The 131,225-nt window shown below is 43.4% G+C and overlaps 2 protein-coding genes across 3 annotated transcripts; one reads left to right on the top strand and one right to left on the bottom strand.

Moving 5' to 3' along the window:
• Positions 1-21,489: 21,489 nt before the first annotated feature.
• Positions 21,490-30,561, bottom strand: CISH (cytokine inducible SH2 containing protein). Its single transcript, XM_042018757.1, has 3 exons — positions 29,799-30,561; positions 25,002-25,225; positions 21,490-24,515 (listed from the first exon to the last, which is right to left on the bottom strand). Exons 1-3 carry the CDS (start codon positions 29,843-29,845, stop codon positions 24,013-24,015), a joined length of 774 nt encoding a protein of 257 aa, XP_041874691.1. The 5' UTR covers positions 29,846-30,561; the 3' UTR covers positions 21,490-24,012.
• Positions 30,562-37,913: 7,352 nt separating this feature from the next.
• On the top strand, positions 37,914-85,314 carry MAPKAPK3 (MAPK activated protein kinase 3). Of its 2 annotated transcripts, none has more exons than XM_042018735.1 (11): positions 37,914-38,005; positions 38,774-39,123; positions 70,988-71,127; positions 71,956-72,020; positions 74,122-74,201; positions 75,623-75,746; positions 77,194-77,269; positions 77,449-77,573; positions 79,415-79,500; positions 82,127-82,207; positions 83,611-85,314. In XM_042018735.1, the coding sequence occupies exons 2-11, from the start codon at positions 38,899-38,901 to the stop codon at positions 83,767-83,769; spliced, it is 1,161 nt and encodes a 386-aa protein (XP_041874669.1). In that variant the 5' UTR covers positions 37,914-38,005; positions 38,774-38,898; the 3' UTR covers positions 83,770-85,314. The 2 variants fall into 2 exon arrangements, with proteins under 2 accessions (XP_041874669.1, XP_041874678.1); XM_042018744.1 differs by lacking the exon at positions 37,914-38,005 and adding an exon at positions 38,017-38,365.
• Positions 85,315-131,225: the final 45,911 nt, after the last annotated feature.

Here is a 131,225-nt window from a genome sequence, read left to right as displayed (position 1 = left end):
GTGTGTGTGTGTGTGCAGGATTCACTGTGGGACAGCAGTGTGTGTGTGTGTGCAGGATTCACTGTGGGACAGCAGTGGGTGTTTCTGCTTTGTGCAAGTGGCTCTGTCCTAGGGGTAAAAGCTTTGTTCTGGGAAGTTCCAAAATGTTGCAACACAGCGCAGTGACAACCCGAAGTTCAGTGGATTTGTTACAGGAGTTTGATTGGCTCTGGAATTACTAAAAAACACTCTATTTTTACATTAGTTTCAGGTTGCCAGCCTTTCCTGGGCAGACTGTACAAACTGTTGAGTCATAGATCAAACCTACAGTAAACTGTTCCATATTTTCTGTTTTATTCATCTTTCCCTGCAGCTCAGGTCAGTGTGTGTTTGCCCCCTGTGCCCTTGGGGACACTGTGCGGCCTTTGAAAGTTTAGGAGCTGAATCCCAGCCTCTGGACAGGATGGCAAAGGCACTCTCAGGTGTAGCCGTATTTGGCTGCATATGATCCAGGGGGAGGTGAAGGGGAATTTTATGACCAGCTTTGGAAAGTTTCACTCAATAAATCGAATCAAGTTTGCCAGAGTCCTGTGAGCTGTATTCCCTGATCACTTGTTCTTTAGGTTGGCTGCAGGGAGCAACCTGTAAATAAGCATTCCCTCTGCTGCACAAGGCAGAACTGCTACCCAGACTATAGAATTAGAGACTTTTTCTCCAGCTCTTGTTTAACCCTTCCAAGATTTAAGCTCACAGAAGTGCATTGCCCCTCTTTTTATGTACACATACCATATGGATGAGAACTACTGAGAATAAGCCTACGAGATATTAATGGCATAAGAGTCTGTCTGGTTTTGACATATTTTTAATTAAAGTCACCCCTTTAGAATACGTTAGTTAATTTTTTCCATTCAGGATCAGTTACTCAGGACTGTCCCTGGTGAGACGTGACTTGCTTTGCTATGTTGGTGGCCATTTGCTTCCTCCTCCCACCTCAAATTCAGGCATGGAGATCGTCTGTGTCAAAAAACCCCCAACAGTTTAAACCAAGTTTTCAGCAGCTCCTCAAGTAGGAACATTTAACAGAGGTTGTTTTTTCCTTCTAGTTCCTAGCACAAGCCTGTTGAGGATCTGCAAGTTGTCAAGCTTGGGTCAGAGCTGTCTCCGCTTCTCTCTGTACTTCCCTAATCTGAATTCCTCACTGTGTATGTTGTAAGAGTTTCTTTGTGTGTCATTCTACACAGAAGCCAGATCCCAAGAAACAGTGAAAAGTTTCTTTTTTAAACAGTGAGTTTCCTGTTACAATCTCTTGCCCCACAGTCTGATTGGGTAGTTGGCATGAGGGATTCGACTCTTCCCTGATTTCCTGGAAGAGCCTGGCTGCTGGCTGAAGTGACTGCAGCAAGGAGGATGGGAGGGACTGCCTTGCAGAAAAGGTGGTGATGGATGAGTGTTAATGGAGAAGAAAGAGTTCTTGGACCTGGTTTAATTTCCTCAGCCTTCCTATGAAAGGGAAGAGAATGAATACATCTCTCCAATGCTGCACTGTTCCAGCTGCCTCCTACCCTTCCAGATAGGCACTAGCTCCATGTTTCTATGTTGAGCAACAGATGATGCTCCAGTCTGGACCTAAAGCATCTTAATGCTTATACCATGGTTTCTCATTCTGTTTTCCACTGCATTTCAATTACAGCCTGTTCCTTAGAGCCCTCATTGTCTCTATAAAGTGCACTGTGAGAAGAGAAGGTGCTGCCCAGATGTTTCAGCAGGGGAGGAAGGAAAGGTGGGGTACTTGGAGACACAGGAGAGGGCTGGTAAGATGAGCACACTGGCTGGGTGCTTTTGATAAACTGATTGGCAGTGAAGTAATTAGCGCTGGCACACTGCCTTCACTGAGCATTGATGCAATTTGCTTGGATCAGGCTTTCAAGGTTTTTTTCCCAAGTCTTGATTCCAGAAACCCCAGCAGGGAACTGCAGTTCATCACAGGAGAGGGGTGATAAACTGGTGTGATAAATCTCATGGCTGCCCAGCTATGATAGGTGTAGCTGGGGGATGAAAGGTGGAGGATTTCTGAGTATCGATAAAGTCAGATCCTGGCAATCCAAACCCTGTTTGGAAACCAGCTCTGTGGGCAATTAATCTACATTTTATGCTATGTGGGCAGAAAGACCTGCTGGGGATGTGTATAGAATTAAAGTCCTGTGAGGTGAGCCTGGGACACGAGTGGTTTGCTGGAAAAATTCAGTAGTTACCTGAGTGCTGGCTGAAGGAGTTCTCTTAGAAATGGGCTTTCACTGTTTGGACAGACTTAGAGTTGGTGTTGTGCTTAAACTCTGAGAACCCAAAAGGACGAGAGAGGGCTGCTGTGGAGAACAGCTCTTCTCTCCTAGATGCTTCCTTTCTTATACTCCCACCCCATGGGGTACAAGGCAGGTGTCTGATGCTGTAGAATTGATGAGCAACTTAAATCACCACCTTGAAGAGTAAATATTATTTATAGTTGTGTCTTGATGGCTTCAGAAAGAGTACATCCAAAATGAAGAAGTAAAGAAGGAACATCTCGTTCAGCTGATTTGAGTTGTTCTCTGAGAAAAGGTGGAAGCTCTAAGGTCCTGTCAAAGGCAAGACAAAGCAGCAGCACAAAGTTGTGGAGAAAGAACTAAGGACAATGATTTATCAGGCTTGAGTATGCTGTGTGTACAAATTGGCAGCAGTGATGTTACACACTGTATTAAGAAGTTAATATGTAAAGGCAGGGTTATGTACTCAATTTGTGCAGTTTTACATTGCTTGAAGGGTGGAATTGGATATGGGATTGTTTTTCTGGAATTCAAAATTTCACTGTCTTAGCTAGCAGAATTGGAGTCAAGAGTATGGCAAAACAATGGCTGGTTTTGTAAATAGAAAGAAAAAAGGATGGTGCTTTTATTTTTTGGAGTGCTTCCTGCACCTTTTTTTCTCCCACATCAGTAAAATCACCTCACGTGCTCTGCCTGAGTGAGAGTTAAAGTTGCTGTGTTGTCTGTAACTTCATAGCAGTTTGAGTTACAGCGGCTGTAACTTCAATAGATCTAAGACATTTTCTATGTAACTGTCTATTACATGTACATATACACCATACATTAATACCTAACAGGTGGGTTTCTCCTAGGTTCCTCATAGAGCAGATGAGGCCCAACTCCCACCTCCGAAGAATTTTCCTTAAAGCTGTTTCCCAGCTCATCTGATGCTGCCATTCTGCCACTCGCAAAGGGGGTTCTGCTTTACATGATGTTGGTGCAGAGGGGCTTACAAACATGGTTAACCTTTTCACATATCTGGGATGAATCTGTAACCTATTTCACATTTCTGGAACTCCTGTATTGTAGTCTCAGTTTTAGAGATGACTACCCAAGGAAGCTGCCTAGAATTTAAGAGGAGGAGCTAAATTAGGAAGGAGTGAATATAACTCAGTGTATGAGTGGAGGAAGGGGAGCATCACCTGTCAGCTCTCACCCAAAACATTCAAAGACTCGGGGAAACTGTTTGCCACTCATCACCAGGGGACTGGTTGTCAGCACGTTCAACATAAGTAACTCAAGACTTGCCACCAGAAAGTTCTCCTGACAGTAGGCATCCTCTAGTTAGTCATCTTTTGTGGATGGCAACAATAATCCGTGGAAACCCCCTTGTCCTAAGGGCTGCAGCTTGAAAACCACTGGTTAAGACAGCTTAATGGTGCCTCTGGTGATGTTGGTGTGTATTTTATCACGTGTTTTTTTCTTCCCTTTCTGTGTCAGAAGGGCTTGGATCTGAGGGAAGTCAGGCTCTGCATTCCCATGGGGGTCACTGTACACATCGTGCTGCTGGGTCAAAGCCAGCACAGGTTTGTCCAGAGTCAGTGTGGGTGGGTTTTCAGCAAGAGCTCCTGGCCTTCTGCATTTGGCACGTTCTGACCTCTTGAAGTGTCTCAGGAATGTGGATTTTTGCTGTTTGTTCTCTACTTGTGCAGCAAGGGATGGTTTCCTTTGCAGTTGCTCCTTCTGGAAAAGTGAGACCAAGTTGTGGACCAGTGTCAGGCTCATGATCCTCTTGATTTCTGGCTGTTTCCTTGGCTACTGCAAGGAGGAAAAGGACTGTCACCAGATAGACTGTGGAGACCACGGGGCTGTGAAGAGTTGGCCAGGGTGCCTTTTGAGCACTGTGTGCGCTTAATGGTCTGATTTTACAGACCACATCTCAAGGTACACAAGTACATGAAGTTCCAGCCTGTTGAGGTTTCCAAGGAAAGTAAGCTGATAAGCCAAGCTAGTGTGTCTTTGGATGCTATGGAGAAGGCAGTACTGCACATCACTTGCTTACTGCAGCTCCTGCCTGCCCATTTAAACTGGTATGTGAGCACAGAGGACCCAGGTACCTGCTCCCTAACAACAGTGCTTATTGCTGGAATTCTTCCACACAGACCAGTGCCTCACTTGACTGTGATTCATGGCTTGAAAAGATCAGCAGTGTTTTCTGGGATCATTGTACAGTCTAAATCTTGACATTTTTTTCTTTTTCCTCTTGTGTGTAATAAATAATATTTAAGGAAGCTGTTGAGAAGGATGTGGGATTGAAAGCCCTCTTTCTTCCAAAAGCCCCCCCACCCAATATGTGTAGACAGCTGTAAATATTTTTCATTGCAGTTGTCACACTTGGTTTAAGATCACAAAGGTAAAAGTCCAGAGTAAACTTTCTGTTTTACCCAAATATGCTTCCTTGACTTTATGAAAAACCAAATAAACACACAGTATTGTAGCCTTAGGGACAGGCCAGGAAAAGCTCTGTAAATGGAGCAATATCATCACCTTTCATGGCAGTGCAGATGATTGAAGGAAAAGTATGTGCTGTCAGCAGCAGGGAAATCCATTTAGTTTATTTACTTTCCTTCAGCTCCTGATTTTCATCCACCACATTCTGGGTTTTTCTGGCTGTTACTTGTCAGCCAGGTGCTCAGAGAGCTTCCTTCTGTAAACCCTAAAGCTGTCTGCAGCTAAATGCTGTGCTGGGGGAACCCAGACTGTGGCCAGGCTCTTTCTCCATCGGCTTGGCGCAGTTTTCTTGAGCCAGAGAAATTGCATGGGATTAGCTAAGAACTTGGTCCCAGCTATGTCTGGCTCATGCTGTAGACATCTATTTATCTAGAAATAAATTTTATAGCTAGGTGTGTGCTGGGCTGTGCACACAGCTGCTTGGAGCAGAGTTAGGAGCTGAGGTAGCTCCTGAAAAAGCCTGAGGTAGAAAAGGTGCTCTATAAAATGAGGGCACAGGACCACCCTGGTGTGTGGTCCTTGTGCACAACTGCCATAATGGTCCTGGAGATCGTGCCCAGCCTGGATTGCCTGTGTTAGGCTCAGCCTAGTTTAAATCTTGCTGTTGTATGGCAGATTTCCATCTTGGTGATCTTTATTATTGCTGATGTTTCCTGGTATAGTGTGTGCAGACGCTGGAAAGGATTTTCAGTGTGATATCCAGGTGTGGCTGCTGCCTTCGACAGAATCGTTTTCAGTTGCAGGGGCTGGGATTACTGAAACCAAAGCTGGGATATGGCAGGAGCAGGGAAGGCAGCGCCGGGCAGGGGAGCTGGGAGAGAGGTGGGAGCTGCTGCTGCCAGTGCAGACAGGCTGCAGCTGGGCTCATCCCACACCGCCAGCACTGAGAAGGTCAAAACAATCCTTCTGGGACTGACATGAAGAAGGAGAGGGGAATGTCTGGAGAGCTGAAGGGTCCGTGCAGTGTGGCCTCTTTGCTGCCATCCTTCCCCCGCTGCCGTGCCCTGGCCCCCCCGGTCCCCCATTCCCGGGGGGAGCGCAGCCCCAGCGGTTCTAGGAATAGCTCGGCCCGAGTCAGCAGCCGCCAGTTCCGGGAACCGCGGCCCCGGGCCCTGCGGGACGCTTCAGGGAATTCTCGCTGCCATTCCAAGCATGGCAAAAGAGCTCGTCCAGTGACCTGGGGCTCCCCCGTGGCCGGGGGCAAAAGTTTGGAGTCAGGCCACGGGACTGGGAAGATTACCAGAGACTGGAGGGGCTGGAGATTTATGCCCCACTCAGCTCTTTACTATAGAATGTTGTTTGGCTTCTCGAGGGATCGAGAGAAGGAATTTGCTACATAAGAGACAGCAGTAGTGACCACAGGAATTTAGAAAAGGGATATGGAGTTAAAAGGTCGAAATTTCCCACCATCAGTCATCATTTCCATGGTAGGAGTCAAAGAGCGTGCCAGGAGCTCAGACAGAGATTTTGGGACCCTGAAACCTCCCACAACCACATGACCTTGTATAAATGAAGCAAGACAGATTGGGTAGCACTGCCTAGTGCTGCTGTCCCACACTTTGTGCTTCCCAGTGCCACAACTCCTCAGTCCTTTGCCTGTCCTGGGTTTAGGCCTCTGCTGCATGTTCCTTCATTCCAAAGCAGAAGATGATGGGAACTTTTCTCCCAAGCCCTGCAGAGCTTCTAAGGAAAATACTCAGCATGACACTGACAAATTAATGTTATTCTTACTGCCCAGTTAGAATTATTTCGCATGTTGCTGGCAGCCTGGGAGGAGTGAATTTCTCACAGCACTTGGCTTTAAACACAACTTTTATATGCAGTTATTGAGTTGCTCTGGGTTGACTTCAAAATAGCAGGGAATTGAGGAAGTGTGCAAGTTGGATATTGGCTTTCAAGGTACTTTTCTCAGTCACTGTAGCAGTGCTGCAGACAGTGCCTGCTTTCTCAGTTTTTGGGTAGGGCACATGTGGAGAGGGTTGCTCTCCTGGGAGAGGTGGACTAACCTACCATGAGTTGCTCCAAGACAGAAGGGGAAGAAGTCACATTTTCTGGCCTTCTGGCCAGACCAGACGAGTTCCCTAGGCCTTGACATAATCAGTGCTGTGAATTTCATTTGGATGTTACCATTTTGCACACTATTTCCAGTCTAGTCGTAAGCTTTGAGAAGATCTGTGAACTCTGTTCCAACTCTGACCCTGAATTTTGCTGCTCTTTTTTCACTTGAGCTGACAACCACAGCTCCGTCACATTGTGCTCCAGCTAGCAAGTGTGCCGTCCTCTGGGGCTGTTTGTTTAATGTCATCAGCTTTTCCCTAGACTTTAGGGCAGATTGTTTCTTTACTTTCACATTTAATGCCTTTCTCTGGTACCAGTCAGCCCCCAAACCTCTTTCTCCCCATGTATTTATTGGGATTCTGCTTCTAATGTTTGATCAGACTTTCTGATACTGCTTTTGAGTCTTTCCTGCTCTTCATTCTTTCTTATTTCCTCTGTATTTTTCCACTGTGGAGAAACTTTAATAAAATGAGAGCCAACAAAATCTTTTCAGCTCACATATGCCCTGGGCTTGGTAAGAAGCATATGTGTTTGTGGGGGAGGCAGCTGTTCCTGCTCTTCATGTAAAAGACCTTAATGCATTCACAGGATTATGCTGTTTCATCAAAGCCATAGCAACTTCCTTGTTGCCTTTCATTTTCTTAGTCTATTATATGTGTTTGGTTTCTATGAACAACTAATTAAAATGCAGAAGAGTAGCTCTTTATTAAGGTTTTATTAACATTTAATTTGCTTTTCAGTTTTTGGTAGGAGATCAAAAGGCTTAGCTCTTTCCTAGAAAGATAACAAAAGAGTTGCAGTGCTGTGCTAGGATAATGTCCCTCTAACAACTTCATGTGCTCAGCAGGGACGTGGGCAGAGACCCCTTGCCATCAGGGGTACGTGGAAGGAGGGCACAGTGGGGTGTTCACCAGAACTTGGGAGTCTCCAGGTTTATATTTGTTTTGTTTGTAGATGCTCTGGTCTAAGGGCATTATTCCCAGGTCTTTCAGAGCATCTCCACTGAGCCTGAATGTAGCTAAAACAGTAGAAGTAGCTTTTCTTTGATGTTTACATTTTTCCTTTGTTCACCAAAAATTCTCCTTTTGGATGCAGGCACGTGTTTAAAGTGCACAGGACTCCTTTGGGCTTGTGACTTGTTGCTTTGCTGCAGCAAAGAGACAGGATGAAGCTGAGGAGAAACCAGAAAATTCTGTATGAAGATGGTGGGGGGGGGGGAAGAGATTGCTTTCTTCTCTCCTTTTCCCTTTCTGCAACTGTTGCAGGTACCCCATGTCATTATTCTCTCAGTTCTCAGCTGCTGCTTATGTGGATAGACCCTGCATTTCAGCTGTTGCTGACTGCCAAGAAAGAAGGGTGATTTGATGACAGAAACTTCTTGCTGCTGTTGTAGATCAGCGGCAGAGAAGTAGAGCAATTATCTTGTTTGTTTGTGTAGTCTTGAGGGACTTTTGATCCATCCATTGTTGCATTTTCTATTGACTTTCCTTCTAGCAAAGGTTTGCTTTGAAGTTTGCATGTAACTCGTTTGTTATGTGCATCTGCAAAGGGTGAAACAAGTCTCAACTTTTCTGGCTGCTTGCTTTCAAACAAGCTGTGCAATGATTCCTCAAAGGAGCTGTCAAGGAGTTAACTCTTTATGAATTTGTTACCTAATCTGAAGGATAAGGAAGATGCTCAGCTTGCTTTTCGTATGGGAAACTGGAATCCTAAAGCAAACAGATCCTTCCCCTCCCTAAACACACACATTTATTGCTATAATACTTCCTTTGTCCTGTAAGAGAACCCCCTTTCTTTCAGATATTAAATGCAGAGGTAGTTCCTGCCTGAGCAAATTTCCTTGTGAGTTATGAGCAATGCCTGGGATTGGGAAATTGGGCATGGCTGTGTCCCCTGCAGCTTGGACTGGCTGTCCATGGCCCGTTGGCTAACTGGGTTGTGCCGTGGGCTGTTTTGTCTCCTAGAGTAAGGCAGCTTTTGCCCTTCCTCCTCTGGGGTGTTCTCTGTGCCACGTTGTCATGGCAAGAGTTGCAGTGGAAAATCCCACTTGCTGGACTCCATGGAACTGCCGGCTGACGGCAGGGCTGGCACAGCAAAGAGTGTGGAGCAGCTGGAGAGAAGTGGGAAGAGTTACAGTGTCATTTTTAAAGACTGTCCTGGTCTCTCTGTGGTGTCCTAAAGAAGGTGCAGAAGGCATGAGAATCCCTGCCTCGTTAGCCAGGGGAGACATCTATTCAACCTGAAACTGAACGTCCTTGGAAGAGGGTTTTCCCTGTGAACTGGCTCCTGGGTGGGGATTGGGGAAGGCCTGTGCAGATTTCTTGCTCAGCAGTGGATAGGAAGCTTCCAGAGGTATTCACAGCACCATATGGCTGCAACGTGATGTAGTGCCAGACTACTAATGCCCTCCTGAGACTGTGTCTCTCTCCGTCTTATTTTGCCTTCTCATTTGTTAGTTTATTGTCCTGTTGCACGAGACTGTCTTGGAGAAGGTTGAAGGGAGCAGAGGCAGGTGAAATGTTGAGAAACAACACAATTTCCTGGAATAAGGCATTAGCAGTTGCCTTTATCGATGCTTCTCAGTCCCAAGGGGATGTTTAAGCAGCTCAAAGGCTGTACAAACCATCTGTAGTAACAGTAAAAGGCAATGCAGGGGCTGATGCCCTGCTGGCACAGCCCTCCCTGACCCGACAGCTGGAAACACTGAGTCCCTAAAGCTGCCAGGATGCAAATGGGGGGTGTTTGCATGATTTGCTCCCCCCAGTTTGGCAGGCAGACCCACTGGTGCTGCAGTGCCACAGCTCAGGGCCATCTGCTCCTGCAGCCCAGAGCAGGAGAGCACACACCACTGGAGCTCCACAAATAAAGGCTGTGTGCTCGGTGTCCTTGGCCTTACTTCCCCCACTTCATTGTGTCATCACTGGGGATGGCTTTGCACAGTGAGCAGCAATTCCTGTCACAGGGTGAATTCTGAGTAGATTTTTGCCCCACAGCCCTCACTAAAGGTGTGCGTGAGGCTTCCATCTTACCTCTTTTCTAGGCATTGCTTCCCAAAATGAGACCCCCTTGTCAGTGTAAGGTGCAGGCCAGATGTGGGTCTTATGTTCCTTCCACACTCCAGAGAGAGTTCATTTTCAGCTTTGTGTGCTTCCCTTGGCAACATTTCCAGCAGATCCATCTTCCTTTCTGTGTTTTCTGTGTTTCATAGAATTTGCTCATAGAGCAAAGCAGTGGATTTTGGCTTTTGTTTTTTTTTCTTTGCGATTAAGCTGTTCAATTACCCTCCATAGAAATCCCTTCCTCGGTGCGCTGATTGGGCGTGTGGCAGAGGAGGGACTGCTGTCAGCATGGCTCAGTTCCTGGAAGAGCTGAAGCGCAATGGAAATGACCCCAGGGAGCAATGGGCTTTCCACAGAAACCTGATGGGGGAAGGGCTGCCTGGGGCTGGATGGCTTTAAGAGCTCATTTAGTTTCCTTTCTGCAGCCTGACAGGGAAAGGGAGGGAGTGACAGTGTTGCACACAGCTTCAATCACATCATAGGGTGTTACTGCAGCATCCTGCGCAGTAAAGACATCGGGCCATCCTTTTGTGGTTCTGTGCCCCAGGGCACCCTGTGGATGCCATCAGCATCCTTCTCATCTCCAGAGACCTAAAGGCTTAGTAGATAAATTTGTCCGATTCTTCCTTACACTATAGATTTGTAATTCTACATCATATTCCCATTTGGATGATGTTTTCCTTCACCTTCCACTATTTTACTTGCACTGTTTCTGCTTTTAAAGGAACAAACAAAAATTGCAAATTTCATAGCTGTGATTTAACCTTTTTCCTCTCTTGTACTTCTGGGCTGGGTTGGTGATAGGGCCTGGACTGATCTTTTTGGATCAGTCATCCTGCAGATGTTTTGATATTTACAGAATCACTTGTATCTTCTTTTATCACTTTTATCTTCTTCAGATATCTGGACCAAATATCTGTTGCCTAGCACTTGGGGGCAACCAGGGAAGAAGGGAAGAATACCACCTCAGTCCTTATGGCAGAGGCCTAAGGGAGTTAACATTAAATGAAAAATCTGCCTGTGCCACAGTCTGGAAATAAGACAGCAGTGGAAGGATCTGGAAGTTTCTCCCTACCCCAGTTTGCTTTCTGTGCAGTGTCCTGTGGTGCAGCCTGAGGTGTGAGCAGGCATGGGAAGGTGCTGCTGCCTTGGTGCTGTCAGACTCAACTTGCCATGTTGGAAAATGCTGCTTTGCATGAGAGCATTCCTGAGGACTGCAAACCTTTGGAGCCTATGGCTTCAGCTGCCCTGAGCTCAGGAGCTTGTCTGTGTCAGGAAGTCAGAGTGAACTAAGGCAGTGCCTGGATTTAAAGTGCTTGTGCTTTGTGGGCTCAGTGTCTTCCGAGAGGTCGATTTTCTGTAGCTCACTGAAATGATTTAATTACCTCGTGTCTGAAACAGACCAGAACATGGGGGATCTGGGGTGCTCTGAGGTGCAGGGTTATGTGACCCTCCTGCAGGTTCTGCTGGGCTCTCAGCAGGACAGACTCTTGCTCTGAGAAGTTATCCACTCGGGATTGATTCTTACTCCTGTAGTGTGGGGTGAGCCTCATCTCAGACTTCAGGTGCCACTGGCACTAAGATTTAAAGTTTTCTTGCCTGCACAGGTGGCCCTTCAGAGTTTTAGTAGAAGAAAGAGATACTGCTGTTGATGTCACACTTGATGAATGGATGGATCCTGCTCAACCAGCAGCAAATACAACCCTGCTTCTTGGCTGGTGAAAGGTCAGAAAAGACTCTGCTTTTCTTTCCTACCCCCACTGGCTCCTCCATTCCCACATCAAAGCCTTTTGTTAGGCTGTCTGCAGCCACTGCTGCATAGAGTGGTTGTGACCTGCCCTTTCCTACACACTTGGGTGACTTAGCTGGGAGCTGCACCACATTTTCCAAAATATGGGAGGAATTCTTCATACATTACAAAGTATAAGTGCACCATAGGGAAGAAGCAAAAAGTACTTTTCCAAGCAGAGGGGTTGAGTACAATTAAAAATTTATTTTTCCAAGCTCCTTTGGTCTGCACTGGAGATTCAAAAAAACTAAGGATATGTATATCTGCGTGTATATATTTATATACATATTTTTATATATATTTATATATAAAAGGACTTGACATTTAACAGCATGGGGAAGTGAAACTAATCAGATACATTGTATGAAGACAGCATGAGGAAATGCTGGTTTGTAATTGGTTCCTTTCCAGGCAAATCCTCTTAACTATCTTCTGTCAAGTAAACACAGGGTGGAAGAGGTGTTTGTCACGAGAAGGGCGTAGCTAGATGTAATTAGTAACAGAATCCAACTTACCATGAAAAGCTTATTAGCTTATTAGTGAGGAGTCAGACCTGTTCAGGTACTCCAGTGCTGCACTGCTCCTGCTCCATCAGGGTGAGCTCCCACGGAGCAGCAGCGATTCCTTGGTCAGCAGAGCTGCCTCCACCATGGTGGGGAGGCAGCTGGGCAGTACTGAGCACAGCACTGGGCTTTGTGCGAGAGCAACAGAGCCCAGGGTGCGAGCTCTGGTATCAGAGGTCAAGCCAGAGAGTTCGCAGTTTGAGAGGGAAAGGACCAAGGGAAGACTTTGTATGGTGAGAACACAGGACAACTTTGCCTCCCAAGCATATAAAGCCAGGATCAAGAAATGTGGCATTGACTGCCCTAGGGACAAGGGAAGCCACTGGTGCTTTCCTTTATGGTCCTACCCCTCTGCTGCACTTGTCTCCCCTGGCAGTGCAGGGAAGAAGGGAGGCTGGGTCACTTACAAATTGCTCTTGCTCAGATTTGAGGCAGCATTGCAAGGGCAAGAGTCACCTTTGCACAGAGTAACTTTGGGCCTGACTTGCTTTGTGTCAAGGTTGCTGATGTGAGGCTGAGCTCAGCGGAGGCGGCGGCGCAGAGAACCAACCCCTTAGCGTGCTGCCATAAGCATTTCTCTGGGATTGCTGTCGGGCTCGTTTGGAAGCTGCCCTGGGTGAGACTCTTCAGGCCTGGGTCGAGCCCTGCTTGTTCTGGCACCGGGCACTTTGCCCACTGTCTGTAAAGGCCGTTCCCGCTGCGGCGTCGCCAGCCGGGCGCCAATGAGGTTCTGGTTCAGAGGAGGCAGCCTGGGGGACTTGAGCTCAGTTTGGTCCCTACCATCTGTAAATCCACTGACCAAACATGAGGTGTTCATGTAGCCCTGTGTCATCCCTGGGGATAAAGGAATGATTCCAGCTCTGTTCTTGGGTGGTTCAAAGGATTTTTGACAAGGTGCACTGGATTGCTTTTAGTGTAAGACAGCAGTAGGAGGTGGCTGGTATAGGCAGAATAACTGGTTTGAGTGAACGCAGCTACGGTCGGTCTGCTTTGACTTTGATGTAGAAGAAATGACCCACTTTTGGCAGGGACAGCTGTCCTTTGAAAACAGAAGTTAAATTGTTACTTGGTAACTGTGTAGGATTGGAAGTGCCTTTAACATCCCAGTTTGTCCTCAGCTGCTGAACCCGTGGTTGCCTTTGTGTGTCTCAAAGTCAGGCTGGTCACCACTGATAATTTTGTATCACTCAGGTATTTTCTGATGATGTGGAAGATCACCAGCACAGGGAGCAGACATGAGCAATACCATGAAAACTCCACCCATTCAGGCACTTCTGTCAAGTACCATGCAGGAGATGTACGCTGAGTCCTTGTGTCCTCAGCCTTTTTGTTCCTGCTTCCCCGCTGGAGGTCATGGGGAGGACACACAAAGGTCCAGCATCTCTCTGCAAAGCAGAAAGAGGAACCAAAGATGAAATTTCCTCCATTTGACAGTTTTCCTTATGTTCCCTGAACATGCACATAGTTCAAGTGGGAAAGGAGGAGAAAAAGAAGAAAGTAAGTGTTGCTGAGGTTCATAGATCTAAACAACCAAAAAATAAAAAAAATCCAGAGACTTTTCAGTGCAGATTGTCAGTGTCTGACATTTTGCTGTAGTGATACTCATTGCTTTAACTGTTCACAGGTTTGCTTGTATCCTTGTACCACCCTCCTTTTCCTTGTTGCTGTTGGAAGGTATCCCAGCCATGGTTCCTTCAGGATAAGGGTCAAGTTAAGAGGTTTGTGCCCATGGGGCAGGACTTCAGAACACATTTCGTGTTGATCTTTAATGTAGTCATCTCGGCATATATACTGGTCCCAAGGTTTAAAACTGGGGCTGGAGGTGAAGCTGAAGAGAGTCTGTGTGAACCATCTTTGCTCACTGGCATTCTTCACACAGCTGGAGTTTTGGGGTGTCTTCCACAGTAATGAGCTGGGCTCTTGCTTTGGCAGTAATTCCAGCTGGAATGAATACCTAATGGCAGAGAGGCTGAAGGGCCTGGGCTTTCCCCTCTCCCTTTTGTTGGCAGCAGAACATATAAATCTCATTTGACTTATTTCCCTTTGCATCAAAAAGCAATCTCTGCAAGGCAAAAGAGACGTGAAAAGTCTGTGTTTCCCTGACAGAACTTGAAGTGCTTCCTTTTGTAGGCATTAATCATCAGCTGCCTCCAAACAAGCACTGCTGCACTGATTTTATCAGCCTTAGGAAGGCTTGAGGGAAAGGGTAAAAAAATAATTCCTTTATACTTTGATTCCTGTGACATCATCATTTGAAATGCCCGTCTTGGAAAGCAAACACCCTGGAACAGCCAAGTACTGGGAATATTTATATCTCTGGAGCTGGGAAAGGTAAACCCCATGAGGAGTGTGACCTCAGCTGGCTGCGTCACCCGGTGTTTGTTGGGCTGTTCTGTGAGATCCAGGGCTACCTGGAATCACCAGTGCCTGTAACATGTTCCCTTTGCATTAGGTCGTTTGTTTTGTCAATAACTGGGAATTTTGAGAGCTTTCTGTTTCTGCTCCAGTAAGAATTGATGGTGCTAGTTATAGCAATTACTATAGGATATACAGTATTTCCTGTAAGCCTTTGGGGTTTTAACTCAGCTAAGTAATAGGCTGAAGAGGAATGCTGCTGGTGGGGAATGGGAAGAGTGAAAAACCAGCTTCTTTGACGGTTTCCTATTTCACTTAAGCATAAGAAGAGAATGTTTCTTTTGACTCACAGGACAAAGATTGTCCTTGGTTTAAGAAGTTATTTGACAGGAGTGTTGTTCTTCCATCAGCTAATTCCTCTAAGAAGAGCTGAGACAAAGGAGGTGATTATTTGAGTAATAACAGGCCAAAAATATAAAAAATTACAAAAAATAAACTGCAAAATAAACATCCAGAATCCTGCTTGTTGCCTCCTACAAACTGGGTAGAGAAGCTTAAGCAGGATAATATATTATTTTTATTGTTTATTAGTCAAGTAGGTGTGGATTGATAATATGCAGTGGGGTTGTCTGGTTGTGTTATGGAGTGGACTTTTCTGAACCCACCTCTCTTCCCATCCAAGATGGGTGGAGTATTTCCACTTCCAGTAGCTGTGCTGAACCATCCCTTTGGAATGATGGTTTGTATAAGCACTAATACCAACGTGATGATCAATGCATATTTTCTGTTAATGCCAATGCACTTCTATGTTAGGAAACAGCAGAAGCCAGCATGTGACATCTTTACTTACTGCACCAGTCAGTGTCACACTGTCACTTGACACTGGCACAAGTTATTTTGTTTTTAGCTGTGTGCCTGACTTGTTCTGGCTTATGTAGTGAAGTTTCCTCTTTCAGGCTGTGCTATACAGCCAGGCAGGAGAGAGCTAAGGGATGTAAAACCTGCCTTCAGGTGCCTTCTTCACGTGGCACTTGGAACAGGAGGGACTCACACCAGGGCAGGTGTGGATCAGGCCTCCTCCCCGCTTGCCATGGGTTGGCAAGGCACAGGGAAATGCCTCCCTTAACCCAGAGCCAAGCTAGAAGGTTGTATCAGCCTGGGGTGCATGACTGTGTCAGATGGAAACTGCTGTGCATGAAGAGAGATGAGTGGAAGGAGTAGTGGGGACCATAGGAGTGGGAGACCAGTCTGGTTTGTGTCATTGGAGGGTTCTGCAGTGGGAGTGGAGAGTGGAGAGTGCTACTGTTCCCTGTCTAACACGATGCATTCCTTCTGCACCAAGCTCCATGGCAAACGTGCTCCCAGCTGGTTTTCAGTATCCTGGGGCATGGAGGGTGTTACAACACCTGCACACTCTGGCTTGGAATGGCTGTTTGTGGATAGCCCTGAGTCAGCTGCCTGGCAGGTCACACTAACCCTGCTCCAAAGGCTTTCATCAGCAACAAAAGGTTCTGCATGCACAGAGAAGGCTTCAATCTCCCATATTCTTGGAAAGAAAAGAGTCATATGGAGTCTCCATGTCAGCCCATACCAGGATTGTTCTGCCCCTGCTGATCTATCCCCAGCCTTGCAGTGCTGTTTTGTCCCTGTTCTTCCCAAAATGCTGCCCAGTGCCTCTCAGCCAAGATGATTTTCATAGCACAGGACTGGAGGGAACAGAACTAAAAAGGGGTGAATTACAAAGAGTCTTAAAAGAATGTAAGGAGTATTCCAAAACCAAGGAAGAGAGTGAGGTATTTTCAAAAAGTTACAGAGATTTCCCAAAAAGTTCCCTGGAAATAATGTTAATAAATAACACTAGGTCATGCTTTAGGCTATTTCAGATTTATGTTTTAATCATAACAACACCTTTTATTAGTGCTGAGCACTTTCAGACAAGTGCAAACATATAGCATGTGCACTAGGCAACATATTTCTTCATTACATTTCCAGGCTTGGAGGTAGAGTTTTGAACTCTGCAGCATTTGGCAATGACTGTGATGACACTTGCATGATGGGAAGAATCCTTGCCAAATTGGGTAACTTCTGACAAGTATAAACATGGCTCTGCCCTCTGTAAGCTAGATTTCAAACCATATTGCTGTTCTAGGGAGGAAACAGCCCTGACATTAAAGACTCTGCAGTCTCTGATCAGCTATTAAATCTCTGCTCCTTTGCGCTGAGTGAGCCCACAAGGAACAGGCAGCGAGGGACAGCTGGCAGGGAAGGGTGTCCCAGGAGATGAGCAGTGGGTCTTACTATCTCTTTGTACCAGATAGAGCCCAGATCTGTTGTTTTTAGGAGTTGTCATCACAGAAAGTTCTGTCCTAGCCAAGGTGAAATGAGTTTGCTTAGATCAATCCAAGCTTGGCTGCTCAGTTTTCCATGGGCTGATGTTTACATCGCGAAGTGGCATCGCACATGTTCCCACTGGAGTATTTGTAGGTGAATTCAAGAAAGCCAGAACTTAATTGTAAACTGCTCCATGGGCTTTCCTTCTGCTTTTAAAAGAAAAACCTCAGTGCTGGGTTTGTGCATGCTGGGGACAGTGTGTGAGGGAAGGGGGTTTTTGTGTTAAATCAGCAGGACTTCAGTGTTACAATTTCCCTTGAAGACAAATTCGTGTCAGAATTTCACCAGGGATAAAATTCTTGTCTGTAAAACTAGGAATATGAAGTGGACCAAATTCAGCCCTGAAGTAAATGAATTCCCATCCCACTCCATGGGAAAGGAACCTGGATTTGGCTCGGTGGGTTTTACAGGTTTCCATGGCAGAGCTCTTCCAGCAAGGGCAGCGTTTCTCCAAGAGTCACAGTTGGAAAAGTTGCAGCGTATCTTCCAGACCAAGGCAGTCACATGATGGAGTTACTGGCCAGGCCAGAGTCCAAGGAACTCCAGTCCTGGCTGAGCTCTGCCACTGAGTCTTGGTTGACCAGCTCTTCCTTTGCCCTTCCATCTGGCATATTTATATCAGGTTTTTGAGAAATACCAAGTCTCTGATGATCTGTTTGGGCAATCTAATGCTGCAGTAACCAGTATTATTTCAAGCTCTTATTATCACTGTAGTACCATGGGGGGACATTAAAACAAATGCCTTTCCCGGCTAGATAGAGTGTTAAAATATTTATTTTGACAAAAACTAACATTGTATTTGGTTTTTGCAACTCAAATCTGAGCTGCTGCAAAGTGCATTTACTCAGCATTTAGGAAGTAATGGCATTGAGGGGAAAGCCCTGCCAGTGAGGTCTGAGGAAGAGGAGCAAAAGGGGGAAGGTAGTTCTTGTTCCTGAAAGGAAACCCTTCTCTGCAGATCTAGGTTGGTATGTCAGGCTGGAGCAGCTCTGACTGAACCCTTTCCTCTGCTGGGCCAGGCTGCTTCCCCCAGGTCTGTTCTTTTCTATATTTAAATTAATCAAATTATGATTTTGCAATGGGGGGACCGATGGGCCAACAGCCTGTCTCCAGCTGTGACCACTGCCACAACTGCTCACATGGGAATTGAAGGGCTAAGCCAGCAGTGGTTTGCAGTAAAACTTCCTTTTTTGTTCTCATCTGTAGTGAATGTTAGCTGGAGTTCTGAAGATTTGTTGTTTTCCCTGCCCTTTCAAAATCCAAAAAACCACTCTGAATTGTTATGTTAAGATTGTTATTATGTGAAGCCCAAACTGTATTTTACTTTCCATAGTTTTCTTTTGAATTTTAATGCCCAGGCTTACAGTGAAACCCTTAAAATTACTTTTCTTCTCTCTGGTCAACATGTTGCCTACTAGTAGCCTTTTCTTCTGAACAATATATTATTTTTCAAATAGAAGAAATTACTAGTTCTTGCTAAAGTTTGGAAGAGTGTGTTTGTGTAGACTCCTTAGTCCACATAATTGAACACTGAAAGACTCTATAATTTTATTGCTAGGGCCACTTTGTCATTTTCCCCTGAGCTTGTTTTTTGCTGCGTAGCAGAGGTGATGACAGATGTCTGATGGGTGCTGCAGGGTTGTGCCTGCTCCCGAGGGCCACTTGCTGCACTTGTTTGTGCAGTGAGCAGCAAGAACCACAGGATGGTTGTGTTTCTCGGGAAGCAGCAGTGGGAGATCAACACGAGGTTCATTCAAGGCAGCGTTAGCCTCCAGATAAAGCCATGCCTCCACGTGTTCCTGTTCCCTGGGCTCTGGCACCCAGCACTATAAAAAGCCCACAGAGGCAGCCTGGGTGTGGGCAGAGAGCAGACATGTCTGAGTCTGAACGTGTTATCAACGCTCTGAGCAGCAGTGGGGCCTCCTCGCTGTTGGGCAATGCTGGCAGCACCGCCTTCCCTCAGACTCCTTCTTCCACATTCAAAGCTAGCTTGCTGTAACCAGAGGATGAATGTTTCTGCCCAAAGACAGGACAGATCTCTAAGTAATACCTTATTTTTATCTCTGACTGGCTTGTTTCGTAAGGAGCTGCCCAGACTGATGGGTTTTTCTCCCATTTCCCCTGTGAACGATGGGTGGGGGTCACTGACAATGTGATGTGAATGCTGTGACAATGCTGCTCAGAACTGAGGGAGCTGGAGGATGTTACTTGGCATCCAAAGTTGTTCTGGCACATCTTCACTGGGTATTGCTTTACCCTCTGCTCCAGACCTTTGGACTGATGATGATGTCTGGGCTGGGGAAGAGGATACTGCAATTCCATCGGGATTGCAAGGGTCTCAGCAGCCATTAGGGAGAGATAGGAGAGGGCTGTGATATTTGGCTTCTGACAGATTTGAACATGAGAACACGTTTGGCAGAAGAGCCACACATACAGTGTCCAGTTAATTTTGGGTTTAATTCCCTTAATATCATAGATAGCAGGTAAGACTGACAATGGAATTTTGACTAGAAATGACATGTAATAGGTCAATAACTGGAAATACCTGACCGTGTCTGTCCTAAGAGAATTAAATACACTCTGCTGATTCACTTGATTTGGTGCTGGTTTCCCTGGCTTGGACTGAGGGACATTGGGCACTTGAAAGGATGTGGGGAAAGGACTAAGATTTCAGTAAGTTAGAAAGGATAGGGATATGTGCATGTAAATGGGTTGTTTTATGCTTGCATGTGTTGCTTTTTCAAAAGGCTGATGATTTAAGACAGAAAATGATACCGTATGTGCCTGACAAACTGCAGGGGAGTTCTGCTGTGGCAGTGGGCCACGGGAGTGTGGTTTCACTCATGGACTGGGATTTCTACTCCCAATCCTATCAGTCTGCTTTTCAGACTCCGTGAGGGCTCCACACCCATGTTTCTGTAGACAGAAACTAAACCAAGAGAAAATCCAAGTGCATTGGCTCTACAAGCCATACAGGTGCCACTGGGAGAGGAGTTGCAGCTGTACTTGGGTGCTGATAAAGGCCAGTCTGCATTGCCACAAATGCTCCTGGTTCCAGAGATGTGGAACTCAACTCAGTTCAGTCTGCACAGAGGTTTGGCACAGGAGTTTTCAGAGCATGATCCTGTTTTCTTTGACAAAATGTGTGCTGAAGGTGCAGGAGTGGGAGTTGTTAAGGTAACAGGCAATGCAGTAAAACTGTGTGTGACTGCAGCTCTGGACCAGCCTGGTTCATGCCAATCATCTCCACCTTTAGCCTGTGGAAAGGGAACAGCAGGGTTTCCTATGTGTACTCAGAGGAAGAGTTTAGCCCAGCTAAGAAATTAAGAAATCACTCAATAATGTGTCAGAAATGCTGCATTTTTTTTTTTCCCAGATTTTGCAAATTTCTTTTTAAAGATGGATGCAGCTTTTCCTTCCTTTTTGGGTTTCCACTTACTTTGTGTTTTGCTTCTACCCTGTGTAGTTCTCTTTCCATTATTTTCTGTTAAACCAAGAGGGATGTGATTGTTTTTGTTTAACAACTTGATCTGGAACGGATTATGGTATTGCCAATATTTCCTGGTTGGTGTGCAATGGAAATCTACCCATGGACTCAGGTTGATGAGATTGTGGGAACAATATTTGCTAGGGAATGCCAGCTCCATGGCTGGCATAGGAAGCACAGCATTGCTTCAGGAGTACTTCAGAGCAGTATTTTGAACTTTGAAACCAATGGATTCACAGAGGGAGAAGGATGGGAGAGGAGCTAGTTCAGTTTGTTGGGAAGGTTTTTTTTCTGAGCATGTTTTCCATTGCCCAGTGGTTGGGAGCACGTTATGCTTGCTTTGGGCAGGATGGAGGGACATGTCTTGGGCATCTCTCCTTGAAGAGGAGCACGGAGGGGCCACAGTGCAGTCACCTCCCAGTAGTGGCATTGGCTCAGTGTGTTCCCTGTGTTTCTGGACAGATGGGGTGTCCTCTGTCTCCCTCTGACATCATAGGGCAGATCCACTCCCCATGGTTTCCCCACCTGCTGTCTGGTGTCTCAGGTGATGTGGGGGGAAAGGCTGCACGGCCAGACCACAGGTATGGGGACACTGTGGCCCAATGGCACCAGAAAAGGGGAAAATGGATCTGCCCTGGATTTCCCACCCTAAGCATCATCTGCCCATTTATGTTCTGTCTTCTTTCCCCTGCATTTTATTGGTTTTCTGTGGCATACAGAAACAATACAAGAATCATTCCTGTGTTCTTCCACATTACTGAAAAATGTTCCTTCAGTCCTTATTAACTTGGGACTTGGGATCTGCCACTGCTCATCTGTGTGCAGTAGAAACCAGGCCCACACTGAGGAGGATTTTGGTGTAAATTCTCCCAGTATCAAGGGCCATTTTTTTGTTAAAGGGCTTTTTGTCTTGTTTGAAAAGAATGGTCAAGAGTTTACCCTGTGTTCTTGGGGAGGATTTCTCTAAATAGAAAATGAATTCATCCATTTGGACTTTACCAAAGACTTTTACATTGAGTGGCTTTAAAGTATATTTAAAATGTTTATTTAAAAGCCAGCGTCAAATGATTTTTAACAAACTGTCTCAAGATAGAAGAAACTGACTTTTTGGAGTAACTGTATTGTTTATTTGTTGTATTGCAGTAGCACCTAGAGATCCCTACTGTGCTAAATGCAGAACAAACACAGAACAGAGCTGGTCCCTGCCCGTGGGAGCTCACAGCCTTCAGCTTGGGGTCAACCACAAGCTCCCGGGCTCTTGTGGGTCAGTGAGTCAAACCCACAGCTTGACCTCCCCATCACCCCCAACAAAGAACAGATCAAGTAGGAGGCAAGTTTCAGAGAGCTGAACAACCTGCCCTTTCCTGCTGTACACTTCTCCAACTGATTTTTCCCAAGGTGTAGTTACCAGGCCTGTGGCTGAGCTGTGTGGGCTTCCTGAGATCACTGCTGCTCCTTGGAGAGCCGTGGTTTCCTTGTTCCCAGTGTCCTCAGGCAGATAGAGGTGTTTGGATAAAAGGAAGCCTTTTCAGTGGTTTATCATTTATATTATTAAAAAAAAAGTTTCCTTTTTGCCTTCTAAATTTCCATTCTCATTCAGTACCTTCCCATGGTTGCTGCCATAGGGGGCAAGGGGGAAGGATATACCAAAAAGCAAACCTGACATCACACATGCACACTGTCAATCATCAAAGTATCAAAAACAAAGCTTGCAACAGCACAAACTTGTATAAATGTGGAGAGAGAAAAAAAAAAGGACACCGACTAAGCACATCCGGCCATCTTGTCCCTTTTGGCAGCTTTAAGATAGGGTGGAAGAAACCCATTTTTTGAGCTTGTCTTCTGGGTCACCATCTCATCCTTTTCCATCTTCTCTTCCAACACTCAGCTACAGCTGGGGGTTTGTCCACTCTGATTTACAGAGCCTTAGAGAGAGTCCCAGGGAGGGATGAACAAGGAATCCTTAATGTTCATTCATGCTAGAACAAGTCAGGGGGTCTTAGGGGCAAAATAACCCAAATGGTAATTTCTGTAGATCTGTTTGTTCCCTCCTCTACTCTCACTCGATGGCAAGGCTGGGAAGGTGATGGGATTCAGCAAATGCACAGGAAGGGGCAACTTGTCTGTGCTGGTTTGGGGCAGATCCCATCTGCTGTTTGTCCCTCGTGTCTGTAAAAGAGCAGGGGAAGAGCCATTGTGCCTCATCTGCAGGGGGTGAAGGGGATGGGGCACGAGAAGAAAACCCAGAGCCAAAAGCCTAATTATGGATAACAAACACACAAGGCAGAGCAGGGGAGAGGAGAGGTCTGGCCCTTGGCAAACAGAAACGTTGGATTGTGGTTTCCAGTGTGTGCTCCAGGCTGGAGCTGGCAGAAGCCATGTGGCCGGTGACTAATGCTGGCAGGAGCAGAGCACGCGGCAGTCTGGCACTGTGTGAGCAGGGAGGAAGGACAGCTCGTTCTGCTGAGGTGCCTCCAAGTGTTACCCCCAGAAATAAATAAATAAATATCCTGAAGCTGTGCGTGTCACTGGTGCAGCCCAGCAGAGCTGTCTCTGAGCCACTGCTCAAGGAGAGCCTGGTCTTGCCCTGTGTCTCAGGGAAGGGCAAGGTCAGGAAACAGCACTTTGAAAATACAAGCCAAACACGGGGTGCTCTGAAACCAAATCCTTCTGCCTGCATCTGAGAAAATTTGGTTTCGAATTACTTGTTTCTAAATGATGCATCACAAACTTCCTTTGGAGATGGAGAAGATGGGAAAAGAAGGGGATGAGTGCTCCCTGGCCCAACCTCACTATCCAGATCTCTGGTTAGAGCTCTCAAGGAAGAAGAGCTTCCTCAAAGAAGTCTCCTGTCCACAACGTGTGATGCAGCACACATCTCTGGGAGCTCCCACTGTGCTCTGAGGTTGTGATACCCTCTGTAGCTAAGGAAGAAAAATCAAATAGTCTTTACCTCTGTAGAGGTGGGTCTAGATACAGTCATCTGAGTCCCACATACCCCAGAAGCCTGGGAGAGCTTGGATGTTGATTCCTGTAACCTGTCACAGGGACAGGCTCAAACAGAAGCTGTTTGGATGTGAATCCAAATTCCCACAGAGCTTTGGCTGCCAGTTGGCTGGGAGCCTTTATGCGATCTCTAATTCCACAAAAGAAACAAAACAATAATAAAGTAAAAGGTGCTTTAAAAATACCATGAAGAGAGAAACTGCCATGGAAATAAATAGCAAAAATAACAACGTTAACATGTCCGGTGTCACAGCAACTCTGACGTTCAAGTAGTGTGGCCATGCCCACAGAGCTTCTCACAGCCACTGCCGGCACGGCCCAAGGGTCAGAGCTCAGCTGGTGCCCCGCTGCTCACTGAAGCAACCCACTCCTCCCTGGGGCTGGAATGGATGTGAAGAGAAGGGGAGAGGAAAGATGGATGCAGTCTCTGCTGATAATCAGGTTGTCACTGTGCCCACCTTTAGCGGGATGGAGACACAAAGTTCTCCTGGTTGTGTCTCTCTGTCGTCTGTGCCTGAGCGAGAACGGCCACGCCTCAGAGCTGGAAAGGATATTGCTTCAGGTAGTCCCCCATGCGCCGGGGCAGGGGCAGCTGCTCCACATCGGCCGTGCACTTGTTGATGCGCAGGCGGCACAGGTGCTGCAGGCTGGGAATGCTGTCCTTGCGGCCCAGCGGCCGGATCAGCTTCAAGTGTACTGCAGCTGCTGCCATCTCTTTCTGCAGGGGAGGTAGAGGAGACGGAGGCGGGTAAGGAGCCTCGGTCTTGCTTTCCGTCGTGCAGGACGTGACATAGTGCTGGATAAGACTGACCACATCGGGGAAGGCCAGGATGCGAGGTTTGGACAGGTAGTTGGAGTCCAGGCGGAACCTGCTGTCAGTGTATTCGATACGCACGTTGGTGGGCCCTCGGTTTGTCTTGACGGACAGTGTGAACAGGTAGCTGGGGTGGGTGCTGTCCCGCACCAGGAAGGTGCCCTCGGGCATCTTTTGCAGATGCTGCTTGGCCTCACTGGCGGTGATGGAACCCCAGTACCAACCTGGAAAAACATCCGAGAAAGAATTTGTTAAGCAAAGAACATATTACAGGACTGGCAGTATATTTAGGGAAGCCTTGAAGACAACCACATTCAGGGCCTGGGAAGCAACCAGAGCCAGAGTTGGCAAGAGCTTCAGAAATTAAGACCAAGTTCTAAGGGTTTCCTGCCTATGCTTGTCATTGCTGTGCTGGGGCTTGGGATGAGGCTGGCAGCTGCTGCAGCAGCTGCAGTTTACAGAGAAAAAGCAATTTGCTTTTTGCAATTCCTTCTCCCAATTCAGTTACAAAAGATAAAGCAATAAATTAGTTCATAGTATAAGTTTGTAGAGACTGCAGATACACTTGGTGTGTGCACAAGAGTCAGACATGGCTGTGACAGAAGCAGGTTCCTATCTGAAGTGGGATCAGGAGATTCTTCCTGGTGCTCAGGTTGTGGAGTTGCGTCCCTGCACCCTTCTGCCCCTGTGACTTTGCAATTGAGTCTTACCAGATTCTCGCAGGTAGGAGAAGGTTTTTGCAATGCAAAGAAGGTCTTCTTCAGGGTCCCGTGTCTGAGGTGGGTTGCTGTCTGGAACTGGAGCTGCAAGGGCAGGCGCAGACTCCTCCTGGAAGGCCATAACTGGGAGAGGTTGCATGATGGGCTCTGACAATTCCTCAATGCCCCTGAGTGACAGTCTCCTGATCTTTTCCTCCGCCAGCAAAGGATGAGGTCTGAAATGAAAGGCACACTCTGCTATTTCTCCTTGCCTTGAGATCAGTTGCAGAGTCTGTTCAGTGCATGCTACATTGTACTACAACGTGTTATGTTTTACAAACAGATCCTTAGCACAATTGTTTCTGAGAGAGGCAAGGGAGGAGGGAGGAACACAGCTAAAGATGAGTCCTTAGAAACAGGGAGCGAGTCGGCCCCTTTGGCCTTATAAAAGGTTGTCCGTCTTGCCATTTAGGAAAATTTTATCTGATATTTTTAGATGTTGCCTTCTAATACATAGTTTCAGGGACAGTAAGGTTTATAGCAGCATTACAGCTTCATTTACATGATTACAATGTTAGAGCATTTCTGTTTCTGCCAGTGGGATTGTCATTTACTGCAATATAATTAGAAGCAGAACTGGGAATAGCTTGGGTTTTGTCCTACCCACTTTCTGCTCAAGGATGACCTGATCCTAAATGAATCTGTCAGAACTCAGAGTGAGCCGATCGTGTAGGAGGACAATGGGAATTCTTGTTTTAGCCAAGCCTGTGCACTACACCCACCCCACCGTTCAACAGCTCGATGGAGAAGTCAGTGTGGCTGTAATCCCTGCAGGACTGCAGCAGGAGGAGGCTCTGCCATGGCCACACTGCTAGAACATGTATTCCCCTGTGGCCTAAAGTGGTGTAGCTACTCAGCATCTAAATGCATTTTCACAGAGCCTGGAGCTCTCATGGGTCATGGGTGCTCCTCCTCTGCAGCATGGAGATTCCTAAAAGAAAGCAGAGCTCCAGGGGAGGATGGATGCCAGAGGCCAGGGAAGCCTTCATTCCCGGGCGAGCTCCTGAGCAAAAATTAGTGTCTGTCCCGGTGTGTGTAGGCTCTTTGCCTCTGTGTCCCCTGTCCTGCTGCATGTCCTATGTTACATCCCCAACACACCTCAGATGTTCTTTCAGACACTTTAAAGAAAAGATGGCTGAGAGAAATACACTCAGTCCTCAGTGTGACACTGCCATAGCACTGCTGGAGCTGACGGTGATGGCACAGGGTGCAGCTACCTCCCCACATCACCGAAGAGAAGCAGGAGACTGAAGTCATAAGAGCTTCCCTTCGGATGTGCCTCCTTCCCTGTGCTCTATGTGAACAGGGACACATCGGGTACATAAATAAATGTGCTGTAAACTGATCTGCACCTGATCATAGCTGCACTCCACCACCTCAAACTACTGAGACTCAAGTCCAGAGAACAAGAAGAAGGGATGTGGGAGGAAAGTACATTAGAGAGAACCTGAGATCACCTTCACACCTTTTAAGTGAGAGCCATGATCAGTTCCACAGCTCTGCATTTCTAAACAAAATGTGGAGGTTTGGAGTAAAGTTTTGTAAAACCACTGGTAAATTGAAATCTACAGAGAGAGATTTCTTGCCCTTGCAATACATAGGAAACCCCCTGCTATTCTGTTGGTATTTAGGAAAGAACATTCTCTCTTTTTCGATGTGGCAAATCACATTTCAGAAGCAGGATAGCTGCTTGGCTTTCATGGCATCTAATCTATGTTTCTTAATTTCTATTAATGGTAGGAAGCCAGGCTGAATAAAAGTGATGGCTGGCCCTTGTCCTCACCAGGGACCCTTGGTCGCAGGACCTGCATTTTCAGGGGCTTTGACAGAACTGTGCATCTGGATATATTTTTATACCCAGAGATCATTGCTGGGAAAGCTCCAAGTTCTCTTTTAAATCCTCCTTGAGATACATTTATAGGTTTTGAGGGCTGCATTTTTCAAGATTTTTGGATGTCTCCCTCTTAATGTCATGGTCTTCACAAATGCCCAGCTACCTGTCTCCTTGGGGAAAGGAGATTCCCGATTCTCCATTACCCCCCTTTTTGCACAAGGAGGACCATAAACCAGCTCAGCTGCTTGGAGAATGGTGCAAATAACACCAAGGTCATGGATTTGATCCTCATATGGGTCATTCAGAGTTAGACTCAATCATCCTTGTGGGTCCCTTTCAACTCAGAATGTTTTGTGATTCTGATCTTTCCCTGTGCTGAACCTAATTAACAATTAGTGCTGTGCAAAGAGGGTGTTCCAAGCCTGCTGGCAGAGCAGTGTCTCCCTTATACCAACTGTTCCCTGAGCTGAAAATGACTGTGGCTGATAGTAAGGAAGATCAGTCCTGCACCATTCACTCCCTGGAACTCGAATACTGCAGTCCAAGTGCCAAATGTCTCTGAACTTATTTTCTGCTGGAAAAATTTTCTGGCCTACCCTTCCAGAAAGGTTTGGAACATCAAGAAAATTTTTCACAGCATGGAACTTCTTTTCTTTTTATATACCAACTTCAGAGAGGAAATCAGGAATTGGCTGAGAGACGGGGAAGGAAGGGAGAGTAGCAAAGATACACAGGGAAATGTCTGCCATAAATCAGGAGGAAAGTTTTACTTTCAAGGGCTGTACCAGCTCACAGTTCGGTCCTCCAAAACCCACATCAACTATGTAAATTTGTCAGTAGGTTTCTTTTACAGAGCCCATGTGCTTGAGATGAGGCTTCCCACTGTACTCATGCTCTGCTGCCTTACACTTTGTGCCACATGAGGCTGGAGGAGCCCAGACCCCGTGCAGGCAGTGTGAGGATCCTTCCACCAAAGCCAGAGAAGGGCCGGGCTCACACATTTCCTATTTTCCTTCTATACACCAGCCTTATGCCCCTACAAACCTTCCAGTGCATCTGTAGGCTCAAAGGAACATGGTGGAAGAGAGGAGAAGGATTCAAAATTTTGACAGACTGGGAGGTGCTGCTGTCTTAAACAACTGTACACAGGTTGAAGAAAGAAGAGCTGCTGCTGGGAGCAAACAGAGAAGCACAGGAAAGGGAGAGCAGAGGGATCAGCAAGTAATGGCACACTACAACTTTTAATGCAAAAACATTTGCAAGAGGGTTAAGAAGAGTTTTCTGGGATAAGGAGAGGCTGAAAAAGATTTGCTGACATGAAAAATTCAATGCTTTGGTGGCGCAAAGAAAGGATTTGCAAAAGAAAGAAAGAAAAGGAAAGTAGAGGAAAGATGTGGAGAATCAGGACTGAGTAGAGCAAAGTGTTTGTACAACAGCTGTGAGGAGGAAGCAAACAACCATATGAAACTTGGCATGTCTAGCTGGGAGTCTGGGTGCACTCTCGAGAAACAGCAAATGAACTTCCCTGTGCTTTGGCAGTTAGTGTTTCAAAAAGCCTTGGAATGGCAAGAAAGTTCAGGAGAATCAGATATGTCTTGACAGCATTTAGTGTTGGCTTTGTAGTTACTGTGCTGGATAAGTTAAACTTCATAACACAGCATAAACACTACAAGAAAAAGTGTGGAGCTGCTCTCCCTTCAGCCACATCCCAACACTCCAGTGGGAGCTTGGTCTGAATAGGACAGAGAGTATGGAGTCCAGGATACATGAAATCCTAGAGGATAATGAAAATGGAGCAATAAATAGTCTTCAAAATAGACATTAAAAGAAAAACATCTACATATCTGGCTCCATAACAAGTTCTTGGTGAGTAAGGGAAGCAGGAGCTCTGGTATGTTGACCCTGGAGAAAAGCTTCAGATACGGGTTTCCCAAAGGCCAAGCTGAAAACTGAATTCCCTTCACCGTGGCTATAGGAACTACAGCTGCAGACTGAAAATAAGAGTGAAAACAAGCCCCCTTGTGTAGTAGGAAATTAGTGGTAAGCACGAGCTCTCCGTGTCTGTGGAACAGATTCTGGGGGGGAAAATGGCAGAAAAATCCCCGTGCTTCGGTCATTGCAAGCAGACAAGGAAGATTTTCCTCTGAGGAAAATCCACCGTACACCAGAGCAATAGGAAATACTGACGTGATGGCTCAGACTGAAACAAATGCTCACAATTTCCAAGCATGCAGCATGTGTAAAAATAGCAGGAGATTCCTGCACACCAGGTATTCCTTAGTTGATGAACTGAGCTGGTCACAGGGACACTGAAGTGCCAACACATCAGTACTGATACCAGAGAAGGCACTTGGATGTCACCTGTTCTCCTGAATGCAGCTGTGGAACTATCCATGTGCCCCCTGTGGCTCTCTACAGAATGCTGCGTATGTGTACATACACTTAAGCTTACACAAAATTGAAATTATTTTAGCATGAATATCTTCTTAGAAATAGACCAAAGCACCTAAACTCCAGGGAAGTTTTTCCCTGTAAGCAGTTCGTTTCCAACAGGACTTTAGAGAGCACCTATGGTGTTGGGTTGGTGTCCACACTGGCACTGCATCCCCCACACTGAACAACACACTCCAAGTTGTTTTTACTCTCTCAAAAACTTTGAATACCATGTAGTGTTTCAGCAATAGAAAGCATGGAAATCAGGAATACTTTATAGTTACATGATTTTGGCCTTGGAATCTAAAACACAGACACATAGGACAGCCACACAGAACTCAGCACTCGGCCAGCCGAAGTCATTCCCATTCCATTACAGTCACACATGGCAACACACACGAGCTGAAAAACTGTCCCAGAGAACCTTCCTAATTACAATTATCAAAGCACAGCTTTTCACAGAAGGCTGCAAAGCATCTTACCCCTGAACACAGAGGATCATGTCACTCCCGGACCAAGGGAAAAGCATTAAGTCTTCAAGAAGGTGGGAAATGATTTCTCCTCTTCTTGCTTTCTTTGCTTCCCCGAAGCAGCGAGTTGAGCCTCTAGTTGGGGTTCACGGTGAGAGAAGGCTGGCGAGTCCCAGCAAACCCCTTCTGCAGGTTGTTTCAGACACAGGAAAAGCCAAGCAGAACACGAGCTGTCCGACAAAGACTTCAGCAACTTTGGCCGAGAAAAAGCGTGGGCTCTCAGTGCTTTAGAAAAAATAATGTATTCTTGTTCTGCTTTTCAGAAAACAGCAGCAAAAAAAAAAGTTTAAAAAAATAACCAGAGAAGAAGGAAATTACATGTATTTAAAGAGGAACTAATCTTCCTTCAGAGCACTCTGAAATAGTAATAAATAGGTACCAATAAATAAAATCTCCCCGAGTGCTGCAGGAAGAGCCGGAGCAGCGACCTGTCTCAGCGCTGGCTACGGAGAAGTGAAGCTCCGTGGAAGGAAAAAAAAAAAGCAAACCTCCTTAGTAATCTTTTGTGTGTCCCTTTTAATCTGTTCCAGGAAGTGAGGGATTCCTGGAATCGTATTGTGTTCGCATCACTCTTCCTATATCAGCCACGAGGGGGGGGGGGGGGGGAAAGAGAGAAGGTATAAATAGCTGTGTCCAGCACGGCCACGTCCATGCTGCCATGGCCGGGGGAGAGAGGGAGGGAAGGGGAGCGGAGCCCTCCCGGCGGGCGGGTGGGCGGGCAGGCGGGGGGGAGAGAGAGAGGGAGGGAGGGAGGGAGAGAGAGAGAGAGAGAGGGGGGGAGGGAGGGGAGGGGAGCGGAGCGGAGCGGAGCCGTGCGGGGCCGCCGCCGCCGCGCGTGTTCGCGGAAACGCCTTTGATCCATTTCCAAGAACTTTCCAGGAACGCGGGGCCGGCGCGCCCGGCGCTGCCAATGGGCGCCGCCGCCGCATGCGCGGGGCCCGCCCGGGGCGGGGCCGGCAGCGCCCACCGCCTCCTGCCCGGGCTTGTGCACGGCTCCCTTTGATTTACTCGCAGTTATGTGCCATTTTCCTCCTGTTTATTTTTAAGCATTTGTAGTTTTGCGGTGTCATTTTATGCTTCCCTTCCCCGGCAGTTTAGCATCCTCCCCGGGCTGGCGGCGCCTCTCCGGGTCGCTTGAGCACCGGTGCAGCGGGTGCTCGGGGAGGGGCCAGGCCGTGGGGCCGGAGGGGCAAACAGGGAATGGGGCAATTTCCAGTGAAACCTGGGGAGTAGGATGTGCTGTAGGGTCTGCTACTCTGGGCAGCGACTGTGTGGCTGGCACGTTGCATAGGTTGTGTTAAAGGGGTTGTCTTGGTCACCTGGGAGTCCTTTGAGAATCAGGTATCAGCTCAGCCGTCTCCTGGAAAAGCCTACGCCACCACCGTTTTGTCCTGCATTTATATATAGATCATTGTCAAGTTAAAATTTGGCAATCCAGGAAGAAATATTTCAGTTTCTTTTAGGGTTATTGAACCTTTTATTGTTGAACATTTTATAACAAAAGCTTTTGTTTTTTCCTGACATGAATTGCCACCTCTTCACTTGTCAGAGATAGGAAAGAATGAGAGTGGTCTGTCTGCCACCTCCATTGGAGTCGATTGAATACTTAAAAATATTAGTAATCATTGTGCCATTCAGAAGTGGAGGGGGCCGGGAGCAGAGGGGAAGGCAGGATGCTGATAAGGGTGAGGTTAGAAGGGTGTTCCCATGGGCATGAGTCTGAGAGCAGGCAGGCTGTGCTCGGCTCCTGACTCAGCCTTTTCACTCCCTGCAGTTTCATTTGGCAGCTGCTCAGCCTCCTGCACACTTCCATCCGTTTTCTGTCCTGAATCAGGGGCAGTGCAGTAATGAGTGCTGCTAATAATACCCAGCTATGCGAAGAGAGATGTGCTGAGGGCCATCTAAGTATCCCGAGTATCCCATCCATCTGAGTACTCTGAGGGCCATCTAAAGGGGATGGGAATGTCAGCCTGCAGGCACTCCTTGACCTCAGAAGCTCAGTTTGCTTCTGAGCCTAAGACAGACTTCAGCTCACGCTTTATCTGAATATGTGTAAATTCACAGGGAAGGCGAGTGGCTGGCAGAGGAATTTCAGTTTTCACCTTTCCCGTGGCACAGCAAGCACAACATTCAGACGACCATTCGGAGGCCCCGTTGTAGTCCTGGCTCAGGGTTGCAGGGGACACCTGCGTGCCTGTGCCCCTTCACATCTAAATCCGAGGTTGTTTAAACCTTCTGTCGGTGATAGAGCAGCACGATGGATTTGAACAGATCTAGGCTAGAGAGGTGGGAGCAGCTCTTGTCTCCTGCAAACCACAGTGAACCTGCACATTCAGAAGGTAGTTAACTCGTCGTCAGCCTCGGAGGGGACGCTGAGATCCCAGCTTGGTGTGCCGGCAGGAGCGCTGCAGCCTGGCTCCGGCAGTGAGGATATGTCTGCATCTTTTTTTTTCACTTAGAATTGGGCTCCATCTAGTGATCCTCGCCTGGAGGAGGCTTTTTGTGCAGACGCTGTGCTGGGGGCCGAGCAGCCATCTGTACCTCCGGCGCAGGGAAGCCACGCTCAGAACTGTGCAGAGGAAACATCCCCCGCAGAAGCGGGGTCTGCGCCGGCAGCTCTGCGCTGTGAGCGGCAGCGGCTGCTCCCAGTGCATGTCCCGCTCTCCTGCCGTGGTTTCCAGCCGCAGTGACCAGACCCGAGCCGCTCTGCTCATGGGTCCTACCGGACCCGGAGAGATGAGCATTGACTCGAAGTAGCTAATGCGTGTGAGCATCAATGAAAGGAGCTTGCATTTGCATTGGAAACTTCTTTAGGGGACCACCTCAAAAACATATCCGGGTTAATGCCTGGGCTGTTTTATCTACAAAGTCACTGATCGGTTTGAAGTCAGGAGCACTTAGCAGTGCTTCATCATTCTACATGAACGTTGTGCTGGTCATTGGCACTCCTCGGGCACACGACAATGCCCCAAGAGGGAACAGCACAGTGTGCCCGATGTGCTAGTGTCCCAGGCCTTGCACAGTCAATATAAATTGCTGCCATTCACACAAAGGAGTTGTTTAAACCCAGTTTATATTCATATAAACGGCTCTCCAGAGTTCTGTCTTGAAGAATTAGAACATTACAGAGGCAGTAGCAAGAAATAGTGTTGAGTGATATCATTGAGTGCTAGGCTTTAGTTATGAAAGGTATGAAAGAAAGCTCAAAGCTCGCAGTAAAGTCAGGGAAGAAAATCCAGAAATTATGAGGCGGTTAGTCCCTCCGGAAAGTTCACCGACACAACAGCACCATCTGCTGCTAAATGTGTGCTTGGGAAGACCGGTGGCCAGAGTCCCTTCCCGCTGCGGGTGCCACGCGGCTTCCGCTGTGCAGTTGGACATTCCTGTGATCTTGTAGAGTTGGTGTAAATGAAAAGTGACATCCAGAATCGTAACTTCCGAGAGGGGTCTGTGTGCCTGGGGACTGGATTTACCTTCACCAATAGGCTGAAAGACTGAAAGTCACCCCTTTGGTTACTTTGGCCCTTACCCTGAGCTGTGCTGTAAGGAATCGCACTGACCCAGCGTTACCAATAACAAGCAGCTGTTCCTTGTTTAGAGGGGCCAGCTCGTTATTCGAGCAGGACACACCAATTTCTGTAACCAACAACAGGTGGTGAACTTACTGTTGTGGTTTTGATTTCCCAGCCTCGTGAGGAACAATGGAGGAGTTTCTAGGGTGTGGGTGAGTTGTGCCATGGATACAGAGACATCTGAGCTGGCTTTATGAGAAGTAGGATGTGCAGAAAGAAATGGGTTTTATTTCAAGCTGTGAAAAATGCCCTGGGTTATTGTAAGGAACTCAGCATATTTGTTGTCCCAAGGCTTGTGGCATGTGGTGACCTAGAAGGTGATGGCAGTGTGGTGTCTCTTAGGGGTTTTGCTGCTTGATTTGGATGCTGTGTCTCTGCGAAAATTGTATTTCTGAGTGGCCTGGAAGGCCACCCCAGGACTACCAGGCAATGCTGTCATACCCATTAGTTGCAGGATGTTTCAGTGAAAGAGATTAATTTCTTCTGCTCCACTGCAGCATAAAATGAAGCACCATCTCCTGTAGACAGAATAGAAGGGGTTTTTTTGCTTTTGATTTATGATTCTTCTGTGAAAAAATTTATCTTTTTTTCCCTCTCTGCTGAAATGGAAATGCCCAACTGGTGTCTCTCTGACTCCCCCATCAATAAGCTGTGGAGGAACATGGATGGAGCCTCCCCAAACCTTCTCAATGACCAAGACAAGGTACCTGTAATAGGGTGTCTGAGGCCAGGCATAAAAAAGCAGCATTTCTATCCTCATCTGTATTTCTATAGGAAAATACCTACTATGTGCTAACATGGAGGAATTAATCTTGAGGAACAAACTCAGGTACTAGGACAGGCTCTCCAGATGGTGAGAGTGGTGTTCGTGAGACTTTGCTTTCCTTAACTAGAAGCTGCTTCATAGCCAGAATTTAAATTCCTCCTGGAAACCATGTTATAATCCCAGGTTAGGACAGAGGGTGTTGAGAATTGAAGAGATGTTGTTCTAGCAACAAAGCATCAGTAAAGATCATTGCCTGTGAAAGAGCTTTATAAACCTGGTTTTGTGTCAGCCGGGAGAGAAAAGAGCTAGGCTGTTTGCTGATGAGCTTTTTGAGTTTGGCTTTTTTCATGCTTTTTGATAAATCCGAGACAGACACCTCCAGAGCAGAGCCAAAAGACAGGCAGAAAAACATGCATATAGTTTGTGTTTCAGACCACTGTGTACATGACAGACTAAAGTAAAGATCCTACAAGAGGCTGCTTTTGTTCTCCTTCATATCAAAATATTACTCTGTAGAGCTGCCCTTTCTGTCTTCTAATATCATAGATGCAGTTTCTGAAGAACTTCCTGGGGGATTTAATAAGGTTGTTGCAACCTCCCAACCAGACAAAGCCATGTCCTCACTTCAACCTAACAGTACAGAGGATTTTCTCTTTGGTGACATCTATATAATAGCATGGATTTCTCATAACAGCAGGAAAAAAGAGAGCTGTTACTCAGAGGAAGCAAAGTTTCAGAAAAACAAGTGACTAGTTTTCAGCTGATAATCTCTTTATCATAGCTGATGGGATTTCCATGAGACATTGCTATCAAAGGGCTGACCTCCAAGCAAATCATAAATATTTTGTATATATTGTATATATATATTTTATATATTGTGTATAAGGAAACTGAGGTCCCTGTAGCATTCAGGTATCACTCCTCAAGATATGGCATCCCTCAGAGAACATTTGATGACATCAGCTTTCCTAGCTCTCCAGATGACAGCAAACTCAGTTATTTCATTTCGGTTTTATTAAGAAATGAGACATTTGAAAGTCTGAAATGGCTTTGATCCCAGTTATTGAATTGCTAGAGCATGGCAAAGAGGCAGCGAAAATACCCAGTGGAATAGCCAAAATTAACCTTCTCTGTTTAAACAGAGTGGTGCTGTCTGTCTGTAAAGCAGGTATCTGTGATATCTAAGACATGATAAAACCAGGGAGAACATATCCAAACTGTGTGCTGGCTAAAATAAGAAGCTTCACCAGGTGAAGACACTGGTTAGAGGAAAGGGGCTGCTGCTCCAAAGCTTGTTGAAAGAACAGGGCCTTAATATTTGCTGTTTTCTCCTATAAGCTGTTTTTTTGAGACAAAGCAGGCACAGCTGAGCTACCAAATTCTCTTTTGAAATTTAAGTTGTTTTGCGTTGTTGCTGTTGGGGACTTCTGGTAAAAATAGGATTAATGTTTAATTTACAGTTTTAGGGATTTTTGTGAAGATGAAAGAACTTTTGCTGTAGTGGGCTTTTAGCCTGTAATAGTACTGTTTTGGGGTTTTTTTTTAACTTCAAAAAGCAAACATCAATGAATAAATAAAAATATCTGTTTGAATGAAAAATGTCCCCTGGCTCAACAAACTGCAGTGAGCCTGTCAGTGTATTCCCCATCAGCATCTCCAGAGGATGCTAATGGAGCTCCACCTGCCACGAGCACAAAGAGAAGCTTCAGGAGCTGTTTTTTATTTTGGGGCCATCCTTGTGTAGAGTGAGGCTGTCTGATACTTGGGCTGGTGCTAGAAAGGCTTTTTAGGAGTTTATGGTGGTTGAAATTAGCAGAGGGTTGATGTAAGGCCTTATTAACAATGATTCACACTGGGTTTTTAAGGTGTTTGCCCTGTTTAAACTTATTACTGGCTACTGGTAAAATGATGAACTTTGCCAAGAGCATGTCCAGGCAGTATCAGGTGGTGAACCCAAACAAGCTTTTCATCCAGTGAGATACCCAGTGACTTGAAAAATGTGTTTTGTATGCTCCCAGTTTAACTCTTTTCATCAGGAGACTGCTCATAACTGACACATGTAGAACCAACTGATTTCACACATCCTGTCTTATTCCCTCATCTTTCCTCCTTGCTTTCCATGCACAGCTTGTTTTTTTAGAAACTCATTCTTGTAATAGTTAGAGTCAGTTTCTTAATGAAATTCCTTACTTCTGACACACTGTAAAAAATAGCAACCCTTTATGTAGACAGCTGCTTGGAATTTTTGCAACGTTTAATATTTCCTAGAATAGAGTCATAAATTGCCTTTCTACCAGCTTCAATGAGCTAGTCAGTGTAACTCCTACTTGCTTTGGGCAGCCATAGGCTTTTGGGTGAGAGTTACATGGAAAGATCCAAAGTGGGGCCAGTAATGGGAGCTACAGATGGATGTGAGCAGGTATGTTTTTCAAATTAAAAAATGCAGAAGAGAGCGGAGAGATCTAGAAGTTTTCTGAAGGGTCTGGCTCCCAGTGACTGAGTACTGAGAAGAGGACTAATAGTTACTTGTTGCAAAGAGAAAGAAATTACCATCCAGGACGAACAGATCAGCAAACACAGGCAGAAGCCATGGGAAGGAAAATCAGAGCAAGCTGGTGACTGGAGAACCATGTTATTGAAGTTTTGCAACCTGGGAGCTCAGAGTTACATATACATTCTCTCAGACTACCACAGTGGGAGGTGATGCAAAGATTAAGAAGGCTGGCAGCTAAACCTGAAAAAGTTGGAAATAGCTGTTTTCCTCAGGGATTTGATTAGCCCAGAATAGGTGAACTGAATCAGGGAACCAGGCCCTCCAGCAGCTGAACTGCTGAAAGCCTGGAAGGGAAACCTGAGGCAGAATAGCTGTAGCGTCACATCACATGGTGATGTACTGCGGATCTGCATCCTGCTAAGTTGAACTACTTTTTATTCCCTGGAGAAAAGGCTCATTAGCCCTTTTAATTATTTTCCTAACCGCTAGAACTCCAGATGCCATTATGTTACGTAAAATGACAAATGTATTTTTAACTTGTAAAGCATGTGAACTTTAAGCTCCTTCCAGTGATACGAATACAGCTCCATTTCAATGCATGACTCATCTTCACATGTAGGGAAAAAAGCTCAGCATTTCACATCCCTGGAACCACACTCTGTGCACCAGGGATGAGCGACAGTTGCTGTGGGAACCATCACTTTTAGTATCCTGACTGTGCATCCGAAAGTGCCGGGAAACACTGGCCGCGTCTTTGGTCGTGTTTAGTGACTGCATATAGTGAGAGCACCCTTTCGGTAGCCAAGCGCCTGAAGGCTCATTGCCCGCTGTCGAGTCTCATTGCAACAGCCTGTTTAACACAGGGCTTGGAGCGAACGTGGCGGTTCTTCCCAGAGGAGGCACCGGGGGAAGGGCCGGCGGTGCCACCGCGCGGGCGCGCTGCGGTACCAGCCCGGAGCTGCCGCCACTGAAGCCTTATTTGCCCCCTCTATCAGGGCCGTTTACCCCGATAAATTAATATCGTGCTTAAAGTCACCGTCCTAAATCACCTTAAAATCACCGCGGGGGTTGTTCCCCACCAGGGTTGTTCAGGGGAACCCGAACAGTGGAACCTGAACACGAGACAGCTCCCGCTCCCCGCTCGGGCCCGGCCCAGTCCCCGCCGGTTGTCGGGGGCTCGGGCCGGTCCCGCCGCCGGCAGCCCGGCGCGGCTCGGGGCGGGAAGGCGGCGCGCACCTGCCCGGGGCGGCGGGGCGGACCAAGGCAGAGCCCGCCTTCCCCGAGCCGCTCCGGGAAGCCTCGGCTGGGGCCGCGCCGCCACAGGCAGGTAATCGAGCTCCGGCGTGGAGCTGCCCCCGCCCGGCTCCCGCCGCCGACACCCCCCGCTCTCCCGGCTTCGCCTCAGAGCTTTCCCGCCCTCCGCCGCCGCCTCAGCGCGGGGGGCTGAGCGAGCGGCCCTTCTGCTCGTGGTAACGGGGCTGCTGGCACCGGGACCCGCCCCGGGGATCCCCCTCAAGTCCCCAGCGGGACCCGCTCGGCTTTGGGAGCCACGCCATGGCATCTCCACGGACTCCAGTTTTTGGGTGGTTTGGTGGTCCCTGCCCCTCTCCTGTGGACCCAGGCAATTAAAGCACTGCCCCAGGGTTCGGTGCCTACCCAGGCAGTGCCGTTCTGGGGTTCAGTCCAGGTATTCCTGGTTCTCTTGCGTAATTCGGGAGTGTCGGGATGAGGCAGGGGACCATCGTGAGGATTTCTACATAAAACATTGAGGCAACAAGTGGTTGATGCGGGTTTATAAGCTTGAAGCTCTGTTCTATTTTACAGAGCTTAGCTGTAGTGGGTTATTCCAAGACTCAGCAGTTACTCAGTTACTTTTTGTTACAGTAAAAGCAGTGATTTATACCTGCAGACTGAGAGCTGTGTCTTGGAGCTGGGGTGACTGGTTTGTAAAGGCAAAGTGTGCTTTCCTGAGGTGACCCTCCGCTTCTGTTCTCTCTAGCGCCTGGTCGTCTTGTTAAAAACAAGAGAAAAGCAGTGAGGTGGGACAACAGTTAGTTGACATCAATTATTAACACTTATTTACATTTTTACTCAGGACTCAATGGCGATCAAATGGACTGTTTGAAGCACTGGTTTTGATTGCTTAAGAGAAGGGACTCTGCTGAGGATACCCCACAGGAATCTGTCGGGTATCTCTCTCATCCCAGGCTCTTCCCTGATATGGAACAAAGTGAAGGTGAACAGCAATCCCAGGCAGAGAGTCATGTGGAGAGCAAGAGCAGTGTGAAATCCTTGCCTGGGGGAACAGCCCATGTCAAACTAGAGATAAAAAAACATGCAGTTACAGATGACTACAAACTCTCCAAACGTGTGCTAGGGCTAGGAATCAATGGCAAAGTACTGGAGTGTTTCAACAAGGAGACAGGCCAGAAATGTGCTTTGAAGGTATGTGTGTTTTGTCTTTTTTTCCTTATTTATGGTTTGGAGGCCAGAGTTCGCTCCCAGAACGCTGTAAAAGCTACTTTTTCTGTTGCTTACCTTTCACAAAGAGGTGAAGAATCTGAATATGTGGAAACATTTGCTATTGCAACACTGGAGTCTCAACTTGAGCCTTTTCCAGAATATTCTGTGTAGTTTCCAGAATAACGTTATCAGCTGTGAAATTCTCGTGTTCATATTTAAAAGACAAAAAAGCGGGGGAGAGAACCGTGTCTTGGTGTGTTCTGGGAGAAAACTTGCTAGATTTTGAATGAATATATTATGCAATACTCATGAAGGAAACTATTTTGGATCTTGTGCAAAGAATAGGCCTAAGCTGTGAAATATTTAAATGTTCATTGATCTTCAGTCTTTCCTCTGTTTGAAGACTTTTCTTAAGAAACATTTCTAGTTGTTCATTTATTTTCCTACTTTATTTTTGCAATCCGTTTACCAAAGGATGTTTCCTGTGAAAGCACTGATTACACCAGTAGGGCAAGTGAGTTTAGTAGATATTTATGGTGATAAGTACCACTTAAATAAATGGAGCAATAAGCGTTCATTAGAGAACATAAAGCTTACTTGCCTTTTGTTCTACAGCTTTTAAACTTGAAAATTTCCCTGATGCTCTTAAACCACATTGTTAGGGGGGAAAAAAAGCAGCCTAAATGAGAGCCAGGTGGTTCAGTAGGAGAGAACGAGAACCAGCTGAAGTAATTGCCATGAGAATTACTTAAGGATGTTACAGATGCCTTGCTGATGTTAATCTGATGGGTCAAGGAGGCTCTCAGGTATCCTTTTTCTTAAACACACTGCATGTGTATTGGGATCAGGGTGGATCTGCTACTGGTCACCTGTAGGGCTGCCAAGGCCTGGAGATGGTCTCTACCAAACAAAACTGCTGTCCCCACCAAAGCTTTTGCATTTTGGTAGAGAAGCCTGGAAATACCTGGCAGCTTTGGGTATTAAAAAAAAATTTAATAGAGGAACTAGAAAAGCTTACAGTACAATAATTTGCTGATTAATTCATGTGTTTCCAACACTCTCGTGTACTTTATCACACTCTTTTGTATTAGCTCCACGTAGCTGATTCACAGAAGTTTATCATGGGGAAACTGGAGGTTTTGACATCAGACTGCAGGTACTGGGGTTTTGCACCTGCCTAGGGGAGTGTCAAGTTTTTGCAACTCTGAGGTGATCCATTAATCAGGTCCTTCTGGAGTGCTAGTAGCATTAATTTCTAAACTTAGCATACTGTGATAAAGGATAATAGTTAATGCTGAAGCTGATCTGCTGTTTCTGAAGAGTTCATGGCTTTGTTGCTGGTTAGAGATCACTCATACTTCAAAGGTTTTGTAGTCAGAAAGGCTGGAAGCATTTTAAATCAGAAGCTGCCATCCCAGAGGACAATCCAGTAGCAACAAGTATGTTCCAGAGCAAATTTGGTAGCTTTGGAATGAAGTAGGAAATAGATTCCAATGGATATTAGCATGTGGAAAATATTTTTTTTATTTTAGCCCTCAGAGATGGGGAGAGGGGAAGAGAATGGAAACTGCTGTGCCCTGACAGAATGTCTTCTGCTTGATGGGTTGGAGGAACCTATGGTGGAGTCTCTAATACCTGTTTCTGTTTAGCACTGATTGAGTTGGCTGATTTTTTCCAGAACTTTTAATATAAGTTAAGGACCAAAGTTCCACTTCCCCAGTCATTACAGGTCAGCAGTGGCTGATACATCACTGAGCTTACCCTGTACATGTGTTTGTCATCCCCTTTCCCTTCCAACTGTGGAATGTGTGCACTTTTCTTCTGAAAGGGACAGAAGTATGGCAGCAATATTAAGATGTTTATGAGTTCTCTAGGGAGTCTGAATGGCAGGTAATAGTTTGCTGCTTGCATGTGTGTATTTATCATTGTTATGGGTTTAAGTGCTGAATAAAAAGTTAAACATGCAATTAAGTAAAACTGCCAGCAGCCCAGAGAGAATCCGCTGCTCTCTGCAAAGATGGGCTAGTGAAAAGATTACCCAACAAGGAGGGATAAAAACTGCTTGGTTAATTGGCAAGAATAGAAAGATCTTTTCCCAGCCCTGAAGATATTTGCAAGGATGAAAATATTCAGAAGAAGTTTTTTCTTTGTTTCTTGTGGAACCTGAACTGGGCCACACAAGTCCCAAACCTGCTCCAGATGACACTTCAGAGCAAATCATCCAGTCAAAGCAGTTACATAAAAGGGACAAGAAACTTGGGAAAAAATATTCAGAAACAGCTTCAGAGCAGAATTCTCTGTGTCAGGACAACAGGGCCTTGCCACTGCTCATTCTTCTCAGGTGTGATGGCAGGGTTATCATTCACTTACAGGAATAGAAAGTGGAGGCTGATGAAGCTGTCACAGAACAAACCCAACTGGTATGACAGGTAAAGAGAAATGGAAGACTGAACTGCAAGTTGAATGTGAAAAAAAAGGCATGCTGGATGGATTTTTTTCTGGAGGTTGCTTGCACATATTCATTGAGATTTATGTATATTTGTGGACAAATACTTCAGGCATGAGAGTGCTTGCTGTAACCTGCTCCTGGGAAAGGAAGAACATCACTCCTGCTGCTGAAGATAAAGTGTAATAGGCTGTTCCCCTTCACATCAAACTTGCCCATTAAAGCAGCTCCTGACTGGGCAGATGGCACTGCTTTCTGCCTGCAGGTTTTCTTTTAAATGGGAACAGAGCCAGCACTGCCAGGATCTGGATAGAAATTACTCAATGGAAGGAATTTTAACAGAGGTACTCAAGAGGAAAGGGCTTGAACAGGCAAAAATATTCATCCCCAGAGCCATATGTCAGTCAAGCACTCCATGCTGTAATTGGGAGGTCCCTGTTATTGCTGTTAGTCTACATCCATAATTGGAACTGGTTAGAATTTCACTAATCATTTTAGAGTGGGAAAACACAATACATCCTTTTGAAAATACTGCAGGGCTTTGGTTATTTTCCTAAAATACTGTGTAGCTTAGTTTACTCTGCTTGGCATTGTGATTTGCTGCCCAGTTTTACAATGTGCTGTCAGCTTTGTTTCTGTTAAATTGAAATGCCACACGCATTGCTGTCCTACTCCAGAAAATCTCATCTGGTTTCTCACTTAGACACATAATGACATTTTGGCTGAACAGCACTGTTTCCAAATAGTGAGAACATGGGGATTTAGAAAAGTAGAAGCATAAACAAAACTGCTGTGCAGGACTGTGGCCTTCTAGAAGGCAACTATGTTTTGGTCTCTGTCTCCCTTACAAATAGAAGACCTTCTCAGATCTCTTTCCATAGTTGATCCAGAAATAGCTGTCAAGTGAAGTCTAGTCACTTCTATTTTTATCTCCTCTCTGCCAGCCTGCCCCCTTCCGTTCACTTTACCTTTTGGAGCTTTAAGGCAAATTTAACCTCCACTTCTTTAACCCTGACATCAGCCCAAGTGTTCTCTGCTGGTGTTTGCACTCCTCACTGTTTTTAGAGAGAGGAGACCAAAACAGCTGGTTACCTGTGAGGATAAATGTGAACTCCTGGGACTTGTCTTCCATTAAAAAAACCCCCAACCCACAGCTCCTTGTTCTTTCTTTTCTTCTCCCTCATTTCCTTTTTGGCACAAATTCCTGCTAAGTGGTGTCAAAGTAATACTTCAATGTATTTGATGATCTCCTTTATTTTTGTGGAAAATGGTAGGAAGGGCTCAGAGCTGGGATTAAGAAATAATAAGAATAGAGAGAGCAGAGAGGTAGAGAGTCTTCTGCAGGGTATTGGGGCTTCTTTGCACCTGCAGTTTCAGGATTTTGGTGGATGTTTCAGGATGTAAAAACAGTGTTACATGTTAATCTTCAGTAAACAGATGGTGCTTCTTTCCAGAAGGAAAGGAAGGACAGTTCAGGCATAGGCACAAAACAAAGACCTTTGGAACTTCAGAAAAGCCAAGTCCATTGGTTATGGGTGCATTGGTACTTTTAGGATGAGTAACTCCTGAGTAGCAGAGGTAAAATGCTTCTCCCCTAAGCACTGGACACATTCCCTGTATACTGCAGGTGCCTCCAGCCACCTGACACTTCCAGGTTAAGGTGGAGTGTATGAATGGACCTGCTACTTCATGGAATTGTTCAGGTTGGAAAAGACCTTAAAGATCATCAGGTCCAACCGTTAAGCCAGCACTGCCAAGTCCACCACTGAACCATGTCTCCACGTGCCACATCTACACATAGACCTTATCCTCTAGAATAAATAGTGAGTTAAGCCATCCCGTGCCTCATGGAAAATGTGTTGTGCTGCTGAGTGCCAGCAGAAAAGTGACTTTAACTTGCTGATTTGAAGACAAATAGGCTTAGCCCAAATGTTAAATAAAGCAAAAAGCAAACAAAATTGAACACCCTCTTTGCCTTTTAGGTTTAAAGAATGTTTAGTGAATGATAGAAATGATAATTGTAGAGTAGGAGTCTCTGCTGTTACGCATAACAGTATTAGCATAACTTTCTTCTCAGAAGGAAAGAAAACAGGTAATAGAGAAACAAATTTTGCAAAAAAAGTTCTTCCTGAAGTGATTCTTGGGACCCACACATAAGACTATCTAGAGAATGTTGTTCTGCTTTCCATAGGTGAGTTGCTGTGGGCAAAGGCATTCTGCCTGAGTTCCATTTAGTCTTGAGCTATGTTTCTGCCTCTCGCTCAATTTTAATGTTTCTGATTACATTAAATAATTCTGCATGGCAAAAGCTAATAGTGGGACAGTCTGTTTTCAGTTAGTTTACCCTGAAGCCAGGTCATGATTGCTCACAAACAGGAGACTGTACAGTCCAAAGTATTTGTTTTGCAAGTTATCTAAATAGCTGGTGCTTGTAAAATACCCTTCTTGCTGCATGAAGTAAGATGATGACCAAGGAAAATGATGCAGCAGTGGAGAAAGCACTGCACACTGTGAAAGTGAAGGTTATTTTAGGCTGATGATTGCCTGTAGAATAGGAAATGGTAACAATCTTCTTAGATGCTGCAGATTGCATTTTTAGAAGAGAATTATGCCAGATTAGGAATGAAACATTTCAACATTTTTGGCATAAGGAAGAATAATGGTGTGCTAAGCTTAGAACTGTGATGAGAATTTGGGGAACCAAGTGTAATAGTTGGTTAGGTTTTATCCAGGGTGAAGCAGCTCTTCTGGAATGATTGTGTGTTTCTGGAGGAAACTAACACTTTCTAGTGAAGTATTCTGTAGTTCCCTCTTACCTACCATGTTTCCTGCAGCCTGTTTATGCTGGTTTAGCTCATGCTGCAGTAAGTTCAGTGTCAGTAACACAGCTTAAGTCTGAGTAACAAAGTCTGGGAGCCGTGTTGTAGATCAAAACTGGATACAGCATAGAATGAACATGAGTTCAGAAGAGTTCTAGTTAAGTGGCAGCCCTGTCTACAGAGGAGTACCTAAAATATGGATAGCATCAGACTGGTCCTTGAATTTTATCCTTCAGTGCTAATCTTGGTGACTATTACGTAAATATGCATAAAATACCTAAAATAACTTCCAGTCGATTAAAAAGTGGGTCGTTTCTACTGCTACAAGAATTGTTTTTAAACCAGTGAGTCATTCAAGACCAGAGTCTTTGAGTGCTTTGTACTTATTGGGGCCAGACTGGCACCTTTCAGAGTGTCAGTTGGACTAGTTAATTCTTGAAAAATGAGGACTTATCAATTTACTTTGAAGATCTGACATTCTTGACTGGTGTGCTCTTTATTTGAAATACAGTAAATAGTTTAAAAAATAAAAAGATGGGCTTGGTCTGAAATAATGAAACCATATGTAATAAATTTTTACTTTTTTGAATGGCAGTTCATTAAGCCTAAAAAGCAGAAACAGAAAGCCAAATGCTGTAAACCATTAAGTCATCTTGAAAAAGCAAAACTGCATTGATGCTACTTTGCACCTTCTGCGTTCTCCCCCAGTGTCTCAGCAAGCTGGCACAAGTTATACCCTGACTTGAGTGGCAACAAAGCTCGGGAAGATCAAGGCGTGTTCCCCGTTTTGCCAAATTGAAAGACCTGATAGTGTTACAGATAAGTGTCTTAGGGCAGCTGTGGGGAGGGTGCTGAAAGCAGAGCGCGTGTGTGCCTCGGTCAGACGCCACTGGCCGCCTGACACCCTCCTCGGACTAGAAGGCTCTTCTCTATGTCTCTCCCTCCTCCCTTTAGAGTATAAACCCTCCTGTGCCATTTAACCAAAGGAAAACCTCGCTGATTTCTGCTAGTGGGAGTCTCGTTACAGGTAACTGGATTTTGCAAATCAGCTTAAGTACAAAGGAGCAAATATGCAAGAATTTTAAACTTAATTTACAACACGAGTGTACTTCAGCTGCATTTACTTATGGTAATATCATGTAGAGAGATGTCCAGATTGGAAAAAACCTGATCACGTTTGGGAAGAATCAGGTGCACGCCTGAATGTCACAGCTCACACACATCCCTTTTTCCTTAGTGTATTTTTCTCTGACTGTGGTAGCACCCTGTGTAAGAGTGGCCTGGCCTGAGAATAAATGGCTTCTTGTTGTCGTTTGTGCCAGCTCAGTTTCAGCTGAAAACAGATTATGTTCATGCTGTGATAAATTCACAGGAAGCATAGAGAAGGAAGGTGTCACCATTATTGGGAGCAAGAGTCAATGTGAATTTGAGAAAGTTAATGGATTGATATCTTTCCTGTGAAGACTGTTCTGCTTTAATCCCTTCACTGTACACAGTGATTTATCTTTTTCTTTAAAAAAAGATACAATCGTTGATTTATTTACACCATCATGCGGCATTTTGCATCCCTAAAGGTTTTTGCAGTTGCTATTTGCTTGACCCTGAAGAAGTTCCCATTTCACATATGACCTGAATACATTTCCCTGTTTTGGAGGTTTTCCATGATAATTGTGTCTTTAGAACAGCAAACTTTGGGATGGTGTGCAATATTCTGTTAGCAACAGTCCAGCTGTCTGCAGAGCTGTCTTTTGTGTCTTTGCGTCCTGCAGAGTTGTTTGAAGTCCGTGTGGCACAGCGACGTCGATGGGAAGGGAAGTGGCAGGGATGTGGCCAGTGCTGGAGTTGGAGAGTAGATGACCTGTTTAATTAATTGGAAAACCGTGAGAACATCTTTCCAATCAGCAGCAGTGAAAGCTGGTGGTGTAGTCTGTCTGGATTAGGGTGTATAAACTGCAGGGATTGTGGTATTTTACACAGACTTCCTAAGTACTTAAGATGATTCAAAGCTCTGTAAATGAGATTAAGCTGTAACGCTGCAGCATTTTAATACCTCGGGAGTGAAGGGGGAAAGGATTCTTGCTCAGCATGTAAATCACGAGTGGCCTCTGAGTTCCTGAATCTTTGTGACACCTGGCATTTTGCACTGGAGCTTTCATGGCCTGTATTAAGAGAAAGCCCAAATATTAAATTTGTGTAAAAATTAAGTTTTCCTCCAGAGAAGTTGGCTTGCTGATTTTTTTTTTTTTTTAAACCCCAAAAACCAAACAAACCACCCTGAGTGTGCCATCTTATGAGTAATTTCAGATGATCTGGATAAGGAGCCAGTCTTATTAAAGTTGCACTGTGCACAGATCTTAAGTCTTGCCAGTTCAAACTCTGGCTCTTCTCCATGGGCTTTTTCCCAGGATTTTTTTTTCTTGAATACTCTCCTAGGGATGCTGGCATTCCAAGTAACAGACCCTAAAGCAGCTCCTGGGATCTGAGTCAACAAGGGCTGAGGACAGATTTATTAAGCCCTTTGTAAGGGGAGAAATCAGAAAAAAATTGATTGTTTATGGTTTTTTTGGATGGCATTTCTGAGATACATAAACTTTTTGGGAATGGCAGGGTGTGGAGCACTCATGATCTCCATGGCTAGGACTTTGTTGTGTGCTGAGGTTTTGGCTGGGTGAGTGTTTTGCCCAGGTGTGAGTCAGTCTGGGCCTTGCGAAAGCCCTGCAGTGCTGATTTGTACCACCCTTAGCTTCTGTTGTACTGTGGGGTGGGGCTGGGTGTAATTTTGTTTTCAAAGGAGAGCAGTTACAAAATGGATAGAGAGCAGCACACTCACCTGTGTTCTGTGCTGGACTCCTGTGTACTCCTTAGCCCCGAATCTACCATATATTTCAGGGATGAAGTGTCCTTAAAATCCATTTGCAGTGCCACGAGGCCTGGCATTTGGCAGTGTTCTCCTGGCCTGTTGTTCCAACACTGAGAAATACTCTCCTTTACTTGCTTAATTTTTAACCAAAATTGTATTTATTTTTCGTGTAAAGGATTAATTTCTCTCAGGGCCTTATTCCATTTTCCCACATGTTGCTTTTAGTCAATGTGGCTTTGTCAGAAGCAGTCTGGTTTCCACAGCAACGAGTTGTTAGCACCAAAGATGTCAGAGCTCCAAGGTAGGGAGGGGAGGGGGCCGCATTTTCTGGCTCAGCTGCTGTGCCACGGTACCGGCCTTGCTGCAGCCACGCTACAGCACAACGTCCCCATTGTCTTCGTGAAGAGTAAAAGCCTTTCATTTTGTTCTACTCTTCCCTTTCCAATCAATTTACAGGCAAAATTTGACACTTGGGAGGTAGATGGGGCTTGATGGTTCCTTGATGCTTTGAAGCTTCCTGTTCTTTCAAGCCCTCTCTCTGTTCTAAGGGCACTGCTGTGTCCTCTGCTTTTTAAAGAGTTTTTCTGTGGACAAAATAGGGCTTTTGCATACATACAAACCCTGTAGCAGTAAGTTTGTGATAAAGGGGAGCAGAGCACTATTCTTTCTGACCCATGTTCAATGTCTGCCTGTGAATGATAACACAAAAAATTGTCAGTCCTTTCACCTTGCCCAGTAATGTGAAACCTGCTCCAATTAAACCTGCTCAGTTGGGTTTTCCAAGGCACCCATTTCCTTAGGGTGGGAACTAAGCCTCACTGCTATTGACCTTGGAAAATTGCATTATTTAAAACGATTTTCTAAAACACAGTTGACCTGTGAAATTCATTGCCCCAGGAGCTGAGGGGTTGTGATGCTGTGAAGATCTTGAAAGAAAACAGAGCTTCTCTGAGCATTTCAAATGTGAAGAAACCCCCTGGGGTTTCAATATACTGTACAAATTTGGTTCTAGATCCTGTTGTTACAACTGATAAATACAAAACTGTCAGGATAAATAATGAAACTTTGAGCTTCAGAAGGCATATTGTTGTTTCTCTTGTGTTAAGTGTACTGCTGCTGCAGGGGTAAAATATCTTCCTGTCTAAGGAGAGGGAAGTGGAGCTTTGGCCTCAGCTCTGCTGGTGGCTGTGCCTCTGGGTAATGTCCATCCCTTGCACAATAGTTTCATGTAAGGGTGTGTCTTCCTAGGCAAGTTGTACTTGTCTAAACTTGGGTGTAAACATAAGGTGAAATAGGGTTTTTTTGCAACAGCTCTTCTTCATATTTAGACTTTTTTTTTTTTCCCGCTCTTATGAAGGGCAGGGCAGGAAGGCACTTTATGTGGAAATACAAACAGTGTAATGTCATTGCAACTTCTTTTCAGGCACATTCTGCTCCTCATTTTCACCTTTAATATGAATTAAGGTAAAACTCAACAGCTAAAGACAGTTAAAACCAGAAGCTGAAACTTTAGAGACTTGGGTAGTTAATACTTAATGGCTTAAATATATGATGAAATCATGCACTCCAATGCATGTATGAAGAAATTCAATTTCTGGAAGTCTGCTGTTGACTTTTAAAGGCTAAGCTTTGTATCTGGAACTTGGAATAGAATTGCAAACCTCTTTGGTAGCTGGTTGTATTCTTACTCTTTATTTCACTCACTTTCTTAAGTCTCTAGCTCTGCATCAGAGTTTGTGGTGCATAAATCATGCTCACAAAGGGCAAAATATCTGCATAGCTGCCTTCTGTACTGGAATTAGGTGGTTTTCCAGATTTATCATGTTTAGTTGGGAGGGCTTTCAGTTGATTTTTTTTTTTTAATGTTTGAAAACCTACAAAGTAGCATCTCCCAAGATTGCTGGCACCAGAGTGCAGGGAAGCAGACTGCCAAAGAGAGAGTGGTTGCATGGGGAAAGGTCAATTAATTTAGAAACAGTCCCAGTTCCGGGGGATTGGTATCAAGTAGAATTTTTCTCCAGCCTCTTAGCCTTGTAATAACTTCTTCCTGGTGCTGAGATGCTGTTGTAAAAGGCCTCTTGAAGGCAGAGGGAGTGTGAGAGTGACTTTCATTTCCATCTGGATTTCAGAAACCCTGCTTGCTAGGGTGTCTCTGTTGTGATGGGTGTCTGGCTGTCTTGACTGCCTTTGCTTGGGCTGGGCCTCTGTGTCTGTTACTGTTGAACAGTGGGACAAGTCACGCAAGATCTGCAAAAAACTGACCTCTTGCTGCACTTGGGAGGAGGAGAAAACAGCAGTATACATTATTGATAAAACACTTTATACAAGAGCAATTAGTTCTGAGCCTTCCCCACCTCTCTGCTGTCTGAATCAGTTGTGGAGGTGTGAGGGAGGGTGAATGCTGTGTTGTGTTTGTGCACAAAAGCCAAGTCTGCCAGGGAAAATAAGGAAAAAAGTTCTCACAAGTGTTGGCTCAATAAAACATCCAACACAGCAAAAGTAATTTATTGTTAAATGGTTCTTGCTGTTTGTGGTAGTCTTCATTTTTGGCAATATGAGGTAATAACTGTGTAGGACAGCTTGGGTTTAAAACCAAAGCAGGATTTTTCCTCCATCCTACAAGAAGGGAGCAGGTTTCACTGGAGGGCAGTTGTGGAGGAGGAGAATGGTTTGAGCTTGGAGCCTGAGCCGTCAGTGTGAGAAAGGGCTGTGTGACAAAAACCTCTGTGGATAGCGTGGGAAAGCATCCATGATACTGCTCAGCGTGGAGCTTCTCCCATGTCTTCGTTCCTATCTATCCCAAGCATCAAAGCTCATGAGGAGAGTGTTCTCTGGTTTTGTTTATGTGAACCTTTTAAGCTCAAACACTTGAGGCCACTCACTGTGCTGTGTTTGTACTGTGTGCCCAACAACTGTTTTCTGATTCAGTCATGCAAGTTCCAGATACTTATTTATTTCTGCTTCTTGAGGATGCTCTGACTGGGCAGACCAAAAGGGAAGTTTCTGTCTTTTAAACCTGATCTTCTGATCTGCATTTGAGCAAGTTAAAATAGGGGTGGCTTGGTAGAGGGAGGTGTTGTTAATATTACCACTGGTCACCAACTTCTCGTGTACACAACACACCACCTTCATCACCAAGGAGCATTGCTCTGTTTTATATAAAAAACTAATAACATTAATGTGTCCCATCTTCCCTTGGTTTCCTGCTGCGTAGGGGATTACCAGGAGACCACTGCTTGTCATTCCCCCTTTATGTGCACAAGAGCATTAAATGCTCTTTGGCTGAGATTAACACTTAATATTATTAATATAAATTAAGGTTCTGGTTTATGTTGCTTCTTATTACTAAGGACTCCTCACCTTCTCTGAAGATCAGTATCCTTCTAAGCTCCCAAGTCTACCAGGTTTGGGGTTTTTTGCAAAAAAGAGCTCACCAGGATAGAACTCGCTCAGTTTCAACTTTTTAACTTCATAGGAGGAACAACTTTTCTAATGCAGGGACCCTACTGAGAAATTACACTGCACTGAGTGTCTGTTCAAGCCTTCAAATGATACTTAAACTTTAATTAAAAAATAAATTAACTTTAATGAGATAATTTACGCTTTCATACCATATTTAATCTAAATCTGCAAATTATTCATCAAAATACCTTCTACCTGTGGATTGTAGCAATCTTTAGATTCCTGTGCACATTTTGTTGCATGATAATACAGAAATCTTGGCTGGTGCTTTGTATCTGCACAGAGCAGTCAGTGGCCCTGCTTCAAAACTTGGGGATTGTGGGGATTTTCTAATTTTCTATTTACTTTTAGAAAATGGGTTAATTGCATTTATAAAGCACTTCCCTAACCAGACGAATAGAATCCTGTGCATGTTGTGAGCTGTCAGCGTGTATTGGTCACTGATTACTGCCACTGAGACATCAGGAGCAATGATCTCTTCCCACTTTGGTGTGACTGATGGCCATTAATGGTCCAGAGTTGACTGCTTGTGTTGTAGGGGGTATTTCTAGGGAGCTCAAAATCAGCATTCCTGGGACCTCTGACATCCTCCTTGTTTGGAAGAACTTCATCTGCAAATACTCATGGTTTAGTGCTTTCATTGAGTTTGTTTCACGCTTTTTAATTTTTATCTTCTGTGTAATCAGAGCAGAAGTTGATTTCCTTCTCTTCCACCCCCACCTTTTTCTGCTATTCATTCTCTGGAAGGATTACATTTTAACTACTAAATGTCAGTAAATGTCAACTTTTGCTTCCACCCCAAAACTTCAATTTTTTAACTAAAAATTATATGAGGGCAAAGTAATCTGTAAGACATCACTCTTCCCATTTCTTCCCTTTTTTAAAATCTCAAATTCACTTAGCATTCAATAAATAGAAACTGTACTTCTGAAGTATGATTAAATTTGTTGCTATTTTTTTCCCCAACTACTGAATTTGGTGTTTTCAATATGTATTTTTTTAAATAAGGCACCAAAGAAGACAAAAAGTAAAATTGCTTTAAAAATAAAACAAAAATTTGCACGAACGTTTTCTGAGGCAAGGTAGAACTGTATTATCTCTGCTTTATCTTTACAGTTGATATGCTTCCCACTCCCCATTTAGTGAGGTCTTTTCCCCTCGTTTTATTTTTATTAGTTATATAGAAACATAAGCTCTGGTATATTATTTGCGTGTTTCTTGTTTTCTGAAATCATGGAGCTTGTTAGCTCAAAATAAAATACATTGGTTTGCCCTTTTTTTCATGTTTATATATCTGTGTGTAAGAGCATGAGAGCCAAAATTTGTATTATTGAGAGAAAAGGGAACAAATAAGCATTAATTACTGGGAACTGTAGCCCACTAGAGGCTTGTTAGTAACTGCAAATATGCAACAAAACCAAACTTATAGGATGAGTTTTCTGCCTTTTTCCTGAAAAGCCCGTTGGAGTTTGGCTTGAATTGGGAGCTCAGTTTTGAAGCTCTATTTGTTTGCTCACTGACTGTGAAAGTAGAAGTCAGGAAGCATTGCCATTTTTGGGAATACTCCGGCATCCGTACATTCTGTAAATCAAGGATATAGGAAAGACAAGTCCCAAAGCAGATGCTGCTGCTGCTGCTCAGTGTGACTGTGCTGTCTTTGTGCCTCTGACCCTCCAGTAATCCGAGGTTCTCTCATTTAACACTTGTCCCCATGAGCTCTGTGTTCCATCTTCAACATTTACATTTCCCTGTCTATCCACACAGGATTATATTTTACATCTTAAAATTTGCCAAACATGTGAGTAGAAAAATTTGGATATACGAGGCTTTTACTCAGCAGAATATGCCAAAGTTTACCTTGGTACTTTGTTTGGATGCTCCCATGGAAGACTTGGAGGAGCTGTGAGGCACATTTAGTATTTCTGCTGTTTGGCCAAAGTACTTTCTACACGCAGTTGTTACTGTTCCATGCAGTGTTAAAAGGCTGGGGGAGCAGTGGGAAGTGTTCCTTGTGCTGTTTCCTGCAGGCTGGGCTGTGAGTTGTGCTGCTCTGGGCAGTGGCTGCTGCCTATGGAGCTGCTGTCCAGCACAATTAGTGCCCCACAATGACTCCATGCAAAGGACAGGCTTTGATTACACGAGGACAAGGAGTATTCTGGGATGATTTCTGTTCTCGAAATGCATGTGCTCTCCACTCAGGTCATTCTTGCAGGATGGTATCTACTGTACAACCTCCCAAATGGCTCCTCTGCTGAGGTGATCGAGGTACAAAGCTGAGAGCAGCTGAGTTGATCAGGATGATCTGGATGATGACCCCAGAGATGATGAGGATGTGCCCAACTCAGTTTCTCAGTGTGAGTGTTCCTCATGAGGGGAAGCCTTACGAGGAGTGGCTGAGGGCACTTGGTTTGTTCAGCCTGGAGGAGACTGAGGGGAGACCTCACTGGAGCCTTCAGCATCCTCCCAATGGGCAGCAGAGGGGAGGGTACCAATCTCAGCTCTCTGTGACCAGGGACAGCAGGGAATTTCTGGAGCTGTGTCAGGGGAGGTTTAAGCTGGATATCAGGAAATACCATCAAGTCATCAAAGCTTTCTAATATAGACCAATTTTTAGTGGGATGTACTGTGAAGAGAAACAAAACTGTTATCACTCTACTCTGAACTTTCTTCCGAAGAGAGGAAAGAACATTCTGTGGCTCTTCCCTCACTTTGAAACAAATCTAAATCTAATTTGCTGAAAACTAGGAGAGTTTTGACTATGGCAGCAAATGGCTTCCTCTTCCCTGACATTGTAGTTGAATTGGGGTCTCTCTGCTGGAGCAAGAGACATGAGTATTATAAAAGCCATAGAATTGGCCCAATAGTCTCGGACTTCTGTAGTTTGATTACATTTATTTAAAATTCTCTACTTAAAATATAATGTATTATTCCTTACTCCACAAGTCAGGAAGTGTGAAATAAGTATCTTCTAATTTCATCTATTTTATTGATAGCTTGAAATGGGAGAAAAAGAGGCAGGAAATTACTTACCTGTAGACTTTGTAAGACAAAAAAGGTAAGGTACACAAATGATTTGGTATACCCCAGTAGAACTGAGGAAAGTAAACCAACTAATAAGTATAGTGAGGCTGAAAGACGTGGAGTTAATGACCCTTACTGAAAGAAGAGAGCAATCAGATAAATGAGTCTAAGAATTATTGATTTTATGATTTTAGTTAAAATAAAACAAAATCAGAGTGGTAGAAAATTACATATTTTTTTAAAGGCAGTGTAGTGGCACAATTTTGTGTCATATAATGCTGAAATGAAGATAATTCCTAGTTTTGATCATTGGATCAATCAGGCATTAATAAAGGTAGCAAGTCTTTTATTCAAGTCTTTGGTTCTTTACTACACCAGAAAAATTAGGCTGTATTTGAGCAAAGCAAATGAAGAATTTGCAGTAAAAGATGCTGAGGGTTGTATTAAGTCATCGATTCCTCTGTTTTTGTAAATGATTTTCAAGCAGAAGTATGAGGTACAGATTAATAACAGTAAGGTCATCAATACAGTGTTACAAAATCAAAACAAAGGGGAAGACATGGACTTCTCCAGAAGACGAGAGAAATAGGCAGAAGTAAAATATTGAGCCTAATGCAGGCTGATGCTTGAATTTATCCCTTCTGGGGATTAATAACTGACAGCACAGTGGCATTAAAGAAGTTAAAGAACTTTCTATAGAGACCCTCAGTTAAATTTGGTGCATCAGGGTTGATCTGATTTGCTATAGTAGTGCTGGAACCACTTAATGTGTGGATGGAACTGCCTTTGCAGCCTTCGAATCTCAGCATCAAGTGACAGATACTGCCTATCAAGGAAACATCAAGCATCTGAATTGTTCCAAGAGCAGATCGTTCTGGATAAGGGGTGTTTGAAGGGAGAGCGGTGATGAAAGCTGAATAGATGTGGTTTGAAGACAGCATCAGGAAAAGGCATCTCAGAATACTGATTACTTTCCTGATGTAATTAGCCTCTAGGGCAGTATCAGAGTTCATTGTGGAAAGAAACAAAAAGAACCACCAAAGTCATTGTCCTTGCTCAGGCAAAATATCTGTAAGTTGAGAGAGTGGTTTATCTTGGTGAAGACATCAGATCTGTGACTAATGTGATAACTCTCATGTAAAAAGAAAAAAAATAGATGTCAGGAAAATGATGCTATTGTGAGGTCAATGCTGTGAGTGCTCTTTCCAGGGAGCTCCACTGTGCCTCTGGAAAGAGGCAGAATTGGGCTGGACCAAGCACTTTGCTTCCTGGTGGGATTGCCTTGGTCTGCATGGCCTCATGCATTTTAGTATTCTGACAGATTTGAAGGGTGGTTTTTCCTGTGCTGAACTGAAATAGTTTTGCAAGAGTTGTTTGGGCAGAAATTTTTCAACCTTTTCCAGTAATAAGACCAGAGGAAAAAGTTGTTTTGGCTACGTAAAATACAAATTTAGGGTCCAGTGATTTGCCTGTTACTTGGATCTGAGGTTTATTGAGGGGCGAATTTTGTTCCAGGCGTGTCTTGCCCTGTCACCCTTAAAATCATCCCAAGTTCAGCCAAGTTCCAAATCTGTAGTGATCAGTCTGCTCTCACATGCACAAAGCTCCCTCATAAACAGCAGTTTTGTGTTGGTAAACTGAGCATTCAGATGTAGGAGATGTCAGGATCCATGCTGTGTTTGTACTTCTGACTGTCTTGCACTCTGTATTTTCTATCTCACTTAAGGATTTTTCAGCAAACAGACAAAAATATTAGAGTGGCAAGTGATTGATTTCAATAGCTGGTTTCATCATCATTGTTCAGTGTAAGGGTTTCTTTATTTCAGGTTAGCTTAGATCTGCTCTGAAAACAGGTTTTGGGTTTGTTTTGTTCATTTCCTCTGGTTGTGCTTTGAGGAGTTTTCACTCTAATGGCTGGATCACTGTTATTTTCACAACATGGCTTTAAGATATGTTTGCATTGTCTCTGTGTATGTGGAGAAGATGAATAGATTAAAGTTGTGAAATTCCTCTGAATTTTGTGAGCTGCATATGAAATATCTCAGATGAGGGTGGCTTGGTTTTGGTTCCCCCCACTGTTACAGATTGCACTTGAACTCAATCAAGCTTTTTAGATCCAAGCTGTGCCCCAGCTGGGAGTGCCCAGGACTTTGGCAAATCAGGCCACAGTCCATGCTCTGGGAAATGAGGAATAGGCAGTTAGAGACTACCTGTGTGGCTCAGCTGACTTCCTGAGCATTGCATGAGACACCAGGAAGAACAAGAGGAGAATCCGGATTTCTGAGAGTAGCATTCAGCTGTGGTTAAACCACAAGACGCTTCTTTCTTATACTGCACTTTGCACTATCTGTGTAAAATGCAGAGGAGATGGGAGAGGCTCCAGATGGCAGTTCCTGTCACTCTGCACCCCAGCTTGCCTCCTGACTGGGTTCAGGTTGTACTCTTCTGTAAGGATAAAGTTAAAGAGGGGGGAATAGTGTAATAATATTGTGCTTAATACATACAAAGGGAGCAATATTCAGGTTACTCAAGCACCTTAATCCTGAAGGTCACTTATGTTAGAAGGGCAATTTTAATCATATTATAAAACCTGTATTTTTGGTAATTATCACAAAGGCCTGTTGTTAGCAAGTAGAAGGTAAACTAGTGGTTCTTTTTTTTCTGCAACATTTTATTTATTATGTATTTATTGAAAGGGTATTAAATGGTTCAGAGAAAACAATTTCTAGAAAGAGCAGAACTGATGGAATTGCTCAGTTCTGCTGTGCGCACAGAATTTATATTATTAGGATTTATTACAGTTTCTGTCATCTCTGTTGAAGATTGCTAAATAATTTATGCCAGAGCACCCCACTGCAGTAGAACATGAGGAAGTGACATCCAGAAACAGGTTTTGTCCCAAAAGAAGTCTGTGACCAAGAAAAGGATCTGAGATTCCTCGGTCCAGTCTCCAGCTTAGGCTCTTGACCAAGCCAAAGCAGTCCATGGGTTGCATGTATGTAAATAAATTTTTCTGTCAGAAAAATCCATGGTGAAATCTTACAGGCAATCCCAGGGCCATGAGCTGCAGGAACCTTGGAGTCAATGCCACACAGAGAGAGTGTGTCACACAACAGCCCAAAAGGAACGCTGCTCAGGACGTCAGTGTTGCTCAGGTTATTGCTGATGCTGCCATCAGTCACTTCTGATAACTCCTCACTGTTCTTCCCTTGTTTCTCTGAAGCCTTTCCAGTAAAACCTGCAACCTGGGCCTTGTCTGCTTTGCTGCTAAATGATTTATTTTTTAGTCATGAACATGCAAAGAAGATGATTCAGTTTTTATTTCTTCATTTTTCTTTACAAAAGTTACCTCATTTCCCTAGACTGGATCAAAACTTCAGGGTTTTGAGCTGCCAAAGCTTCTTTTACAGGTGCTTCTGTGTGTGCACACTGCAAATGGCCCTGGTGGGAAAATAAACTGTATAAGCTGGGTTTTCCTTTCTAATTTTTATTGGCCTGGCATTAACAGCTCAACTAGATAAAAGAATATTAATGCATCTGAAAAATTTAAACACTGCTTGAGTTTTGGAACCGGCAGCTCTGAGCAATGAAAAGGATCCTTTTTTGGGGTATTGCAGGAGAGATGGGAGGCTCCAGGGCTGGGACAGAGGGAGGAGGGCATGGGATTGTGGATGTGATGCCTGCTCTCTTTCATGGGTTGAATTGGTAGGGCTACCACAGTAAATTCTATACTAACTTTGCCCAAATCATAAGAACTTGGAAACAAGATGTCTGAGCAAGAGGTACAGTAAATAATAAATCCACACTGAATATCAATAGATTATTGATAATAAAATCTATGGCAACAGCATTAACAGACAAAGAGGAGGTGGGAAAGATAGAATGAGGAATGTGACTATTGACTGGGTGCCCTGGATTTTAGGACAGGCAAGAGCAAATGTGTTTTGGAAGGTTTACATAGTCAGAGATGATAATGTTATCAGATGTGGCCTAGATGAAATCTGGACTGAGAAATATTGCAAGAATGTACAGCACTACAGACTATTTATAAATCTGTAATCTTTACATTTGACGGTATCTTTGCAGAATGCAACCTTTAAATTTCACCTTTAAAGTGCTAGAGAGCACTGGGATTTAAATATCTTTCTGTCTTTTTCTTCTGTCAGATATCTGTTAGGCTTTGTACCTTTTGCAAGGTATGTAAGACAACTGTATGGCTGTATCCAGGAGAACAAAGTTATTGCACACATTGCAAAACAGCCAGGGATTCAAGGCCAAGGCCTGCAGAGTTGAACAGAGCTCAAAGGTGGGGAGAATTTATTTACAAGTTTCCAAAGACATGGGCACTGCGCAGCTTTGAAAGTTGCAGCCAGGCCTTTTATGGGCAGAGGAGGAGGTGGGGTTGTGGTAAATGTTAAATTTAAAGTTTCCAGACCTGTCGAAAGGAGGATGGCAGGCTCTGTGGCTCACTTCATTTGATTCACATTCTTGGATTGGTTTCTGTTTCATTTATAGCTTCTCTAAATAATTGTTTCATTTGAATATTAAACTTTATTCCTTATAACATTATTTTTTTGGTTTGTAGGTTTGGTGCTATTCTAGGGTAGCCAGAATTTGGGTCATGAAAAATAGTCACTTAGTCATTTGAGTTAAGCATCCAGACTTCAGTCCTATTCCTGCAGCCAAATCTTATTCCATCTTTCTCAACAGGCAAGATAATTTTTCTTTCTGATTCAGAAGCTGGATTACCCTTTATTAGAAATTGCCTCAGTAAGCATGTTACAGAGTTATGGAGAGGCTTCACTTTCACATTCCACATCTCACGTTCTCGTGGACTTTTCACGGAAGGTTCCCCAGGATACATGAGTGAAACAGGTATTGCTGTAACAGTCCTTTGGGAAATAGCAGCAGTGTTTTTCCAGTAGTTCTTGCTGTGGCACTGTATAATCTAGAAAGTGAATGCAGCTCTGGCCTGGCATCCCCTGAGAGTCTGGGTGCAGCTCTCTGGTTCTGCCACTCTCATGAAACTTGCCTTAGGGGTGTCTTCCTTTTTCAGGCTCTTTTCTGAATTCCCCTCACCCTGTAATGAATCCGTGTATCCCTGAGGAGGTTTTCTTGCTAAGACTCACCTTTTCTTTTGTTGGGTGATAATTGGTTTTGGAAATACCTCTTTTAAAACTGAGCAGGAAATGGTATTGTGACTGCATGAAAGCTTTATCCAATACAACAATTTGTATTCCCCACACTTAGAAACACCCAGGAGCTTTTAAAATTCCTCACAAGAAGTGAGAATAGCCATACCCTTCCCAAAACAGACAGTGGTTCCCCCTCAGCTGGGCTCTGAGGAATTCAGGGCTATGTCCCTATTTTGCCAGCTCGTGTTTCAGGGGTGAAAACTGGGAGATACTGCACACTGTAGGCATGCAAACAGTTCTCTATAAGAGCTGGAAGGACTCAGGTAGTGAAGTGGAAGACCCTCATCTAATTCAGGCAGAGCAAGGATCTGGAGGTAGATTTCTGCAGCCAGACTTAATAGGAATTTGGTTGTTGGTTATTTGATCTGGAAATCCTGGGTCTCTTGGTACTTTTCCATGGTGGTTCTGTCCAAGACCTATGAATGCTTTTCTACCAATCTGCTGTATATTTGCATGTGGAAACTTCTAGTTTTGACTAAAATAGTTCTAATCTTGCAGTTGGAAATACAGATAGTGATAGATAATTATGAATTCTGGCAGAGCACCCCCCCTCCCGTGTTCAAAATATCACAGCCTCTTAGTTTAGCATAGTCACTGCTAAGAAGAAACTGAGACTTCAGGAGTTTTGAGGTTTAATGCATTAAGGTTTGAAAAATGTCTCCAGATCCTGCAAGAGTTAGTATCATCATTTAGTATTACCAGGTGTTTTGAAAAGGATCGCATTTGCTGACCTGGTTGAGCTCGTCCTGCATAGTTGTGTGATGAGAACAATGTGTCACTGTCTTGATGTTCTTCTCCTGGACCTTCAGGGATTCTCCTCCCTCGCCCAAAACAGAGCACTGGGAGTGGAGAAGCCTGGGGTGGCAGGGTTGCTGGGATGCTCTTCAGAGCTGGTCTCCTGCTGGTTGTGAGCAGCCCTTTTAACTTCCATTAGTGACTAATGGGGGGCAGGAGGGTCAAATGTGTGTCTGGGAATTTACAAACAAATAATCCCCTCCCTTGGTTATGAAAAGGTGAAGACGGATCAAGAGAGGTTTCTAAAGGTCTTCAAAGCAGCCCCTGCTTGGGAAAGTGTTATATGGCCATATATAAATAAACATAAAGCTTTTTTGGTGATGGGAGAAGGATTAGCCCATGGATGTTTAAATTTCCACCACCTGACAGGTCTTGGACAAAATCCTACATATTAAGCAGGTGTCATCCAGATCTTCTGGGGTGTGGCAGGATGTTCAAAATCTGTAAATTCCCATTACCTTTCCAGTCTCCCGCTGGGGATCTGTCTTCCCAACCAGAGGGAAGAGCATCATGGCTGAGTGCCTTCTCCCCTTGCCACTGCCTGCCGTGAAGTGCTGGAGCAGCTCTGTGGAGGGACCAGCAGCTGCACTCTCGAACAATCTGTTTCCCTGTTAACATGGCTTTAGTGCAGGAATGTTTTGCTGTTTCCTTGGCGTGCCACATCCAGGAGAATGAGACTGGATGAACACACATTGGTTCTGTGAAATTATCACCTCAGGAGTCAGGAACACGCTCATGGGGCAGCTGTTTCCAGAGTACTGATGTTAGTTGGAAGCAGGCAGGTGGCTTCTGAGTCCCTTTTCTGTTGCCCCAGCTTTCTCACTCCCTCCTCCCCCTGCCTCAAGCCAGACTCTCTCTCAGACATGCTGACTTGTGGAAGTGAGCCAACATTGCAGTGTACCACAGGCAGCTACTACTGCAGGGAGAGGAGGGGAAGGACAGTGCCTTAAGAAAGGGAAACTGATATGCTTCAGCTTGGAAAGATGAAAAGGATCTAATTCCTGGAATGATTTTTGTTTTTAATCAGTGCTTTTGCTACATCTCTTTTTCCTGACCCCTGTGCAGTCCTCTCAGCATGGTGTTACTTTAGACGAGACATCAAAACATCAGACTTCCAAATATTCCTGAGATCCTCCTCCTCTTCCTTTTTCATGTACAGTCATGAGGCAGCCAACACAAGGCAGGGGGAGAGAGGAAATTATTCAGGAATGTGAAGGAAATGCTCTTGATTTTGGCAAAAATACACCCTTCCATTTAAGCTGCTCTGTTCTACCTTTGTGGTGCCTGACTGCTTCCTGTCAGCTGGTTGCAGGGAATGAGAACCATTCCTCTCTAACCTCTGTCAAAGAAATGGAACATGGATGTTGGGGGAAGGAGCCCTCTGCTCACACCTCTCACTCCACAGCATATCCTGGTATAGGGAAAATCTTTAGAGTGAGACAAGGTGGCTAAAAACTGAAATAAAGTGGGCAGCAAAATGGAAGGATGTTCCCTGCCCTCAGGATCACTGGGGAAATAAAGTCTGCTTGCCTGGAATAGCTGGGAGCTGTGACTCACCAGGAACAGGAGTTCTCAGCTGTTGCAGGAGAGTCTCCAGGGCTCGGGTGCTCGGACAGGCAGGGTGTGGGAGCCTGGATGGGCTGGGCAGATGCCAGGTTTGGATGAAGAAGAGGAGATGTGGTCAGGAGGCTGTGGGTTAGAAGGATGGAGCATTTACTTGGTGAGGGGACCTTCATTAAAGGTGGCTGGTAGGGCATTTAAGGTTTCTGAAAGGAAGTGTAAAGGAGTGTCTGGCTGTGTATGAACTGGCAGATCCCAGCTGCATTCTAAGAAGTGTTTTCCATCGTTGTGGATATTAAAGAGCACTTAATCAAGTAATGAGTTCTGTAAGGCATTAGCTGCTCCAGGGGTGTGCTGTGGGGCTTGAGAGGAGGGTTGTGCATCTGGTTGCTGGATTCTGCTGCCATTGTGGCAAAGCAGAGCTGTAACCCGGGGCGGCTGAGCCAGTGCACCCAGCAAAAGCCATCAATGAGAATTGTGACATAAATAACAGTTCTACTGCAGTGTCACTTGCCTGTGTTGATTCCATCTGTTGAATTCCCCTCCCCCCAGAGTATTTTTCTTTTCTTTCCTTGCCTTTCCTGTGTAATGGTTTAGTTAGCTTTAGAACATATATTCAGATGAAATAAGGACAAGAAGTCTTGGGAGAACAATCTACTTTTTCTCTTCATGGCTTCTTTCGCATTTCTAGCTCTGCTGAGTGCCGCATAGTTTTGTTTCTGTTCACAGTCACACTATTCTTTATCATGTTATTGCTGTACACAGTAAGCAGTTCCAGGGATCTTTATGCCTGGAGGACTATTAAGCTTCCATCCCCAGAGCTATCTACTGAGTTGTGACTTAGATACAGATCTTTGCTTGACGATGCCGACAGCAGAGCTTGCACAGACATGAATGTGAAAACACATAGCAGTGATTTGAAGCACTAGAGAAATCTTACAGATGGCCTTGCTGAAGGCTTTAGGGCTTTGTTTTATTCTTGCAGACAAGTCAGGTGGCCACAGGTGACAGCTTTTTGGATTGAATGTTTGATGTTTCACTGGCCAGAGTCACTTCAGTCAAATTCCCAAGAACTGGGTCAAATCTCAGTATCTCTGCTGTGAGAGACATGAGGTAGAGTTGCTGTCAGTGCCACTGTCATCAGGGATTTAGCCAGTTTCCCCCTAAGGTAATGCTTAAATGAAGTAGATGAGCCCCATGGAATGGGAGAAGGAAGATTTGAGAGTTCTTTGTTTATTTCTGGGTTCTTGGATGATTTAGGAATACTTAAAACAGACGATGCAGCAGGAGAGAGACACTGCTTGGTCGTTCGACAGAATGCACAAATGTGGGTGTAGAGGAAGGAGATGTCAAGGAAGAACAGCTCTGTTTGAGAAAGAGCTGGCCTGGGGTGGCATATTGCCAAGCTTTGCATGCATGGATGGCAACCTGAAATTCATGTGGAAAGGGATGGGAAGTAAGCTAAAAGGGAGTTCAGGTGTGTGGGCAGTGGTATGACAGGACAGTATCTTCGTTCTGAATTTCTGTGCCAGATGGTGGGGATGTGGAGGAGAACAGAGCTGCAGGTATGAGGGGAAGCTCATTAAGGTGTCAACTGTCCAAAAATGGGGCTGGGGGGCAGAGAAGGGTGAAAAGACAGACACATGGCAAATGGCTACAGCAGGAATCCAGCAGGCACCCTGAAGAGCCTCTGTCAAAGCCTTCCTGGGAGTTCTTGGGTGATTTAATCTTCTTGACTGTAGTCACACGTGCAAAAAATACAGAGAAAGGCTGGGGGACAGCTTGGGTTTCTCTCAGAGCTACTGTTATCTGTGGTTAATGAGATTAAACATGTTCCTAATTTCTTCTTCTGCCTTGCTCAGTATTATCACATCTGTGTTAATTTCCATACTGCTGATTGGTGTGAAGGCTGGGAAAAGAGAACATTGGACTTAGATCTTCTCGGTGCCTTCTGCCACATCCTGCTCCAGCAAAGCTGTGCCATGGCTTGCTAATGTTGATATCATTGTTCTGCTGTCCCACACAGCAGTACAGGTGATTTTCATGGCAGTTACCACTGAAATGGGCATTAGAGCACTCGGAATAGTATCTATATTTGCTCTTTCCCTTTCTTTCTGTGGAAAATGTGTAGAATGTTACTACTAGTTAGGTATGCTATTGAGGAGTTCTGGTTTTATTAAAGAAAAACAGAGGTGTAAGACAAAAATATAACAAAATATAAGAAAAATGGCATGGTATAATATATTGGGAGGAGGGAGGATTAGGGGCAGTTAAAATGGAACTTAGGAACTGTGTCCGTCAGTATTGGGAAGTGTGTGAGAGGGTCACATCCTGGCAGAACCACATTCCAGCCCATTTCCTGGTCATGAAAAGTGCTGCTGTGTATTCCAGAGGTGTTGCTGCATCACATTGCACAGAAGAACGTCGAAGGTAAGGAAATACAACTGGCACTTCAGAAAATACAAAGAGCCTTTTAGGATGGCCATAGTTCTTGTGGAAAACTGTGTCTCAGCTTCAGACTGGCCCCAAGACAACTCTGACTCTGGACAGGAAAGATGTGTCCTCATTGTGGGAGATTTCACTCTGGCAGGTATCAAAACTCCTGGCCATAGTGTACATCTCAAAGTTTTAAGTGATCCTTTATTTGCTTTGTTTCAAAGCGTAAGGATCTTGGACACCTAGAAGATCAAGATTGTAGTCTTGAATTTATTTTAGTGTTCTGTTAGTAGCTAAAGTCAAAGCAGAGGGAAAGTTTGATTGGCTGAAGATATGAGGAAGTGCCACTGTATTTTGTACTGCTGGAATTTTCTTACACAGCAAAGTTTCACAAGCAAGGTGCATTCATTTTGTTCAGCCAAGGATTGAGTTGTATAAATTACTGAAGCTAAGTCAGCTGACTCCTTGTTCCCAGAATTTATGAACTCATGGCTGTCAGGAGTGAAGTTTGTGTTGAGGGTTTTTTTTTCTTTTTTTCTCTTTCTTTCCCCTTTTAAAGGCAAACCTCGGATCAGACACTTGAGTGAAATTACAAGGTAAAGAAGTGTCATAATTTTCAGCTGGGATTTTAGATTTCGTTTTAATCAATTTGGGAATTTAGGAAGAGTAAAAATAGTGGCAGAGCTAGAGATTATTTTATTTTAATCACAGATTAGCAGGTCTGGCTTTTGGAAAGGGCTTTACAGCAGGTCTCCCCAGCTGCTGAATATTGACTGCAGGTGTTGAATGCAGTTGTCAGTGCTGGCTAAACAGCATTTTGTGGTAGAAATTGTCATCAGGGGAAGGTAGAGAGAGCAGCTGATTTCTTTTAGTATAAACAAGTGTTTGAGGATGTTCTTGTCTAGTAGCAGCATGTTAGTAGCCGTTGGTGATTTATTTTTCTTTTAAAATCCATTTGCAGTGTTTTGAATACAACAGAAGCCACATGCAGCTGGTTTGTAGCCTGTCACAACTGAGAATAGCTGGAATCTTAACAGTGCCAGTGGGAATTATTTTCTGATCCACACAGAACAAGCACAGTATTAAAATACAAAGTAATATTATGGTTCACATAGCATGCTTTTTATTTCAATCTACATACACCCCATGGTATTGAATGTACAGTTGCTTGTGTTTGGCACTGCAGTTCAAATACATTCGTGTAAGATTATCAGAGTATCCAGAAAGTCACTTTTCTTTGTGGGCATTTTGGCTCCTTTTTGTACTTCCTTTTATGCCAACCTCACGTGTGCAAGGGGATACCTTTGAAATGTATCCTGGCCCTCAGTTTTGCCATTTCAGTTGCATTCCCTGTATCTCCACTAACATTTATGAGCAAAGACAGCTGACCTTTGCAGAGTGAATGGCTAGTTGCATGTGTAATTAGAGCATTAATAGTGCTATGTCTCATTTATTTACCTCAGGTTGTAGTCATGGTGAGTGCCTGGTGGTGACTCGACTATTGCTACAATAAATAAAATTCAGAAACCACACCAAAGTTATTTTTGAGAGACCTGGTTGATTCACTGCAAGGGGAGAGGCTTGGAGCAAAATAATCTTTATGTGGTGTGTGCTCTCTAGGGATGGAGAAGCGGGAGAAGCAAAGTTCTTCAGCAGATTTGCTGTACGTTCAGTGCTCAGACTTTTAGAAAAAAACCCCATCTCTCTGTTAACCTGTTCTTTTTATCTTTGTCTATTCTACTCTTTTCTCCTGTTTTCCCTTTAAAACACGTGCTGAAGGAATTTGAAGCCCTGTGTGTCAGCAGGGAGCTGGTTTCAGCATGGCTCTGACTCCACGTGCAAGGAATCCTCTCTGAGTCCTTTGCACATTCACTTGTGCTGGCAAGGTCCCAATGATCTGCTGTAGCTTCTGCCATTCCCAGGGATTAGCTGAGTAGAGACTGGAAGAGTGGAGGGAAGAGGTGGATAGAGGAGGGTCCCTTCGGTGCAGGCAGTACAACCCTGACACTCAGTAGGGTGAGCAAAAGGATTCAGTACCACAGGCAGGAGTGTTGGAAAATTGTGCTACTTGACTGTTGTTCCTATTATTAGCTTGGAGAAGCCCACCTTTGGGACTGGCTGTCTGTCTGAGCCCCCATGGAGGGGCCGGGGAATGCCAGCTGTGTTGCAGCTTGGACAGCTCTGCAGGAATTGGGTTGACGGTTTGTTTCAATGAAGCCTCTGAGCAGGTTTAATTTTGAACAGCCTAAGCTGCATTTGAAATAACAGCAGAAAAGTGGAAGGTTTACAGATGACCCTCTACCTGTGCCTGCCCTGGTTTATCCCTTAGCTGTAGACTGCTGCTTCAGTACTAAATAATTCAAGCAGAAGTGTGTTGTATAGTTTTCATTTTAAAGAATAAAATCGGTGCTTTCTTGGAGATTTGCAGGAGTGGATTCCCCACTCGCTGGGCTCCCATTGCAGGCACACACGTGGTTGGTGCTGCAGCTCGACTGACGGGCAATGCTGATGCCTGAGGAAGGAAACCTTGATCATTTCAATTCCTTGAGTGTTCTAACACAAAGGATGGCTTTATCCTTCATGAAGAGACCTGGAAACAGATAAAGATTGTTAACATTGAATTAATAGATGTAGTGGAAATAATCAGGATGTAATAAAGGACAAAATGTCCAAAGCCATAAGATCTTTTTTGGGTTTGTTTTTTTTTTTTCCCCTTTTCTTTTAGTAGCATAGGGGAGGGAGGGGATGAAAGAAATCTTATCCAAGCCTCTTTTGCCATCAACCCCTCTTGAATAAAGAGCAACTGGAAGAACTGCTCTGCTGCAAGTGGTGTCAGGTTCTGTGCATCAGCGTGAATTCAGTTCCCAAGGCTTATTTGTAGGATTCAGCATTTTTGTAACAGCCACACACAAAGAGGAAAGAAAGCAAAAAGGCCCACATTTAGCCCCTTACACCTTTTATTTCCCAGCTGGAAACATAAATAAGCTAGATATAAGTGCCTATCTGTCAATATTGCATGCTAAGGACCCCTAGGACTGAAAGTTTCTGCAGGTTCCATTTCTGTTTTAATAATGGGAAGCCTTCCTGTAAGGAAGATAGCGTAGAGATTATAAAACTGATTGCCTAGGGAAGGAGAGTTCAGATTCTGGAACTGGTGCATATAAGAAGGAGATGGTTGCAGTGTCAGATGCTGCTTTATTGTAGCACATGGAGTAGATGAGAACTGAGCTTGTAACACCTCTAATCCAAGCACAGCACCTGTTTGGAACTAGGAAGAACTGCTGAAGTTTAAAATAAATAAAGAAGCATATGTGGAGGTCTTAATCTCCTATGTAGGGAGCAGATAGCAGGTCTGACAGGAATCTGTAATTTGGCAGTGCATATTAAAGTCACTGAGAAGTGGTTGTTTCTTGTCCTTAGCCTGTTGCCTACCCATGCCCATGGATATCTTCTCTCTCAGTTGTTACAGTTTCAGAGTCCAGAAGATCACTTGCCACTCCCTGGGGTCCTGAGGTTATTTCCTCTATAGATCAGACCATTAAGGTATGAGGGCTCCTGCTGTCCTTCCCTGTGTACACCGCACTGAATCAATGGAAAAGCTATTAGAAGATACTGAGTCACTTTTTAGCCTTTTTTTTTTTTTTTTTCTTTCTTTTTTCTTTCCATCAAGAAATTCTGCACAGGGAGAAATTCCACAGAGCCACCCTTCCAAGCTGCAGTTTAGAATTTGTTTGGCAGGTGCTCCCCAACCCAAGCTAGGCCAATGCCCCAGAATAAGAGTTCAGGCCTCCCTGCACTGCCCAGGCCCTGAACTGGCAGCACATCCTGGAGTGTCTGCTGGCATCTGCCCTGTTGTTCCTCAGGAACAGGCTGAGCACTCCCACTGTGCTGCTCTTTTCCCTCTTCAGCTTTTTCAGATATTGAGGAGAGTTGTGTGAATCACATCCTGTACTTTCTTGCCTTCCATCCATCACCCCTGTTTTTGGTGACCTCCCTTTTTCATCTGCTGCTTTTAGGCAGTGGTTCAGTGATGCTGAGCTCCAGCAATACTCCAGTTTTGTACTGAGCAGCAAACTGTGTTCTCTGACCACACACATGGGCATCCCCTCATAGTTGTGCAAAGGCTGCTGTGCTTTGTGCCATTTGGTCTCATGAGAAACTGGGAGATGGAGCACGTCTCTTGGGGTTTGTGTGGTTTTGAAATTGGGCTGGTTCATGATCCTGCCCACAGCCTATTGTGACTCAGCTGAACCTCGAGGGAACTTTAGGGGAGTGACTGGGGGCTCCTGTTCCCAAAGCTGCTCCTCCCTCAAACCAGCAGCACTGGAAAACTGATCTGAAATTCTGGGTTTGTTCACAACTGCCTCTGCACTTCTGTACAGTATCAGGGAACCTGGTTGAAGTCTTATCAAAGCTATTGCAGCAATAGAAGCACATTTGCTCTTTGGGCTCAGGAAGATGGCAAAATGTCAATTTAGATTCTTTGCAAGTTTGTGATATTTAGCCACAAGTCTAAAATTTTAGTCTGTGTTTCTAAATAATCACTAAAATTTTGCAGAAATTGGTGCTTTCAGCCCTGCCTGGCTTACATTTTACGAGTGTCTGTGTCTCTAAAATGTCTTAAAAGATACAGTTCTGCCTTCCAGTTTTAGACATAAAGAGAAGATTTATTTTATTTTTGAAGTTCAGAAGGAGAAATCCAAAGGTTAACGGTTGGTATATCAGATGTTACTTGGTATGTGTATCTGCTCTTTATTTTTGAATTTCCTTTTCTCTGCTCCTCCAGGTGTCATCTTGACATGAGTACATTCAATCTTGGCACGAAGGAGTGTACAAAACTTACTTGAAGGGTGGAGAAAAGAAACTGCAGCATCCTTGTATGCATCAAAATGCCTTGTAAAAGCTCTTCAGAGTGAGAATTCAATTCTCTGAAACAATTTTCATAAGCACTTGGTACAAACATGAAAAACAGCATCTCTGTGTGCACTGTGCAAGCAGAAGAGACACAGATGATAGTGTAGTTACATTAATATAGAGAATGGGAATGTCTGATCAGTAGCAGAGAATAGAGGAGAAGCTTTTTGAAGTGTCCTGCTCAGAAGTGGCATTAATCCAGTAATATCCAAGCAATAAACACTGTAAGGCCTGGTTAGTCCTGAGGGTGTTTGGGCTTTATTGTGGCACATGTAATTGAACTTTTGAAGAGACCTCAAGCCAAACTCAGAAGGGCAGAGGGGAAAATGCTGATGGACAGTCCTACTGAGCTAGAACACAGTGGCTGTGAAGGAAAGGCTACTGAATGGGCTGACAGCTGAAAGAAGTAAAGCAACCGCACTTGGACTCACTAGTGGGCTCTTTGTCCAAGTTGGAGCCATCTCTTTCTCTAGGAAGCTATTTGTGTTGGAAATGAGGCCATAGCCAGGCGGGAGCAGGAAGGAAGAGGCGGATAGTGATCTCAAAGGGGTGTGCTCTGGGTGCAGAATGACAGCCGTGCAGAAGTAGGTTGGCTGCGAGGGCAATGAACTTGGCCAGAAAGCTCCTGCAGCTCCTTGCTCTGCTGAAAATCTGGTGCCGTGTGCGAGCTTTGGAGCCCGGCTGAGGGGCCCAGGGTGGTCACAGTGTGGGGCTCCTGCACATTCAGCTACAGAGCCACAGAGCTGCCCTCCTGAGCCCACTTGGCCCCTCCTGCAGACTCCCTGTGCTTCACAGAAAAACAAAAATGTGCACTCAGCAGAGGAGTTGTCACCCTTTTCCTGTTCTCAGCCTGGAAGAGAAGCCATTTACCTTCTCTCCAGTCGTTCCTGAGCACTTCCCCAGCATTGTACGAAGTGCTACAGACCTTTCCTGCTGTGTTACTGTGTCTGCCCTGCTGAAAGGGATGTTGAAGCAGCAAAGAGGTGTAAGCCTTTATTCCCAGTGATGTAAATTGTATTGAAGTCAATAAAGAAAACAGAATTTGTGTCTTACTTCCTGTGACCTTTAAAAAATGTGTTTGCCTGTATTGAAGGTGCCTGTGACACCATTCGTGGCTTGACTATCGGATGGAAACAATTTCAGTTTCCTGTTCTGATTCATAGGTCCCTAATGACAGGTTGGTTACATGTTAATTCTTGTTTTCAGCAATTATCATGCAGTTGTGCTTTCACTGGGACCTGACAGCATACATGAGTGGAAAGAGCTTCAGGTTAAGGCCTAATAGTGCAGCAACAATACTGTTTATTTGCCTATCTGCTAACAGTTCCCCCACAGTTGTTGTGAGCCATTTCTAACACAAATATATCAGAGGTGATTGGTTTTTTGCTTGTTTTTTATTCTGTTTCACTACATTTAACAATGCTTTATATAGCATCAGTTTTGTTGCTGCTCCATCATCACCATGATTATTGCCATAGGGCATAAAGTATCAAACTCAGATCACAGCTGTATTGTGCAGGAGCTGTATAAATGTGCAGTAAAGGGAGGCTCTGTCACAAAGTGTTAGTGGTGTCTGGAGAGACGAGGCAGAGAGGAACAGGCACGATTCAGCAATGTGCCCCTACTGCACAAAAGCTCAGTTGTGGTGTCGGGTACAGAGCAGTGCTTCAGACAGGAAGGGACACACTTCTTGTGCACGAGGTTGCAGGATCAGGAAGGATGAGCTCTTACTGCCCTTCTAGAGATCAGTGCCTTTAAAATAAACTGGCCTTACATGTGACAGAAAAAAGTTCAAGCATCTAGATAGCTAAAGGTCCCTCTCATACTCTGGTGAGGTCAGAAATATGTGTAGTATTTAAACAGCGCATTCAGAGTCACTGTGAAAGTCCTCATTGTTTCAAATCTCCCTGAACTTCTTCAGGGATTTGCACTGCACCCACCTGGAAGTCTCTTCTCCCAGCAGCTGGGGGGAGGTGGGAGGGTTATTGTCCTTAGCAGGGGGATTCTCTGTTTAAAAGTATTGCAAACAAGTAAGAAAAATTTGCTGTTTCCCATCCAGAAGTGGGTAAGATAGATCTGTCTCCATCTCTGATTCAAAATCTCTCCTCACTGTCACTCAAGGCCCTTCCAGTTCCAAGGGACCAATTGTTTCTGTATTCCTCAATCTAACAAGTTGGACAGCCCAGAGAAGGTGAATGTGTTGTGATGGATTCTCATCCTTTGACTGGAGAAGGTTTTCTCATCTAGAGCTCATCTTTGAGCCCCAGTGCATACTGGTGCCAGTTCATAGCAGGATGATGGTGCCTCGCTGACTTTGCTCTCTCCTTTTTCTCCACAGCTCCTGTACGACAACCCCAAAGCCCGTCAGGAGGTTGAGTATCACTGGCGAGCCTCAGGATGTCCTCACATTGTCCATGTCCTGGATGTGTATGAGAATATCCATCATGGAAAGAGATGCCTGCTCATTGTCATGGAATGGTAGGGACCAGCAGCAGCCCCTCACCAGGCACTGCCTTTGGAGGGATGGAGGGAGTGGGAGAATGTTGGCTTAGGTGGCAGTTGGGGGATTTCTCAGCAGCAGGATTTTGGTTTGCACAGGAAATCTTTTGTTCCCTTTATGGAACTGGTAAGGAAGTGTGCAGCTATTCCAGCCATCCTATGTGATGGAAGAACGAGGAACCTTAACCAGAAAACAAATTTGCATTGTGCTCCATAGCAATTGTCCTCATTAAAGTGTTGACTGATTAATACACTCTTGAAAGATGCATCTTTACAAATGCATTCTGCTTTGGTTGTGATCGGCTTCCAACTTCAGATGTAAATCCAATGATCCAACGTGATCTGTCTTGTAACTATTTTGACTCTAGCTTTCCCTATTCTCTCCTTGGTCTGCAATACCACAGTTATTGTCCTCTTCACTGAGGATAATTAATTCTTTTAGGTGTCTTTTCTTCTTTCTTTTTCTTCCTCTGCACCCCTCACATGAAACAAGATTATTGTCAGCCTCCCAGTGCCAGCATATCTGACTTCCCAGTGTTGTGTGTCATGCTCCCTGTGACAGGGTACATTAAACAGAAAGCATCAAAACTCTCTGGTCTTATTTTGTTTTCTGTTTATGCCATACCAGAATGGCTTTTTGCATTGATGCAAGTGAGTGTGATGTTTAGGGAGCATTGGCATAGGAGGCAGCCTGTAATCTTTATTTGTTCCTGCTGTGGTTCTGTGAGATTATATGATGCACAGTCAGGTGTTAATTTTGTCCTTTCTGCTAATACAAGGTGGGTTTTTTTGTGTTCTTTGTTTCAGCATGGAGGGAGGAGAGCTGTTCAGCAGGATCCAGGAGAGAGGAGACCAAGCTTTCACTGAGAGAGGTGAAATATTGCAAGTTTAATTTTAAAGTTCGTGAAGGATTTTTTCTTTCTTCTCCATTTCTCAGTTCCCTGGCTTAGTTTCCTTTTAGGAGTTTTTCTCTGATTTCATTTATGGTTGTTGTTGTTGTTATTGTTATTTCTCCCACTGTGTGTTAAGAGTGATTTTGAAAAGTTCCTGAGAACCAGGAATTATGAGAACTGGCCAAGTTCAGGCAAAATGTGGAAGGTTTAGAGAAAAATCTTTATACAAATCTGCTCAGCTTCTTCATTTCTGTACCACGAGAGTGTCTGTTCCTCTGATCCCTGGTCTCGTGCCAGACCACCTCTGACATGATCAGTGTAGCTCCTGCTGCGATCTCTCTTTGGCTGTCCCTCAAGCAGCATCACTGCACAGCCACACTGTTGGGTCGTGAGTGTAATGAGCAAATCACATCTGATGGAACATCTCCTATCCAAGGGTTTTAAAGTACTACTTGAAAGGAAGTGTCATTAGCCACAATGCAAACAAACCTGCTTGTCTATAGGAGGGGCTGAGCAAGTGTAAAGCCCTGCCATGAGACAGGGACAGAGTTTGCACTGGACTAGTCTTGCCCTTTTTATTGTCTTTGCTATTTATTATTGACAGAGGACCACAGGTCTGCTTGACCACAGTTCTCCCTGCCCCCTCACAGCAGACGAGCTTATTTCTGCTCAGAGTAAAACCATTAATGTTTGTAAGGTGTTAGTGTTTGCAACTATTGGCCTGAAAAAAGTGTTTAGAAGCAGAAAAATACACACTTGAGCTTGTAAATTACTGTGACTTATTTTGCAGGTCTGGTGTAGAGGCCAGTCTGTTTTCTTCTTCTGCGTTTCCTAGCCCAGGGTGAATCATTTTTAGTCCTATAAGAGACTTGTGCAGGGAAAATGAGCATTTTTAGAAACTTTATTTGTTCTTCTCTAAAATACGAATTCCAGGGAGAAAACTGGTTCCGTGAACATTAGTGACTGCACTCTACTAAAAACATTATTTTTCTACATTATATGGCATTGTATAACATTATAAATACTTACGCAGAAATCACCTGGGAGTGTTAAACAAAAAACCACCTTCATTGTTTCCTGAGATAAATGAGCCCTGTGCCACTGGATTCCCCAGGTTCACTGCCTGTTTAGATAGCCACAGCTTCCCATTAGGATTAGGAAGGAGGAGGCTGTGCAAGGTTTTCCCCAAAGAATAGGAATGTTACTGCATTCTGATTGTCCTTGTCTGAGATTGTATAGTTTCAATCTCAAGCCATGTGAAAATGGATTCCAGGTTACAGTACAAGTTCTGCTTATGCAGAACCCAGAGGATCAGGTTGAAGTTTCTATTGTTTCCCTGTCAGTGGAGATGTGATATAATGCTCACATGGGAATGTCATTCCTCCTTGCTCTGAAACCCCTCCCTGTGTAACTGAACCCTTCCAGACTCCCAGAGCACTGCTGTTGCAAGGCAGCTCTCCACCAGTAGAATTTCCCACTGGGGCTCTGTTAAGTTTTTGAAACATACTATTTCAGAGGTGGTAGTTTGGGCTTTGCTGAACAGAACTGTTGATTTTGTTCTTCCTGATGAAAAACTTCTAAAGACAGTGAAGAATTAAGATGTGACCTATCCTAAAATTACTATATTGTTATGTTGCTCTATTTTTAGAAAATCTGTTAGATCCTCCTCCTACCCCTGAACTAGAAACTGAAAGTTAAATTTCTGTCTCAAACAACCAAGGACATGTCCTGGACAATTACAGATATATTCTGGTTGGAGCTCCTTTCTTAACAGTTGCTGCTTGTGTACCTGCTCTGCTCTTGCTGCTTTTTTTGGTGAGCAAATTAAAGCACGAATTTCCAAGCTCCCGAGGAGTCTGAGCTGTTGGGCTGCAGTGCCTGCTCAGGAGGAGGGCTGAGCAGCCGGGCAGTCGGGGGCTTGGTGCCTGCAAACCCAAAACACAGCTGTTAGGGCTAATTTTAGGGTTTCTCCAGTCTTGATGCTTGCCCTGTGTTCTAGCAAGCTGTTTGTAAGCCATAAGCATTCCCTGAGTTACAGTGGGAATATTAATGTGACCTTTCTCTAAAATTGTATTTATAGAGGCCGCTGAAATAATGAGAGACATTGGGACAGCCATCCAGTACCTGCACTCCATGAACATCGCACACAGAGATGTCAAGGTGAGGCTCCAAGGTCTGTGGGCAGGGGAATAGAACTCATGGCAGGAAAAAACCTGGGCAGCAGTGATTTTAACAGAACTGGGAGTGCAATCAGAGTGTTCCTGTTCCTCTGCCGGTGCGAGAAAGGATTTGCTCACTAGTTTGCAACTAGTCCAAGGTTGGAATATTCATGTGTGCTAATGCCTTCCAGTTGTGTATGGAATGCAGAAAAATCTCATGATAGATGCGTAGTTAAAGAGGTACTGCCCACTTGCAATCCATTAATTAGCAAGAAAATAACACTGCTCCAAGTGAAGTTATACTAGATGCCTCTATGTATAGTCTTTGCCAGTTATTAGTTGTTTTCAGCATCATGCTTGCATTAAAAAAAAAAAGAACAAAAAAAAAACCCCACAGAGCCCCCAAACAGCAAAACCTTCTTCAGAAAAAGGAGACACTTTTGGGAGGAATAATACCAATTTCATGCATCTAACCCACTTCAATAAGTGTGTGAATATTTGGGAAAATAGGGAGATCTCAGTTGCTGCCAGTGTTTAATGAGGTAAAGTTTGAACCCCTATCTTGTTGCAGAGGTTTGACAGAGCTTGTAGTGTTGTATTTTGTGTTCATGCTGTGAAGTGCACAGCACAAGCAAAACCAAGCTCGCTGCACCCCCGGCATTTCCAGTGCAGGGCCACGGCATGGGATGGAATGTGCTGGAGAGCAGGACATGTAATGATAGGCTGAGGGAGCAGATTCATTCCACAGCTCTGAGCTGATGGATTTTCTACAGATGTTTCTGTGTGTTTAGCTGGAGGGAGAACTGACGCATCATGGTGTCACCAGGGGGTAAACTGGGAAAGGAGCTGGATCTAGTTGTAGATAATGGAAATACCCTGTTGTCCCTGTTCTTGGACACAAGAGCTTGTATTTCCCTCTGTGCCACTTCTGCCTCTATGGAGTGTGGAGCTGGAGTGGAATTGACTCTGGCTTCAGGAGACAGAGGAGGGAAAAGCAGCAACAGGACTGTGTCTACATCATTTAATTTTGATGGAGTTGTGTCAGTTGCTCATGGAGGCTTTGGCTGAAGATTTCCCTTGTCCTACCCCTCGGTTGCTTGAGGCACGATGTGGTGTCAGATCAGCTGCTGTCATCACACAGATCAGTCCCAGGAAGTGCAGAGAACTGGGAGAGGTTCAAGAAGCCAGACTGGTTACCCATTGGATGGGATCTTGTGGTTTGCTCTCCCACATACCTTGCTAAGAAGGATGTTGATACTTAGTCTGAGGAAAAATGCTGCATGGTGGGAGGAAATTTTCTGTGTGTTTGGCGGGGATGTGATAGAAGTAAGAAGACCTAAATGTTGGTGGTGGGTTTGACCTGTCAGCTCATTAGAGACATCTCTTCATTGTCCTCTTTATCCTCTTTTGGTGGCCTTCCAGCCTGAAAACCTGCTTTACACATCTAAAGACAAAGATACTGTGCTCAAACTCACGGACTTCGGCTTTGCCAAAGAAACCACTGTAAATGCACTGCAGACCCCCTGTTACACTCCTTATTATGTGGGTGAGTTATCCAAGGCACATTTCTTTTGTATTTCAGTCATTCATTCCCTTACAGCAGTGGGAAATCTTCTATTGGGGCTGTAATGTGAAGTGTTAGCCTGCAGGATTTAAACTGGGATCCAGCCCAAACCTAGTCTGGTTCCAGTACAGTTCACTGCTCCTGCTTTCTGTCTGAGGGAATAGCCTTCACAGGAGATACAAATGAGGGTTTACAAGGAGAGAGAGAGAATTTCTTCTGATTACACTTGAAGTAATCCTGATGTTTCCTCTGAATGATGCAATATGAGCCATAATTTGAATTGAGCTTCATGATATTTGGGTGTTTCCTTGCAAAACTTTCCTTAGCTTAAACTAATGCAATAAGAGAGAAGAGTATTGCCTCAGCTATAAAACTTGTTAAGCTGGCAGATTGAGGAATTAATAATAAAGAACCAACGTGACTTAATTGCAGCAGAGTTTTTCCTTCATTTTGTCCAAAGTTGAAGCACTGTGTACTGAATACCACAGCAGTCTATCCTTTATGCACTCGTTTTAGTCTTGAGTTAATAGTCGTTCATCGTATGGTATCACTGGGGCAGTCCGTGCTTGGAATTTCTTTGCTAGAAAAAGGACTTAATTTGTTCAAAAATTACTTCTCCGATTAAAGCTTGTCTAGTTTTCTGTATTGAAAGGTACTGTTATTCACTGGCAGCAGATAACCACATTAGCAATACTCTTTTTCTCATGCCTCCTTCTATATTTTTGTAGGCTGGGTTTGGTGATAAAATGTTAAGGAGTTTACACACGTATGTTTTTATGCCTTTATATTTGTGTATAAACAAGCTGACATTTTCCTTCTCAACACCTTTTTATAAACCAGCATGATTGCTCATATGTTTAAAGAATCATTTTCCTTACAAAATCAAGCTCCCTGCCGGTTTACCTGCCCCAGGGGACAAAAAAAAATCCCCTCTAAATGTATCTCTGTCTAATTTTGTTACTTAGTGGAAAAAATATAGTGCTCTGGAGGCCAAAGAAAAGTACAGTGCCCTGTAGCTGCAGGAGCTAAACATACCACCTAGGTATCATTCAAAATTTTATCACAGCTCCAGTAGGGCCTTTCTATTCTGATTGCTGGAACATATGCTCCTGCCTCTTTGAGTGCAGTGTCTCCCTGCACGCATTTAGCTGTAGCTCCTTCTGCTTTTTGTTAATCTTAGTACTCTCTTGAGCAGAGAGACACCAAGGTGAGGAGTAGGGCATCTTTCCAGCTCTGTTCCTCCTTTTTAAAGCTACTTTAGATGCTTTTAGGAACTTGTCAGTTGAAAATGCTACCCAGTTCCTGCAGTGAGTTGCATTTTTTTAATGCCTCTGATACCTGTTATTGAAGGGTGCTGCTACTGACAAGGTGATGGAGATGAAGAGGAATATCTGGTACTCTGTTAATTTGTGGTTTTAATCTTCCCCAGCCCCAGAAGTCCTTGGTCCTGAGAAGTATGACAAATCATGTGACATGTGGTCATTGGGTGTCATCACATATATTCTGTAAGTATCTGGGAAGAAACCTGGTGAACAGAAAGAGAACACAACTTGTTAAATCTGCACTCACAAGTAGTTGTGCACTGGGATTGTGCAGCCTGCAGTAGAATATGAGCTTGAATAAAACTTTTTAAGAGGTAGGAGGACTTTCCTAGTTATGAAAATTCCTTTGTCCACTCTTACAGCCTGTGTGGGTTCCCTCCATTCTACTCAAACACTGGTCAAGCCATTTCTCCAGGGATGAAGAGAAGAATTCGGATGGGGCAATACGGATTTCCCAATCCAGAGTGGGCTGAAGTATCAGAGGAAGGTAAAAATGCTTCCTGGTGCTGATGAGTGTGGGCATGGTTGTGTGCAGTGCTGCAGTGCTTACAAAGAGACTATTTCTAAAAATCTGTCTGAGCTTTTCTTTCCCTTTCTTTTACAATTTAAATCAATTTTTTGTTAGGTGATACAGAGAACAACTGGGAACTCAGATACCAGCCAGCAACCTCAGTGCTACAAAAAGTAAATGACTACTGAAAACCTTCTTTGAAAATCCAGCTAAGTGCTAGTGAATGCTGAGATTAAACCCTCTGGAAACAGAAAATTCTGATCCTTAGAAAGGAGACAGCCAGGACAGCTCCAATGCAGGCTGAGCTGGAAGAAAGGCAAACTGTTTCAAGAACTCATTCAGTCTTTGCCCTCCTTGGAGATCCAGCCAGCAAGGATGGCAAGTTTTCATGCTAGCTTTTTGGGGTGTGGGAATTTGCCAGCCACCACTTCAATCGAGGTCAACAGTTTCTTGTCTATAAATCATTGATCAAAAGCTGCTGGGCTCAAATCAGTGTCCTGAAAGTGGGTATTTTTGATTTCCTCTTATCCTGACAGTCTCATAAGCTGGAAGTCTCACCTGTCTGTCACATTAAAGAGAAGGGTCAGTAATGTCTGGGCTTACCTGGTTTTTCATACAAGCCCTTTACATTGCTGTGTCCTGTTTTTATCTGCAGTTTAGCAGTAACAATTATCCTTAGATCCTGTTGTGCTCTGGGGCATCTTCACCCCTCACTGGATCTTGTGGCTCTGTGTGCAGCACAGCCTGCTGAACATTGTTGAGGGAGATGTTTTAGTCATGGGTTTCTGGCTAAATATTTCCTCTGCTTTGGGTCTTGTTCATATTCCAGCAGTTAAAAACGTGCTAGAGGAGCTCAGTGAGAGAACATGTACTTGGACTGTGTGTAGGGTTTCTGTATGCTTGCATGGATGGAGATAGGGAGCCTCTACCTTTGCTCCTGTTAAGAGCATCTCATTTGTGGGTGTTCTTCAGGCTGATGAGGCACCTTCAGCAGGCTGCTGCTTTTTTCCCTGCTTGGTGCTGTTCTTGTCCTTTGCAGCCTCTCTCAACAAACTAAACTTGTACCTCTGGCAACTTCTTACAAGCATTTAGTCATCTTGCATGTGATGTTCCTAAAAGAGAATTCTTATTTAGAACTTTTTCTAGGTTTCCCAAGGAAGTTTTGTGTAAGTCCCTCTGAATAACTTCTTTGGATGCAGTATTTCCAGTCTATCCACCCACATTAATGAAACTCTTGTCTAGACTCTTGCCATCTCCTATCTTACTTATTAGTGCTCTTGCTTTGGCAGATCCCATGTTCACAGAAAGCTGCTGCAAAGCCTGTTTGTGTAATCCATTTATTTGATTTTTTTTGTCTTTTTAGTGGCCTCTCAGTTGTCAAAGTTCATTGTCCCTTTATTCCACAGCCTGTGCTATTTGTTGTCTTCCATCGTTTCTCAAAACATCAGCTTATGTATTCATTCAGCTCATAATGCTCATAATGAGGCAGGCAGCTTAGCAGCTTTCTGTTCCTGTGCTTCTCTTTTCCTCCAGCTGTTGCTCTCAAAGCAGTTGGTGTGGTGATGCAGAGAGCATAGCTGGAATCCCCAGGCCTTTTCTTCTTGCCTCTTGTTTTGGATGTTTTGTTTGTTTGGATGCCCCTCTAAACACAGTGACCTGCCCCACTGTACATGGTTTCTTAACATGGTCACAGCAACAGGGAGATGTTTTCAGTTCTGCAAAATTGTGTTTCTTCATTCAGCAGGTCCTTGTGTTCCCAAGGTTATTTGGGAATGCAGTCCTAGGCTACACCGTGCCCTGTTGGTTCTGTTTTTCAGCCAAACAACTCATTCGCCATTTACTGAAGACTGACCCAACAGAGAGGATGACAGTCTCTCAGTTCATGAATCACCCTTGGATTAATGTGAGTCTTATATCTCTTTTTACACCATGAATTGATTCTTACATGCAGAACTTAGGTGTAGCTCCACACAGCACAGCAAGAGGAGGATGGTTATTACTGCTGCTCCCTTAATTAACCTCCTGTGCCCTCCACAGAGGGTCACCTGCCCATAAAGCCACAATTGCTCCTGGTGTTACCAGAGGACACACAAGGGGAGACACCCACAGTCGTGTCCTTGGAAGCAACAGCCCAAGATGTCTCTGTGTTCTGTGAGCAGGCAGTCACTGTTGACTCTGCAGCATATGCATGTGTTACTCTCTTTAAAAATATAAAAATAAACTCTATGTGCTTACTTCATCGGTGCAGGATTTGAAGAGCTATTATTAGTGGTCTCAGGCACCATTGTGCATAGCTATGTTAGTGTGAACACGTTCCTGTGCTCAGTGGGAATTCTCATCCTTGGCAGAGTTTGGAAATGCATGGGGGAGGAGCAAGGGTCTCTTATTGCCCTGGTAGGGTGGTACACAGAGCTATTAATGGTCCCAGTTCAGGTTTCGTTGTATGACTTGGTTGAATTTACTTTTCCTTAGAAAATTTTTTGGGGGTAAAAAAGAAAAAAGTACTTGTGTTAATACAATACAGACTATTTCAAATGAGAGACATGAATCCCAGAAGTTACAAGACTGAGTTTCATGATACCATCTCTGCTCTGTAGGTGTCCCTCAAAATAGTAGGTTATGCTTCTCACATTTGTGTCTAAAAAGATACCAGTCTTGTTCTTGCTGCCCAAAAAATCATCAGCTAGGAACAGAATCACTTCTGCTGTAGAATGCCCTTTGTTCCCCTGGTGTTAGTGTGTCTATGCTGATCCTCAGACGACAGGGCAGAAGCAGAGGTGTGGCTGATAGTCCCCATTCCTCCAATGCCTGCTGCAGGATCTGAAAGCCCTTGGAATCAAATGAAATGTATCTGTAGGGCATCCTGATGAAGTAGAAAGGTGTTGTCATTCAGAGTGGTGAAAGCTGAGAAACTGAGGTTGTAAAGACTGTAGAACAGACCCCAGACAATGTTTCAGAGTCCTTTTTAACCAAATAAAAGTGTAATCACTGCTCAGAATAAATACCTCCAGATTTAAGTGTTTGAAGCCCCAAGAAGGTGTTTCAGAAGTCAGCAGGTGAGGAATTTCATGGAGTGAGTGCCTAATAGCTAAGGAAGCTGCCACCTACAGCGACGCTTGGTACTTGGAATATGCAAAGAGCCAATTAATGAGGAGGAGATTGGAGACAAGGTCTGCAGACTCTGCTGCACCAGAGCCCTGCTCTCATACCCTTCCTGGAAGAAAGCTGCAGGTTGGCTTTCTTTTCTGCTGAACCTATTGCTCACAGGGGGCAGAGGGAGGGAGAGGGAAAGACCGATACAATGAACGTGTGTGTTCTCCCTTTTCCTAAATCCCAAAGTAGAAACATGTCTGGGGAGTTGCACAAGCAGCAGAGGAGGGTGCTTGTGTCTCTTTTTTTTACCTTTCCCCTCTTTTTTTAAATGAGATGGATGGCAGAAGTATTCTACTGTGAACTAGGCAAAAATTGTCAGTTTAGGTGGAGCACAGAATCCTCTAGTTCCTTGTGTATAAGATTTTTTTTAACAAGCAACAGCTCACAGCAGAAAGGAGAGCACCTTCCACAGGGACAGAGACATCGCTGAAGCCAGTATGCTTGTTTTCCATTTCTCTTGTCCCAGCTGTGTTTGATAAAACTGTACCCTGGCCAGCTTGGGTCCTTTTCCAGAGGATGCAGGAGTCAGGATTTCTGCTTTGCTTCTGTGACTGCTGCACTGTTGCTCTGAGCTCGGGGGAGCATAAGCACTGCTTCCAGTGTAGGGTTTGTTTTACAGGGATGTACAGAGATCTCCTCAGGCATTGTTGACATGCAGCTATAGGATGCTACAGCAGCAGACAGCAAGTTTGGGTAGAAAGCATAAAGAAAATAGAGTATCCAAATGAAATTATAGTTTGGGTTATGGACTAGCAAGAATTGCCATGATTCTTGTTGAGTTTAGCCAGGGAGCTGTGCTTCACGCTTTAGAAATTGTCCCTTATTCTAATGTGAAGTATCTCCTGATCTTTCATGGCAGGTGAGCATAGATCCCAGTTTCATGTGGATGCACTGCCTTCTGAGCTGTGCCTTGCTGAGAAGAATTGTGTCATTTCCTCTTTGGGGCTCACTTAGTCCGATGAAGTGGTAATCTCAGTTAATGCATACATACAGGAAAATGTCTCCTACAGCAAATCCTAGGAGACGAAGGTCAAATTAACCACTTTAAGAGATTGACTAATGAATAGTGAAATTACAGTTAAAATCTAAAACATACCTGAAAGTTTAGGTTGGACTGGAAGGGAGCAGAGTGAAAGAAGCTCAGCACTGATTTCTGTTTCCTTTTGTTCTTTCAAGACACTGTTGTGTGGGGACTGTAGTCCTTTTCTACCACACACACGCGAGTTCGTTTGTGGAGTGATTGGAAGAAGGAATAATGAGGGTCGTTGGAGGACGTTAGACCAACTTTTATGCCCTTCATACACATAGAAGAGCAAGAAGTCACTTCCCAAGTGTTGCTTTTCAGAACTTCTTTTGGTATTTTTCTCTTTTCACAGAGATCAATGTCAGTGCCACCAACTCCTCTTCACACTGCACGGGTCCTGCAAGAGGATAAAGACCACTGGGATGAAGTTAAAGTGAGTCAATCCAAGTTCACATTTCTTTAAGTCAAGTCTGATAGGAGATGAAATGTGCTGCCTCCTCTGGCGATGTGCATTTCCTTGGATACTGTGGCTATTTTGAATACAATCATGTCAAACAAGGGAGGCATAAACAGTCTTGGTTAGACCAGTAGAGTATATGATAACTGTTTAAAAAAAGAAGGAATGCAATTTGAGCTTTATCTGGCAGCCTTACAGCTGCACCAGCTGTCAACAAAGATGGTGTTTATGATCAAAGGCATTAATGATGCTCCTGCTGAGCCACTGTGGGTACCCAGGGAGGAGAAGGACAGTGCTGAGGCAGTTTGAACTTCATTACAGTGAAGAATGTGATGAAAATGTAGGGGGACAGGTGGGAGGGCTGAGCTGCATTCTGGTTTTCTTCAGTGCTCTTGAATTGTGGAACAACACTGAATAACCTTAGTCTTGTCTTGTTAGGACATTTGGTGGGGGGAATAAGAGAGAAAAAAAAATTGTCTGTTCCTTAATCTAAGCAGGTGCCTCACCTACTGTTTGTACTGATGACTGCTGAATGCCTCCTGCAAAGTGAAACTGTAGGGCACACTGAAAGTCTTAGCTCTTTCCTGCTGGTCTTTAACAGGTTGGCGTGCTTTTACAATTAAGGCCGAATTTTCCGCACTTAAAATTTTTAGCATTTTGACAATTGCACCATTCCTGTAGTGTATTTTATTGATTACTGATTTTATTTAAATCACTGATGTGTAGTCTCAGCTGTTGAGCTATGTAATGGTAACGTTTTCTGGGACCTAGGCAACATTTGCCTTCTGAGTGAGAGATCAAGCAGTTATTTTCACTTAGCTGCCTTTTTTACCATGTTTCTGAGAATTTCTTATGCTTGTGCTTTTGTATAGGTCCCAGAGGTATTCCCTCGAGCTACCGACATTCCCATGATATTGAATTGTTTTTCCTTTCCTGAACCAAATGCTTAGACATTCATTTACTTTAACAGATTTTTTTTTTACAACCTTATTAAGGAGTTTAAAATGTGCCTGTACTTAAGCATTAATTCAAACTAAGGAGGTGTGTGAATTTGAAGCACATACTTTCAAAGATCTTTGTGTGGAGGCGCAGAGCCAGCCAGGGAGAAGCGCTGGGCATCGGGACACGGTGGAGTTTAAGCCAGCAGAGCGTGGTCCTGTGTGCTCCCATGTGAAATGCTGTGTGAACAGTTCCTGCTGGCTGAGCCCCTGGTAGGAGGAAGCCTTTGGTCCTGGTGCAGTGCCACAGAAAGGGCTCAGCTCTTGCTGCCTGGGGGGTGACAGAGGGTTCCTTGTGTCCCTTCCTCTCCAGGCTGTAGTGTGGGGTGGCTGTGCTCTTACTGCCTCAGGGCCTTCAATCCATTGCTTGCTCGCTTTCAGGAGGAGATGACCAGTGCTCTGGCTACCATGAGGGTGGACTATGATCAGGTGAAAATCAAAGACTTGAAAACGTCCAACAACCGCCTCCTGAACAAACGCCGCAAGAAGCAGAAGCAGGCGGGCGCCTCCTCTGCGGCCCCGGGCTGCAACAACCAGTGAGGGCAGAAGCCAAGGACCTGTGGGTGGAGGGTAAAAGTTAAACAGAGCAATTTAAAATCTCATGATCACCTCGGTCCACTCCACAAAGACACAAATGAGATCGTGAAGATGCTATCCTGCAAAGAGGGAACAGTGTGATAACGTTTTGATAACTTGAATCAGGGCTTTGCTTTTAAAGACTAATGGATCTGACAGGATTCTGTTGCATATTGCAAGGGAAGGTACAGTAACGCCAGAAATGTTACAGGTTTTTGGTTTGGCTTTAACTGCGTAGGACAAGAGGAGAGAACAGGAGGCAGTCTCAGCATACTAATGCACTGAGGCTTTAACAGCCATCTACAAGAGTAAATTCTGCTGCTGTTTTAAACTGGGGAATAGAAAAGTGCCAAGTGTTCTGCTAAGAGTGTTTTCGTAGTTTAGTAGAATTGCTAATAGTCTGTATTTCCAAACTTACCTCCTATAGTTACAGAATATCACCTAAACTGTGAACAGTTATTCTTGTTACAGGAAAAAGCATCCATACATTTCCATTTTCATAAAGTCTTCATGTAGTCTCATGTAAAGATTTGAGTTTGTCATGGATTCACATTTGATAACATGTAAGTTTTCTGAACTGTAGCCACTATGTTGTGTCTCTGCCACTGTCAGACCCCTCTTTTGTAATGTTTTCAGTTTAACTGATACTTTGATGTGAAGAGTTTCAGTAAGGATTTAAGTAGTTTAAAGTATCCTGCAGAGAACATTGCTGTTCCCTTGGATCCACAACCTCCAGGGCATGCAGCTGGACATGCAAGGGACTGCTTTAGAAGAGAGACTTCTGAAATTTGGGAAGAAGTGGCAAATGCATGTTCTCTGAATGGACCCTGGTGTCTGCCAGCATCCCTTCTGGTAATTATCTCCATATCCTGTGCCTAAGATGTGCTGATCACAGCAAATTGTGGGATGTTGGGGTTGGTTTGTTTCCTGGGGTCAGGAGGGGGGAGGATGCTACTCTCTTTATGGTGATGTGGTGGCATTTCAGGATCCAAAGATTTTCACCACTTAAGGAAGATTACTTTTAGGTACATCCACCCATTGTTGTTTTCCTATTTTAATTTTTCTTATTTCATGGGAACCTGGCCTTAGGTTTGCTGGTATGTTTTATTTTGTGATCAGAATATTTTCTCTCACTGTATTTTGGGCTTTGGCTTTGTTTTTTTTTAGTTTAGGTGAAGCAAATATTTGTGAAAGTGTTATCAGAGTCTGGGATGAAAATGATGTGCTTCCAGTGACGCAGACAAATACAACTTTGTGGTAGGCACACAGAGTACTGGGGTGTTAATAGGCTTGGGAGAATGTAAAAAGACAAAAAGGAAAACAGGGCTCCAGAGTGGATCTGAATTGTCAGATGAGAGTGACACACAGCAAATCTCAGCTCGAGGCTTTGGACCTCATCTGGGGAGCCCAGTTCCCATCTTCAGAGTGTTGAATGAGACCTCAATTCTCCTCTGTGAACTGGTCGTAGAGTTTTGTAACATGATTTATTAAAATCAGTTTTTAACATTCCTTCCTCCTGTCATCCCTGTTTTTGTTGAGTTGTTGCAGAGTTTGCATTGCTTTGCAAGATACGTCTGTGTTGAAGGTGACAGGAGAGGGGAGAAGGAAAGTGTTCCATGATGTACACATCCCAAGGCTGCCCAACTCTGAACATTTTGTTAGATCACAAGGTTTTGGTTTTAAATATCAATCTCTGTAAAGTTGTATTTTTAAATTATTTCATGTTTCAGGTATCTGTGATTGTAGCATGTTCTGTATGTATTTGTTTTGCCATTTTACTCCAATGAATTATGCGAATATTATTCACTACCTGTAAATGAATACTACAAATGAAGAGTTGTGATGTGTTCAGGGTGCAACAGTTGGAATTAGAGCCAGGTCCAAGTTTCTGTCCATTTATCCAATTTTCTTGAGGGAGGTATGTACATTATTGCTGCCATTGCATCTCTGTGCCCCATCAGGGTGATGGATGTTCCCAAGGCAAGCTGTGTATAATGAGATGTCCTGGCTGCTTTGGGGACAGTGCCACTGAAACTGTTGCAACTCAACTTTTTGCCTCTGCCTTGGCCAAGGTTTGAGCAGGAGCTCCCAGTTGCCACCTGGTGCCTCCTGGTTTGTCAGTTCAGCCTGGAGCTCAAAGATGTCTGTTCCTGGGTAGTTTTCCATAGGGAGCTGTAGAACACACCTGGGCCTGATTCCTTCCTGTGGGGTTCCAGTCTTTACTGCAGGTCAGAAGCTGGAACTGAGGCACCTGGCACAGCACCTTCAGCTTTGTCTCTGTGCAGCAGAGACATTAAACTTGGACTAACAGTTCTTGCCTTCTACCCTACAGCAACAGCACCCAGGAGCACTGTAAAGCCCTGCAGGAACCAGAGGAGGGCCTCAAAATGGCAGACATGGAAGTGTATGCAAGTATTGGGCAGAAGGGTTTGTGTTTGTTGTCCAGAGGGAAGGAGGAGACTCCTTGGGAGCTGAGAAGCAGCTGCCCTGCGATGTTTGGAGCCTCAAACTACTGCCCTGCTCTGGGCACCGCTGCCTTCTGCAGCCCAGTGGCGCAGAACAGCTCGTGTTTTATCTGGGTCTCTGTCACCTGGAGCTGGGAGGGGCTGCCAGGGAGCAGGTTTGGGGTGCAGGCATTCCCCCAGCAGGGTCTGTGTGCTCCATGGAGATGTAGGGATGTACAGAATGTTCGATGGACTTGGCTCTGCCCAGCCCTGCCGCACCACCTGCCCCACAGGAGAGTTCCCCAAATATGAACCTGCCATCAGCTCCTCAAAACCAACCTGCCATCAGCTCCCTAAACCCTGCAGCATTGCAGGCCTTGCTCTGGGCCTGTGGCTCTGCAGAAGGTGTTGCCCCTCTGGCTGCTGGCTCAGCTCTGGGTAGGACCCTCTTCGTCCCTGCATTCACACATGTTATAAAGAGCTCTGGTGAGCTGGTGGTGGTGTTTGGGTCTTGCCTTTACCCTCAGACATGTCATACAATAGGCTTTTTGGAACTTGCTGCTCAGGATCCAAATTTATAGCCTGTTTTTAGAAAGGATAGGCTATTACAGACCTGATTATGCATTTGCATATTCATCAGCCATATAGAGGAGGTAAAGAGCTGGGAAGGGAAAGAAGAAATGAATGGTCAATAGAGAAGGCTTCAAGGAGAACACAGATTAAAAGGTCTATTTATTTTTTACAGCAGAAGCTGAAAAAGGACTGTGCACAATTCCCCACCCCCATCCCTTTTCACAGCAATTGCTCATGGGCTGCTGCCTCCCCTTGTGTTTCTCTGCACTGTGCTCCTCACACACGTGGTTCATGTGCTCTCACCAGTGCTCTTGCTCTGATCCACACACAAATGTGTGCCCAGGCATGCAGGAAATTCCCTCCCTCTCTTTCCCAGCTTTTGCACTACACACTTTCTTACCTCTTTGATCACGTGCCACATGGTGAACCTGGCTTCAACATGGTACAATTAAAAACGCACATTAATGATAAGCTCTTGGCCTAATTCTGTGGTTTTCTATTTGTCAAAACCCAGCATGCAGTCCTGGGATTGCTTTTCTGTCTTAACACTTCACTGCCTTGAGTCTGGAGGCCCAATTACGTAAGTGCTTCTGGCTTGTCTGACATGAGGGATAATGAGAATGCTACATACTCAGTTTGATCTAATTTCCCTGTCCTCTTTTCAATTCACACTTTATTTGGCCCATGTTTAGACAAAGGTGCTTTTGAGAAGAGGAAGGTTTAGTGAGGAGGAGAGAGCCAAAGGTTTTAATTACTTGCAGGGAATCATGCCCGCATGTACTGTTTTAAACCTGTGGTCCAGGTGGGGAGGAGGTGTTAATGTGTGCTCAGCTGCTCTGATGAGTTCTGCTCAGCCGAAGGATGGAGCCAGTTCAGCTAACAAACCTCAGGGAGGAAGGGAGGGAAGGCGAGCAGGGAATGACTTCACATGCAGGAGAACTCCCTTTTTTTCTAAGAGTAAATGTTTTGGGGAGCGTTATTGTGGAAATATCAGAATTTTCTTTTTCCTAGGTTCCAGTATTTCCCCTTTTCACCCAGCTGTTCTCAGTAGTGGAGCTGGCATAGCTGGGAATGGACATAGTTAATTCTCTTTCAGAGAGCCTAAAAAGGATGAAGACAATGAAGGAGACAGAGAGCACATACTCAAAATCTCAAAACAAAAATCTTGTTAAAAATTCTTGCAAGCTAACAGGCCAGTCTTCAGCTCTGTACTTAAATGTATCTCACGTGGAAAATTGAGGTTAGAGCAAGCCTAGGTAATAACATTTGCTGAAGAAATGCATCCCTGAAATCTTTACACCAGGTAAGAAACTTCTTTTTGAGAATTAAGTCCAGCTTTAAAATAGGAATTTTTTTTTTCAGTTTGTGTGGTTAGAGGAATTTAATGGAGCAAAGGGAGCAGAAATGGGGGATGATATGTCATGCTGAAGAATAAGATCAGAAATGTCTGCTGTTGTATTCTATTTGAACTTACTTTTTTACTGCAAGTGCTACCTCTGTACAGACATAGAAAGATACATTCAACTCTTTTTTAGCACTGCAGAAGGAGGATGTTGCTGCACTCTAGGGAAATGTGGAAGATAACCCTGTGACTGTAGATGAACATCTATTCTGGTAAATCTGTAAATGATGCTTAGCATTACATTTATTTCAAAATTTCCTGCCTCATGAATCTGCCAGATGCCAAAGTCTCACAGGTCTGCTCTAACTACATGAAGGCACAGAGGCATCACTGTCACTGGGTTTCCTCCTGCTATTTAGGACCACAAAAAGAAGCAGTTGCTGAAAGGTACCGCAGTGGTTTTAGTTTCCAGGAGCCAAAAGAGGAAAAAAGTGTCTTTAAAAGAGCTGGAGATGACAGAAAGGACCAGGCTCTCTTTTATCTGTGGAGGGGTATCTTGACCTTTAGTTCAGCTCCCAGAGCTGCTCATAACAAACATGTTTTAGCTGTGTGGGGGCTGCAGGCCCAAGGCACTGGAGAAATCTCTGCTGCTTTGACACCGTGCTGGTGCTTTCCCACTGTGAGCCAGGGAGATGCACTCACTGGGGCCATGGTTGCAAACCACTGAGCATTTTTGGTCCTGGGGCTACAGTGAAGCTGAATAATGCCAAAAAGGAGAGCTGCATTGTTTTCTTCCATGTTAGGCTTCTGAGTGTATCTGCTGAATTTTCCTGCCTCCAGGGTCTGTCCTGGTACTGCCAGTGTAGCAGCTGTTTCTTCATTTGTTAACAGGGAGCACAAACACTTCTTTTGGGGACTGCATCTCTTTCTCTACATTTCAAAGCTGGAAGGAAACTCTTGAACAGCATGGTCATTTTGCCTAATACATTCTCCCCAAACTTCCAGGCTAGTCCATTTGGGAAACATGGAAGATGTTCCCAAGAGACTTCTTATTGCTTAGCTACTGAAACACCTGCTAAAACTGAGCTCTTTTAAAAACTGAAAATTATTTAAATGTGAAAAAGAGTGGGTTGATCTGGAAAAGAAACTTCTCAAAAGACTAAAATTAGAATGGAATGTGTTAGAAGAGAAATACTGGTGGGGGAGGAGGACTAAGGGGTTTTTTTAAGTAAAAATGCTACTGCTTGAGTAATGATCAAGGAAATTCTGGTTAGGATATTAGCTGCTGCTCCAACCCAGAGCAGTTCCTGGATTCAGAAATAATTATGTTTTCCTAAAGATAGATCTGCAATACAGACTCCAGGGTTTTTTTCTGAGTTAATCTAAAGCAAGGATAAGCTTGATGTTTATAAATGAAACTTTTGAGTAAATGTTGTTAGTGAACCAAATGAATAGCGCCCTTTTTTTTTTTTTAGAGCAACTAATAACTGAATAAATAAGCTTTGCAGATTAACTTCTGCTCTCCTAAGGTTGCCTGACTGAGCTGCTTGCAGAAATCTTGTAAGGTGAAGTTAACTTTCATTTTTGCTTTTGGAATTCTGCATTTGCACTTTACCACTGCATGTTTGACTTTTGTCTTGAATAAAAATCTAATTAGTTGTCCCAAGGCTACCATTACATGATGCAAGGTTTTTTCTCTTTTCTTGGCTCAACTGCAGTTGTACCACTTCTTCTTTTATTTATGAACTCCTTGTGGTGTAAAGTATTGGAAGAGTTTCAAGGAATCCCACTACCTGGCAGGAAGCAAAAAACTTCATTGTAAAATGGTAAGGAGGAAAGTTCCAAGCAATGGCTAATAGAAGGAAAAACACCCCTCTGAGGAAAAGAGAAGGTCTCTGCAAAGAAATGCACCCAGCTACAAAGAGTAAAATGAGGTGGTCTGGTTATCTTCCTTTTAAATCCTTTAATTTTCTTCTCCTCCTTGCTTTCAGTAGTTTGATGTATTTTATACTCCTTGGAAGTCGTAAGTACTTCCTTTCGAGAGACTTGACTGCAGTATTTCAGTTTCCTCCCTAAACATAAAAAAAAAATCCTATAGAAGCTTTATGCTGTAGGATATTTTAAATCTGAGGAGTAGGAAGGAATTGAATTTCCTGATTTAAAGTGACTCAGCTCGGTCTGCCTCCTTGTTTCGTAATAGATTCTCTGCATCCAGCTCTAACCTTGGCTGGCACTCAGGAGAGCTGTCAGATGTTTTCTCCAATGATTTGTCATTCCTGCACAAAGTCAGTTTTTAAGCTCTTCCTTGAGGATCCTGGAACAACCATTTAGTAAGCAGTGATTAGCTCAGAAGGTGCATGCCTGTGGCACAAGGCATCTGGTGCTGTTCCTTGGAGCTTCCATCAGCTCCTGTTGGACAATGATGTGCCTGGCCAACAGGAACTCTGCAATCATCAGCCATTCCTTTAATAATATTGCTTGGTTTATAGTATCTTCCACACATCAAACCTTCTTCCCATAACCACAGTCCAATACGAAGTGCTACTTTTATCTGTGTGAAACCTTCATGGTGGTCATGTTCTGTATCAAGTAAATTAATTTCAAAGCAATTTCTTTTAAGCCTGATACTTTTTTTGTGGGATTTGTGAGATGATGTGTTTTCCTTTGGAGCAGATGTTGTTGCCACCTCTGGAAAATTACTTCCAGTGGGAATTTGAAAGGAAAGTTCATATTTGTTAAAAAGAAGGTTGATATTTGTATGCCATGTATGGATGCATATGACGAACTAATAATGTGGAAGAATCTAATTAGTACTATCCAGGCAACGGAAGACCTTGAGCTTGCTTGATTAGAATTAACTGCTGCATACATGAAAGGAGAAATTTAATTCAAATTTCTATTAATCAGAAATACCATCCTGCCTAATTGATTAAAAAAAAAAAAAAGCCATGCTAATTTTCTGTTTGGATGATGATGATGTCCGTGTCAGGAGTGATTTTTGTGTTGCTTTCATCTCTGAAGTTATATATCCTAAAGTAAAGTACACACAGGAGTATTTCAAGTTTTGTGGTCCGAATGCTTTTAGTTCAGAAGTACAAATATATATTTATGTACATAGAAATAGGTACTCTGGCACAAAGCCTCCAAAAATTTTGTCAAGTTCCCTTTTGTCCTTTCCCACAGCATCAGGCAGGTAAGGTTCTCACTGCCAGTGAATGTTGTGTGGTTCCATGTCTCTGTTTTCTCTTTCCCCTCTGCCACTGGACATTGCTTATTCCAAAGAAGAAGAGGAAGAGAGCAGCAGAGGGGAAGAGCCCTGGCTAGAATTGCCTGTGGTGTTCTGCATGTGCGGGTGAAGCCTGTCAGGACAGGGAGTTGTGGGTCTGTAAATGTTGCTCAGTATCTGCACCTTGGCTCTGTAGGAAACTTCAGTGTTGTGGAAAGCTGCCTGGCAGATCATGACCACTTCTGTGTCATACTTAGGGTTCCTTCTGGTTTTTTCTGCAGCAATTGGATTATAAGAAAACTATGTTCTGTTGAAATAGTCTTACAGAGAGTTAAGGAAAGGCTGTTTGACTTGCTGAATGCCAGCTTTGTGTTGGTTTGTGTGTCACAAGGTATCAAGGAGTGTGATGAAATAGTGACTCTTGATCTCAAATGCTGCCAGCCACAAAGCTGCCAGCATGCTGTCTCAGACAGGTTTGGAGGCTCACTGTCTGTCTTTGGAAGTCTTGAGAAGTCCAGGTGACACAACTCAATATGCTGTGGCAATGTCACAGGCCAGGAAAATATTTTAGGCAGGTTCCTCTGTGTACAATTGGGACAAAACCTCACATGTGACCAATGTCACGAAAATGGAAATACACCTCTCACATGAGGAGTCATATACAAGCTGCTGTCCTGATATGCAGTGGGAGCAGAAAAAGAAGTCATCAGGGAATGGCCAAATGTTGAATTTCATGTTCTGTTGGGCTGTGTGTTTAGCTGAGGGGTTGAACAACACCCTCCTTGATATAAAAATTAATGGATTCTCTTTGAAAGTGGATCAGAGCAGGGTATGTTCAACTGTGCATCAAAGTGCAGAGATAGAAATGTTAGACTAAATTCCAAAATCTCGAGCACATGTAACAACGAAGGGGAAAGAATATGTAAAGTGCACAAACAAACTTAGCTTTATGCCTTATTTTGAAAATAATTCGTAGTAATCGGTATGTTACTTAGAGTGCCATTTCTGGGCATCGAATACTTGTTTTATGAAGGAACTGTGCCACATTCCTATCCTTGAAAGGGACTTATTAAACACCTTACAGTCTTTGAAATAATGGTCCTCAGGTTTGTCTATGCTTTTGAGGGAGGCTCGTTGATTCTGGGAATCCCAAATGAGCGGGGATGGAGCGTGGGCTGCAGTGAGCATCAGTTCATCTGTACCTGCAGGACTGCAAGGCACTGTCAAACCCAGGCTTCCATGATGGCAGACAGACCTTGAGTTCCTGCAATTGAGAGGGCAAAACTGAGGCTACTCTAATTTGTTTCTCATTTAGTCCTTGATCTTCTGTCTTCACTGGAGATAGGATCGCTCTGACAGCTCTGGAGGGGGAGCAGGACATTTCAGGTGGCTGCCAGCCATATCTATGATAAATGGAGAGCCCTGTCCATGTGCACAGAGCCAACTGCAGGACTCAGAGCATGGGCTGAGTTCCAGCCTGGTTCATATGAGATCTGACCTTGTGTTGCTGCAGGCAGGCCCCTGTGTCTGGCATCACAGCTATTTGTGTTTCTCACACCTTTTATTAATAATTATTTTTAATAGGAAAGGTAAAAGATTCCTGTGCTCTTCTTTTTGACTTGCATGGATGTTCCTTTCCACTCTTTTCTGGGACTAAGGTCCCTTCCAACCCAAACTGTTCTGTGACTGCTCTATGATTTACAGTCATTGCACTCACTGTGTGAGAGTTACAGGGAGGAGCAGGCAGAGATCATCCTCTGATCCTGCAGTGTAGTTGCTGGCTGAGCCAGGCACCAGCCACTGACAAAGAGCAGATAATGTCCCTCTGAATGTCCCCAGTTAGGATAACTCTGTTTTTCAGCTGTTCATTCATTAGCAGAGAAGTAAACAGTGCAGCAGAAGGTTGTGAAGCAGGGTGTTTATTCACTTGTTTTCTGGCCTTCTCCCCAGATTAATGAAATGACTCATGGACAGTAATAACATGCTTGGAGGGGAAAAAAGAGAAAAAAGGAATAGAAATATCTGGAGGTGGGACATAGAAGGCCAAATCCTTCTGTCAGGACACCCACAACTCACCTTACATATGTGATCTGATTCTCTTTGTTAAATATAAAGAATGAATCACAGCCAAAACCTCAGGGCAAAAGAATCAAATGGGCATCTAAAATGTGCAGAGTGGTTTAGATCTGCCTGAAAGAAAAGGCTGGTGAGAACGTGAGGCTCTGCAGTTGCTTGTAAATGCTTCTGTGCCACTTGGCCTTTTCTCCTACCATGTTCCCCTCTGACCAAGAGGAGGGACAGTGTGTGTGATGTCCCACAGCGTTCCTCACACGGGTGAGGGACACAACACAACTGAGCCATTCTGGCTCTGCCTCCGTGCTGCCACTCACCCCCTCTCTGATTCTAAAGTCCCATCCCATGGTGATGCTCAAACCTGTACCAGTCTCACAAAAGGGGAAAAGGAGAATAGTGAGACTGCTCTGATTTCAAAGATACTTAAGGACTCGCTGTCCTTGGAGAATTTGGAGCTGAAAGACTTGGAAAGGTTACATGAATTTTGGGCAGAGAAGGAAACCAAACACAAAACCAGGTATCACAGATGCAGTTGGAACACCCAACTATCTCAGGCCTCTCTCTTACAGCTTCCCAAGGAACACTCAGACCCATCCTTGTGAAGGTGATATATCTGCTTTTGAGTTATTTACTAATAAAAACCTGAAATTTTCCATATTAAAAGCTGTGTGAGCAATGAAGCACAGATATCTCTTAGTTTAACAGCACAATTTTTCGGCAAGGCTCAACAAACTGAAAGCAGGACAAGAGAGGAATAGTAATTGTAGAATTCTGAGAAAAATTAATTTATAGCACATACTACCAGGCAATTCTGATGTTGGAAAAAATAAACTGAGATGCACCTATGTGATACTTTCAAATACAGAAAATGCTGCTCAGCATTCATATTAGAAATTATTATCAATTCAGAGTCCTTGTCATCTAAGGGAAATGATGTGTGAAATGCTGTCCTAAAGACCTCTTTGGTTCTAGCTTTTTCTCCATGGTAGTACATATCACATGGAAACCCAAACCCCTCCACCAGCTCCTACTCTGAAAACTGCTTGATTTATAAATTCTCCAAAAATTGGTTTATAGCTAAGATGTTCTGCTATTTATTGTTTATTTAAAACAGTTTGTTGGTTGTTTCTATGTTTTTTCATTTTGAGAGGAGCCAGTATTTTTAGGGTGGAGATTTAAGCCACGCAAGGTGAAAAATGGGGATGAGGCTGGAGAAGGAAGAGGAACTTGTCAAAGCCTGTAGAGAAGAAGTGAGGATAATTAATCAGACAAATGGAGATAGAGAGCAGGTGTGCAGAGGGAATAGTCTGATGGAACAAAAAGGCAGCAGAATGAAAATTAATGTCAGAAGAGGTGAGTCTCTATTTTATGCATTATAAGCTGTAACAAGAAAAGTTTTCCTTAACAGGCTGAATTTTTATTTTTTGAGAAACAGCATTACAAACATTAATCAAAACATGAGCATTTTAATTTTTTTTAATTGTAAAATTTCTATTTAATAGAAATAATTTGATTCAGTGCTGATCACCCAAACAGTGAATATGGAGTCCTCTCACCTACGAACTCCAACAAATGACTAAAATACATTATGTGAAAAACAATTTTCCATAGTTTGGGCAAGGGAAATATGTTAGAGGTACTAAACTGGGAAGAGAAAGGGAAATGTAGGGCAAGGGCAAAAGCAGTTTTCCCTTGATATGTTTGTAAACCAAACATTTTGCAGTATTCAGGTCAGTACAGGACTCAAGAGCACAGTTTATAAACTGCAGTGAGAGGGAGCAGCAGTTGAGGTTCACTCTCAAGCAGGCAGGGTAAGGTCAGGTCCCCTGTTTCTCTGAGCAACAGAGCAGTGTCACCTCCTTCCCCAGGGAGCAGGATGTGGCTGACAGCCCAGAGTCCATCAGAAATGGAAATTCATTCACTGCTTTTGCAAAGAGAAGCAACTGGTATCACTTCCTTCTTGGAGATGGAAGGAAAGTGCTCCCTGGCTCCATGTTTTCTTTGCAGTTCCCACACAGAGCCTGTTGCTGGATTACAGGTTTTTGGGTCCTGCCTGCACTTTTTCCCTTCTCAGGGCAGCACTGAAGTGTTTTGTTGTTCCTTGGAGGCCAGAGGGCTGGGAAGGGATGAGCACACCCAGAAGGATTGGCTTTCTCAGATGATCGAAAAGGAAAATTTGGAGGAGTAATTTAAAATGAATAAAAAGAAGCAGGAAGGAAGGAAACTTGAGGGATCCAGAGACCATGACCCTACAGATTTGCAAATGGGATCATCTCAGGTGATAACAGACCCAAGCTGGTTATCTGTGGTGCCTGCCCAGAATGATGTTCTGATTCAGATCATTTCTACATTTCACTTGATCCAAGTCCTGCCTTCATCATAAAATTTAAACTGACACTAAATAACAAAAGAATGTATCTGGAGCCAAGTGAATGTCAGTATCTAATAATTAAAATCTAATAGTGTGATTTTCTGTGCCCACAGAGATGATGGCAGAAGCCCAAAGTGGTTCTCTAGGTATCCCTTGCCTTGCATAGAATTTTTATTTGTATAAATACTTGACTTACCAGATCATCAGAGTGTTCCAATAAGCATAAGCCAGCTTTTTGCATGAGCAATCAAAGGCTGTGTCCTAGGTATGCAGGAAGGAAAGTTACAGAAGTTCTCTGGTTTAGCTGCAGAGAAAGCAAGCTACCAGAGTTGTTGCAATTACCAGCCTTTTATTTTTCTTCCCTTTTTTTTTTTAAGGAGTATTTTCTAACACTTTTAAAAATTATTACTTTAAAGTATGGGAAATACTAGCAGAGACTGATCTGGACTGAAAACTGAATAAATTATTCCGTATTCAAGCTTAGCAAGGCAGACAGTATTAATCCTTTCCTCTGTCCCTGTGGATTTCACCAGGATGCAATGGCCAGATCCTTGTTTCAGGAATGACTTCCTTTGCCCTGAGGTTCACAGCATCTCAGGCATCAGTGTGGGTGGAGCAAGACACAACTGTCAGACAGGGTTTAGTGTGGCCTTGGCAGTGTTAGATTTACAGTTGGACTTGGTGGTCTTAAAGGTCTTTTCCAACCTAATGAATCTGATTCTATGTTTAGATTGAGGTTTAAGGAAAAGAAAGAGGGAAGAGGTACAGTGGGAACACAGCTGTGATATTTGCAGCAGTTTGCCTTCCCTCAGAAGTTCACTGAGAGTTCTGCATGGAGATGGCAAAAGGTAAAATCACCATTCCTCAGTGTTAAAATAGTCTGGCCAGCACAACTTTTCCAAGGTCATCTCCTCTCAGGCTCTCTAGTGCAGCTTTTCTGCACATAGCTGAATTTTGTACTCTTTGTTAGCTGGTAACCATACACAGTGCATTAAAACCAAACCAAATTCTTCCAGGCTTTGCATCCCTTTCATGGCAGATGCTTTCTTAACCTCTGCCATGTCTAATCATGAACTTAATACTATCCTGATGAACTTTCTGAGAATAGGTAATTTTTTAACGGTGTTTATTCCTGGAGTTCTTAAAAATAATCAGCTTGTGCATGCTGTGCTAACAGATCCAGAGCCTTGAGAAGGGTTTCCTCAGTTCCCTGTAATGCCAAAGTCCAGGAACATTTTTCCTGGATTAAAAATAAATTTAAAAAGCAAGTTAAACCATGTGAACTTAGTACTTGTGCAAGAAGCAGACTCGGCAGCATCAGTGAGATGTCCTTTGCCTGGCTGTAAGGCAGAGCTGCTGCAAACAGCTTCCTTCTGTCTGTATCAGCCCTACCTGAGACTTTCATAAGACCCTTCAAACTCATTCCTGGTGTAAAATATGTTTGAACTCCACATCCAGCCTTGGCATCTGTAGTTGTGGCATCCAGGACCTGTGTCAGGAGCTCTCTACACTGGCATTTATAACTCCCTTGTGGGAGGGTGACAGCTGTGGTAGGGAATGCACTTCCATCCCTTTATCCATAGGCAGACCTAGACATGGAGTTTGCAGTCCAGTTCCCTTTAAGAAGTAAATGGTATTAGTAGCTTTTAGATTAGCACTTTTCTGTTCACTTTATTATCAGTACCTACATATTTGGTAAGTTGGTTAAAAGTTTATCTGGATAATTTTTTGTTATTTACGCAGAACATGCCCCAAAACCGACACAAAATACAAAACCCTTAAGGCCTCCATGTAGATTCTGGTGGGTGATCTTTTTTTCTGATTTCCCAAAAGGAAGCTGTAAATCCTTGGTTCTGATCCAGTAAGTTAACACTGCAAATGTTGAAAGCAGTCACGAATCATTAATTGGAGTTTCCAGGAACCCACAGAAATATCAGAATAAGTTCATGAGAAAAATTACTCCCATAGGGAAATCTGTTGTTGGTCTCTTTTCATACATGGTCCCTACCCTAATCCAAGGTGAATTTCTTTTCATTCTTTGGGGATTGAAAAACCAAGAGTCATCTTTTTATCTGCTTGCTGAAGATAAAACTGTGCCTAGAATAGTTTAGGGCTGCTGTGTGCTACAGGGTCCCTGTTGTGCTGTGTGTGATGTGCTCATGGCTCACCAGGGCTGTTCTGTTATGGCTTCAGGTTTTTGCAAGGCCACCTTATTTTTAGAATGAGTTTATACTCTGCTGCAGGGCCCCCAAGTTGCATGGATATGCAGATGGGAGAAAATTGCTACCATAAATCAATCTTAAAAGAAAGAGATCGCAGAAGTTGGACAAGGTACCCTCTTCAGATATTGGAAGGAAAACAAAAAAAGGAGGGGAGATTTGAATTAATCCTAAAGTGAGTGTCTAGATGGTCACTTGGCTAAAGTACCACTGTGACTTTAGTTCACCTATAGGTAATGCATTTCCATGGTGTGCATCAGGAACAATAAAGAAGTCTGTGTTGAGTACTGACCTTGGTAGCACAACAAACCCAGCCAACACTTCAGGGATATCTCTGGCAAGTTGTGCAGAGCAGTTCCTGGCAGGGAGCTCTCCCCTCGAACACAGCAGATCCTGTTGTGGGTGACACATGCAGCAGCAGACTGGCATTGCTGGGGAGAGACAGAGAGAGATCCGTGTTCCTCGGGTAATGGATTAGGGACATGCTGGAGGTGGAGGGAGATGGGAGCACAGTGACACAGCAGCAGAGCCCTGTGAGGAAGCACCAGGTGCATGTCAATGGTGATGGTGAGAACAACTCACTGCTACCTGCAAGGAGAAGCTCCTGTCACAGTCACTTCTCTTGATTCACACACATGCTTTGGTGGTGTTAGAGTTGTATTCAAGCTCAAAATGACCTTTTTTTTTGGAGATTTTATTTATTGTGGTTTTCATTTTGTTTTAGTTTCCTTTGATTTGGGGGTAAAATTACTCATGGAAAGAATATTTTAAAGTTAGTTCTTACACCACAGCTTAAAATCCCTGAGTCCATCATGGCTCTGTTGTTTTCCCTGATTAGAATGGCTTTTCTCCCCTGGCTGGCTCCTGGGCTGGAGTTCTGTATTACAGGCAGTGCAGTGACCAGATGAGTATAAAACATCACAGGACAGGCAGTAACAGCACACAAATCTTGTAAATAATATCTAATAAATCTGAGGGAGCAAACAAGGTTTGCTGAGTTTGTCTTGTTGACAGGTGAAGTTGGGAGGCTCCTCCATGCCTGGTTCACTCTTTCCCCACTGTGTCAGGGGGAAGATTTATCCATGTGCTTAGGAACCCTGAGCAGTGATCTTACAGCATCCCCTAGAAACAGGAGGGGTTGCCAATTCCTCTCTCCCCACCTTGTCTAACCAATGAATCAAAAGGAGTGTTGTGTTCCACTCTGGTAGATTGTGTTCCTGCTCACAGGAAGGAAAACCTGGGCTGATTAATGAGTTATGCTGCGAGCAATGGAAAAATAAGATCCCAAGTCCTCTAAATTCTCTAGAACTTGCACTATTTCTTAAAAACAAAACAAGATTTTTTTTTAAAAAAGGCCAGGCAATAATGAGGGGCACCTGATGGGATTTGAGCAAACAGGCTCCTGGTGTTAGACTGAGAGACGATGCCTGTTGCCAACAGGTGCATTGATTTGGATATTGGCCAGCATATTTTTGTTTTTCACACATTTCAGGTGTTTCTTTCTGTAATGTGGGCAATATTGATCCTCTCAACATCTCTTACTTTTTAACTTCCTCCGACATAAGGTAAAATTGCCAAGTTTCCCGTTCTGTTTTATCGTTTATATTTTAATTCTCTGAGAATTTAGGAGTGTAGATTGTGTTGCATTTTTCTCATTTAAATTCAGGAAACTGTGTGTTTGTGTGTCTGTGTGCACGCCTATGTACACATAAAAAAATTGGAGACTTGAATTCTTGCTGTAAGCATATGAGAGCTGGCAGGAACTGAGTTTTGAGCTGTAGGGGCAGCCACAGCACGTGAATGTCCTGTGTTTGATGCTCAGCAAAGGAAAGTGACTTCTAGGGCCCAAGAAAATTTGAGAATTAGCATAGCATAGCTGAATTTGGGGACCCCACTACTGAGAACTCAGCAAGTCTGGTTCTTTTAGCTTAATTCTCTCTAAGTAAATTAAATTCCCCTGAAAGAAGTATGTGTAGGAACAGTTCTGCTTAAAATTCATGCAGTATTTTAATCTGATTTAACTTGCTAGATAGACAACCAATAATTTTCCCCTTATCTTGCATAATTCTGTATATGGGTAACACTGTAGGGTGAAATAAATAAGATTACTTTTTTAATTTGACTGGGTTCATTTTAGGATAAAAACCCCCAATTGTTATGAAAATACAGCATGCTAGCACCTTTCTGTGTTAGCTTTCTGCATACTTCTCATCCACAGTATTAAAAGGAAATGATTATGGTTCCTTTTCTGCTCCTCTTTCAGTGATTATTTAGAGCTAGGAGATTATTCCGCTTGATAGTGATCCCTTCTTGTTAATCTGCTGTGCTTGAAAATGAATTAGGATTAGGAAAGTAACCCTTTATCGTGAATGACAAAGACTCAAAGGTCACCAGTAGGTTACCTACAAACCTCTCCGTGGTCAGTCTTGTGTAGACAGCTTGGGCTGGAAGGATCTTCTTGATACATTTTTCTGAATCCATTTGATTCAGCTTTTCTCTTATTGCTGCACCATAACTCAATTCAGCCAAAAATCCTTTCCATGTTATTCTAATTATTCTTCTAAATTTCTCTTCTCTTGCTCCCTTCTGTCCTCCATCAGCATAACTGAGTCTCATCTTTATTAATCAGCCTCTTTTAGCTTCAGAGTAGTTTGAGGAGCAGTAAGTTGTTTGCAGAGTGCAAATCATGCACCAATGAGACAAATGAAATTGGAAGAATTAAGTGATTTTCCTTGGGGGAAGTTTGGTGAGCAGACCAGGATTAGAAATCTGTTCCTAACCTTCCATTTTGTGTTTCAAGTGTCTCTTTCCTCTTTCTTTGCTGCCTTCTCATCTTTATTTCTCTGACCCGCGTTCTCTTTCCTCCCTGCAGAAATCCCTTCTGCCTTCATTCAGCAAGCAGCACCTCAGAGCAGGACCTTTGCCAATGCTTTACACACCGAGCACAGGGCTGCTCTGGGAGCGCTGACTCAGCGCAGGGAGATCCCTCTTTGTGGCAGGGACAACATTCCGTGCAGATGTTGGGAAATGGCTGGAGCTGGACACAGCCGCGATTCTTACCCAGCGCCTGAGCCTTCCCGGGAGCTCGGCTTAGTGAGGACGCTGCCCTCAGCCAGGGCTATTCCTGCAGCTGCCGGTGCTGCTCGGGATGAGCTTGGACCCTGCAGCGCTGCCCCTTTTCCTGGCCCTGCTGCCGGGGCTCTGAAAACAGCATCCTAAGGGCTAAAACCCCCCTTAGGCAGGGCTTCAGCTCAGAGTTCAGTCCTGTGGCCGCTGACAAATCTCCAGACCCTTCTCTGCCCACTCCGCTCCACGTGGAGTTTTCACAAGCAGGGTTTGGATTTTTTTTTTTAAACTTCAACAGGTAACATTTTAACTTAAAAACAAACAATTCTATACCTACTGAAATCAGCTGGTAATGTTGTGTCTGTTCATCCTTTCTTCCCCATTAGAAATTAGGATTGTGGTTAAAGAGGTCCCTTCTGGTGTCGTTTTCTCATGAAGTCTTAAAAGTGTTTCTGCCTTATGTAAGGGAAAGGAAGGTTTTGAGGCATTCAGAATTTCCTTTATTCATGTTGGTTTCATTGCAATTTCACAAATTTAAAATAGAGGTTCCAGATGAAACTCAGTTTCTCCAAAATAGTTCCTGGAGAAAAGTATAAGCTCTCTTCCAGTTAAGTAGCATAAAAAGAGAAAAAAATTTCAAATATGATTGAAATTTATCTGTTTTTTTCTACATTAGGCAGACAGTTCCCTTCCTGTGAATTGGAGAGGGAAAACTCTTAAAGACATTTTATGGTCCAAATTCTGTGTTATTAACTGAAATCCACTTGGCAAGAAAAAACCACAAGTATTATGTACCCCATATTCTATCTGTCCTACTGTGAGGCAAAAAAGGATGAAAATTGGTGTATGAATGTAAAGCTGACCCTACAGCTTTGCAGCTAGAACTGATGGGTCTCAACTCTTAATCATCCCAGGGAGCACAGTGGGATGATTTAAAAAAGGAATTGCAATTGAGACAAGATCTGTGGGAATTGAAAGTCCAGGGTCCCCTGATGTGAGAGAGTGGTAGAACCAAATCCAGCTTTTAAAGTGCAGTGAAACCACTGGAAGACATCAGAAAAATGGAACAAGAACCCATCTTGTTTGTGTGTATTCTGTTTATACCCAATGTTTTAGGTAAGAAAATCCTTTCTGTGATAGTAAGTTTATAGATATTATTTGCACTTAACCTTCTGTTCAGAGCATACTAAAAGATTAATATAGTGGCCAGTTGAAGAGTTCTGTGCAAGTTAGTCCAGCAACAAAGCAACTGTTCACTGTTAAAATTAATGGGTAAATGGAAGGGCTCTGTGAGGAAGAAGGGAATTATTTGTAATCCATTTCAGTCCCCAGGTCGGTAGCCTGTGGTTTCTAGAGACAGAGACCACATTTCCTGACTCAGAGCAGTTACCAGTTTGTGATCTGGGGATTTCCAGGGAGTTAAGGGCTAATGACATTGCTAAAGGAACAGTTACAGGCTATTGTAGATCGAAATTCAGAGTTGTATTTGCATTGTAAGGTATTTCTGTAAGCAATGTGCAGGAGAGTGTTGGTGAAGGTATGTGCACACTCAGGGAGAAACGGAAGCTCTGTCAATTAAGGAACTGAGAAGTACTCACAGGGCGCTTGGTTCGTGACCGCTGGAAATAGCAGCTCTTCCCTTTGCTCTGGCTGAGCTCATTTAGCTGGAACCTGGACCTGGCTTGCTGCTCTGAGCAAGGTGATGTTGCACAGGGCAGAATTGGCTTCAAGGGCTTCTTAGGAGCAGGGAGAAGGAATCTTTTGTTCCTTCTTCCAGAACTACCTTTTAATTGGTAAGTTGGATTCTTTGGGCACTTCCTGTGGCATATCTGAATGTGGTTTTGCACTCTACAATGTGTAAATTTGTACCTGTGTTTCTTTCCTAAAGTGAACCTGAATCTCCCATGAAATCTGCCCAAATTCCATGGATTTTTAGAAGACGACATTGAGTATTCTTTGAGTTCTAATGCAAGAACATTGCATAGTACAGCTTCAGAAAGTTAATGTGAACACAAGAGAGTGCTTCCTCTGTAAACTGCTGTTTCCTTTTTGGAAGCTGGGAAAAGCAAGCTGTATAACTTATTCTAAAATACAGTTTTTACTGATCCCGTGGTTTTGTGCATGGCATGTTCAGAATGTCAATGCATATAAAAACCAGACACTTTCCTGCGTTCCTGGGAAACCACTGCTTACAAAAGGACAGCAGTAGGGCAAGGGGATTGTAATTATGTGTTGACCTCTCACTTCCTGAGAGAACTTCATAAAATTCAAAATAATTGCCCAGTGCCCTGGTACATATTGGTCTCCCTTTGGGATTGATAAACTCAGGGGTCTTTGGCCTCTGAAGTACCTGACCTCAGTGGGACACACACTGAGGCACCATTAGGATCAGCCTGAAGAGGGATCAAAGGTGAGAGGGAGAGCAGTGGTGGTCAGTGCCCCACATGGCAGTGAGAGATCTTGGTTCCTTGTCTCTTATGGGCTCCATGAACTTCAAACCTTTGTCACTCCTTTACCAAGGAAGTGCTCTTGCCATGAGATTACAAATTTGCCAGTGGCTAGGGGGAAAAAAAAAAATCAAGGAGGCTGAAGAGAATGAATAAGAGGGAGAAAAACTTCACAGAGTGATGGAGAGGCCATCCATGTAATATTTGAGTTTCACTGCAGGGCTGGTGATATTTGGTTGCTTTCTTAGAGGGATAAAATCCATAACCACTTTTCCACCAGTAAAGCTGATTAGTGTTTGTGCAACCCTTGGCTGTTTCCAGTTCCAGCACTAACTCAGCTCTTCGCTCTGTGGGCCTCTGTGCAGTGCAGATTTATCCTTAAGCCAGACATCCCAGGTTTGAAATGTCTTTGCAAGTGGTTGTGTTAGACCAGGGGTGATTTGATTTTTAAGGAAAGCTCCTCAGTCTCTACTGTTGGTTGGCTGAAGTGTTGCATCACTGTCCATATTCTCTGTTGTCACACCTGCTTTTAGGAGCCTGACTTTTTTGGGTGAATTGTGCAGAAAGTTGTACAGAGCTCTCCTCACCTGGGTCCAGCCCACTGAGTAGTTTTATCAGCATCTCTCCTGCTGGTAGAGTCAAATCAGTAAATTATTTCTGCAGGAATTAAATTAGGGCTGCATTTTACATCACACAGTGAGGTGTGAGGTTTTGCAATTGTCTAAAAATATATTTAAATGCAATATTTTACTGCAAAGCTAATTTATACTGAGACATGACAGAGGTAGTTCTGTAAGCTCTGGTATTAATAAAAATATTATCTTCTTATTCACATCTCACTTGAGTGACATATTATCTAATGTGGTGCAGGTTAAAAACACTTTCTCTTTTCCATGTGTTTATTTATCAGGACTCACTCTGTTGTTCTGAGAAGGTGTGTTACATCAGCATTTTCCCTTCAAACTGCCTGTTTTGTGATTTTGTAGGATCTGGATGAGTTCTCAAATCATCAAGAGGTTGTGGGTGGAACAAAATGAAAAGACAGAAGATAGGAGTAGTGTTTCAAGAAAAATCTGTTTTTGTGGTTCATTCTCTTGATGGGAAAACTGACTAAAATTGCCTGTTCATTGTTTTCATAACTTCAGATTTAAATGGAGTTTGGGTGTTTGCTTTTTTTGTGTTTGTTTCTCTGTTTCAATAAGAACACAGAAAGGCAATTTCATTGTTTTCGTGCTTAGGAGGCTCTGAATTTTGGACAAGTAGACTTTTTATTATTTCCAAAACCTCCATCTGAAATTGTGTTTTTCAAGCTCAAAAACATGTTTTTATCTTTGTAATGACTTTGGTAATCACATGACTTCTTTTTTTCCCCATGAAATTGTTTTATTATCTGAATGAATGTGAATTTACACCACCAGTGAAGTTCCTAAGCTGCAGATAAGGTGGCTTTGTTTGTTTGGGTTTTTCTTGCCCACTAATGTTCCCTGCTGAGGGTTGTACAGCAGAAAGGTTTGCTTACTCTGGGCAGTTTTCAAGCACAGACATCTATAACAACAAGAGTTTAGCAAGTGCAATTCTCTTCCATAAATTCCTTTCTTTCAGAGGATGCACGCCATTTATTTTTCTTACAGTTGCCATGAAAAGTCAACTTTTCAACTAGTTTGATTAATTATTGAGGACTTGTAACCTTGTAAGATCCTTGACACCAAAATGCAGAGAGATGACTTGATCCACCAGGGAAAATGCAAGTGGCACACAGCTCCTCCTTTGCACCCCAAATCAAGCTGGACTAATCTTTATGACATATCACATTTTACACAGCTTTTATCTGAAGAACCCTGGAGGGTTTGCCATCTGAAATATTCACCTGTAAGGAGAATTGATGTTTATCAGCTCAATGTCTTCTATTAGGAAGACACCATGACCAATACTGTGTTTGCATAAAACTGTTAGTGAATCTAATGAGCTAGAATGTAACCTTGCTAACCACTGCTTAAGGGGAAACCAGAATGCCAGAAATTCTGCACTGGGCTTGCCAACTAACTGGTATTCAATTAATCTTAGGATTAAAATTAAAGAATTCTGAGTAGTCAGCCATTTAAAATATTCCACTTCTGACAAATCTCCCTCAAATCCATTTTAAAAAACTGCAGCCTGACTTTTGAAAGGAATTACACACCTCTAAAATGGCAGTGTGTAATTGAAATTCTAGCCATGTGTCATCAGATTTGAAGTAGCACATTGTCTTCTGTCTGATAACACACAGTGATACCAAGCCAGCCCTGAGGAAATCCACTCTCTGTTAAAGCTCCAAGGAAATAAAGAGCAGAGGCACTGCATGGGTCAAGAGTCTAAGCCATTCCTATCATGAACAATCATATCTGTATAAATCCTTTTGGCAGGTGGATTAGGCTTACTCTCAGAAATCTAAGTTGCCCCTGAAGCTCTTCTTGGAGGGCTGTAACAGAATCTTATTCCATATTTCATTTTACTTCAGCCGGTTTCTGGCCATTGATTTGTGATGCAGATGTTTCAGCCTTTCCTCCTCACTTGTCTGAGTATTTGTCCTTTTAAAGAGTTAAAAACAGATAATAATTCTCTTCTTCACCTTTGTTTAGACAAGCTGACTGTTCCACTCTCCTTAAAAAAGACATGCTTTCAATTCCTCATCTTGTTATAGTGGTCCCTCAAACTGGCATTAGTGAGGAAATTATTCCTTATAAAACCCCACTCCCAGAGTTCTGGAGGAGCTGAGTTCCCAGTGGTCAATACTTCTCTGCCTCCTCCTGACTTTTCTCTCCCCAGCTGTGCACTGCCATGTCCTGACCATGGTACACAGAGGGCTTGGGATCAGCTTCAGATTTCCTAATAAAGAGAAGGGTTTTTCCTCTGTCACTGGCCACAGGTAAAGGTAAGGCTCATAGTAACCTTTTTATTTTATTACAAGTAGCTGTGTATTAATAAATTTTTATCCTTCTTATTTACTCTCTTAAAGAAGATCCTCCACAAATAAAACTCCTGTATATAGTGTAGCCTCAGATTATGCTATGCCTCCCTCAGTCATAAGGAACTCCCACAAGTGCTCCCCTACTTTTCGAACCAACACTATTAATTAAAATACTAAATAAACACAGTCTCAGATGCAAAGCTGAGGAACACCAGTAGTGATCATCTTCATCATCTTCATGCACAGCATTTTCCCATTCAGAACACTTGTAAGGTTTTTAGCCTTTTTTTTTTTTTTAACCCCATCTTACAGTTTTTATACAGGTCCCTTCTCCATTTTCATCATTCCATTATTTCTCATCTGATTCTACATTGTCTATTTTTCACAGGCACGGACTGTGGCATTCAGGTCATAGCTCCCTTTAGATATAAATAAATTTTACATTATAAGCAAAGCCAAGTGCCTTAGAGATTTGTTATCTGAGGTTGTCTATGCCAAGGTGTTCATAGCCCATCATATAATCTAGGAAATGTAATTTTTCCATGCTTTTAATAGTTTTTATTGAAAACAGAATAAGAATAAATTAAGTTGCTCAAAGATGAAAAATGCGGTAACTAAACTGATTCAGTTTAGACTGAAACAACAAAATAATTCAAGTGAGTGTATCTAGAAATTAATCCACCAGTAATGAAGACAAAGTGTAAAGCTCATTTTAGAATATTTTAGTCTCATTTTATAAGACACCATCTAACCTGAAGGGTGCATAAGAAGCAGATGCATCGAGGTCAGGTGCCCCAAGCGCTGCTCAGTCTGAAGTCTAAGGATCGAGCTATTGATAGGCATAAAGCGGGAGTCCCTCAACATGAATTTGTTGGGTATCAAACCTTCTCAAACAGGAACTGGTAACCCTGATAGGAAAGGTTGGTTTGGATTGCCTTATGGCAACTTCGACTTCTTTCCTTTTGTTACCTGCAATCAGGCATTGGAGGCTTAGTTGGGTTCAGTAAAGCTTGGACTACTCAGCCTGGCCATAGCAATGCCTCAGGTATTTCACCTGTTGCTCCTGGATGGCCAGTGAAGGGAAGAAAGGAGTATCTGGAGCCTCCAGAATTGCTCATTGGTCATTTGGGATACATTTTGCCTTCATACAACCTTTGCATTTCATAAGTCTCATTAGCTTTAGGAACTATTCCCATGACTTCAAGATCTCCTGGAGCCCATCTGGTCTGTTCCCCGAGAGCAAAATCCTCAGGGTGAATCAGGAAAGATTTAATTCCAGAAATGCAAAGAACAGGATGTGTAAGTGGTTACTGCTGGTAATGTTACACCACCAGGCTTCTGACAGAGGTGGTGAGAACAACACCCATGATTAGTAATTAATCAGTATCTAATTTCTTAAAGGTGTCTAATGATCTCATCATGTTTTTTCCATGCACATGTTCTTGTCATTGCAGTTATTTCCTGTGTTCACCTTTTTTCTCTTCTAAGAGTTTCCTCAGACCCCTTGCTAAATAGAAATCCAGGAACCAGCAGGTCTCAATGCACAAACTCTTTTTACTTTTTATGCAAAAGATATGGAAAGAATATGCAATATAATTTATGTACAAAGAGACTATGCATATGTGATTAAAGCTTTCAAAGGGCCAGCTTAGATCAAACCTCCCAATTTTCATCTGCAGAATCCCTTTTACCATTGCTTGAGTCTTGATCTTTGAATTTCTGTCTGTGACAGATTGGTCTGACATGGTCACCTCTGTGAGAACTGACAGGACCTCAGGCAGCATAATGGGCATCTCTGCTGTAATTACCCATCCTTCATGTGAATATTCATGTGAATATTCTATAAAGGTTTATATTTGTCTATATATTAATCTATGGATTGTCTGTTATGCAATAACAAAGTTGTTACTATTACTCAGCAATGAAGAAGAGCAGTGGCTTCAAAGAATCAGCCAGCTTTAGTAACTCTCAAACCTGCATGTCTGAAGAACTTATTCTATCCTTAAGCATGGGCCTTCTGTATGAAGTTCTTTTACCTGGGAGGAAACTGAGTCTGTGTTTTCCTCAGTGTGTGTGTGCAGCTCCTGTCAGCATTAATTGCCAAATTCATAAAGAAGGTAGACCCTGAACTATTGTTTTCAGAGCCAGCAGCACAGCAGATCCTACAGCTGTGTATTTGTAATTGTGCCACAGTGAAACAAGCCCGGAGCACGCAAAGAGACTTGGAGATTTCCCACCTCCCTGACAGCTTTTCTGACTAATTTAGCTGTGCTGGCAAGTGCTGCCAGTTACCACATGCTATTTTCAGAATAAAGTGGATCCAGCACCAGGCAAGAGGCTCCAGCAGTGACGTTTCCCCTTTGTTTCAGAGAGGTGTATTTAACCCTTCTGCCATCCCTAATGGCCGTTATGTGGGTGTGATGTGACATAAAAGATCCTTTTGAATATTAACGAAACTTTGGCTCCCCTCTGCACAATTGTTCTCTCCTTAAATTCTGACTCCAGGAGTTTAAAATACAAATACTTGAAGGCCTGTTTTGTAGGAGTTCTTCCCTTTTGGTAAGCATATCTGAGAATCTTGCTGGCCTGGGAAAATGGCCTGGTTTGATGTTTAATTGCCAGTTCTGTCTTCCTTGAGGGATCTCACTGCAGCTCCACCCCATCACCCCGTCTGCCCTCGCTCTGCCTTGGGGAAGGGGTTCTTCTCCAGCCCCCTGGCACTGGCTCTGCACAGTCAGCAGCTGAGCAGGGCAAACTTCCCTGTCCCTCTTGTGAGTGAACACCTTCCACCTGGCTCCAGTGGCACCTTCCAGCCCTGTCCCTGGATGGCTGCTTGGGACCTCCCTTCCTTTGACAAGGCTCCAGAGGAGCTCATGCTTTTTGCTCTTTCCCAGGTGGAACTTGATTGGACTTGAATTTTATTGTGAAGGAAATACAATAATAACATAAAGAAAGAGTAAAGAATACCTGCAGGATTATTTTGTTTGGCTTTTCTTGAAATATGGAGTAAACAAAGAAGGCTTCCTCAAATGGGAAATTCATTTATTCTATCAAAAATAAATGAAAATATTACTGCAGAAAAGTGCAATAGAGGTATTTTTTTATCCATAAAGACTACTGGATTAACTTGAGTGACCAGTCTTCTGTTTTATGCAAAGCTTTTATGCATAAAAATTGATGCAGGTAAGAGCTGTTACTCAAGTTTTGAGCCATTTTGACTGTGAGAGCATTCCTTTATATTTGCTCTGGAGTCTGTGTATTCTTCTAAAACAGGAGAGGATTTTAACTTATTCCTTTGGAGCCCACTGAAGGCTTGTCTGGTGTTCTGCAGTTCTCTTGAGACTGCTCTCTAAAGGTATGCCAAGGTGGTCATTGGCTTCTTTTAAGCAGAGCAGCCTGAGAGCTTCAGGATAAGATGGAGTTGGGAAGTGGATGGATTTGGAATGTGGATTTCAGTAGCAGCATGGCCATTGCCTAGCACTGAAAGTTTGGTGAAAATTGAGCTGGTTGCTTTTCAAAAGTTGCCTGAACTTATTTTGTATATTAGCAAAACAATTTTCCATTCTCTGGCTTTGTTGTTACAATCACCTAAACCATCTGTCTGCAAAGGAAGGAAACAAATTACCCTGCAGGTGATATTCAGCATCAAAATGATCAGACTAAATGAGTCAAGTTTGGCAAAATTACAACTAACTAAAAACTGCATCTCTGGATGTCAGGTGTCAGAACAGTTTTAGTGAATAGTATTCTTCTGCTTTAGCGCATTTATAGGAGAACCTTCAGTGAGTCCTAGAAGGAAATAAACCCTGTTTAGTGTCTGTGAAAGTGAAAACAGAGGTGTTTTTCTTGTACTGTTTAAATGTCTCCTTGTGTTAGTATTGCACTACTCAGCATAAAAGTCTAAATGGATTTCCTCAGCTAACAAAGTGAAATAGTCCATAATATCCCCCAGCTCCTGCAGCAGCAGTGCCAGATCGTGCCATTAGAATGATGATAACTTACAGGAATAACTGTAATTCACTCGAACTTGAAATAAAAACTGTGGAAAATATGTTGCTTTGGGGGAGATGAAAATATACCAGCAATATTGATCTTAGTACCATATGATGTTCTTGCTGCATTCACATGTGACAGGACAAAACAGATAAAAATGAAGAGCTGGCTGCCTGTCACATGATTCAGCAGCCTTTTGGAAGCAGGGATGTTGCTTTGTGTCTCCTCCCAGTTCCTCTTCCTTCTTTCTGGTTAGGAAGAGGTACAAAAGCAGAGCCTCCTGGGTTTCTGGCTGTTTGCTTTGCTAAGAGAAGTTTTGGATTTGTTTGTTTTGAATAAAAAGCTGTTCCTTGAGGCTAGGACGTAAAAGAGGTTTGGCAGTGAAAGAGCTTATTATTTAGAGTGGATAATTCTTCTCTAAAACTGTAATTCTTCTGAAAGATACTTAGGACCCTGTCCTTCTGTCTCCCCTAAATTTTTGCTTTCCCTTTTTTCTTTAGGAGCTGCAACATTTTCATTCTTATATGCCAAGAATGAGACTTAGACCCAATATAACCATATGGTCTGTATCAAAAAGTGATGAAACCTCAAGGATAGCTACATCTAAAGATTCTTGTCTACTTGGGGGGAAATATATCATCTATAAACAATTAATTGATGAATGCTGAATTCATCTAACCAAACAAACATATTCCTAAACATCATTTCCTGATTTCATTTACAAGCCTCGGGCAGAATTTTACCAAAAAAAAAAAAAATTCCCTCTCTTTGGCTAAAGACAAGCTTAACACTTGCTTTTAATGCAGAAGTTGTCACTGAAGGTGATTAAGCTTGCTCTAATTTATTGTAGTTTACAAGGCAATAGCAAAAAATACATATATATATCTATATATCATACCAATCCATATGGTGCTATGGAAGCATTTCTCTCCAGTAGTATATGTTTAGAAAATGTCTGTCTGTGCCAGTGCTTGAAGCAGTTTCAGAGTAAGCCTTTGACTAGTGCCATAAAGATCTTCTGTTCTTCTCAGTTAAAAAAATCCTGGAAACAGCTGCAGACCTGGAGCTGTGTCTGTGTCTTCAAGCTCATTTCTAGGGCAGAGGCCCAAGTGCCTTGGTTTGGTTAGGCAGAAATATCAGTGATTCTTGCAGTTGTTTGCAGGTGAGTCCCTGTATTTATTTCAGCAGCCAGAGGAGCTGTACCTGCCTCTGATCTCACACCCAGACCTGAGAACTGGGACTGACTGCTTCCAATGGTCCTTGGCAGGTGTGAACCTGCTGCCTCTCCCATTCACCATGGAGCTGGAAACTAGGCCAACACTGGAGAGGCGGTTCAATGCTGAAAGGAATGCACAAGTTCAAGTATTTTCTCCCTTTTGTCACGTTTGGATAAATTTTTAAGCTCTTGTAGCTCTTTTGGGAGTGGCAGGAATTTCTCCTCACGTTCCTGCTGTAGCTGTGGGACATTCCAAACTGCACAGCAGTTCTTTATCATTTTCATTTTGTTACCTGAATTTTGCATGTAAGGGTTTCTGTTACAGGGAATTAGAAACCCTGAAACTTTTCTTTCCCCATTACTAGGGTAGGGTTGTGTGTAATATCTTTCACAGTTCTGGCTACCAAGCTGTCGTCATCTCCCTCAGTCGTGTTTGTGTCTGAGGACGTGCTGCTGGCACCATTTTGGTTTAGCTGTGCTGTGCCTCTTCTCCTTCTGTTCTCGTGCTGATCCAAGTCCCAGATTTTTCCTTAACAGGAAAGTGCATGTTATGTTTCTGTCACTGCAAATTCTCATTTTAGTTGAATAATCCTGTTTTTAACTTTCCAATCCATCATCACAAGGTAACCTAGCAGAACTTTGTTGTGAATGCCATGCATGCTGATCTGTGTTTCATCGTGTCTCTTGACAACGTGTGCAGCCTCCAAAACCCACTGGCTGCAGATTCCAAGTGGGGCACTTCCAAGGATATGAGGAAGCGTGGCTTTGGGGCAGGGGCAGCAGTGCAGGAGGTGGATGCTCATATTTTTGGTTTATTTTTGGGTAAGAAAGAGAAGCTGGGCAAATTACTGGGAATGATTGTAGGTATGGCATGCAGGAGGATTTCACTGCAGGCAGGTGGCTGTACTTAGCAGATACTGCCAGTGATAAGATTTTTATCTATATTTAAATTGCCTTAATGAACAGACTGGTTTGTATTCAAAACTGTTGTCACAGAACACAAAAATGGCAGGAGGAGAAATACTGCTTTGAGAAAAATTCAGAAATATCTGGTGAAAGACACAAGTTTCATCTGTTTATTCAGGGCGGATTAATTATTTCCCATGTGTGATTTCCAGAAGCTTTTTCCTATACATAGTCTTCTGAGCAAAAAAATCATGTACTTTTCTAACAATTCTAAAATTCTGATCTTCCATTTTTGTCCCGCTTTTCATGCCTTCAGTTCTGCAACAAAGCAGAATGTTATCCCCCATATGCCACATGAAGTCTTCAGTAAGTTTTTAATATTCTGTACAGAAAGGGAAGTTTGGATGTTTATGTCCTTTTTTTCTTTTTTGGGGGGGAGTGGAAGGGTTGGGGATGTGATAAAAATGTCTCCTGAGACTCTTATCTTGTTCTGTAGAATGTGCAGATAAATTATAGCTTTGAAGACACTGTAGTTTGGTAGAAGACAATTTATCTACTGAATGTATTAGGCCAGATCCTCTGCTAGTAATTATTTGTATGGAGCTAAACAGATTTACACCAAAAATGTGTGTGTTGCTGCTGTGTGAAGGATATGACTTGCAGGAAATGTGCTGAGACGTTGGAAAAATAAGAATTGGGTATGCTGAAGAAGTCTAGTTTAGAAATGCAATTATATTTTTACATATTTCTCTATGGAAATGATCTTTCAGGACAGGAGATTCAAGATGCGTGAATAAGAACTTAAGTCATTAAAAGATAAATTGTTAGGGCTGGAAAGGACTTTTGGAGATCATCTAGTCCAACCCCAAGGAAGACAATTTATAGGGGTTTTTTTTCCATTTTCTTTTTGCCTCTTTCTTCTTTGAATGGTTGGGGGTTTTTTGCCAGTATGCACAGAGCGAAACTTTAAAAAGTGTATTTATCAGGAATACAGGCAAATGCACACTGAAGGATGCTGACTGTGATGTGCTTCTGTTCTCTCTCAGCAGATCAGTGGGGTGAGGAAGGAACAGAAAGAGCCGACATGCTTGGAAATACCTTGGAAATTTTCCAGGGTTGTAGACCTTGGGTCCTTGGTTACGTGCTGTGGCTGTGCTCATAGGGTTTCGTGAAACTTCTTGGATCAAGCTCCTTGTTGTATGTGCATCTGATTCAGTGCTGTGCTGCCTCTTGCAAAGGGAGCTTTTGGAGTTTGTGTGGCCCCTGTCTATAAACCAGAGCAGCTGAGAGTGCCTGGGCCGGTCTGCACACACTGACTTTGGGGTCTGGAACCCTCTGAGCTCTCTGGAGCTCACACACCACGAGACCCTCGGGTCCTTTTCTCTGCACCTTTTGGCAGTACAGCTGCCCCTGCAGGACCTGCAGATGATTCCTTTCAGAAGCAGATCTGTGAGCTGTGCTGTTCTTCCTGCAGTTCCTCACATTTGCACAGGGCCAGGAGCTCAGGCAGCTGAGCAGAGCCCATCTCCAGGACCTGGAGTCACTTAAGAGCAGTTCTAGTGCAAAGTGGCTGAAGTGATTGTAGTCTTAGAGGAGTTTCCAAATTAGAGAAAAAACTATCAGTGAGTTTTACTCAGTGTTAGCAAATCAACATGGAGCACTCAGAGTGTGGTTACCTGGGGAAATTTAGGGAGTTTTAATCCTCAGCTTGGAAATCAAAGCATTAGCACATAACTAGGGAAAGATGATGGACCTTTTGTTTCCAAACACTGTACATAGCTCAGGCTTTCTGGCAATGTCCCTGGGATTATATTCATTCCTTCTGAAGCTGCAAATTGATTAAATTACATCAGTGAAAGGCCACTAATGACATGTTTTAGCTTGCTTTCTATTGCAGCAGCATGTTAATCTTACATTTGGAATTTGAATGGCATGGTGGCTGCTATTCAAAGGAGCTGTTGGTCACACACAATTCAGTAAAGCCTCTGACCACAGCTCTTAGAAGAGAAGTCAAAGGAGAGAAATAGTGCAGTCCTGCTTCTTATCCACATTGATAGTGATGGAATAAGACTGCTTTGTTCCAATCTTTTTTCATAGTTATGTGGAATTTTAACAGTGCTCTTTAGGTGTGGTGCTGAAAAATCTTTTTTCAAAACTTTTTCTGTTTCTTCTGAAAGTTTCAAAACACCCCTGTGTGTGTGTGACTGGACTCTGGGTTTGTGCACATCAATGAAACCATAGATTATCTTTTTTCTTCTCCCCATATACAAAAACCCAAGCACACAGGGATGGATTGCTCTGGCTCACTGGGGACTCCTGTCATGAGCTCTCAGTAGAATCTCATCTGGTTTTATCCCTTGAGTTCTCTGCAGCTAAACTTTATATCATAATAGCTCTATGTGTTCCCTTCCCACCCTGTTTCCTGAGCTATAGTGAGACTTTTTGACACCTCAGGAGAACTCTCTGTATCTTGCATTGTGTCCTTTCCCCACATCCCTCTGCCATCACACTGCCTCTAATTATAGCTCCACACTGGTGTCTCTTTCTCCTGGGTGGCAGCAGCAACCTCTGTGGCTCAAATAAATGTATTCCTTATGGTACTTTCATCTACTTCAGGGACCTCAAGTATATGCTGTATATTTAGTGTACTGTTAAAATACATTTATTAAGTATTTCAGATAATCTGATCTGAATTACGAAGTTAAGGACAAAATGTTTAAACAGCTATATATTCATATAATTCCCTAGACTTTAAATGAGATTTAGGCATTACTTAAAGCTGCACCTTAAAAGTCTTTTTATCTCTAAAACTTGTATAATCAGGCCTAACTCAGTACTGTACCTAAATTAGTATAATTCACATTTTTGTCTTCCCATCTCAATATAAACTGCAATTATTTAAGTTCCCATTTAGATAATCCCTAAAATGTGATTCACATCTCCTTTATGCACTGCTATTGCCATTCAATTAAATTAGTTCTTACAGCAGCCTCAGGTAACAGCACAGTTATGCCTCAGTTCTGAGCACTCTTCCCTGGTTTGATCAGGTTTCTGGAGTCCCAGCCCAGGTTTCCTGCAAAGCTTGTTTGCTGTGCAAACACCATCAGCACTCCCGTCTCATAGTGGGATTCCGCAGGGTAGTGAAGCATTTGGGAAAATTTGGCTGTAGCTGCTGGTGTGGAGCCATGCAGACAATTCCAGGAGTTTATTTCCTCAAGTTCTCTCAAAGTTGGGGGATGAGGAGTCCCTTTGGAATATGTAGCAAGTCTCTAGATAGCTCTGAAGTGAGTACTTTCTGAAAGTCTCTGTTGGGGTCATGTCTTGCTAATGTGGATCACCAGCAATGGCAAAGCTAGAATTGGAACAACGAGAGAAACATAGAAATTGCCTTTGAAACAAATTTTGAGATTAAATTACAAAAAATAGGCTTCTTTAAAGCTGTTGAGGTTAAGTATCAGACCATTTTGCTGGTCAGCTCTGTACTTGTGTATGTCATTTGAAATGCAATTTTACAAGTTCAGAATTTGATATAATTTTTTTAACATCAGTTTTCACAGCAGGGGTAAAATTGAAAGCGATGAACCACAGCCCCTGAAAATTGGCTTTTCATAGGAACTTCAGACTGCAGTTTCTCCTGTTATTGGCTAGTCTGGCAACACAGTCATCCCTAAATAAACTGCACTCCTTTTTAGCCATGTGAGTGATTGTCCTGGTAGTAGTAAAGCTGTGATTTATTTCCTTGAGGAATTTCATTGTATCTGTTCCTTTCTATGAGGTTCTTGAAGGACATTTTTCACATAAACCAGCTTTACTCTGTCAAGCAACAGAGTCACTGGGAACCAAGGCTCCAGAAATCCTGTAGGATCCTCCCACTCAGTATTGCCTGGCAAGCCAATTAGCTTGATATTTTTATCTCTAACCTGATTTGGAACTAAATTACTATTTTATCATTCTGTTTTCTGTGATAAATGCCCTACTCAATTATTATTAGATCTGCTCCTAGGACAGCTGAATCTCCTTCTATCTATGCCATACCTTGTGGCTTTGCAATCTAAGGAGGATACAGAAGCAACCTCATCCTATTTCACTGATTCTTGATTTTGGCCCAGAGCACAGGGGAATGTGTTCAGTCTTTGAGACAGGCAGGCTTTTCTAGCAGACTCTTAACTGTGGTAAAAGTACCTTTCTGTGTGGTGGTTCATGTCAGTTGTTTAATACCTGTCAAGTTGCCTTCAAAGCAAAGCCCAATTCTCTACACTAAATTAAGAAAGTTTGAGCTGCTTCACATTTTTTTCCAAAACAGTGTTCTCTGATTTTTATTTGATTTTTTTTTTTTTAAATCTCAGGGTCTACCATGAGATAACATTCATTATAAAGCTTGAAATGCAGTTTTACCACAGAGTGCATCCACCTTTGATGCAACTTTGAAGTAAATCTCTCAGTCCTTCCCATTTACTGCACTTTGCCTCACATCACTGAGTGGTGTCTCAGAGCACACAGATTCAATTCCTTCTGGTTAAAAACTGAACTAGGATATGCACTCCAGGAACACCTATGGATGTCCATTCAGCAGCTGGAGAATGGTTAAGCTCTGGTGTGGACCAGGAACTGACAAAGTGACACACATGGCAGAGTCTGTGTCCTCAGCACCAAGGGTGCAGGAACACTGAGGTGATGGAGGTGTGAGTCTTGAACAGAAAGGAGAGCTGTGGTCTGAGAGGTTCCTGCTTTCCCCAGTTTGAGGAGTTCATTGGAGGAGCAGGATCAGAGAGGCAAAAAGCTCAGCTCGTTACTGTCTGCCCTCTTCCCCATTTCTGTTCCTGCTGCGTGCTCAGGAACTGAGGCTCTTGGCAGCTGTTCCAGCTGAGCCGAGTGAGGGTCGTGCTCCTCCGGCTTGGCTGAGATCAGTCACTGCATCTGAAGACCTGGAATACAGGGCATGGATGGAAGAGGCCCAAGAGCTGTTTGCAGTCTGACTTTGTAGTGTGTGCCCAAGCTGAAGTCTCTCTCAAGTTACAGCTCCCAGGAATCACGAGACTCACACTCAACTGGAAAGACCCCTGAGGAAGGATGGGGTACATTGGAACCACAGGTACTTCCCAAAGCTGCTGCTTCCCTACACATCTTGGCTACCTTCCTCCATGTAACTACTGTCAGAAAATGCAAGATTCATCTACCCAGATTGAATCCTCTGCATCTGAGCTCCTTTCACTCCAGGGCACTGACAAGCACAAGCAATTCTTTTCCACAGGCAGCTGAGTTCATGGAGTCGTGTAATGAAAAGTCTCATGCAAAAGTGAACTTGGTGCTCCAAATCCCTGAGGTGAAACATTTCCCTTTAGCATTGTAATCAAGGCCTTTGCTACAGCAAATGTTTAGCACTGTAAGTAATTGGTAGAGACTGCTGACATGATAAAACTGTTGCAGGTTCAGCCTAATCTGAAAAAAAATCCCTTAGAACATTAACTGCATGAGCTGACCCAGTGAATCATCAGAAAAGCAAGGCATAATCCAAATGTTGTGCACAGCAAGTAGAAATATACCTGGCATGTTTCAGAAGGCCAACACTGAGAAGACACAGAACTGGCTGCTCGAAATGGAGCATTTTCCATGTTTTCCATGGGATCTGGTCCACAGAGACCCCCTTGGTCTGTTTGTGAATATCCCTTTGGCAACTGGAACCAGTGTGCAAGTGGCAAAATACCATGATTGCTTTTAGCATCTCAAAGTCATTTTTATATTGAAAGTCCACAAAGTCATGATCTTATTGGAAAAATTCTGAACATCTGAGTCAGAGCCACTTGGTAATTGACTCAAGGCTTGTATGATTCAAGAGCTGTACGTGGTTAGAAAAGTTGTTAGAAATTATAGTGTTAGAAGTCCTTTTCTCTAAGCAAAGAGAAGCTTGAGGACACTGGGGACTGATGGCAGTCAGAGAGGAAAGAGCAAGCTTGTGGATAGCCAGATAACAAAACAAATATAAATAATATCAAGTAGATAGCATTCGATTTGTATATTTTAAAAACTGCCAGTACCTGTGAATTCCAGTGGTCAGTATTGACCATCTTACTGACACCCTCTTTGCTAAGCCATCATTTCTGGGATTTATTGAGCCATTCCAAATCTCTGGGCAGATTCAACCAGCTGCATTTCTTAATGAACAGCTAAAGCTGTAGGTCTCCCTTTGATACCAAGTGTAGATGGTACTGCCCACTGAGACCGAGTGATATCCCAGTGAGAGCTGTCATGTCTGTAGCATCTTTTGGTTTATTAAGCCTTGAAGGAAGTTTTGAACAAAAATAAGAGAAGTGACAGGATCCTAACAGCTAAACCATTTTTTTCCAGGCTGTGAAAATGCTGCCAAAGCAGCCATGTTTTGTGGTGATCTTTTCATCGTTACGCTGTTTCAGGCAATATATGATAAGGCTTCTCTCCTTTGACTCATGCACAAATTCTTTATGGAATTCGTTATGGAAAAGGATGCAAAAATGTTTTTTAATTTTTGGAAATGTCTGTTTCATAACATAACACTTATTGATAGAAAACCTCATATGTAAGCTCTAGTGATGTAATTTTAAAATAATACCTGTATGTGCTAGTATGTCCATATAAATACATTTTTATTTTCAATAACTAAAATAAATTTTTGTTAGGATCACCTGCTTAATAATTTGTTCTATAGAAAGTAGTAACAGTGACCTCCCTTGAAAAATGTGTCCGAAATTGCACCTAAGAATTACCTCAGGACTGCCCTTCATGCTGAGCTAATGGATGTTTCTCCCAGTGACAGCCACCCTAGAGTAAAAGGCTGAAGCAATAAGGAATCTTTTACATCTTCTGATAAATTGTGCTGGCTTAGTCCCATGATCAACAAACTGCAGCTATTCCAGTCTGAACAGTTCATCAGCCTTGAGCCTTATAATGCCCTTGCTAGACTTGAAGAGCAATCAGAAAATTCCTTGTGTATGCGCTTCTAGACATGATATCAGACCTTCCACTTCTCTTTGACAGAGCTAAAGAGATTGATCTCTTTAAATCTCTCTATTAGGCATTTGGGTTTTGATCCCCAGATCTCAAAGTATATTCTTTGGCTCTTTTTCCTGAATCTTTTCTGTTTTCTTTATGGGGAAGGGTGGATATCAGAACTTGGCACAGTATGTTACAACATGAGAGGGCTGCAAAACTTTGCAGTGGGATTAGGTTCATGCAAATCAGTTAGAGGGATTTGTTTCCTTTTCATCTGAATCCATCTGAGCTCTGTGTCGCTCTTGCTGAGGCTTAGAACAGCGTGAGGTTTGTGGTGCTCAGTTATAGAGCTGATCAGGCTCTGATTGCTTCATTTGAGTTATCTGGACTGAGCTGCTGGTGGTAACAGCAGTGAAATCTCCAGAGTGTTGTATTAATCATTATTAGATCAGTAATGCCCAGGACACACACCAATGGGATTTTAGCAATGACAATTACCATTATGTTTTTCAGCGTTACAATGCTTCTGTCCCAAGAGCACTTTGGCTAACACATTTAGATGACATTTAGTGGGAAGCCTCCTATGATTCATATTTGTTGTAAATATAATTTTTTTAAATATTTCAACAAATAATCCTGGAGAAATGAGACATCTGTGGATTGTAAAGGTCTAAATTGGTGGGAATAATTTCCTGGTGTTTATCAGATGTCTCACAGCTTCGGAATGCAAAGTTCCCTGTGTAGGATCCATCACTATTTTATAGCTTGCTTGAGTGAATCACATAGCCTTGATTGCCCTCTGAATCAAGTGGCTGCAATTCCCAAAAACATGTCTTTAGAATAAAACAGAAAAATGGGACTTCTTAGTTTCAGGTAGCTCACCCTGTCTGTCTTTGTAAGCAACCTCACTGTGTACAGGTTTCTTGTAATTCACTCTCATTTTATAGGATCACTTCTAGTATAATATTTGTAATATTAAGAAAAACTCACAACTGCTCTTGGCTATAATCAGAAGATAGTTTATTGGCTTCAGAATTATTTTGTAGTATTGTGCTAAATTTCTCCAGAAGTGTTCATAAGAGAGTATTGTTTGCATCAGTCATGTTCTATGTTTGGGAAGAACAAGTCAGCTCCCACACAAGCTCCTTAATGTCCATTCTGGGTGCACGTTTTGGCTCCTGCATCTAATCTCTGTCTGGTTACAGCAGCAAAAGGGCAGGTTATACTACTTCTTGTCTGCTTTTATCATGGTTCCATGAGATATAATTATTCCTCCCTCCAAAAGAAAATGGTGGTAAATGTATTTAGTAAAAATATAGGCGGAAATGCTCTGAATAAAATATTTATTTTATTACAGTAGCAACCTAATACAAGGCAGAGTTTATACTGCAAAACAAGATCTTTTTATTGGACTTCGGACTGGTAATGATCTACCAGCAACTGTGTCTTCTGATCATTTTCAACAACTTGGTTGTTGCCTGGATCACTTGTTCTTCTTTTTAAATGTGAGTATTGAATCTGTCTCATTTTAAGACTGGAATTTGAAGGTGAAATATATTACAAATTTCTGATTTCAGAACAGGGCACTAAGGTATCAAGATATTTTAGCATTCAGAGCCATAGAGTGGCTGTTCCCAGTTAGGTGCTGGTGAACTCTTTAATCTTTGCCTTGTCCCCATGAATCTTTTCACATGGACACCAAATGGTGTTAATTTGCCATTCAGGACATGAACCTGCCACACACCCTACAGAAAACTGAAAAGTAAGGGGATTTTATTTTCTACATTACTTTTAAGCTTTGTTTCATTTTCCTTGTAATGTTCTCCCACTTTTTGCCTTAAAAAGAAAAAAAAACAGGTCTGAAAAATCTTTGTATTTTATTGTTATTTTCTTGATATAGTTCAGATTGATTTCTGGAATTTCTGACTTTCTCTCTTCACATGTTACAGTTTTAAGTTGTACCTGTCCCTCTCCAATTCATACCTTTTAAAAGCCCTTTTAGGATTTTCATTTGCACTATTAACCTTCTTTGGGGTGGTTATGCCTTTGGAGCCCAGTTTTACTGAAATCTCTTTGTTTGGTATTCACATTTTAGAAATAGTAATCTATTTAGAAATTAAATATATTCTAAACCTTCATGTTCAATTTCAAAAGTTTTTCAGTCCAATTATTTTCAGTAAACAGTTACCATAGTTACTCAAAGGTTCTTCTAAAGTCAAGATTGAGCCCAATGTTTGTTCACCATTCTGTTTAATTTAAATTGAATCATCTTACGTGCATTTGCTCCAAGGTTGTTTGGTCAGCTCTTCTTGTCATGCCTTTGTTGCAAATCAAAATCCCAATGGTATCACTGTGGTATCACTCCATGAGAACTGGCTAAATGTTTTGGAAAGAAATGTGGCAGCTCTCACACTAATGAGAGTGTGAATGCTACCAGCAACAGGAACATTTGTTTTCCCCTCTCTGTCCAGAGATTTAATTCCTATTCTGACACAATTTCTAGAAGCAATAAAATTGAAAAGCTTTCTCATTAAATCCAGTATTAGAATGCTCTTGAAAATTTTGAGCAAACTCATTTGTTTGCTCATCATTCCCCAAAATTATTTCATCTCAGACAAATTCTGTTTTGTCCATGCTGCTCACATTTCTGTTGTCTCTTTGTTTCATAACACAAGTAGATCTGTATTTCTGCACTTTATTTCAGTAATTTATTTTTATCACTTTTCATTATCATTTTCCTTAGATGTTTTCATCAGGTTCTTTTAAATGATGCATTAGACACGCAGGTTAATTATTAGCTATTCAGACAGCAATCTCACACACAGCTGTAATATATTTCACTTACATCATCTTGCTATATATTATGTATTTTTCATTTTATTAGTTATATCTTTTTCACTCTTCAGGGAAAAGCTGTATTGCATAATTCCAACTATAAAATGTTATATTTGTGTAATAAATTCCAGCCTTTGCCTGTTTATGTGCATTGGTAGTGATTTTAATAACATTATTTCTTCAGTGGCTTTTGCACCCAAAACTATGTCCATTTTTTTCCCTCAAAGCTACTTGAGTTGATCTAATAAAAGGTACTTATACTTCTTCATTATTTGTGGTGGAACAAGCAGTTTGCAAACTGCAACAATTATACCAATTCCAAACTAACTCACAAGGAACAGTGAATTTCTTTTAGTGGGTGAAGAGCAGATTTTACCAGGTTGCAATGGAATTAGTATTAATGGAAGATTACCTGGATTCTGGAAATCCTGCCCTCAGCTCCTCCAGACAGCAGCTTGAAATCTTAGCTATGTGCTGAGTCTGGAAGGTGACAGGGAGCAGCTGTCCTGCTTCAGCTCAAGCTGACATGGCCAAGCACCCTGAGAACAAACCAGCACTTTGAACTGAATGAGAGGTGCACCAGAGGCCAAAAGATTTCATGTTAATAGGAAAAGGTAAAAGTTGCATCAGAATTTGTGCTCTTCTAAACAGTAGCACATTTGTAGCAGTGCATGCTGAGTATAAACTCTTGGAGACCCTTCTCTGTTACCAATAGGGAGAAAAAATGAATTATTAAAAATTGTCTGAATTTTATCTTCATAATCTGAGCAGGTTTAATTAGTGGAGAGATCTGTTTGCAGTCTATGTTTGCACTTTCCTTGCCAGGCATGTTATTTCTATATTGGTTTCTGGGTTTAGTACTACTAAATAAATATGTATGGTTGTTCACTCTCTGGAGGACAGTTGCAGTGGCCATAGTCAGTCCAAACCCCAGTGATCTTCCACCTGATGATGGATAATTTATGAATCATACATAAAAAATATATTTCTAACTGAATCCATCCTTTACTCTGTTGTAGGTAAAAGTGTATCTGTAAAAAATAGCTTTTGCAGACTCTTCTCCAGGCCTTTCCTTCCCTTTGAAGGAATTAATGGATTTAATAACATCTGCAAACTTCCTTTTTTTGTGGCTGAAACAGTACCTGAGTCATAGCTGGTCTGTAAGTGACCATTTTAAACTCCTCTCCTGGTTTTTTCCCCCGTGTGTGAGATCTTGTGCCCATCATTGAGTGCTTTACAGCGTGGGTGTGCTTCCCTCTTTCAGTGGCCTGTCCTCAGAGGGGCTGTTTCTGGGAGGGCTTCTGGGGAGAGCTCTGCAACCCTGCTCCTGGCAGCTATGTTGATTTGTGTTGCTATTTGTTTAGTATGTTAACAGAACATAAAAGAATTACAATTTGATTGCACAGCTTTACAGGAGACTAAGGACACATTCTTTGCCCTTACACAAAGCGATCTTAGATGGCAATTTTTCCCCATGTGGATACCACCTGTCTAATTTAGGCTTATGCTCCTGCTGACTGATTCAATCACCTGATTCAGTCACTTCAAGACATCAGGACATTCCTTCCTGATTTTCAGGAAGGTGCCTCACAGGGATGAGCTGTTTGTGTGTCTTCAGCAGTCAGACAGCATCTTTACTGCTGGGCTGTACCTGGGGGCTGTTCCCTGAGCTGGGCACTGGGCTGGGGGGAACCTGAATCCGTGTCCTTTTTGCACGGTGGGCATCTCTCACAACTGTACTTATTGTATTGCTGAAGTGCCAGGAACAGTGTTAAGCAAAAGGGAGTATTCAACACCATTGAGAAGATGTGTGGGTGTCACTCCTCTGCTTCTTAGTAGAAGACACCACTTGGGTGTATTTAAGAGCTCTTGGCCAGTTGGGCTGCTGTACATTATGGCAGGAGAGTGAATTGGTGTGATTATTGATTAATTATGTGTGGAGAGAGCGGAGGTGTTTGGGCTTTTGTTATTTAGATGAATCAGCTGCTGGTCACTTTGTGCTGATTCACTCCCAGAGCTGGATGTGAGTATTTGGATGGATTTACAGTAACTTCATCCTTTTTACTCAGGGACATGCCAGTCTGCAGAATTGCTACAATTGACTCATTGTTCTGCTGTGTCAGGTAACAAAATATTCTGCTTTCTTTTATTCTGCTCAAGAAGATTTGGTTTCATTACATAGGTCAAAGCTCTTAAAATAAATTTCTGTCAGATTTCCTCCCCAGTTAACCTAAGTGACACATGTGTTTTTGGATATGTTGTATTGAGACATGCATGACACAAAATTTCAAGTCTGCTTTATAGAAGACTGAAGTAGTTTTGGCATGCTGGGAACACATATAGAATGTATCTCTTAAACATAGGAATACAGTGATGCCTTTCACAAGGATATATTTCAAATTAATTTTGGAATATGAAGCTTATATGAACACTTAACTGTCAACTACTTGTCACTCTGGGCACATGAAATGAAGAGTTAGAAACCTGATTTGGCTCTCTGTCAAACTAATGACAATTCAATTGTCCTCATCTTAACAAAATTAAATTTTTTAAAGATTTGTAACATTTATATACTGTAAAAACGCACTATTTATTTTACTATTAAAATGCACTGTTTTGACTGTACATATATACAATTCTGAATTTATCTAGCTAAAAGTAATCAAAATAATTCTACAGATAAACACATAGGATGTTTACTTTTCAAATATAAATATGTGATTAGGATGGGCAGTAAAATAGGAGGAAATGTTAAAACAGTGTTCCTTGGGTATTGAGCACCTTGCCAGGACTGTGTCTTTCTGTACTCATTAGCTGAGCTGGAGAAGTGTGCCCACAGATGCTACACTGTGTGCTCCAGCATTCCCATAAGGAAAAATGGGGTGAACCCAGATAGGTCCAGCATGACTTCAAATTATCCATCTCAGTAGTTCTAAATTCCAGTTTTTCCAATTGTTTATGTTAATGCCGGTTTTATCTCCAGATAACAACGTATTCCCTGCACAGGGACTGGCCAGAGCCGAGGCTGCTCGCTGTGCCCGGGGCTGGCAGGGCTGGCGCTCCCTGGAAGATGCCGAGGTGCGGGAACAGGAGGCTCCTCACGCCCTGCCGGGAGCGCTGAGGGAGCTCGGCCGGAGGATCTCTGGTGCCGGGGGAAGGCTCCGAGCTCCGCGGCCGGCGGGGCCCGGCCGGCAGCGGCTCCAGCACCAGGGACAGCGGGCGGGGAGCCGGGAGCGGCGGGGCCGCGCCGAGCGGGGCACGGCAGAGGCGCCTTAAAGCGGCGGCCCCGGGGCTGGAGAGGCCGTGGGGCTGCGGGGCTGCCGGGGGGCAGAGCGGAGCTGTGGGACGGCACAGCACGGGAAGGACACGGGATTCCTGCCCTGCCCTTCAGCCCGGCCGCGCTGGACACCTCAGTCACTTTTCACACAGCACAGGGCGAGCAAATAACTGTGCAGAACTCCGGAATGCTCAGCCCTCGTTCCCTGGAGGTGTGTTGGATGTTGTGTACGAACCAAGGTTCTGTTGTCCCTGAAACACAGCCATAACATCAGAGAGAGCACCTAAAAATCCCCCACCAAACCCTGCTCTCCCCTGTAGAGATTTGGCTGAGAATTGATTGTGTGATAGCTCAGTTAATCAGCCTCTGGAATAGCAACATGCTCATTTCTATGAGTGATGAAAGCACTTCTCTGATGTTGTCTTTCAATAGTATAAATTTCTTAGCATGAAAGAGATCTCTTTCACAGCAATAAATACATAAATTATAAGACGTGCATAAGGTCAGAAATGGAAAAAAAAAAAAAAAGACCAGAAAAAACAAACTCACAAGGAGAGTTCACAAATGCCTCTGAACTCCCATTTCACAAAATAAGACAGGAGTTAATTATTACTTGTGATAGGGTTTCTTATATCCTGAACATTAAAAGAAATTAATAGGAAAAGGTATAAATTTGTCACAACAGTGCTAATTAACGTTCTATGATTTCTCACTCTTTTAATAGGTAATTTGCTGTAGTGAGAGCATTAAGGATAAGTGAGAATGAAGCTGTAATAGTATTTTCCTCAAATTTTTTAATTATTCATGGAACAAGAAGTTTTAAATTAATCTTTTCCCTTTTTTTTACTAATTGAAAGGCAAAATACCCTGTTTCTTTAGTACCAGGAAAACATTTGTTCGGCGTGATCTGTGATATTTTTTATATGAAGGTCCATCTGACTAAATAATTACCACCTGCACTGTAAATTTTTGGTAGTTGTGCTTGACATATCGGTATTAAAGCATTAGTCAGTCCATTCTCTACTTTCATGCTGAAAAAAAAAATTCAGTATTATTCTCCTGATTTAATTCAGATGTCTTCTATGCAAGCAACATACAAATGTACACACTGGCACAACCACACTGATCTATACTCGTCCTTCTGCAAGTCCTGGTCTTTTCTGGTTTTATAATTTGTTTTCAAGCAATGTTACAAATAGAGTGAAAGTAACTTTTAACAGTATGTTTGTACCTGTTATGTAAATTTGTTTTAGTGGACATTCTTATGCAGGGTTCTATTAGGGGATGCTTAACCCCACATGTCTAATGTTCTGAAAAGATGTGAAAACACCTCTTTTTCTGCCTCCAATGACTTTAGATTACCTTTGCTCTGAGGAAGATGACACCGGAAATAGGGGAAGAACTGGAATATTTTATGCTGACTTCCATTTTGCAGGAAAGAAAAATTCCGGAATGGAACACCAGAACTATTGTAATTGAGATGTTCCCGGGATTACCAGAAAGTTCTGTTTGCTGCATCTCACACAATGAAGTTAAACATGTGCTGGTTGCTGTTGGTCATGAGCTCCTACTTCAGGTGCTCTGTGAGGAATAAATGCTGGAGTGACAGCAGCAAGCTGGGAATGATGCTGCTGTATGGAGGTCTACTTTCTTTTCCTGCCACTCCAAGAAATGTTGAAGGCTGGGAGCAGATTTGTTTCTAAGGAACTCATTCTGAATTAAAAATTTGCAAAGAGTCTTAAGATAATGGACTTTAACATCCTCCTCAGTCCTGAGCACTAATCAGAAATCATCTCAATTAAACAGTAATTAGGTGTGTGAAGTTGTGGGGCACAAACTGTGATGTCTTGGAGAGAAAATCTGTCATTTGCTGTGTTTATATTCCTGATTTGCTGGTTTGATCCCTCATAAGGAAGAAATCCATGAGATGGCCCTGTGCAATAGGACAAAAAGTAGAATTTGGGTCTGTAAATCAAAAACGGAGACCTCCTGCTTAAAAGTTTCAGGGGATGACTTCATCAAAGAAAGAATAGCTCAGTTCTTGGGACACATGAATCCCTATTTTGAGGCATAAAGTAGAAACACTTGGTACTTCAAAGGACCTGTGAGGTCATCACAGATGACCATAGAGTGGATTTGCTTTGCATCTCTTTGTTTCTCCCTGCAGGGTGAGGAATTTATAATTTAGTGGGAAAGTCAAGTTGTTCAGTGGCTTAATTCATCTTAACAACAGGGGAAGAATACGAATTTTAAAGAAACAAACATAAAAAGTCAAAACCTCAAGTGTAGAAAAGGAGGGAATTTAATCAAATTGTCTGTCACAGGGACTTGAAATTCATCCCTGATTTTTTTTTTCTGATGGCAGGGGTCCTGGGCCATCTTACTGAAACAGAGGCTTGAAGTAATAATGGAAGTTACCAGCAACTATAGGCCTGAGAATGGGGAGAAAGGGTAAAGTGTGGGGCTGCACTTACCTGAAAAAGAGGGGAGGAGGGTGATATGTTCTGTGGTGCCTTAAGGCTGGGATAACTGAGAAAAACCTACTTGCAGGGAGGTGTAAGAATCTCTCTGCTTTCTGCACTCTGACCTTCCATTGTCCCTTGCAGAGCATTTGAAAGGATTGTGCAGTTCCCTTGATCTATTTAAGAGAAAGAAACTGTGTCAAATCTCTCCAATCCCAAGCCAGCTGTCTTTCAGATCACATCTATATTATGGCAAGACGGGACGATATAGGATGAACTCTCTAATGTATTTTAATTAACACAGCGTTAAACATTGCTGCCTGTTCTGTTTGGATAAGGACAACTGTGTTTGCAGTAACAGAACCACAAGCAACTCACAATACCTCTGACATAACAGCTCCTGAACGCAGTGGACATTAAGTAACTTTAGACAGCGTTATTCAGGGATTAGTGCTTTTCTGCTGACTTGACTTGTTCATTTAAATAAGGTCTCGAAGCTTGTATTTGCCTTTATTTCAATATAGTGCAACACAGGAATTTAGTGACAGAACAGTACCTCAAAGACTTCTGCAAGGGGAGGCCCTCCTCTCTGAAAATCATTCATTTTTGGGATCCATGACACCCACCAACAGAAGCTCTTCTTGTAGGAGCTCTGACATTTATATCAGATTTTAAAATTTAGTTTGATTGCTGATGTCAATTTTAAAAACTTCTTAACAAAACCTTAACTAGAAGTCAGCTTTGGATTCCAGTTTTGTGGTGTTTTTTCAATGTGCAAACTTTATAAGGGAAAACAAAAACAGCTCCAGGAAAAAAAGAAAACCCTGGGGCATATAACCCTGAGAATTTCTTGTTTCTGCTTGCTACAGTACTTCTCTGCTTTTCCTATGCTTTCCACAGTAGTATGAGTATTGAGGCTGGCAGGAGTGAACTCTGTTAAGAGAGAGAAGAGACAGCAGAAACAGTTGTTCTGCAGCAGTCGCTGTTTGCTTTGGTCTCTCCTTTGCACGTGGGTAATCCTGAATTCCAGCTTGGTGCCTGGGAGATTTGTGGCTCTGCCTCTGTGTGAAGATGTTTCTTCCTTGCTACACTTAAGCTAACAGTGTTTACTGAAGCAATCAGTATTTCTGTGGAGGTGATAGGAGCCTCATTAAACGGGTGAATGCAGAGATCAGAGGAACAGGTGTAAATGTATTTGGTAACTTTTAACTTATGCAAACTTGCATTCCACTGACTCTACACTTAAGTACATTGACTTTTTTTCTTTCTGAAGACGTGTGGGTCATATGGCCATCTACTGACTCTCTCTGAAAATAGGTATCACCAGCAGCAGTGCAGAAAAGTGTCAGGAATAAACATGCAATAATGTGTGTTGTATTTCAAATACAGGTAATGTGCCATCAGTGTGAGTGTCCCTGTTAATGCTGGCATTCATATGTCCATGATCAGGACATACTGATGGCCTTTATTTAAAGTGCTTTCTGTATGCTATTCGGTCCTTGCAGGTCCCATTCTGTCCAGCTATTTTGGTGTCCTCCTCAGTTTTTATTTAACCTTAGAGGGTTCTCACTTGCCTTCCCAAGTTCACCTTCATTCCGAGTTTACTTTAAAGGACGAGTCAACTTAGACATGGTTGTAGTTTGGAAAAAAAGTCTGCTGTGTTTTTTCTTAAGCAAGAAAAGTATCAGTTTAAGTACTGGTCAGCTTGGCAGCAAGAAGAATCCTTGAAGGGCTGAGACTGTGGGATAAAGAACCTGGAAGAATTAACCAGTTCCTGTCACTGCAGAGGTTTTCTGCTCCCAAAGTACTAGGAAGAGATGAAAACATATTTATTATTGACATATACAGAGATAAAAAACCAAAACTAGTTTTTCAAACCCTGGAGCAGCGTATCTCCAACAGATGCAACTCAATGACTTTGTCATGCTTTGTCCCTTCAAAAAGCTATTTCTGCATGCTGTGGGAGTGCCTCAGGAAGGGAAGGAATGGAGCTATTGTAAATACAAATGCCTAAATGTGAATATGAATTAAGGTAGGATAGAATAAGTTGGTTTTTCTAAATGAATAATGTACAAGCACACTTAGTTCTTGGCCACTTGCTGTTTGCACTCCACACAGGAAAACAAAACCCGACATCCCAAAACCAAACCAAAACCCAAACAGAAACCTGCTCGGTGGGGAAACAGTAGTTGCACGTGTTAAAGAAATAAATAATGAAGGTTTCCACAGCAACCCAAGTTCTGTAGTGCAAATTGATGACTTTCATTCTGTTTTATTATATAATCAGAGAACAGATATTCTATTAAAAGTGTTGGGTACATCTGAAGTTATATTGTTTAAAAGTTTAGTGCAATCCTAAGACTTCACATGGAGTAATCTGTTTACAAAGGTTTCTGAAAAGGCTGTATAAAAAGTGTTTTCTTCCCTAAGCTCCCGGGAGGCTCTACTGGGGCAAGGGCGCTGGTCCGTCGGAATACTGCAGTGAGCAAAATTTCTGTTGCAGGAGAACTTTTGTATAACTTATTTCAGCTTTTCCTTTGCTGTGAATAATTCAAATTCAGTTTTTATAGAAGGAAGTGAAAGCTGAACTTAGAGATGAAATCTAAAGTGTGGTTCCCGTTATGGATATGTGTTCATCGTGGAAACTGCGAATTTTGCCAGCTCTTTAGAAGCTCTGGAGATTAATAATAACAAGAAAATTAAATCACAGAGCCAAATTTTGATCTCAGCGCTGGTGGTGGCTGGGGTTAGCGCTGCCAGGGGCAGCTGAGCTCGGCCGGGCGAGCTCGGGGCAGTGGCGGGCAGAGGCCGGGGTGTGTCACGGGCAGCCCGGGGCGGCGGCCGGGGGTCGGGCTGGCCCCGCTGCTGACAAACACGGCCGCGCTCGGTGCTGCACTGCGGGCCGACCTGCCGGGAGCCGCTCGGGCCGGCAGGTGCGATGGGGACGGGGATGCGATGCGGACGGGGCCGGGAGGATGCCCCGGGCCCGGCCGCTCCCCTTCCCCCCTCAAAGGCCACGCGCCGCCGCCGCCCCCGCGCCTCGCGCCCGCGGCCGCC

The sequence above is a fragment of the Corvus kubaryi genome, unplaced genomic scaffold (assembly GCF_017639235.1).
Source record: "Corvus kubaryi isolate FWS band 111438036 unplaced genomic scaffold, C.kubaryi_AGA036_p1.0 124, whole genome shotgun sequence".
Lineage (NCBI taxonomy): Eukaryota > Metazoa > Chordata > Aves > Passeriformes > Corvidae > Corvus > Corvus kubaryi.
The sequence above is the reverse complement of the archived record's forward strand: the minus strand, read 5'-3'. Positions and strand labels throughout refer to the sequence as shown.

Bases quoted from the DNA above. Each gene is read 5' to 3' on its own strand.
- CISH (XM_042018757.1), bottom strand. From the start codon at position 29,845: ATGCTTTTCCCTTGGTCCGGGAGTGACATGATCCTCTGTGTTCAGGG. The intron at 25,226-29,798 runs GTAAGATGCTTT...CTTTCATTTCAG, and splicing joins ATGATCCTCTGTGTTCAGGG to ACCTCATCCTTTGCTGGCGG. The intron at 24,516-25,001 runs GTAAGACTCAAT...ATGTTTTTCCAG, and splicing joins CTCCTACCTGCGAGAATCTG to GTTGGTACTGGGGTTCCATC.
- MAPKAPK3 (XM_042018735.1), top strand. From the start codon at position 38,899: ATGGAACAAAGTGAAGGTGAACAGCAATCCCAGGCAGAGAGTCATGTG. The intron at 39,124-70,987 runs GTATGTGTGTTT...TTTTCTCCACAG, and splicing joins GCCAGAAATGTGCTTTGAAG to CTCCTGTACGACAACCCCAA. The intron at 77,270-77,448 runs GTAAGTATCTGG...CCACTCTTACAG, and splicing joins GGTGTCATCACATATATTCT to CCTGTGTGGGTTCCCTCCAT.